We start from the raw sequence: 126710 nt of genomic DNA on the forward strand, positions 1-126710 counted from the left end.
GTCTGCCTTTCTCTTTTTGCTGCAGGCTGGACACAGTTCCCCACAGGTACCTCAAGGAACAGGCAGTGTGGTCTGCTCCTGCAGGAGACAAAATGAAACTTGTAAAGTACAGGAGCTGCTTTTGAAGACTGGGAAGAGCACCGTGCTGTGCCCTGTTGCTGGGCAGCTCCTGTGTGCCCCAGCGGCAGATCCTGCCCTGCCCAACCAGTCAGTCTGCATATCCCTGTTTTTCAGAGATGCAGTGACTCGAACTGGCTGTTTGGGGCTCCTGTAGCTATTTGCGTGGCTTTTTGGCTTGTTAAAAGCTAGGTAAGCACAATGCTGTCTTAATAACTAAATTCTCTTTGACACCAGAAATGGAGGTAAACATGGCCATAATTTTTAAAAATTGCTGTTGTCCTGATAGCAGCTTAACCACTGCCAAAGTTTGCTCTTTCTTTAAAGGTTTTTGTTTGTTTTTTTTTTTTTTTAATTCCTGCAGCCTTGGAGGCAGGAATGTGCCAGGCAGTTGTTAAAACACGGCGCCTGCCAAGCGCAGGGCAGAGTTATTTTGGCATCAGCCCGCAGCCCGTACGAACTGGTTGCCATGTTTGAGCCGCGTCCAGAGCAGCTCGCGAACGGCAGCCGCGGGCTGTTCAGCTCTGGATGCTCTGCTCCCCCCTTCCCTCGCAGCTCAGCTCGCTGCTTAACACTCCTGATCCCCGCAGCCGGCTGGAATAGCATGCAAATGATACTTCATTGTATTAATGCCCCGGCGCGCGGTGACGCACTGCAGCCTCCTCGCAGGAAACGCAGGCTGACCCTGGGGCGCGCTGGGAAGTGGGATGCGGATCAACCTTCTCCGCCAGCGGCGGTGCTCGCCCTTTAAGAAAAAGCCTGCAGTAATTTTCCATTACCCTGCACGGTCCTGTCTACGTGGCAAGAATTGTTTGTGGAGGCTGGAGCATCACGGGTGAGGCGCAAGCTCCAATCCGGCTGCCGTTGCTTGGCTACGCGCTCGGCATGCCGGCAGCACGCCAGGCTCCTGGGAAGCACCTTTGTTCCCGAGAAGGGATTTGAGTTGTGTTTTCATGCTTAAAGCTGGGGACAAATGCTGCTTTTCTCAAGCAGCCCGGCATAACTGGGCTTTCCAAACAGCACGAGCCGGCCAAAATGCTCAGTAGTAGTAGCAATAATAATAATAATAATAATAATAATAATAATAATAATAATAATAATAATATGCGTGGAGTCCATCTCTTGTGACGGTTCCTCTTCCTTTGCACAAGGAAATATCTTGTAATGAGCTCGTGATGTTTGTTTGCTGTGGCACTGATCATAACAGCCACTTAATCAAGGCAGAAATACTGTTAGCGAAATCCTTCCCTTCTCTTGTCCTTTCCGTCTAATAAACCAGACGGATCGCTGTTGTTCTGCAACTTGATGAGCAGGTTATTTTCTTTTAGGTAAGCTCTGGAGTCAGACAGGAGAGCTGTCTGAAATGCCTAAAATATTTCAAATGCCGCCAGCAGAATCTGCAGCAGCAGGAAGAGCAGGTCTGTGCGCTGTCCCTGCTTGCTGGGGCTTAGCTTTAAGTATGGCAGCAGTGTTAATGCAACAGGCATTTCCACGATGTCTTGAGCACGGCTTCAGCTCCAGGATAGCTTATTTTATCTGTTTGAGGCTTGGTACTGTCATTAACGAGAGTTCTGTGTTCCTGCTAGCAGCCCATGCTGCCAAGGTCTCTCCCAGCATCAGCAGCCAAACTACACTGGTAACTGTCACACAAACAAGTGTCCCACCCCACAAGTCCCCCCCACTTAGGTAATGCTGCCACTTCCCATCTGCGGCAGCTCCAGGAACCCTTAGGAATTGTTCCCCAGGAGGAATGAATGAGCATATCATTTTGGGGTGTCTGGCTACCACTGGAAACCTGAGAACTGAAAAGTTTGATATAAAGTGGAACACACTGAGCATCAACTTTAATTCTGCTTCATGGAGTATGCAGCCAGAGGGGAATTTTGTGCTGGTGTTCTGGCATCCTGCATTGCACAGATGAACCCAACGGAGCCCTGGCACAGCTACACAGGGGACCACCTAGCCAGCCCCACTCCTTGGGGAGCTCCACACGGATTGTGGCTTTGAGGCATCTCTCCTGGGCACAGGCATAGCCTGCCCTGCAGCCCTGTCGCCCTGATGTGTGTCTCCTAACCACAACTTCTCAGAGGTTTACAATTAAGAGATGTTGGTTTCCTGCAGTTTCTCTCGCAAATTAGCAACGTTCTCTGCTTTCTGGACTCCTTTTTGGTCCTGTTTCCTCACACCCAGCCTTTCCACCACCTCCTCTTCATCCTTGCTGCTGATGGCTCGCTACCACCCGGCAGCTCAGTTGATGCCCCGACCATCTGGGGACCTGCACAGCGTTCCCCACCTCCGGGAGAGCCATGCAGGAAGGGTGGAGCAGGGCATGTTTAGCAGCTTGGCTACATGCCATCTGTCACCTGGAATATGCTTGTCCTCCATCAGTGAAGTGTGCCTTGTCTGATGGGAACGACTGAGCAGACGTTTAGGAGGGTGAGTTTCCACATCCCTACGTCAAATTTTCCCATACGGGTGACTTGATGGTTAGAAACAGCCCCTTATCCACATTACACACTGCTCGGCTCTCTGCTCAGTGAACTTTTGGACTTGTTTTATCTGCCTTTGGATTGGTTTTTGTTTGTTCGTTTGGGTTTTTTAAAGTAAACTGCTGCCTCAGTACTAAAAAAACGTATCTAAGGAAAGATGGGTTTGGCTTTTGAAAACTGGTTGTTAGCACTAGCCGTTTTCCTTTTTCAGTGTGTTTTCAGAAGTGAAAAGCAGTACTTGGGATCTCTTTATTTTTTCGAGAAGGCACATAAACACAGAGGTGTGCAAAAGAGGGTCCCTTTCCAAAATACATCTGCTCTGTGCTGTGTCTTGCTCTAACACACCACCACAGCCGCCTTTGCTTGGGATTTGCTCCACACAGGAAAACGCGGAGGATCCTAACTGCCAGGAGGAGGAGGAGGGTTTGCCTCCCTTGTTTGCGCTGTTAGGAATGTGGGTGAGTCACTGCCTCGTTTGAGGAATGAAACCTTCCATCCCAGCCCCTTATGCCTTTGTTTGCTTTTAGAACTGCGGTGCTGTTGAAGGTAACTCACGCTCCTGTGGCTTCTCTGAGGCTCAGGTTTAACATCTGGTTCCACGTTTTGTATTCCCTTCTTAAAAGCACAAAGATGGGACTACATCTTCTCACGTGTGCTCCAAAATCCATAGGATCCTGAAGACTTTAGGAGATCAAAGCAGGCGAAGCCCCAGTCGGTCTCCAGTGAGCGAAGCTGGTTTCCAGCACAACCAGTGCAGCGGGGTGTGGGTCTTGAACAGAAACGTCCTAATTAAAATAGGCAATTTCCTACGACAAAGTTGGAACAGTCTTAGAGGTCATTTTGTTTCAGGAAGGCAAGAAAAGCAGAGAAAAAAAAAAATTACACAAAACCCAGAGCAGAGTTTTCTAACTTTTCTAGCTTTAGGGACCTGTGGCCATGTTGTGAATGAATTATCTGATTTCAAAGGATTTTAAATGCCTTAAACGACATTCCTGCTTTACAAAATGAAGTCCTTACTTTATGGAGATGCTTAAGTATGAGTTTCAGTTCTTTCTTTTATGCTTTGCAGATTGAAAAAAAATATATAAAAGACTTTTCATACATAATTGTGCCATTTTCCTCAACTGCAATTTGACATCTAAACCTGATCTTTTTTCCGTATGTAATAGATAGTTTCATTCTTGGGTTGTTGTTTTTGCTTTTTTTTTTTGTTTTTTTTTTCACACTTCAAGCCTGCCAGTTATTCCCCAAAGCCCAGTGTTTATATTTATTCCATAGCAAGCATGTGACTGGTGTGACTGCATAATTATATCAAAATGAATTTGAGTTCCTTTTGTTGCAAAATGTTCCAGGGCTACAGATACGTTTTGAATGCATAATAAGCTCCGGGTATAGAGATTACAAGAGGAACTATCTGCAAAATCCTATGGATTAAGGTCATGCATGAGATATTTAATTCTCCCTCCTGTGAGGTTTGATTGCAAGATAGTCTGCTCCCACTGACTTCTTAAAATGAGAAAGCTTGAAAAATTGACCAGATTCTGTCAAATTTGCGTCGCTGCTAGTGGAGCTGGAGGTGTTGAAGAAATGGAGAATTGTGAGGAAAGGAAGAAGCAGAGACCAGGAGGGTCAAAATCCCTGCTGGTTCACAGCTTGGAAGTGAGGAGAGACACCAAGATGACTTTTTTTTCTGCCACAATTTGATCCACTATAGAATTTGCTATATCAGAAAGGGCAGCTCTTCCCTCTGTTGCTGTGACTGCAGCAGTGTCTCAAGGCTGCATTTGGGACCAAGGCTCTGTTGTGCTGGGCCAAAGAATGTGTCCTTGATGGTAAAGGATGCAAAGTGAGCATGGGAGAAATGCGAGGAGCAGAATGGAGGTCGTGGGGGGAGCACCTCAGTCCTACAGAAATTCAGTTATATCTTTTCCCCCTGCCCCAAGATGTATGTATGATCAGGCAAAACACAGAGACTTGATGGAAGGTAAAACTGGGTAAACCTCTCTGGGGAACAGCCAGTCCCCAAGACCACTGCTCTCCTCCACATCTGCCAGGAGGTGGATCCAGTGAATTCCTTTTTAATAGAGGTGGCCATTCTTCTGCTTTTTGTTTGTTTGGGGTTTTTTTCTCTCCATAAACTATTGAAAATCATCTGATGGGAATAACTTCAAGTAACTGAGTTTGTCATACAAATGGGGTGTATCCTTACAAAGAACAAACCACCCTGGGTTTAAGTTAAATATGGATCAGCTGCATGGACTGATGTGGATGTAACAATTTCACCCGGTTGCAGACATGGCTAGTCACTCGTGTCCTTCATGCTGTCCGTAACTAGGGCATCGCTGCTGCCTCACTGCCTGTCCCAAGGGACCTGGGTGGTGTTTGTGCAAACACCATTGGGCTGAGGAAGGGGTGGAGAAATGCGGCTCTCAGCGCTGGATATATTTAGTGAATGCAGCTGTGGGAGGCAGCAGGAACAAGGGAGCTCTTGTATTGCCTGTGCTCTGACAGTTCACATGCCTAAATAATCTGCTAGATTTTTACCCATATGTTTCCTCCCCCCTGCTCCACAATGTTTTTAATTTGAATGTAAAGTTACACTTTAATTTAGTCAGAATCCTTCCTGGAGCTTAAAAGTGAGATGTGTTACAGTGTCAGCCTTGCTACAGCCCTTCAGACAGGGCAACCCGCAACATTCAGGGGCACTGGCCTTTCTCCATGGCGAGTGGGGAAATTTGACTTCATCTTTTAGGGAGGGTAGTGATGCTCGAATATGTATTTCATGTGCACTGCAGAGCTTTCTTGGGGTGGGAGCAGACCTGCAGCACTGGTATGGTCCCTCCCCAAGCAAAGCCTGCTTCTTGCCAGGGCTGCTGAGCTGGGGTGTAGAGCCTGCTTTTGGCACACTGGGCACTTCATTGAGCTGTACAAACTCTGCTGGTTCTCCTGGAATCCCTGGGAGTCTGATCCAGTATTCGCCGGTACGTCATGGAATAAAAAAGGACGACAAAAATAGGTTTACTGACCTGCTGGGTCAAGCAGGAGCAGGTTACTGTTGCTGTGCATTAGGACTAATTTGTCTGTGTTCTCTGGCTGTGTTCAGACTTGCCCCCACAGAAAAAGTTCGAGGCTGAGAATGCCCTGTGCGTCTTCTTCCCTGGCTTGTTCAGTGGCACACAACAAGTCACGAGCTGGTCTGCCTCAGGCTTTAAAGGTTTATGACAAATTAAACTGCAGAATATAAAAAAGAACTTTTTTTTTTCTTGTTTTGCTGTGGTTAAGGGGTTGAAAAAACAAGACTAGTGCGGGGAAGTGATGATGGAGACATCACTTTTAGAGGGAGACAGACTCTGCCATTGCTTTCCTAGAGCTTGTCCCACCTTAGGGTGTTTTTCCACCCACAGCAGCATTGCTGGGAGTTGTAGTGACACATCCGTTTTTTGGCAGAGAGCACTCTGACCCTTCCCACTCATCCATGGACAGCATGGATTCGCTGTTCCAGTGGCAGGGACCTGATATCCGTATCAGAAATGCAGCTCCTGTGGGTGGTTTTTATGGCTCCACTACAGGCTGGCACTGATCCTGAAACACATCCAGCTTCTCTTAAAACTGTGTGGTGTACGTATGCGGGATATAGCTGTCCCACCTTTGCATGCTGTGATCTAAGGGAGTTTCAGCGGCTAGTTTGTCTATCGAAAGTATTTATTATAAAAGTGTAGAAAAAATGCATCTGTGAAAAAATCTGAACGAACTCGATGACCTGGGAGCTCACACCGTCTTTTCTGTCTCGAATCCCGCGGACTCCGTGCCCGGGACTGGCTTTGTTTCAGCAGTTAAATGGTTAATTGGAGAGCTAATTGGCTCTGAGCGCTCCAGCCCTTTGCAACAGATTATTGGCATGCTGGTAGGAGCAGCTCCCTTCCTTCCCTTCCCCCTTCATTATAAAAACATGTACTGTAGAGAAACCAAATACCACATGGCGCCCTGCGCTGAGCCCGTCATCGCTCCCGCTCCGTGTTCAGCACAAAAAGTCCCTTTATATTTGGGAAGCGGAGGGAGAAAATTCTGGAAAGGCAAGATCGTGGCGATAGCGGCTGAATCGGCACATTTATTTACAGTGTGCAAGGGCTGGAGCCCGCAGCCCCACGTACCCACCCCCCGGGGGGGCTCTGGAAACGGAGGGGAAAGCCTGTTCCATGAAGGAGAGCGCTCCCCGTCAGGTTTAGGCTGGGAAGAGAGGAAAATAAAAGATTTGCGGGGTAAAAAAAAAAAAAGAAAAGAAAAAAAGTTGCATTTCTGTTTTCCCGAAGAGCCGTGGGCGTTTTGAGGCAGCTGTCAGCAGAGGCAGGCGCCATTTCGTGAGGCGGCATTAATGCAGCGGGAGGAGACATGTTGTGTTCGTGCAGTTTGGATTTTAAGGTTTTTCTCCTTCATTTGAAGCAAGAGGCTTATTCATCCCGCCTTTACCCTCGTTCAGTCCAAAGGCTTTCATTTTTTTAAACTTGAGGGCAAGTAGTAGTGACAAGCGGGGAAAACCAGGGAAAAGGGAAGAGTTCTCCTGAGGGGATCGCAGTGTGCAAGCAAAATCGGATCTCTCTCCAGGAGACAAAAAATCTTAGAGGTGTAACATGGTCCCAAAAATGCCACCAAGGGCATAGGGAGGATAACCAGGATGGCAGCGTGGCTGCGCATCCAGTCCCGGTGTGCAGGGAAAACGGAGTACATCAGGTGTGTTTTAAATACAAGATTTTTTCCTTCTAAAAAAAAAGGTCTGACTGGTCTGTGCACACACAAAACCAGCCTTTTGTGATTTACACGAGCTGACTTGACTTCCAGGTATTGAGATGCTAGTTTTGATCTAAAAGCCCACACTATTGCTAGTGCTGCAGAGCTGCTCTTTTGATCAAAGGAGAAAATAGGAATCGTGGCAGGAGCGGGCTCTGGGTGATCCTCTTCAGTGCAGAACTCCTGGAGCAAGCTGCAGGATTTTGTTAAGTGCCTTTAGTATGGGAGTTGACTTTTTACCACTCCGGGACCTTTCACTTGCAAAATGCATTATAAGGCTCATTTGTTTAACAAGTCTCTGGGAGCTGGAAGAGGGAGAATTAATACTGGCATTTGGGAATACAACTAGTAGTGCTGCATTTGATTTTGGTTTCATGTCATTATTTTCTGGTTTCAGAGTCAGGAAAAGCTGCTCATTTATTTTTCATATAGCTGTATTTTTTTCCTGGCTTCTTAAGGAGGCAGAGCTCATGAAATCGTGCTGTTAAAGGCCTGGAGCTTTTGATCTGATGTGCACTTTCAACAAATTTCTGTTCTAGAGATTCTGCACTTTGGGGGAAGCTGCAAGTCATAGAGACAAATCAGTGCATCTGCTAAAGGAAGAACTACAAAATGAGTGCAAAGGGTCTCCGACATTCCTTGCTAACCCAACAATGAGCATCTCATTGCCAGCTGACCAGTCTATAATGTGTAGCTTGGAAATGTCGCAGCCTCTACTGGAATATGGCGCGGGATTGGGAATGCTGCAGCAGTGCAGCGCACTTGGGTGTGGGGCTGCTGACTCCCAGGAAAGTAGCCATCATTATTTCAGCTGCTCACAAAAGACTTGAAAACTTTCAGCCACAGTACTCAAATACCAACTAGGTTTGCAGGGAGTATTAGTCATATTTAAGACTCCTCCACGTTATGTGCAGTTGAATTTTGAGAGGTTTTGATCTCCTCGCGCTGGGTCTAAAGGTTCTTTTTCAAGCTTGTCACCTGTGAAGATTTCTCTGAGACGGTGATTCAGAGAATTTTCTGATTACAGAAAAGCCTCTTTGCCACCTCAAGACCATTATTTTCTTGATTGCCCTTTTTTACTCTGCTAAGGTTACATTCCATCTGCAGTTCCAATATAACCTGGTTGCAGTGCACCGATCACCAGCAATACATGTAGTGAAGAGCTCTAGTGTGTGACATTCATGCACATCCTTGGTTTGTTTGTTTAAGACTGTGCATTATAATGATAATATGAAGCATAAAATAGTTCCCATATATAAAAATTACTTTTCTAGCATATATTAGTGTGCCTTTTGGAACCTCTTAATTAGGTCATGTTTTCCCCTAAACTTAATTCCATATTATTAGCAACACTTGAGTAGACTTCAACATTCCAATTTTGATTCTAACTTTCATTCTGTTCAGTGTGTGTGTATATATATGTATATACAAGAAGATAATCCTTTATTAATCTTTTGAGCAGAACAGTTTTCGTTTGTGCAACAAAAGTCCTGTGCCTGAATATTCATTATCAGCACCTGATATGCTAGCCTGGAGCACAATAGCCTAATAATTGGAGTTAAAGGAAAAAAAAAAAACAACAACTCAGTTATTAAAGTCACAGTGTTTCATTTTTGTGCATGTTATGATTGTGAATTATTCAAGCATTTGCCTTTAGCTCCTACATGTATGAACTTATGCTCCCCACACATTTTTTTCCCCCAAAGTGCTCTATGGTTTCCTTTGTCTTACACACTAGGTTGGAGTATTCAAATGTACTGTTTAATTCCAGTAGCATGTGTGGCTTGTTACAAGAAAATCTGAGATAGTTTCTCAATTAAAAGCATTTTATTTTGACTTACTTGCTTCTACTTCTGTCTACCATTTGGTCTCTTCATAGTCAATATTCTATTTTATGGAAAGGTTTTAAATGTGTATTGAAGGAGAGGAAGAAGAGGTGAAGTGCCTAGCCAATTTATATTATTTCTTTTGCCACTACTAATAAAAATATGAAAGAAAAAGAAATGTTGGGAAAATAAAAGGAATGGTGATACAATTATAGCTGTATGTGCAAAGCTACAACGTGCCTGCTCTTCCTCTTGAAATTTAGACCTTTGCTTCAGGTTCTCTTTCCCTTCTACAGACTTGATTAGTTAATTTCAGTTGCATATTCCAAGTACTGACATACATGTTCATCCCTAAATTCACTTCATGTGCTTCCAAATCCTTAGGACAACATTTGGTTTAGACACCAAGAAAAAACTGGAGGGATTCCATGGGCCTAAATGTAATTACTCAGCCCTGAATTAAAGGCATAGGCACATAACTTATATCCCACGTGTTTGGAGTAACAAGAAGAGATCAAAAGCTCAGCTTTTGTCATTGAAGTAAATGTTTCTAGACTTAAGACACATTTGTAGAGGGAGGTGATAGAGTTTGGTCAGATGCATGATTAAATCTTGAAGAAAATAAATCTTGTTTTGGGCACATAGAACCTTATTGGGATCTTCCTCTGGGTGAAATGGCAATGAAGGCGGCAGTCAGATTTTTCAGGTGGTGATCAAGCACTGTGTGTGTCTCAGCCAAGACATCTTGTGTTTCCTCTGCTGCTTTAATTGCACAAAAAGCCATTGACCTAATTTTGTGACAGGACTGTACCAACAGTGTTTTCTAGGGCTGCTTATGTTTTCTCACAGCTCACCACCTAATACAAAAGTTTGACTATTTAAAAAAATGTGCACTGTGAATGGTTTTAAGCTCAGACAAGATTGTCACCCTTAATGGCTTGGTCAGAGAGAGGGGGAGTATTTGTTTCAGCATGAAAATCTCGTCTGCAACAGTTAAAGCTGGTAATTCCGGAGTTTAGGTGCCTGACATGCCCAGAGCTGCTCTAGTCCCTGGGATGCTGAGCTCTCTGAGCTGGGTAAAGCTCTGGAAGGAGCCAGTCTATAATGAATTGACTGTAGGAAGAAAATATAAAAGCTCATGGGAAACATCAGCCTGACACAGGAGCTGTTTCTGTGCAGGTGACATTCTAATCCAAGTGTGTCGGTGCATCCCTACAGCAAAAATTGATTGGACTGCACATCTAGCAGGTATTGACAAATATGAAGAAGTTTGTTTTGAGCTACTAACATAAGGGGTCTTTTATATATATGGTGCATTACAACAGGGTGATTCAGTGCTTTGTCAGACTGTCTATAAAATAAAAAAAAAGTATATGGTTGTAAGATTTCAGAAAAAAAAAAGGTGCCATTTCTTTTCCCTGCATGTGGCAATTTACTGAATAATGCATCATTTTGTCAACTTTTATATAGCAATCAATAAATGCCCTATGGTGCTACCTGCACATGGGAGACAAGAATGAAGATTGTTATGGAAACAGGCTTGAAACTTGCTTGAAATAAAAATCCCAGTTCTATACTTGTGGTTTTGGAGGCCTGGGCTGTTTTTCTTTTCATTCTAGAGTAGCTGTAATTTATCTTGTTCACTCTGAGTGAAATTCCTCATGTTTGCAAGGCCGGTATGAAACCCTTTGCCTCCAAAACTCCAAGGAGATTTACCAAGAAAATGGACTTGTTGTTATAAACTTTCCAAAGTCTCCATTAGAACTCAAATGGAGAGTTAGTAAAAATGAAAATTAGAGCTTACAGTTGGGGATTTTTTTTTCCTCGATTTTGACGTGTAAACACATATTTGTGCTAAGCCCATTTTCCCTTTTCTGGTTGTATTCCTCAAGCACTTATGCAATCAAGCTTTACTGGCTTACGTTTGCAGCAAATAAATTTTAAGAATGGACAGGTAAATGCCTTTGGAAAATGAGCTTTAAATGTGCATAAGGAAGTAATCATGCTAGAATTTCAAATTATCTGAATTTACAAAAAAAAGTAATTTCATTATCTATATCCTCTAAAAATATAATTTTGCAGCTACATTTAAAATCCAGATATTCTGGAAATTTGGCTTAAAAATTATAAAATGTTCTAATTCTTTATGTAACAATTCCATAACATATTGGAAAATGGAAGAACAGTATCTATTTTGAAATGTAAGATTGGGTAAGACTCCCTTAATCATGCCGATGTTTTGGGGGTTTTTTAACAAACTCTTGATAAAACAGTGACCACAGAACACTCCCGTGACTCTGCAGATTGTATTTCCAGCCAGAATGGTGACATAAAGAACACTGCTTGCAGCTTCTACCTTTTAAAGTGATTTTAAACCCGACCACTATGGCTAATCGTTGTATGGTTCCAGTCCTGCAAGTTTCTTAGCAGGGAACTTATCAGTGCAGAGCAGTTCAAGTGTGTAAGGCAGGTCACAGCACCTGCCTTGGTGTGCTCTACCTCTGGCATTACAGTCCCTGGGAAGGTGCACTTTAGTTTCTTATTTGCTTTCAAAGGTGATTTCAGCAATAACCAAAGTTGCATAATTGTTTTTCATGTAAGGAGACATGTAATACCTTGTTAACACTTTTATAAATTCCAGTGTCTAAGCAGGGACGGGCAAAATGGTCAGTATTTTTCTACCATGTCCCAGTCCTCTTATAAAAGTTTTCCAAGCCAAGCAGAATAGTTTATTACCTAAAAGGTGACCTTGAAAAAACAGAGCATTGCATACAAGAAGCAGGGGCTAAAAAACGGGGTAAAGAAACAGGTTTGTTGTTCCAAGCTCCAGTGGTTTACTTTAAAAAGCAATTAAACATACTATTATCCAATCACTCACATTGTTTAAGTTTGAAACAGTCTGGAGTTTTAAACTCTCGTAAGATTTCATCAAAATAAAGGCTACTGCATCTTTCTGACTTTTTTTTATACCTCTAAGGCTGCCATTTAAGGCAATAGCTGTGTGTTAGGCATTGACCAAATAGAGCATAATACCTTAACTGAGATGGTCTCTACTTCTTACATCCAGTTAAGATGGCAACAAGGGATAGCTTGAAGATGATCTGTAATAACAACATAGAACTTCAAATTTCAAACCTCCTTAAGAAAAGTGGATTTGATTTCCCAAGAAAAAATGTGTGTATATTCCCTAGTGAAGTTAATATAAAGCATAATAATTAATCCTCTCACTAGATAATAGTTGCTGGTCTGTTATTTGCTTTATTGTACAAGGAACTCATGCAAAACAGAAACAGTGAGGTGTGTCCGTTGTTAAGGAGCTCTTAGATCTAAAATTTGAGCTCAGGCCACCAGATCACATGTACAGTAACAGTACTGATTATTTGATGCATTGTGACCAACAAGTTAAAAATCTGCATAGGAGAGACCATAAAATCCCACAAAATATGTTTAATCCATTTCTGACTTCCATTTCATCTTTATACTTTTTATTAATAACTTCTTTTTCTTTGAAAGTAGGAATGGAAAGCTGAATCTTGGTTAAAGTTGCTTCATTTGAATAAATTGAAAAAACACTGGGGTTTGGCTTAGACTGGAAGATTTTTTTCTTTACCATATGTTTATGACACTGATAAGAATTTGTTTCTAATTATTCATGGTAATAAACCTTTTTATTGCTGCTCACAAGGTTCATCGTTCTGAACATGAGCCCCATAAAAGTGCCAGCAAACCCCTCATATTAACATAATCTCAGTTTTCAGTGTTAAATCCTAGGAACAAAAAGGGCATATGTAGAAGTTCTTTCTATGTGTGTAGATGTGTTTGCAATTATTCATTACCGGCTGGAGCAAAAGTCTGGATTTCAATTCCAGTTCCAGATTTGGAGCAGAATGAACAGCACGAGTTCATTGCTAGAACTGAGTTACATCCTTGCTGCTGCTGGGTCTTGTGACAGTAGCAGAAAGCTTTATCTGGGATCAATACACAGTAATCATCTTCTCCAGTCACACAGGGAATGTGGTTCCATGCTTGGAAGGTGAATTTGTATCTACCTGAGCAGTTACTGTGATTTTAATAGTGAATTACTGAGGAAGGAAACAGAAGGGGGGGGGGGGGGAACAGATTGTTTGACCAACATGTTACAGGTTACATACAAAACCTGAAAACAGAGCCCCTGCTTGATTCAGAACAAAGTGACAACTTCTATAAACACCCAGTTTACAGGATGTTAAATGCCTCCCACAAACAGCTAGCTGTGCTCAAAGGGCATTCCATATCCTGTTTGCTTATTCTCTGTCCAAGTAATCCAAACTATTCTGTTTGGCCTAGGGCCTAGGAAATCGGCATTGATTTCTTCTGAAAAGTGAGAGTTTTGGTTGAAGAAAAGTTTGGTGACAATGCACATCTCTCAGTCTTGTTTAGACTCCTGTTTTCTACTTCAAAAGGCAGATACAATGTTTAACCTTTGTCCAATACTTGCCTTTCCATTATATTTGTGTCTCCAAAGATGTGTGGGCTACAGTGTACAACAAAGAATAAACTGCTTCACCCATCTTTTGGTGTCGTCTGGTACAGAGGGCAGGTTGGGGCAGGTGGGGAAGGGACAGTGGCCTGTGTGAGATCACAGTGTGCCTTTGTATGTTGTCCCTAAGGGATAATAACGTGGGGCTGGGGGAAGGAAGAAAGGTTCTAGAAGAAAATAGAGTACCAGAAAGTCAGGTTCTGTGCCTCCATCTGGAATTCCAGCCACAGATGCAATCTCAGAAAATAGTTCCAAAATTAGTAATGGAAACATTAACTTGTCCCATTATTATTAGACATGTGGTTCATAAATGTGCCTGAAGTATTTGGTCTAATGATACACGAAGGAAGAAAGTGTGTCATCTGAAAGAGAAGAAATGAACTTTATAGAGGAAACTGTAATGTAGAAATGCTGAATTTAGAAAGAAAAAAATGGTGTAACTGCAGAGGCAGTAGGAATGAGAATTTTATTCCACTGTTTTGTTAGGAAAAAGAATGCAAAACAGACTTTTCCTGGTAAGGAACAGCAAAGCTGTGTGAGGGGAGCCACAGCTCTGTAGAGGGACTGTACTTGTGCTTACCTCCATGTAACTCGCTTGGGGCCAAGGAACAGAGGAGGTCATGGATTCTTGTGTAAGGTTTTTTGGAGCTGCTTCAGGTCTTGGTACCCAGGAAGCAAAAGAGGAGCACTGCATTTATTTAATGAGGATATTAGACTTTGAGTAATTTTTTGGTTACAAGTAGCAGCAATAGAGTAAGGGACTTCCAAAAACATTTGTCTATAAATTATATAGGTAATTTTTAAAAGAGGAACAGTCTATTACACTAGACAGTCTGCTATAGTTAGAGAAAATCAGATAACAGTCTGAGCATACAGGTTAGGTCTTGTTCAGTTACAATCTTAAAACTCTCCTGGCTGGAATCACACTACTCTTACAAAGCACAATTATGTCTAGAATGCCTGATCTCTTTTCTCCCTTTCATGTGGTTATTGCAAGTGATCACAAATACTTTTTTCTAGAAACATACTTGTGTTTTGGGAAGAAACAAGAGAAAGGCTGGAAATTGTACATGGAATTTCTAATCTTGGGCCTTGCTGTGAAGTTTTACCAAGCAAGATCGGCTGAAAATGCTGACATAGGTAGAAGTGCTGTTGCTGCACCCCACTTTCATCTGGATCCTTGCTTCATTCGTCCCCCTTTTTTCACTGCTGGTGGTTTTCCAAGGAAGACAGCATCTGGGTTCTGTCCACGAAAGCACCTTTACATACAGTTACATGTGAGCAGTTCCACTGAGAGCAAGAGGATTGGCCTTTGCAGGAATCTGAATGGGAACGAAGTTGCAGAACAGGCTTTCTGCTATCCATAGTCTCCATAGACCAGAACTTCAATAATTCTTCTTGTGAGGGGGAAAAAAAGGCCTTTTGCCCTTTTTGAGAAGCTGCATCAACTCTTTTGTACCATCACTGATTACTTGACTGTGGCACCTGTATGTGGGTCACCACCATCCCTTCTCTGAAGATGGTAACACCTTATCCCCCTGTCTACAAGTAGTAGATACCCCCTGCTATCCTATACACGAGGTCAGCTTTTCTCTGTATTTTGAAAGGAAATACATCTCTTGGCTCAAAATCATAGGGATTGATTCTTTTCAGCTGGCCACTTCCTTGTGGCTTTTCCAGAACTCAGGAGAGAGCTGCCAAAGTCCAACTGTGTGATTTCAAGTGCCAGACTGGATCCTGAGACCTTCCATAATCATTTGAAGTATTGTTAGTTTAATTCTGTCGTAACTACCTTGCTTCATTACTGTGAAAAAGGAAGACTTAGACAATTTGTTTTTGCTTTTAATGGAGTCATCTGGGCAAATGAAAGAAGGTGAAAGGTGCGCATAACATTCAAAGTGACTGCTGAAGTATATAAATATCAGTTCTGTCATGTTTGCTGCGTGTGCTTCTTGGAGAGGAACACCATAACTGGGACTGGGGACAGCATTCGTGGCAGTGACCAGGAATGTGAAGGATGCCTTTCCATCTTGCTGATATCTGAAGTGGTTTCCGTGGCTGTAGTCAGAATAGGAGACAGTGTCATGGCAAGGTTGGCACACCAGACAGTTTCTATGATGTTGGCTAACAAAAGCAGGATCCCTAGTTTTATTTGGGTGTCTGTGCTGTTTCTGAGCAGCAGTAAGGAGGGATTGATGTGGCAGACGAGCAGGTGACAGGATTGTGGTGGCTCTGTACTCCAGCCGGTCTCTGCAGCTGAGGGTGCACAACAGAGGTGTGAATTCGATAGGAATAGAGGGGTTCGTGGCCCCACTCTCCGGGGGGTGCTTGGCGGGTGAGCCGTACCTGGGCCCGGCGCATGTCAAGGGCCGTTAACAGAGGTCGCGTTTGTGGAATGGCGGCAAACGGGGCCGTAAATTGCGGGGCACCAGCAGGCAACTCAGGGACTGAACCCCGCTGTGTGTCAGTGCACGTAGGCGGAGGCATGAGGGGCATCTCTGGAGTGGGGTCTGGCAGCGCTCGGAGTCAGGGCTGCGCTGGGCCAGTACAGGTAGGAGAGCCCGGCCAGGTGGGGCTGCGAGGGGGCGGCGGCCGCTCCCGCTCCTGCTCCCGCCTCACCCTGAGGGGCGGCTGCTGCGGCCGGCGCGCGAGGAGGCGGCGGGAGCCAATGGGGAGCGGCTGAGGCGGGGAGCGCGGGCCAATGGGGTGCCGCGGCGGCGGAGCGCGCGGGGCCCGGGGCGGGGGGAGGCCAATGGCGAGCGGCGCGCGGCGCGCGCGCAGCCGAGGGCGGGGAGGGGCGGGGCTCGCGCGCGGTGCCGCCCCTTCCCCGCCGCAGTGAGGAGCGAGCGGGCGGCCATGTTGTGCGGGGGGAGGGGAGCAAGGAGTTGAGAGGAGACGGCGGAGGCTCCCTCACACACACGGCACAAGATGGCCGGGGAGCAGCCGCAGCTCCCGCCCGTCTCCCGGCGCTTTCCCCGCCGCTCGCGCCGGGGAGACCCGGCGAGCGCCCTGGGTGCCGCTCCCGGGCGCCAAATCGGGCCCGGTGCTCTGGGGGCTCCGGGGCTCCGGAGGGCGCCGAGCTGGGCTGCCGAGCGGGGCTGCCGACGGTCGGGCAGCAATGGCGCCGGGCTGCGGAGCGCTGCCCGCGCCGCTCCCTCGCCGGGCGGGCGCGGGGCCACCCTTGACCGCGGGCAGGGAGAGCCGGGAGTAGCGCCCTGTCCTCGGGGCCCCGGGTGCCTGCCAGCGGGCTGCTCTTCGCCGGGTAAGTGCCGGAGTCTCCGGGCTCCTTATTGTCCTTTGTCCTTGGGAGGAAAAACAAAATGTCCTTGGAGCCGGGAGGGGGAGGGGGCGCTGCCTCTCCCTGCCCCCCCTTTTCCCCCCCGCCGCTCGCTGAGGGGACCTGTGGGTACCCTTGGGGACCCCCGCCCGTGCTCGAGACCGGGCTGGGCTGAGGGACAGCGGCGGGACAAGGGGAGCCCCGGTGATCCTCGGCGGCTGCGGGCGCTCCCCTCCTTCTCCTGCAGCACCCGGGGGGCTCCGCACGCCCCGTCCCCGATGCAGCCCCGGGGGAAGCAGCGGCGGGTTTTGGCTCTTCTGTGCAGCACCGAGCACAGGGGGGGCTGCAGACCAGTTCCCCCCATCTGCAAACCAGCTTGGAACTCCAATGCAGCAGTGGAGGGAGGGGGGAGAGGTGAAGGCTGTACGACATCATCACTGAAATGTTTAGCCCTGTGTCTGTGTAAAGAGCTTTTCTTGCCCGTCGCTGCTCGGATGAGGATATGTTTTCGTAGTTTCTAAGAACAAAGACGCCATGTCCTTTTCTCTTAAAAATAAAACTTGGAGTGTTTTTTTTGTGGGGTGTTGGCTTTTAACTCTTTGTAAACCAGTATGAGAGACACAGGCTGCGGATGAGATAGATTGGTACTTTATGAAACAATAGAGAGAAACTGACTTCACTGGAGTAACAGCAATTCGGGTGCAGAACTTTAAAAGAAAACTGAGGAATTACGTGCAAATTTGATTTTGCAATTAAAACGGCAATGTAGAAACTTAAAAGCTTGAGAAAAACAAAGCTCGGTCATGCCAAGTCTGCAGTTTAAAGTTGGCAAAATACTACTAGTTGTGATTTAGACGACACTACAAAAAGAAAAGAGTTACTTAAATACGAATTACACGATAAGGGAACGGATGAGTTTGTGTCTGACGTGGAAAGCTTTTAAAAAACATTTACTAGGTGTCAGGTTTGTTTTTAGTATTCAGTTTATAGGTTTTTCGGAGACCTCGCAGTTACTTCTCTTTACGAAACATTTTAATAGTTGTTTCGGTGTTCTGATAATTTAGAAGTTGTATAACACCTATTGCAAGACTTTCTAAAAATGCAAGTTTAAATGTAGTGTCTGACGTTTGTTTTGGGTTGGCTCGCATTCAGCAATTACCAATTTACGGGTAAAATTATAATTCTAACTGTATGAAAAGTCTCTGTAGCAGAGCAAGAGGTAAATACTAAGAACTTCAGTTTTAATTGGAGGTTGTGTATAGCCATATCTGCTGGATTTTAAAGGTGTAAGCTTGTGCAAGGTTATAAAACCCTGTGCAGGTTTTAAATACTGCAGTTGGAGGTAAATCTACATTTTTCGGTACTTCCTCTGAAAATTGGAATCTGTCATTGCAACAATTGAAGTTAGCCCTTTTTTTTGGAAATAGAAATACAAGTTTCAGCAACCATTGGACTTCTGTCACCTTTATGCAAAGGTTTTGGTGTCTTTATTTTAGATTTGGATTATGGTGGTTTTATAACCCCAGCAACAGTTCTGCAGTGTAGACCAGGTTCTGGCATACACACTTTGCCCTAAAGAAAGTTCTAGCTTTAGGTGGGTGTCTGCTGGATTTCTCTTAAGTATATTAGAGGATAATTTTTTTGATAGTTTTGACTGGTTTCTTTCAACAGCTGAAAATAAAATAGCAGGTAATTGTCCAGATAATAAATCGCTTGTAATTCATAATGTGTTTTATTCAATAGTTTTGTGGTGGTTTTTTGTATTTAAGGTGTAGGGGTTTGAATTTATATATCTTTTAATCCAGCATTAAAATGTTTTTTAAAATTGTGTATTTACAGAATGATTCCACACTTCTAGCATATGAAGTAGTGGTGGTGATACTTACAACTGCTTAAAATAAAATGTTATGGCTTTTCACAAAAGGCAAGAAAAGTTGGCTAGAGGTGGTGCAAATATGGTGTTCTTTGTGCTAAAAGAGCGTAGTTTGAGATCTGATTAAAGGTTAAAGAAGCTGAAGGCTTTAATGCTGTATTCTGAAGGGGAAAAAAAGATGTTTTTTTGGGAGATGAAGTAACTTAGGACTTAAAATTCAGAGAAGCTGATGACAGAAGCCATTTTAAAATAACCTTGCTATCAGTAGAGGTTTTATTTAATTTTGCATAGCCTACTTCTAAAGACATTAATGTGGAAAAAAAAGCAAAAGGGCTGAGGGATATTGTGTGATAAATTACTCAGTAAAAAAAAAATCTTAAATTGGCATTTTAGCTTTAAGTCTTTCAAAATTAAAGTAATGGGAGACAGAAGACCAGATTACAGTTAGTTGTGAAAAACACAGATCATGCATGTTGTATGTCAGTCACTCATCTCCAGTGGGTTTTTCTTCAGCCAGGAATGTACAGCCACCCATACTTTTATTTTTAGAGTTCAGTTCGAAAGATTCAGTTACTGCTATCATAAGTTTTTCCCGACTTAATAATTACCTAGCGATCGATAAATTTCAGGCATATGACTTACTCTGCTTTTCTGAAGCAAAATACTAAAAATTTCCATACTTTGTTTTTTCAGGTAGAATTTTGTGAACAAAACCGTACTTCCTGACTGGCTTCCAGAGGATTCGTTCATGCCTTATTTTTCTTAGGTAAGAATGGTTATACCTTGTGTTAGTATGCTCCTTTTCTTGTTATTTTTTTTAAACTGGAATTTGCCTTTTTGCTACTGTGCAGGTGGGAAGAAAAAAAGTACCATTTTAATATGGAGGGGACACATTTTATAAATTGTCTGGACTTCTAGAAAGCTTTTCTTTACAGTTAGAGGTAGACTGTCTTCAAATAATGTCATGTTTATGTGCTGCATGGGCATAAATTTTAGTTTACTGAGGCTATTTAATAAGTGGATTGTTTATTTTTTATAATATACGGGTACAGATATATACACATTGTATTTGCTGGAAAAGGACAGTATTTGCATATAAACTGAAGTTCTGTATGTCCTGTTTCACCAGTGAAAACCTGCATTAAGCTTTGAAAATGGTTTAGGTTTGGTACTTAATGAGTTTGTAGCATTAATGTTTGGCGGTATTGTGGAATATGTATATGAAATAGTAACCCGACACTTCAGGGATTTGTAGAAGAGGAGATTTTTGGGGCCTGTTTGTTGTTTTTGGGCACCCGGAGGCTAGTGCTTAACAACGATAGAATATTGGTTTTGTACTGTTGGTAAAACTTTAATTTATTCAAAGACATCTCCTTAGGTGTTTTCAGAAAGTTTGTCAGTCAACAATGTTAGGACTTTGCTCTCTGTACCTTGTTTTCAGACAAACCTGGTTTTGTTGTTTTTTTTTTCCTTCAAAGGCTCTTACTGGATATTGTTCTTCCAAAGATTCAGATGACTGGTTGGGCAGAAGACCTTGAGCAAAATTCTGTACTGTGCGTGCCAGGTATGTAACACTGTGTTGTGGGTTTTTGTTTGTTTTGTGGGTTTTTTTTAATTATGCTGGAAATAATTTTTTTCAAAATAAACATTAAACATTTAAGCTTCAGTGTTTTACCTTGTTGAATTTATTTTCTTTCAAGCTCAGTGCATATGGAAACTTTTAGTGTATGCATACTACAGCAATGGTATTGTCTCCTGCATCTTCGAAGACTTTTATGGTCACTCATAAGTACAACTTTTTTAACAGTCTGCAATAACCATGTTGACACGTGGTAAAGCCAAAGGATTGTCATCTCCTAAGGACATTGTCTAATCCAGCTTCAGAAATGCTTTTCCTTAGTTCAAGGTATTGGTTCATTAGCAGGGGACACTCAAAAGCTTTTCAAGTAATTGATTATACAATAAACTTAAAAATTCTGGTTTTGGTGTAAATTTTATTCTAAAAGACTAAAGTGGCACCCAGTTGTTATGAAGTATCTTGCTCTCCTCCTTGCAGCGTAAACAAAGCAGCTTTTTAATGTTTATTATTTGTTTTTACACTTAAGATTCTGCATTTAGGATCAGAGTAACATGTTGCCTTTGAGTCAGGCTTCCACCACTCTGTAAATTAAAAGTTGGGGATCCTGTTTGCCTGTCTTAACTGCTTCCTTTTTGCAGCTTCCTATGCTCATGTACTTCGGTGCATACCCAGGATGTCAAAGTGTGAGGCGTCTTCATGAAGACACATGTATCAGGATTCTCAAAAATACTCTTGCTGATTTGCTTTTTAAAATTACATAATTCATCATGATAACTAAAGGATAGAATTGTGAACCCCCACCTGAGTGCAGCTGTTCTTTTTGGCTTGGATGAAGCCTTCAACCTGTTCATATAAAAGAAATTGTATACAATTTTCCATAAGATTTACAAAAATGTCTCTTTGGGCTTAATAAACGTTTATCTGCAGTGAGTCACTGCTGATGTGCAAGGTAGAGTTCAAATTATATTTATAGAGATTGGACATGTGCCACCATCATGGATGTCCTGCAGCAAACACAGCTAACAAGCAAGGTGATATGTCAGTATGTTCCTGCAACTTCATCGTATAACTGGCTGATGGGAAGTGTGAGAACTAGAAGTTTGTGTTAGAAATGATCTCATACCTTAAGAATGACAGGGCACATCTAAAAGCCCACGTGAATTTTCAGTTTACAGGGTCAAAAATCACAGATACTGCACAGTCTATTACGATAAAGGCAAGACCAGCCCGAGTCACACAAAATTCTGGTAATAGTGATGAGATCGAACCCGTCAGACTCAACTTACATTCCTAATACTAAATTCTGAAATGTTTGAATCTGCAGTTTCTAATTGACCTGCTCTTAAAAAAAAGTAGAAAAATAAAAATTAAAAAATACAGTGCTCAAGAGCAGATCTTGGCTGACCTGGGCATTTTATGATAACTATGAAATTGAGCACTTTGATCATAACAGTCTTGCATCTTTCCGGTATTGTGCTAAATAGACATGACAATAAAAGCAGCTTTAACTGTCCATTTTGTGAACTCTTTGGAGCTGCCTTTTCTTGCAAGAACAACTTGTTTTCATCTAACAAATGGTGGATTCACCTTTAGGTTAAGTAGACCTCAGTGGGTTAGAAGTGCACTCCTGGGACTTGAGGGAAGTTCCAAGTTCATGGCTACGCTACATCGTGCCCATGAGGATCGAGGGTGGTCAGGAGAATGTCTCAGGTTGAATCCTAACCTTTTCAGTAGAGGAAGCTGTTCCTCTGTGGGGATACAAACCTATATTAAGTATTCTCATAGAATTGATTTTTGTAGCATTGACAGCGTACATGGAAGAACATTGGTGTGGTGATACACATCATCTTTGCCAAAATACTTGGTTAATTAAATAATAAATACAAGAGAAAATGTGATATCAGGTGATAGCTTGTGGGTGGCTGACGTCTCCTCTTACTGTAGAAGGAGATGCACTGTGTGAGGGCTAATGGCAATCTTTGGGGGAAGGAACCATGGACCTATGAGGCCAGGCATGTTTTGTGTGGTGTAGGCTGTACTGTACCTCAAGTGTCTGTAATTTTAAAACAAAAAGAAGCCACAGCTATTAGCATGCCTTGAAAAAGTAAATTTATGTTTATTTTTAAATAGGGGATGGATTTTTTTTTTTTAATCACCCAGGCTACAACACGGCAAATAGTCTGAGTAAAAGATTTTGACATCAGATACAGGAAATAGAGTTGTTAACATGAAAGGTTAATTTTTTTCAGCCAAGACTTTTATTTCCAAGCTCTGGTTTCTGGCTTGTGGCATAAACTTGTAGCATTGGTGATTTGTTCTGCAGTTTGAGTGAATGTGTTTTGGATGTTAAAATTAAGAACTTGAAATACAGTGCTATATTCTATAATAATGGGAAAATAACTCATGTGAATGAAATGTAATACATTATCAACATCCTGGTGCTTTTTTTACAAAAGTCATTGTTTGGTTCATCCACTCACTCCAAGAAGAGAAGTGTCACTACTGCTACGTGATACCACTGTGCCAAATGTAAGATTCTTTTGCACAAGTGTGCTGAGGTCAGAGAACACAGCTCCGCTGGAGTCTTTGTAACACTGTCATTAGGGGAAGATGCTTTGTGGTGACAGCCATATTAAATACCCTCATTAAAGTTTGTGTCAAACTACCATAGCTGTGTGCTTGCTCTAGAACTAAAGGAAACAAAAACTAACTTGAAAGCAATGATGGATGTGCAGCTGTGCCGTGAATTACTGAAAACGGCTGAGGGCTGTAAATTGAGAATCTTCCAATCATTAACTTCACCTGTCTTCATCTATTAGGCTGTAGTTTCTAAGTGGCCTTTTTTGAGTGAGATGATTCAAAGGGCCTAAGTAACTGATTCATTCCCTGATTCATTTTTCATGCCTTGGATGACTGGTGCATGCCTCATGGATGATCAGAGTCCAGCAGCCATGTTGTGTTTCTTCTGAAATGGTGGATGAGCACTTCACAGAAGTTCTGTGCTTCTATTTAATAGCAGCTGCTCGTGCACATTCAAATACATTTTAAAATATCATAAATAATATTTTTAAACCTCTAAATTTCGCATTCATTAGGATATTCTACATACTTCTGCTGGTCTACTGCTATATTTTTTTGTCATTTCCTTTTTTAAAGGCTTTTTCCATAATAATAGTTTCAAATAAATTACATCAACAAAGAAATTACAAACCTGTTCATCCCATATTTCTTTCTACACATCTGAGTAGCTATCAGATGGAAGAGAAGAGGTTTAGAGGATTGCACAGTATGTTGTCACTGGATAGGTTCATTAATTTTTATGTATTTGAGGCTATTATTTCAATATAAGTAGATTCTGAGAGATCACAAAAGAAGTGGTTTTGCTTGTACATGTCAGGAGGATAAACTTGAGTGGCTCATTTCATTTAGTTGAAATTTACAGTAAAAAGAGAATTCATTAGTTGTTTTAGAATTTTGGGTCTTACTTTAATCTTGCTACCTTTGCTTGAGGTAACTGATTAAAAAGTTACTGATACAGATTGCCAATAGGCATTTTCAAAGTCAGATTTTCACATTTGGACCTTGCCCATGCATGAGTAACCTTGAGATAAAGTAGATAATTTGCTCCAAATAAATGTTTTATGTAACTGCCCTACATCCAGCTGATACTTCCTGTCAATAAAAAGAGCATTTTATTTCCTATTGTGAAGGGCAAGTCAGTTTGCTTAAGCGTACTTCCACTTGATGCCTGATTGATCTTCTTCAAAAATTTCGAAGAACTTTTTTCTAATGTTGTTTCTCAATGCATTTGTGTATAGGACTGGATCTGAATTTCTTGGGTTGTTGCAGGTTCTTTAATAACAGGTTCCATAGGGGTACTTAAATTTTTTTTATAAAAATAACTTTTGTAGCACATGCTGTGACCTGGGAATGCTTGGGATTTTTTCTGAATTTTCGTATGAGGAATTTTGTAATAAAAGCTAGTGCTTGGTCTTCTAGACCTTAAGGTCTAGATCTCTTTTATTTTTAAATTTATTTTAATTCAAGTGTTTTAATATCCCATTTTTCCTACAGATGTGTTGAGGAATTGATGTACTCACTGTAAGCAAAATAGCTGCTTTTGGTTGAAGCACTGGTAAGTTGTTATTCCTAATAACATTTACTTTTTAGCTTTAAAAAACCCCCAGCAGCCACACATGGCTATAATGTTTAAGTGGCTGAAGGTTTTGGCTGAGTACATTCAGAAGTTAATTAGTGTGTGGCCATGTGTGCATGTGTGTTTTAGAAAAGCTTAGTTAAGAGGACCCCAGGATCATTCCTGCTGGGCTCTTAGGAAATGAGCAATACTTGGATAGTGCTCTCTCCCTGTCTGGCTGCAGAACAGCTTTCAGATCTGATTGTAGTTCTGGGGGCTTCTGTGATTTGACTCCAGATTTCACTGAGAACTTCTACATCACAGTTTTGCTTGTTCAGAAGGGTTTTTGGTATGCAGATGTCTGTCTCTAGAGACGTACTACACACAATTTGGATAACAAATGGTGTGGAAAGTATAGCAGGAAGAACGTGCCCTACAAGCATCTTGTGTTGTCCTTATGCTTCTGTCAGGATCAGTGAGAGCCTTTGAGCAGACAGTTACTGTCTCCTGTTCTACAGTCGTTCTTTTTCTGTTCTTCATTCATAAAGCTCTGGCTTTGCACAAAACGATAAATGCTAGTACAGTTTCCTGTATTTTTTTAAAATTAAACTGCTAGCTGATAGACTTGAAATCATTCCTCATATAGTCAAAACATAAAATTGGCAGGCTTGAGTAGATAAATTAATTCAGTTCTATACTGGATGAATATAGGGACAATTTTTTCCCATTTCCTTAACTAAAAGGAATTTGGTCTTGACCTTTTGTTGTCTCTGGCACATTTTGTGACTTTCTTGGGAGTTGCCTGTGGAAAGACACAAGTCCTTTTGTCTTCCTGTCTGCTTAAAATTCAGACTCCTTGATTGTGCATATTTAATTAGGGCATCCATTGCATTTTGTGTACATGGATTAACTTTTTTTTGTGGGAAGCTCTATTCCTGTAGCACTGTGCTTTGGAATATATGCTTTTCTTTAAGAGACAGTTTCTTGGAGCCACTTCTTTCAGTCTCATGTGCTACCTGATTGAGCAAGGCCTTCCTTAAGCTTCAGATAGCTTGGGAAAATGTTGTTCCAAGATGCAAATCCACTCATTTTAGTGGCTAGATGACAGTGAATTTTAGCTGTCCTGTGGCTGTGTTTGTTAGCAGAGCACTCCAGCAGCCACTGTCTTCTGCACTGCCTCAGGTGCTGGGAGAGAAGCTGGTTTTGTACTCCAAAGTCCTGTGCTTCTCATCCGCTCCATGGTGTGGAGACTAATGTAGAGCTCTTCTGAAAGGGAAAAGGAATATGTGGGGGTAAGGTGCAAACCTTGCGAGGCTGTGTTACTCTGGCCTCCTGCTGCTTCTGGGTCCTTTTCATTTTGGACCAATTTTATCACTTGAGTTTTCAGTCCTGAAGCAAAAGAAGTAGCAAAATAGTTCATGGACTTTGAGGAATTAAGTTTTTAATGTGTGTAGATGAGCTCAGTTTTGATAAGTGTTTAATCTTTGTGAAGTTCTATTGCTTTGTTCTTTCAGAAGTCTTAAGCTGTTTTTCCCGCTGTAGGTGTGTGTAGAGCAGCCTATTTCTTGATATGTTTCTTCTCTAGCTATTCCTCAAAACTCTTCCTATACTATCCACTGATGTCTTCCTAGCCCAAATCACCTGCTAGAATCTCTAAACACATGACTCATGTTCCATTTTAATATTAATCTCCATGTGATTCCTACATCTTTATATATACATTCTTGTTTTTTCATTGGGTTGTAAATTAGCTATTGTCAGATCTGGCTTCTTGAGTAGAACTTTGGCTTTTCAGTTACATACCGAGTAATTCTTCTGTCCTTTTCTGGTTTACAGCCCTTACCTAAAGGAAGGGGTCAATGTGAAACCCTTAATTGACTTAATTGAAACTGTTGTCTACAAAAGAAGTTGCTTCAAAAAGCAGTTGTGAAAGCATTCAGATGGGTGGATCTTGATTGCATTCTCTGGTTAACATGGTGTTTAGTTGAAGCACTGATTTTTATTTTTAATTCTTTTTTTTAAGAAGAAGGAAAATACTTGAAAACACCAGGAGCTTTGTTAAAGTTGGCAAACTTTGCTTAATGCAATAAAATTTATTATTTAAAAACAGTACCCACAAAAGAGTGCATGTGTGAATAAAGTCAAGTCTTATTTGGAATTAACCTTGAAATCTAACAAACCTGGCAAATAGCCTTTCTTACCTAAAAATACCCAAACCTACATGAGTTGTGCTTTTGCTGCTCTGCTTAAGGAACATCTATTGGTGGTAAAAGCAGACTTAGAGCTGTCGAGAGCACTTAGTTCCTGCTAAAGACTGTACAGAATAACATAATGGACTTAGCTGCCAATAAAGGACACCTCTGTTCTTTCCTTCAGTGTAAAAGTTACCAGGGATGTCTTTGAGAATAAAACCTTGCTTTAATGAACTTTGAAGTGTAGAACTTGAGGTTTGGTTTGCTCAGAACCTCATTCTGTCCATTCAGCTCCCTCTGTTGGAGTGAATTCCCTTTCCCAAGTAGGTCACCTCAGTTGAAAGTTTAAGCCTCAGATTTCATTCTGGAAAAGTTTGTAAATGTGTTGGTGTCTTATGCATGGGTGTTGTACGTGTTCAGCTTCAGTCTCACACTTCAAGGAATGCAGGGTTTCGATGCCCCTGAAATGGCTGAAGCCATGGGTTTGGCCATGAGGGTTGTCTTACTTCTGTGATCTTTTAATGTAGCAACAAATAATTGCAAAAAAAGTTGAAGAGAAAAACTTTGTAAACTCAGATGTTTTGTAATTGTTGTCTTGAATCTTTAGGCAGGTTGGGAATGGATGGCAAGGAGTGTCAATGTATTACCAGTGGTTTGAAGGAAACTTTGTCAGTACTGCATGACTACCCAGGTCCCTGATTTATCGTGATCAAAATGCAGTGCTTGGAAACAAAACCAGTTACTAGTAGATGATAGAAGCTTGAAAAATGGGTGGATGCCTAATGCATTTTACAGAAGGAATGGAAGACTCATGTCATCTAGGAAAAAAAAATGGGTTTTTCAGTATCTACCTCAAGTGTAGGATCACTGCATATGTCTTCATGGAGGAGTGTATTTTTGTAACATTATTGAAATTTCTTAGTAAAATATGCCTTAATTCATAAGTAAACAAGTGCTGTGAAAGCTTTTAAAGCAAATGTAGATTTCACAAGTGTAGAGGCTGCTATTATTATTTTAGCCATTCCTGTGGCAGCTTTTTGATGTATAATAACTTGGAGAACAAGAACGTGTTCTTAATTATAATACCTCATCAGTTCTGTTTACTGCTAATTATTTTACAAGGTTTAGAGAAGAGTTTAAGATGAACATCATGGGGTTACTTGCAAAGTTTTTGGTCCAACCCAACGTAGGTGAACCCAGTAGGGAAATTTGTCCTGAAATTGCTTTTGGCAGGTCCTGTGAGTGTCTAAGGCAGAGGGCTGAACCAACTGGAAAGAGCCTTTTAGGGGTGACTAATATGTAACTAAATTACCTTTTTTAGAGGTGGGGAAAGTTGATGCCAGTAATTGGATTTCTGTATGTTAAGCTTATTGAAAATAACTACAGATTATTTTAATGGTCTTATTTATGGGTTTCCACTGTACTCATGTTAGTACTTCTGAGTGTTTGATTGTGACAATAATGGACAACTTTGTGGTGGTCATTTTTTTCATGTTTTGATGCCTCGGTCAAGGCATTAATTTGAAAAAATACTCAAAATATTAATTCAAGTGCCTAAATATATTTGAAATTAGGTTAGTGAGAACTAGAAAAAAACCCAAACCAAACCCAAAGCAACCCTCAAACCAGCTTAGTGTGAGAGAAAAATACCTTTCAAAACATTTAGTACCTTATCTTAACTGAGGATGAGTTGAATGCTAGAAACAAAGCATTTCTTTAAACTTGAAAGTTCAGTTTCTGAAAACTGAATGTCCTGGGGTTGAATATTCCTGCAGCTACACACATTTCACAGTGGAAAGTGAATTACCAGATCCCTTATCCCACTTTGATGTGCAATACATTGTATTTAAAACAAGGGAGTCTATAGAACAGCATAAAACAGGACTCATGGGTACTTGAGAAAGTCAGACTGGGGCTTGTTGCACTGCTTCCAGTGCTCTTTGCTTTGCTGTAACTGGTTATTTTGAGATGAGACTGGGGAGACTGGGATTCTGAGGCAGAGACCACTAGATGGCCCCACTAGATTTTGCTGGGCTGTGGGTAATTTCTGCATCTTTTGTCAGAATCTGCCCAGGATTATCAGGGAGCAGACTGGTGGTGAAGTTGGCTTTCTGACTAAAATGAGGTTAAACCTATACACATGCAAAGGAAAGAATTGATGTTGGAGTGCTGATACTCAAAATCAGGAACGCATTTTAAAACCCTTTTTGCATGTCAGCCCTACAGTCAGCATTGATTTCAAAATAATGTTCTTAACACTTCATAACTTCCTGTAGTTAAGTTTTGCATGTGAGGAGGAGTAGGGGTTTTCTTGAAGTAAATTGAACTTATATTTCTTGGAAGAAGATAGGAGGATGGGAACATTGGGTTTGTATTTATCCATGTGGATGTTGTTTGCTCAGTTTGGTTTGTCACTCACTTGTGGGCTTGGTTGCTGTTACATGATGAGCATGGTTGGAGCATGGAACAGGAGCCTTGCTAAAGGCAGCTAGTGTGACATGTGACCATTTTCATCTGATTTCTGATGTGTCCTTTCCCACCAGTAACTAAACCAGTCATTCCATTTGCTTGTGTGTTTGCTGTTGCACTCTGCACCTTTCATGAGCTGGAAAACTGGGTTAAGATGGTGGAATGTCTTGTCTCCAGTCACCATCTGTCTATAAGAAACCAGTTTTCATTGATTTTGATGGATCTCTGTCTTCGAAGGAAGGAGCTTCAATAGTATTTAAAAATTTTGACTTGTTACAAGAACCTTGGTCTTCTACTAAGCAGTGTCTGCTTCAGAGGATGGGCCAGTGCAATGAAAATGGTTGCAAGAGCAAATTTCTTAGATTTCCCGCCCCAGATTTCTGTAGTAGTTTAACACTCTGAAGAAATTTCAAATGGAATTCATGGATCCTGAAAGGGTTCTTGGACTTCTAATAATTTCTCCTGGGTTTTTTTATAGTTTTGGTTAAACTTTCTGTGTTTGATTCTTGAAGTGATTGTTTGACATTGTTTCTGATAAAAGTAGATATTGTGGACTGTGTAACATGGAATGAAGCATGAGTTACATGTTTAAATTATCTTCAAGGTACAGTAGTTGAATGTCTTAGTTTAAAGCTATGATGTGTATTCCAACAGCATCTTTCTTCTAATTTTTCATAAAGAATCCATTCAGATGAAGAGTGTCAAAAGGAGTCTACGAATGAGACACCAAGATGGCAGTTCCACTGGGGATTGAGAGGTTGAGGAAATGGACTAATGCATGAGTGCTGGGATGTCTGTCCAAGAAAAGGATGTTAAAACGTGGACTCTCATGTTATTAAACCAGAGAAGATCTGGGTTGTGATCATCCTCTCAAAATGGACTTTGCATTTATATTAATCAGTGACTATCCAATGATGGATCTGTTTGAGGACTGGGTGGCAAAACTTTCCTTTTGGGTTGTGTTTGCATGACAGGCAAATTAATTTGGTAAAAGATCTGTTGCTACCCCTTTTGAGAAAATGTAATTTTTTCAAGTGACTTTAAATAAAAGGTTTTGGTTTATTTCACACTTTGTGTTTGTCCTTTCTGGCTGATTTTTTTTTTTTTATTGTGTTGATATTGAAGTGGGTTACATTTTTGGTTGCTATTAAACTGAGAAATACTTTAGCTGAGTACTGAAGGCAAGGTAAAATTTTGTGCTATACTTGATTTCAAATGTGGTTTTCATTCACAAATTATGTTCACTTTGCCATGACTTCCAATGAATTTGTATTTGCTGGCTTGTTCATTCAGGTGCTTAATATGAGGGGTTTTCAGTACTTGGCCTATTGTCAGGACACTGCTGCTGAACTTTGTGAAGTTATTTTAAGATGGAATTGATACCAGTTGAAGGCTGAGAAAATATCACAATAAAGGAGTACTCAAATGTTTTGTGTAACTTTTTTAGGTATGTTCTTGGGTTGTGTGTGGGTACAGAAACTTTTCAACAGATTTCCTGGACTACAGACTTCCTGAACAGTCTCTTTGGTCTTAAAAATTGTTTTGTGCGAGTGTCCAATTTGCTTCACTGCTCTTGCGTACATGTAGCCTTAGTGTCGTGATACCGTGCCATGTGTTTGGTGAGAAAAAACTGAGTTGTTTTTGATGCTACTACAGATTACATGTTAACCTTTGCAAATGAATTTTAAAATTATTCTGCTGTTCGAAGTCATGATTGCCTTACAGGTTTCTAGTGGATCTGATCATTTAATTGTAGCCATTTCTTCTCCATATTTTTCACCTGAAACTCAAAGTTGTCTTTTGTGCTGGAGGGCCAAGATGATAAACCTGGTGCTGAGATAACCTTGATATTATCTTTGAAAACCCAGGCAAAATCCTGTTCATTGTCTGTGTTTAGCCATTTGCCTTGCTCAGACTTCTTTGGAAATACCCATTTTTGCCATGATGAGTTGCTCATACCTGTTCCATCCAGCCATTTTAATGGTACACGCTTGCTCCAGTTTGGTTTTGCCATGTGTTTTTATGGTGGAGTTGGATGCTGGGACCAACCTGAAGGGTTTCTCATTCAGATGAGTGGATTTTCCTTTGTGTTACCCAAAAATGCTTGGAATGGTCTTGCATTGTGGTTTTTTAGTTCTTGCAGTTGAGGTGCAAGGAGTCTTCTGTGAATAATTGGTAAAGTGGAATTTTTTTAAATGGCTTGTGGCATTGGAGAGTTCCTTGTGAAACCCCTGTGGAAAGAGGATAGGTGGTTGTAGGAGATGAATGGCAGGTCTGTGAAGGAATTAAAGGAGGACTATGTTGGTTCTACTGGTTGAATGGTTTTGAGTTGTTGGGATGCTGTGCCATGGATGTTCCCATAGAACCCCAAAGTAGCCCATTGCCTGTTTGTCCTCTGGTGGTCCCCCAGTGGCTGATGGCTCTGTCTTGTTGTGATGCTTATGAATATGCAAGATGTCCTTGTGCTTTAAGGAGTTGGTGTTGCTCGTGGAAGACAACTGGTAGTCAGAATCAAGCGGTCAGGGGCTGCTTGGATCACCTCCATTCCCTTGGTGATACATCTTCCCAATTCCAGGATGTTGTGTTTGGAGGTGTCCATTGTTGATTTGCAGTTCTGCAGCTTGGTTACTGTGCAGCTTTAAAGTTAATTTGTTGTGTTAAAAATCTGTTAATGACCATGAATGGGTTAAGAAAGTGCATTAGAAATAAGCAATTTGATGGTGTTGGACTGACTTGACCATAGTGCCTTGGCATAGCTGGTAGAAATGGTGTGGCTGTTGGATTGGAGTTGTTGGGGGAAACCACCAGGGAGGCGCTGTGGAGCTGGAGGGCAATCTCGGCTCTGTGGGGTTGGTTTGGGAGTGGGGGATGCTGCTGTCCCCCCCTGCCAGTGCCAGCACTGGGGGGCAGAGGGAACAGCTGTTGTCTGGGGATTCTGCCACCGAACTGGGGGGAAGCTAAGCTGCCCCTTGGGTGGGGTGACCCCCAGAGTGGGCTGTTGCTGCCTACATGGCAGTGAGCTCCAGTTCCATGCCTTCAAAATGGCTTGTAACAGCACCACTTCCTGTCCAGGGAGGAAGTAATTTTAGCCCAGGCACTGAAATATTTAGCAAATCTTTAAAACAAAAGGCACAAATTCCATTTCTTTCTGGCTTCCAAAGGGTGCCTGAGCCACATGGGGTTAAGGTGCCCCTTGAGCTGGGGTAGTTGGAAGGAGCCAGGGCTGTGGGGTAGCAGGCACCCTTTAGGTGGAGGCTCTCTCTTTTTTTGGTAGAAATGAAGGGGTGGGTCTATGGTACATCACCTGAGTTGTGGGGTAAATGTAGAGAGTGTCAATCAAAGGCAGAGCTCAGAGCTGGGAAGGAGCTCTAGATGGCGGCTGTGCCTTAGAGAGAGCGCGCTCAGCTCCGTGCCTTCCCCAACACTTTACGCAACTTTCCCTAACTTTCGGGCAGCCTCAGGGGGCCCCCACAGCCCCTTGCCTCTCCTAGGCACTAATCGGGGGCCGAGCGGACCTTTTTCGGGCAGAAAAGCAGCTTTTGAGGGCTCCTTTTTCGTGCCTTGCTGGAAAGAAGAAGCCGTGGAGAGAGCCCAGGTCGTTGTTTTTCCAGCTTAGAAGCCATGGCGTACCTCCATTTTTGTGCGCTCTCCTAATGAGCTTTTTCCCCCGGACATTTTTGTACTAATTACCGCTTCTTTTGCTTTATCGGCAGCATATTTTTGGGATTAGAATATATATTTTTTTTTCATTTTCTGAAATTTGTATTTTATCGGTATAATTCTAAATATTTTGGATCTAATGTTTTTCCACTACCCGAAACTAATATCGACTTGGTCCTGGCGGCGGTGCATGGATCAGGTAGGTGAGCAATTAATAATAATAATTTTTAGATTTCTGCCGTTTTGAGTACTTTGATTTTCGACCGATTTGTGCTGTATTGGGATGACGCAATAAGATACAGAGATTATTTGCATCCAGTGTTACTTTGGGAAAGTTTGCAGGATGCTCCTCTCCTGTGTTTATTCTCGGATTTTTCTTGTAAAAATGATTATTTGTTTTAAATCTCCGGTTTGCCGTGTTGATCAGTGTTGTGTATTGTTATAACAATATCATTGCAGCGTCAGGACTTTGTTCCTGATAATGAAAGCCAGTGAAACGAACTGGGACCTTACCTTTCTTTCAACTTTTGACAGTAAATACCTGGGCACAGGACTTCAAAGCAAACAGACACCCCTGACCCCCTTTTAATATTTAAGAATAAAAAGATGATGAGAAATAAGGACAAAAGCCAAGGAGAGGAGGGTTCAGTCCACAGCAATGCATCGAGGTATGACCTATCAACTTTCTTTTTTTTTTTTTTTTGTAAAACCTGTGAATACCCTGTTTACTTTGACAGCCTTGGGTTACTGTCAGTGCTTAATAGAAAACATTTTACTGATTTTGCTTCCTTTTTAAGGAATGACCTTGAGATTGTTAGCATGCCACACCCTAATTTTTTTTGGTAGCAATTTCTGAAAGTTGTGTTGTGACTTAAGGGCCCATGTCCTAGGCAAAAGGTACTGTACCTTTATTCAGGGCAGCCCTTGCCCCTGTATGATGTTTTTCCAGCTTTTGAATTTCAGTTTTTAGGTTTTTTGTGCTGTGAAAAATGACCTTGTCGGTTTAGCCATTGCTGCATTGCACCATTTTACATACAAGGCAAATTTTTCTTTGAAGAATCTCAGAAGTCTAAACTTTAACTGAGGGCCATACAGAAGCCTGGTGTAGTAGTAAATTATAGTAAATAGGCACAAGAAAAAGTTACATGAATGAAAAAAAGCTTATTTTGAAATATAAACTGGAAAGTGCCTGTGTGTCGGATACCTCTTACTTCAGATTTTATTTTAGCTTGTAGAACTTTGATTCTGTTGAGGTATTTTAGAATATTTTTATACAATTTAACGAGACTTTGTCCTCCTGGTGATGGCATTTTGTATTATAAAATATACCCTGGGACTGCTCACAAGAGGCACCAAATGCTTTGCTTGTTTTGTTTAATGTATTTTTGCTCAGAGTATTTTTATTTACTTTTGTCGAGTAATGAGATTCTTTACAGATTTTTATAAACTTAACCTTGATGTGGGAAAAGTGTGAAATACTGAAAATGTTTGTTTGCTGGGAATGCAGAAGTGCAATTACCAAATCGCTCATTTTGTATTTAAAGGGTCGCCTCCTCCAAAAATTGGAAATTAAATTATATGCATTTTTGTTTTCTAGTTTGTAAATATTATTGAGTTTTGCATTTTGTTAATTTTAATTGAATCTTGGTCTGTTTCTTTTTCTCTGGTGTTGTCTTCCTGCATTTTAAATCAACCTTAATAAAAAAGAACTCTGAACTGTCTGTTGTATCACATGTGCTCTATGTGATGTTCAGGTGTTTGAACAGTATTCTTGATGTCCAGTATTTAACCTTCCTTAAGCACACGAACTTGAAATAGTGTGGGAATATATATATATTATCAAGTTACTGTAACCTTCTGTTATAAACTTGGATGCTGTTCTGGGTGTATTAAAATTGCAGTCAAATTTTAAATTCTAAAATGGATATAGGTAAGTTTGTTTAATTTGAAATTAGTATTAACTAAATTAGCCTCAGGGATATTTGAAGCATTACATGTAGCACTTCAACAGAGCTTTTCTAATAATGCCGTTTAAAAACACATCAGATATTCATATTGTGCTTTCTTTATTGTAAATGCTGCATGCAAAATATTGTGGGAAAAGTCACCATTTATAAAAATTACTTATTATTCGGCTTACATAAATTTTTATGCTTTTTTAAAGTGGAGATTATCAACAAGAGCAGCAACAGACATAATTTGTTGAGGAAATTTAAAGTATTTTATCAGTGTTGGAAAGGAATAGGAGCTAAAATCTGAGCTATGTAGCAGGAGTCCCACAGGGGGTTTTGTCCTTAGGGGTATGAGATTTGCATAGTGTCTTGTGTGCTTTTGGGATTTTCATTGAAAGGTTATTTATCATAATTGATCCATTTACATTTAACACCTGTTGTGTGAAGTTACCCTTCTCCCCCTTCACATCTTTTTTTTTTTTTTTCTCAAAATAAACCTGCTGTGTGTGACACCAACACACCTGAAGTGTGGGAGCAATCGAGCACAGGATATTTGCAAGTGAACCCTGTTGAGCTTATTTGTGAGCTGTGAGTCAGCTCAATGTCATAAAATGGGCTTTACTTCCTGAGGCTGACCTGAAGTAGGGGAAATGATTTCTAGGAAGTAAAGCCACCACTTTGCTGTATTGTAACCCAGAAATGCACCGGTGTCTGCACTTCACGTGCTGATGAGGCCAGCTTGGCATCCATGGAAGTATTTGAACATGGAAGTTGCACAGTCCTGTTGGGAGCCCTGGGTGGTGGAAGAGGTGGATATGGCTGGTGCCATTCATGTGGGCTGGAGAAAGGTGTTGGAGTGGAAGAAAATACAGTTCTTGCACACCACTGTAGTGCCCTGAGGAATTGACTCCCACCTTTCCACTTCTAAGGAAATACAAAGGCCTGTGCTGAGTAAACAAAAACACAGAGAATTGTCCCGAAGCAGATGATTTTTCTTGGGGAGAGAGATGGTGTTAACTCTTTACAGTTTGTAAGCTGAGCATTGTACTCCTGCCTTTCTAGGTGCCCAGCAACACCTGTCCTTTGTGCTTTGACAGTAAATCCAACTTGGAGCTGAGTGATTTCATGCAACTTTCCCCAACGGGGGAAAAGTTGCTCTGGGTCTGCTGCAGTTCCTGCTGACCCCCACCTGTGTGCCTGGGATTTGCATAAATAATTGAACACAATCTGCTGTGTTTTCTAGCATCCTCTGTGCTGCACGTCTGAAGGGCAGGTAGTGTGAAGGTACATCCATGGTCGGCCCTCATGGGAAGTGTGGAGGCCGGAGGCAGGCTGGGGCCTCCTTAAAGCCCAGGAGTGAGTTTTGCAGGGATAGCAAGTAACAGGCATAGGTTACGTAGTTTTCTTTTCCCTTGGCCCGTATCTGTTGCATTTGCTCTCCCACCTCTGAAATACCCGGCGTGGGAACGGTTTGAGCTCCAGACCCTGCAAGGCTGGACAAGCGCTGTGTCTATATCCAGCTCTGGGCTTCTCTAGCATTAAAACATCTTTTTTGGGGGGGGAAAAATAGGTTGCGGTCGGTTAGCTCCCAGGCCGTTTTCTGTGCCGAGCTGGAGCTCCGAGGTCTGAAATGGCGTGTTTTTGCTGAGCAGCCACCTCCCAGCGCAGGGCTTTGCACAGCACAACACCCTCGCCTGACGTGGCAGCCATTTTATGGAGATGTCGGTCCACACGAACCAGCATTTGGCGGAGGGGGGGAGGGGAGGGAAGCGATCGCGTTAAGCGCAAGCTGCCCCCCTTGTGTGGCGCCGGGAGCGGGGGGCAGCCCGTTGTCGTTGGGGCAGCGGTGGGGCCGGCTCGGGCGGGCTGCGGCGGCCGGCGCTGTCACAAAATGGCTGTTCTTTGTGCCGCACTGCTCGGGCGCCGCGGGAAGCGGCTGCGGGGTTCAAAGGCCGCCCTGCGCCGGCCGCGCCGCCATTGGCTGCGCGCGCCGCGCGGGCCCCCGGGAGCGGCAGCGGGATCGGGATCAGCGCGCCGGGAGCGGGCGGCTGCCGCTGCCTCCCCCCGCTTCCGCTCATCTGCCGGGCGTGGGCTTGCAGTGCTTTCATTTTAAGGGGTTTTCATTTTAATAGTGCAAGCTATTTTGAGAAGCGACTTGAAAAGAAGCAGGGCTATTTTTGCTGCGGATTTTTTTCCCCCTTTTTTTTTTTTTTAACTTCAAAAGGAATTGTAGAATGCCATAGTATTCCTGGAACATCTGTCTTTTTGTCTTTTTTTTTTTTTTTTTTTTTTTTTTTTTTGCATAGAGGTACAGCTTTCAGTATCCTTAAATCACCAAAACTCACTGTTTGCTTTCAGTGTGCATTTTGCAACTGATTTTCTTTCAGCCGAGTAGAAACACTGAACACATTTATTAAAATGTTAAATTGTGGGTTTCACGTTTTTATCCAGTTGACGGGTTACTTTTTAGCTGTTGTGTCCATGTGCATGTGCCGAGGCTTTCAGTTTCATTTGCACCGCTGCATTCTTCAACAAGGACTTCCCCCCCCCCTCTCTTTTTAAGCTTTAACCCTTTGTGAAACTGTCCGGAGCCTTTTTTGAAAGGGAAAAATGTTTGATCAGTGCAGGACACAAAAGGAATAATGTGCAAGGAATTCATATGAATCATGATGTAATCTCTGTGCAGCACAAAGGAGATTGTTCTTGTTTTGCTTTGTTACTTCTGTTTCACATTACCCTCGTGAAGGAAGTGTCTCATCTAATTACGCATGCACAATCCTGAGGCTTTCAACTCCTCTGTTCCCTGTTTTGTGATTGCTGCCAGAGATGGATACAGTATATACAGTGCTATAAAAAGGGCTCACAAACTGCAAGAAGCTACATTTAGCTGGAATTCATTGTCTTCTGGATTGTTCTTTTTTTAGTTAAACATCTTAAGCTAATTAACCAAATTTTATAGATTCTCTAAAATGCATGACTTTTACTGAATAAAAATTGAGAAATGGGAATAAAGAGCTCACCTGGGTAATTCTGTAACCCTGTTTCTGTGGCACAGCCTGCGCTGGGGCAGGGGCGTTGCCATGGCTGAGTGCACGTGTGTGCAGGCGTGTTCCCAGCTCAGTGAGTGCCTTCAGCCAAAGGAAGGTGACGTGGCTCAGATCGCAGATTAGAGCCTGTTCCCCTTTCTGTTTCACCTGCCACACACTGAGGGTAACAGTTGCCCTTATCTGCACCTTCCCCCACTTCCTCCGGTGCTGGAGACGACAGCTCGGTGGTGGCATTTCTGAGAACGCGGATCCCGGCTGTGCCTCAGGAGCAGCGCTGGGGCTGCCATAACCACAATTGTGCCTTCAAACAAACACTTCCACTGGTAGCTTTGACAGGGCTCAGAAGGAGGGCCAGCAAGGCATTGGTGTTTCATTTTAATCTCTCCAATCTGGTACAGGGATAAACCAGTTCCCGTCTTTGTTTTCATGTTTCACCCCTCAGAAAGTTGCTCATACCGTTAGCAGGTTACTGAGCTGCCAAACTTGTCTCTGATGAATTTTTATACTGGCACATCTCTTAATTCAGGCTTATCAGTGCTGGTTTGGAGGAGCAGGTGAGGGTACCGGTGGCAGATGCAGACTGGCCATGAGGTGAAGTACCTGAGACTGCAAGCAGGAGTGTAGGGACTGAAGCTTCTCATGCCATGGACTGGCTGCTTTTGAACTCAAGACAGCCAAAGTAAACCTTCTTTGGGTGGGTTTGGCAGCTTATGCTGAAGTTGCATCTCCATATGACCTGGTGGTGTGTGTATCCACTGTATCTTGTTTCGTGTTGCACACAGCATGAAGGACCCAGCAGGAATTGCAATGTTAAATTAGGCTGCTAAATTCTGGAGGTGGAAAAGGCTTCTAAATCTCTACTTGCCCCTAGCTGCAATCCAGCTCAAAAAGGAACTGGTAATGGCTGGAGAAAGCTGCTGTTCTGCTTTATCTCTCTTCTCCTTCACGGAAAATAAATACAAACAGCACAGCGCTGGGGGAGGGGATGGCCTGGATTACCATAATTAGATAGAAGCAGCCTTCTAGCAAAGGTTTTGCTGCTCTACTGCCATGGTATCTGACATCAATCTTTCTGGTGTGCTTTTATTAAAAGATGCGTGCTGAAATGCCATGTGAGGATGCTCTTTCGGTAGGTGCTGGTGTGTGTGTAAAGCCCACCTTCACATCCTGTAAAGGAACCTTGAAATGAAAGGAAAAAAGCCCAGAGGAAGTTTACCCCTAGTGACTTGCAGTGAAGCTTTTGTAAGTTTGTCGCACTGTTAATGCCTCATTTTCTTAGAGGGATTATTTTTTGGATATTATGAGCCAAATGTTGCTGTGTCTTTCTAAATGCACAGCAGCTCATTTTACATTACAGCTTGTGCAGCACTGCTGCTAAATTCTAATTTTCAGTCTCCACCTTGCTTTATATTTACCTGTGGGCTGAAATAACCTATTCTGTATTACATGTGATTTTCTGGCCTTGACTAATAGGGGTTAAAAATTAAAAAGTTTTTAACAGTGATCTCAGACTCCTTTCTGGTGTTGTGCTGGAAGTGCTGGCATGGCGTTTAATCCTGGCGTGGCTCAGTGCAGTGTGTCTGCCAAGCTCCACAGACGGGATAGGATGCTGAACACTTCATTGCTCACCAACCTTTACCCCAGCTATGAACAAGTGTGTTGCAATGTCAAGAATCCACTGACTCCAGAACACCCGACTCCTTAGGAAAAAGCTGTGTTGTAACTATGTTTCTTGCAAGTGTTATTGTTGGGTATAGATGACTTAATAGAATTGCTAATATGTTAATTATAGGAGTCGTTTGCATCTCTCTCATGGGGAGGAATCTCTGTGCTTCACTACAGAGTTGTCACCAGCTGAGATTTGAATGCCATGTGCTGTCTATAAAACTTAGGCTTGGTGATGAGCCTTAAATCTCTTGGTTAAAAACAACTTTTAAGAGTCACTTGGAATAACCTCCTCAGGCCAGATCAGGCTTCCTTTTTCTGAACTGCAGGTCACCTGGAACCAGAAGGGAATTTCTGCACCATCATGTTCCTCTTAATGGGATTTGGGTCCTAATTTCCATATACACTGCATGTCTTTAATCTGAGTGGTTTTAAAGGAAGTTTGCCAAATGTTAAGGGAGAAAAAGCATCCACCTTTTCTGTACTAATTGTGTGTGCACGTTCCAGCCCTCCTCATGCATCCACATGTCCTTTGCCAGTGGGGATGCACCTGTGTGGAAATCCCCTTTGTGCTGCCACTGAGCTTCAGCTCAGCTGTCCCCGGTGGGACACAGCACAACGGTGGCTGGAACAGCGGAGGGCACAGGGACAGCCCTGCCCGCTGTCTGAGGAAGATGTGCACCCCCGGACTCCTTCTCCTCTCGTTGCCTGGGGCTGGAGGAGCTGGGAGCTGCCAGGAGCCAGCGGGTCCTCCCGCTGAAGTGGGATGTGGAGCCCGGAAACGCTTCACTGCCTCCCGGGGAGGGAGAGACGGGGCCCTTTCAAACCATGAGAACTGCAATTGTTCTCCCCTTTCTGTGCAGGGAAAGGGAAGGATGCTGCCTTGGAGATTATCAATGGTGCTCCTTAATCAAGCAGACAGGTTTTGACTCCTTTTGTCCCTCTGCTGTTTTTTTTTTTTTTTTTTTCTCTTTTCCCACTGAACATCCCAAGAATTTTCACCCTCTGGCTTAAAGATCAGAGAGTGAGAGAGCCAGCTCTCCCCATCATGAATGGATTGCTCCTTTTGCTTGCTTATGCAAGCACGACATAGTGTCTTTGTAGTGGAGAAAAAAACCCCACCAGCTTTTGGAAAGTCTTTATCATTCAGGATAGCCCAATGTGCTTGGCTGAGCTGCAGCAGAGGGTGAGGGATATATTTAGCTCTGCCTTTGGCATTTGGGAGTCCTGTGCTGGGGTAAGTAGAAGTGGCCAGAGTAGGCTGGGAAGCCTCACAGCCCAGTTCAGGTGGATATTTTGGATAGATACCTGCTGGGTGCATAATCCATCAGATGGTACAGCAGCACCATGGCCTGGCTGTGCCTACTGCTGTGTAAGTGTAATGAACACCCAACCCTGCAAGCCAAGTTTGCAGGCACAGGTGGGAGAAGTGTGGATTCTCCATGAGAACTTCTCACGTGCCTATTTAAGGGGAAAAAAATAAAAGTTGCTGGTCACAAAGTGAGGTTAAGGAAATATTTTTATGCTTCTTTGAAGAATGTGTTGGTAATCTGGAAGGGGCAGCCCTGTAACAATGGGAGTTTGTTGTGGCCCTTGAAAGATAGCCCAGAGTTGGACAAACCGTATTCTGAGTATTCAGAGTTGTTTGAGACTCGCTCCTAAACAATATGAGGAGCCTGTTTGTGTTTAGGATATTCTAGTTTAAGTTACTGCTTGGAGATAGGTCAGTGTTTTAAAATACTATGCATAGGTATGGAGAGTAGAAGAGCAGGAGTATTTTTCTTCCTTCCCTTCCCCCCATTTCTACTTTTCCCTGCAGGAAATAAACTGGAAAAGCTCTTTCACCGAATGACCCTTCTCAAGGCTTCTCACTCAGAAAATCTTTGCCTTGGGAGACAGGCAAGCACCAATCATTTTTCAGTAGACTTGCAGAATAAAATCAAGGGAACTCAAAAAGCTAGGAATGAATTTATTTATCTTCAGTATCACAATCTGTCCTTCACTTGGCTCTCCTGCACACTCCATGTGCTGTGTCTGTATGGCCTTGTCTATGATTACTGTGGTATTTGCTCATTTCCTGCCCCCCCCCCCGCCCAACAAGGGATAGATCCCATGCAGTTTTCACTCTTCTGTGGTACCTGTATTATCTTCTCTTTATCCAATGATCTATAGCTAGAATACATCTTGTGTTCCTCTCCCTGGCTTGTTTAGGCGAAAGGTTAAATTTAACATGGTTTAGTGCCTTTTTACAGCCACCCTGTGACTTGAGTGCACATATCAACATTGATGGTGCTTGTTTAGACATTTCATATATGTTTATATAGAAACATAGAATGGTTTGGGTTGGAAGGGACCACAAAGATCACCTCATTCCAACCTCTCTGCCATGGGCAGGGACACCTTCCACTAGAGCAGGTTGCTCAGAGTCCCATCCAACCTGCCTTGAACACTTCCAGGGAATGGGATGTTCACAACCTCTCTGGGCAACCTGCTCCAGTGCCTCAGCACGCTCACAGTAAGAAATTTTTTCCCAATATCTAAACCTACTTTCAGTTTAAAGCCATTCCCCCTTGTCCTGTCACCACATGCTCTTGTGAATAGTTTCTCTTCATAATAGGGAACATCACATTTATAGATAAGATATTCAGAGGAAATGTTTAACAGCAGCACAATTGTCATGTCAGTCGGTGTGTTTGTGCCTTCTGTGGTTTGTCACTGTGCCTGTGTGTCCCACAGTTTGTGCAGGTCACTTAAGGAAGACAGACCTGTTAAAATAGTTTTAAGCTGGTGGCCTGCACTGGCTTTGCTGCTCTGTACTTTGGAGTAAATCTCAGGTTGGTTCTGCTGGTGGATGGGAGCGTCTTGGAGCAGCTGGCAGCCTGAGCTGAAGAGCTGTGGAAGCCCAAGAAACCCCTCTCAGGTAGAGCTGGCTCTGCCAGACACCCCTAGTCTGGACCCTGCTGTGGTCCTGCCAAGGCCAGTGGGGCTGTGGGGACAGGGCGTGAGGCTCAGCTGACCCAGTGGCTGCCCCCGGACCTCAGGCTGCTCACCCCTTTCTCAGGATCTATTAGGTTGGAAAAGACCCCTGGGATCATTGAGTCTGACCTATTACTTTTCAACTCTGCAACTTGCCTGCCACTGCCAAGTGCAGTTTATTTCCACTGTTCCCGGTTACTGTAAAGGCTTGGTCTGAACTTGGCTTAAGCCAAGCCGGTGGTGACTTGCTGTTTCTCTGGTGTGTTATCAGGAAGCCTGGCAGGTCCAGCCAGTGCTGGGAACATGGGCTGCAGGGTGAGGAGGGATGGGAGTGGGGAGGGGCTGTCCCAGCCACCTGCCCGTGGCATTTTGGTGTCAGTGAGCTGTGGATGTGCACCTGGGTGTCAGTTACCCACAGCACTCGTGACGCTCTGGCCAACAATGCACGGGAGTTAAACATAACGGTTCCTGCTGTCATCCAGCCCCTGATGTCATCCAGCCATGGGATAATCTGCCAAGATCCTTCTCCAGCCTTCATGGACTGGTTTTGCTGGTGCTGAATCCCTGCAGAGCTTGCACAGCTCAGTGGAATGTTGCTGTTGGGATTCAAACTTGTTTAGATTCATAACATTCACAAACAGTTCTTAAAGCTGGGAGGAGCTTTGCTTGTGGGAGGTTCTTGGGTTATTAATCCTCCTTTATTCCCCTGTCTGAATTCAAGTTCTGTCCCTCAAAAGCCACATTTTAAACACTGGGGCAGAATGGTCCCAGTTAGAGCTATTCGCTGGTCAGTTCTTGGTTTCACAAATGCATATATTTTGCAGCTGTCCCACACCTTCTGGAAACATATCTACTGTTTGTTCTTACTGAGAGCTTATAAAATGATCTGCTGTTTGCAAAGATGATCCCCTATAAAATGAAGTAATATATGAAATATTAAATGCAAAGTCTGGAGGCTTCAGGCACGTGGTAATTGCCTTTTAAACTCAGATGCCTCACTATAAAGGGTCTTATCACTACCTTTCAGCTACTTATTTCTTGGAAGGAACATATCCTTGGTAAGGGATGACTTAGTTTTGCTCCCCCTCAAGTCAGGAGCAGGCTCTTCATTAAAACAGACTTACAGCCTGAAGTATTTCTTGGAAACCAGAGGAATGTATTTGGCTGAGTCTTTGCAGATCTCAGCTTCTTTTAGGAGTTTCTCACTTCAAGGAAGTTACCAATGGTCCATCTGTTGCTTTCTTTTGATGTTCGTGGGTGTTTTTGGAGGAGGGTGGTCTGGTTGAATTGTGATTTTTGTGACAATTAATTATAGCTTATTCCTCACTTATAGTTTAATTGAAAGTAGGTCTTGTTTGGATGCTAACTTAGGGGCATTAAACCAGGACAAATTCCAAAAATAACTTCTGAAAAGAGGACTTAGGTCTCCAGATATATACAGTGTTAGACCTGATTTGACATCTAATGTTGCTAATACATGTTGCAGGTAGAAATGCTTTGTTGCAGTGACAGTTAGAAAGGATTATTTTATGGAAATAGGCCTTTCAGTTATTTTTTTAATCTGATCAACATAGAAATGAAGACAAACACATATTTTGCCTCAATAACAGGTTGTTCATTAAAAAAGAAGAATTATTTGCAACAGCCTTCAAAAGGATGTAACCACTTCTCATCTGTGTTTCTTTCCTTAGTAGGGCAAGCAGGTGTGCAGGCAAATACCTGCACATATGGATGTGTATGTCACCAGAGAAGTCTCCCTCTTTTCAAATGACACAGTTCACAGCCTGAAAAAAAAGAATTACAGTGTTCAGATAATGTTGTGGATAAAGCACGTGAATTATGGCTATCGATGTGCAGAGAGCCTGTGTCCCTGTGTCTTTGAAATAAAGCTTAGGGCTTTGAGGAACAAAGAGCTCCATAGTGGGAGGAGGACATTAATTACTGTTCTGCCTCTGAACAAATACTGTCGGAGCTGTCTGGCCTCAGTCTTGCCTGGGCTGTTCCTTCCAGCTATTGCTAATAAATCTGATTGAAGGAAAAATTGTCCTCCTCTTCCTTGCATCCCTGTGAAACACAGGATGCCAACATGGCTCAGGGAGAGCCTGATGTTGCCGCTTCTGTCATGACAGCGGAGCTTCGGATGCCTCCAGATCCGTTCCTTTGTGGAGGCCCAGCGGGATGGTGTCCTGCCAAGCCCTGCCCATGGATACCATCTGTCCCCAGAGCTGCTGGAGCGCCATTCCCGGGAGCGGTGTGGCACCACCACGGGTTATGGCTGTGGCAGCACCATGGGTTATGTGTGCGGCACCACCACGCTTTATGGCTGTGGCAATGGAGGGCTGTGGTGGACAAGGGGGGGGGGGGGACTGTTGTAGAGCCTGCAGAACAAGGGGTGTAGTGGGACACTGTGTGTGGGGCTGCGTCTTGGGTTATCGTGGATCACCGCCATCCATGGACAGGGACAGGCAGGAGGGACTGGGCAGCCTGGAATGGCCGTAGTTCAATTTCCAGCCCTGCTTGGAGGAAGCATTGTAACAACCCCGTTCCCTCAAACCCAGGCTGGGACAGTATAACAGCAGCCACGGGTGACGGCTGCCCGCGCTCCTTGCGGAAGGGGCTCCGTTTGTGTCCCCTCAGGCTCGCACGGCCGCGCTCCCTGCGGTTCCCCTTGCCCGGGGCAGTGCCAGGAGCCTCCGTGCCAGGGATCGGGCACGGCCCCGCGCTCGCAAGATGGCGGCGGGAGGGCGGCCGCGAAATGGCGGCGGCGGCGGCGCCTGAGGGCGCGCGGGTGCTGCCCCCTGCCCGCCTCCCGGCCCACCGCCGCGGATCCCGGGATTTGTCCTGTCCGGGAGCGGGACGGGCCCGGCTCCATCCGGGCATCCCCAGCTGGTCATCCCCGTGGAGTCGGGTGTAAATGTACACGTGCACATGCTTTGGTGGTGGTTTTTTTTTGTTTTGTTTTGTTTTTGTTTTTGGTTGGTTGGTTTTTTGTTTGTTTGGGGGTTTTTTGCCTTTTTATTGTTTCTTCCTTGAATCGTGAGATCTGAGCAAAGCCTTTGATGTACTCTTTTACTTTTGTACAAAAGTAGAAAAAAAAAAATAAAGATCTGTTTTCCCTCTGTGGAGTTTTCCTGACTCATCTTTCATAGTGTTCTATCTAAGTAAACCCCTAAATATCACAAACACATCCAGCTGCCAGTGAAAAGCTGACTGCGAAAGGGGTGCTCCTTGTTCCAAAAGTTTGTAGCATCACTGTCACTGGATTTTTGTTTGTAACAGTGAGGTTTGAATGCTGCCTTACCAGCGCATGTATGATATGGTGTACTGAGATTTCAGCTTGCTTTTCTGGATTTTAAAATAAAAAGAGTAGATGTTGGGAGTGATTGGGCAAAGGTATTTGAATGTTTTGGCCACCTAAAATAGTTTGGCCTCTCATTGTTTTGTTGAGGAGCCTTTATTTAAGGGGATATCCTGTGTGTTAACCCATTTGTATATAAAGATACTAAAAAAAAAAAAAAAAAAAAAAGAAGAGGGAAATACACTACTTGGTCATCTGCTCTCCCATTATTGGCTTGAGAAATGCAGTCTGCACAGCACTGGTGTGATCCTTTAAACAGGAGCTGCCCCAGCCACAAGTCCATATAAGATTCTTTCTTCTGTCCTGTTGCTGAATTCATTCTTTTTGCAAGAAACATTATATTTAATATCATTCATGGTGTTATGGGTATAGCATTTGATACTGGCCTTTTCCAGAAAATGGGTATCAGATTTATTTTGAGCCACTGGCCACACTAGGATGCAGTGGAGAGCTGTGCTGGAGCAACTGCTTATCTTTAATACAGCCGGATGGTCTCTGGATGCTGCAGCTCCCACTGTACCTTATTCTTCCTCGCTCCAAGACAGCCAGGTCCTCCCAGTAGTACCTGTGCTTCTGGTACTACTAATGCTTCTGTTCACCTACCACCACTGCTTTTGTTCTGGTGATGAGCAGGAGATCCTAGACAGGGACTTCTGGGGCTGCACTCTCACCTGTGTTCATTGTCAGTCCTGCGAAGGAGTTGCCTCTGTTGCAAAATGCCAGCGCGGGGTGTCTCTTCAGGACTGCAGGGTCCACGCTTGCATTCATGCTTTTCCAAGCCTGTTGTTGTGGCTTGGATGTGTTTCAGGTTTGCTCGCTGCGTATTTCACAGCTGTGTCAGTGCAGTTAAAATGTAACCTCTTCTTTCTCTACCACTAGTCACTCGGCATCCGAAGAAGCCTCTGGCTCTGACTCTGCAAGCCAGTCTGAAAGTGAGCAGGGCAGCGAGTCAAACAGCAGCTCCGAGTCCTCTGAGAGTCAGTCTGAATCTGAAAGTGAATCGACTGGTTCCAAATCCCAACAGACCCCTCCTGAAACCAAAGAAAAACCAGCCTCTAAGAAGGAAAGGATAGCAGATGTTAAAAAGGTATTGCCCCTGCTGCTCTGCCCAGACACATTACTCCTGTACCACCACCAAAGGTCAGACAGCAGGACCTCAGTGAAGCTGTGTCCAACTTCCTGGCCACGCTGCACATGGACCAAACAGCCTCTGACCTCCAGTGTCCCCAGAGGCTGTCTGGTCTGTGTGCTGGAGCCCTGCTGGTGTCACCCTTGAGAGCAGGAGCTGCTGTGTTTGTGGAACAACCCCTGAGGCACCAGGTAGATGATGACAGGGCCGACTAGTGTGAATGAGGGGTAGGTGCCTGCCATCACTACATGATCCTGTCATTTCATCCTCTCCCTCTGTCTTTCCACTCCTCTCTCCTGTCTCTCCTCTCCCTCAGAAGTAGTAAAGCCTCCCCATGAGAAAAATAATCAGGGAGAAGGTTTTGAAGTTTGAACCACTTTGGGTTTTTTTACATCACTCTTCCTCTGAAAAAAGCATAGGGAAAAAAAAAAAGAGGAAGAATGAAAAAGCTATTTAACTTCCATTATTTATTAAGTCCAGAACAGTGCTTCTTTGTTGTGTTTTTTTTCCCCTTGCAGCTTCCCAGCACCTCCCTAGCAATACCCCTCAGATAGCCAGGTTTTCCCTCTACTTGCTGTCCAGCAGGAAAGGGGATTGTGGATGTTACTGCACATAGTGTCCCTCTGCACTCCCCGGGGCAGAAGCTGCAACTCAACCTGCTTTGCCTGAGGGTTGGAGGCACCTGAGTAACATAGGGTAGTGTGAAGTTAGAAAGAGGAGCCCAAATACCATTTGGAGACAGGAACTCAGTGAACTGAGTTTGGAAGGAGAAAATTCTGGTTAGGTCAGCTTGTTTTTGTTTGTTGTGTGTAACTATCCTGTTGTTCTTAGCCATGGGTTGCACTGGGCACAGCTTGCTCCTGAGAGGGAGTTTTATGGAGAAAGTTGCTATGTGTGTAAAGGATAAGGAGGAACGGACCGTGCTTCCAGCCTGCGCTCCCTATGGACCTGCTAGGGAGAAGTGAAGGATTTTGTTACCAGCTTCTCCCTCTCACAAAGCTCCAGGCTACTGGCTCAGGTTGTGGCTAAATGCTCCAGTGTTTGGACTGCCAAGAGAGGATGAGTTTATAAGGCAGTTGTGGTAACACTATATTAAAATTTGTGGTTTATTGTTGAAAGGTGGGCACCAAAGGAACTTTTCTCTCCCTCTGAAGGATTCCAAGAGCATGTCCCGAACAAAAAATGTTAACATTATCCTGTGAGGAAGTGCATCCATATGCAGGGTGATAATTAGTATGGATGAAACATGAAAAGGTCAGGGCACCCTCTAATAAGAAAGCCTCTCCCTTCCTTAATTTCTCTGTTAATGGGTGTCTTCCTTAGCTAGGGTCTAACCTAGGCGTGTTGATACCAGTTCCCCTTGAATAACCAATGCAATTAATTATTATATTATTGTTTATTTGGCATTTGTCTAGATACACCCATGAAGGTGAGGTTAATCTGTATTAGGTGCTATTAAGATTTGTCATGGAAGTTGCTCCCACATTCAAAACCCATGCCATTTAATAGATGAAAAGACAAGTTCTTCAAATGGTTTGGGGAGCATTTTGATTTATTCTTTCATGTGAATGTACCTCTGTACTTGCATGCCCAACAGATACACACTGTCACAGTCTGTCCCTTATCCCATTACTCCTTTAACAGAGGCAGAAAAATTGCTGGGCTGCAGCCTTGTATCCATCATGCTCTCAATCCCAATCGCTGCTGCGTCTGGCAGTGTATTTTGATTTCCTTTTCCTGCCAGTGGCTTGCAGAGATATTTGAGGACTGGAGACAGAGAGAATGAGAAGGAAATGAATAGATGTAGAGAACTAAGAGAGTAAGCTCTGCTGAGGGAGAGAGGAATTGCTGGTGTAGGATTTTGAGGGGCATGGTGGTGGTTTGTGTCTGCTGTGTAGCTCTTGTTTCCTGTGTCACCAACACAACTCTGCATTCATCCCCCTCAGGGCATTCATTCTTGTCTCCCCCTTCTCCTGTCCACCTACAAGAACAATTGCATGCTCTTATACACAGTGTATTAAACTGGTGAGGTCCTCGTTTAACAGCAAAGAGCACAACCATTCCCAGCAGTGACCTCTGCACATCTGTGTGCCCTGCCCTGCCAAACCACATTCCTGTCAGTGCATTCAGGAGAGGAACCAGCATGCCACTGCCTTGCCTTGCCAAAGGACAGGGTATCTTGCTCCATTTGCCATCCAGGCTGGGTCACAGGATTCACCTTTGAAGTTGCAGCTGGCCATGTCTCCAGGCAGCTGATGGGGCATTCCCTATGGAAAGGAATTGTGCTGGAAGATGTTAGTGACAGAGAATTGCCCTGTTGACGTGGTAGGTCTGTTCATTCCACGTCCAAGGTGTTGCCTCCATACCTTTGGTACCAGTGCTGCAGAGGGCTGGTTACCTCAACACTCTGTCCTCCAGCCTGAGGGAGCTGGAGAGTGATTTGTACCTTGGTGGAGAAATGGACCACTGTAAAGATAACACTGAGATAAACACATGCTGCTTTAGAATGGTGCCAAATACCCCAAAATAATAATAATCTCTTTCAGCCAGTTTTTTTAAAGTGTCCATCTACTGGTTGCTAATTCCCTAATGGTTTTCTGTTGATTTTTTTTTTTTTAAACACCATCAAGCTTCTCTAAAATGTCAGAAATAATTGGGGTGAAGCAGGCCTTCTGATGGTCTGTTTATTTTGCAGATGTGGGAAGAATATCCTGATGTTTATGGGGTTAGGAGGTCAAACCGAAGCAGACAAGAACCGTCACGATTTAATATAAAAGATGAGGTAAGGAAAAAAAAGGATGAGGGGTTACTGAACATATAAAACCAACCAAACCCAAAGAGCAAAGGGAGGTCTCATCTGCATTGCCTTGTAAACACTGAGTCCCAGCTTGGTGCATGGATGTTGGAGCTCACAGTTGAGGTCCCAGTCCTGCATCTGGATCTGCTTGTCCTGAGACCTGTGGAGTGAGCGGGACACTGCGTGGGCTGAGATCTGCATGCACTGATCTGATTGCTGGAATGGGGCGTAATGCAAGTCATGCTCTGCTGTAGGAACATCCTGGAGAGGAGTCTGTGTAATAAAAAAAACAGAACAAAATCAAAACGCAACACAAATCCAACCAGGAATAAAGGAAAGTTCCCAGAAACACCTCATAGCAACAAAACAGTCGTTGCCTATCCTGGAATGGATCCCACTAATAAATGCATTTGTGTGTGTGCTGCTTTATGACCCATCACTTTTCTTTGGTTGAATACTGGGTAGTTTTTTATGCTTCAGTTGGAGGTGGCAGTGGTCAGAGCCTGGCAGCCAAACCTTCTAATTGTTCCTGTTTCAGAACACTGTTGGGTTTTTTTTTTGAAGATGTAGAAATTAGGTGCCACCTTCATTTGCATCTGACAGGTTTTCTGCATGGAGCATTTAATCTGCAGGTCTTCAGGAAAGTTGAGTAGCTATAGCAGAGGGGTAAGAGAACCAGAGAGAGGCTTTCGTGGAGAGCTTGGGGCTTGGGGCTGGGAATCTGAAGATAAGCAGCAGACTTTGAGCAGAGCAGGAGCCCAGTGGTGCTCTCTGATTCGGGCTGTTTGTGCTTCACCACCAAGATGTGCATTTGGATGCTCAAGGGGTCACATGCAGGTCTCCAGCTCCTTGCCCTGGTGCGTTATTGCTGAGCCTCGTGGCACCCCAGTGCCACCAGCTGCCCCCCCAGACTCCTGTGCTGGCTGTCCCGCAGAGCAGAGGTCAGGAAGGGGCTCGGGGTGCACCATTGACGTAGCTTTTGTTTTCCTTTTCAAGTTGGCAGAGGCTGGGCTGGCCGGCCGCCCCTCTGTGCGATGCCCCGGCATGCACTGTGCCGGCGACCTCACACCCACCCCAGAGCTCCGCTGCACACCCCCCTGCCCTCTTAGGGGCCCAGGTAAGTCCCTTCTTTTTTTGTTTTACAATATTACGTGGTTTTGCAAATGTTGTTTTCTTTTTCGATATCTTTACTTTCTACTACTTAAGGTACAATTAAAAAAATTTAAAAATCTGAGATGCAAAAACTTTGCTATACCACAAAATATTGTAAAAAACAAAAAAACCCCAAAGGTCCTCCAAATGACCCCCACTGCAACTTTTGTGAAACAGCTGAAATTAAAAAAATTGGAGCACCCCCTCACCCCTCTCTCCCCAAAGAAACACTGACTGGTCCCCACAGGGCAACTCCCATCTGCAGCAGAATCCGATGGAGGGTGTGACCTGTGAGGAGCACAGTGCTGGGGCCTCGCAGAGAGCAGGAGGAAATAGAAAGTCTTGCTTTTGGAAGACACCAGGAGAGAGGAAATAGCATAGCTCAAGTCTGCGTGGTGCTGAGCACTCCTTGCTGCTGCTGGAGGTGGCAGAAATCCAAGGCACGTCTGAAGATGCTTTTTGCCTTCACAGGGTTAATCCTGTCGCCAGTGACCTGCGCCTGTTGCTTGCTGCTTGGGACTTCCAGCACAGTGTCTAGGGGCTTGTAACTGCCTTCTTCCCTAATGCTTCTCTGCAGATTAGCAAAGAGCATCGTGCAGGCAGCGTGGCTCAGAGACCAGAGCAAGGATGAGCCATCCCAGCTCCCTGCGCTGCCCCGTGACTCACCTGTGTGGGGGAGATGGCGCACAGGTGGAGGTGGTTCAGGTTTTGGGGCCCTTCTCAATCACCATGTCCTCTGAGAGCAGCATTCTGGGTAGGGTTATTTGTGTGTTAGAAATGGTTCCCTTCTGGGGATTTCTGGGTTCTTTGTGTAGGTGTCCGAGGTGCGATCAGGGAGGGTGATAACTCGTGATCAATACCCAGGCGTGGGCTGAGCCATCGGGGAAGTGAAAGCGCAGCTTTGCATAGGAGCACAGAGCTGCTCAGGGGCCCAGAGCTGTCTCCAGGAACAAGAGAATGTGTAAGGTTTTTAGTAAAAACACTACTTCCCCAGACATTTTCTTTGCAGTTAATAAATCAGCTTCAGGTTTCAGCCAGGGGATGTGAGGAGTACAGAACCAAGTGCCTTTTAGAGTATTCAAATTGAAAGGGGGCAGATTTAGGTTAGATAGATAAAGGAAATTCTTCCCTGTGAGGGTGGTGAGACCCTTGCACAGGGTGTCCAGAGGAGCTATGGCTGCCCCATCCCTGGAAGTGTTCAAAGCCAGGTTGGATGGGGCTCTGAGCAACTTGTGATAGTGGAAGGTGTCCCTGCCTATGGCAGGGGGTTGGAACTGGATGATCTTTAACGTCCCTTCCAACCCAAACCATTTTATCATTCCATCATTCTGTGATTCTGGGGCAGTTGAGAAATTAATGTGCCCCAACCAGACACAATATTTTTACTATAAAAAGAATAGCTTCAGATTGAATTTGGTGACAAATGTCAGTGCATTTTTTCTGTCAAAGAGAGGCCTGAAGTCACGCACCAGTGTGTTCTAAAAATACAGATGGTTTTCCTATTGGAAAAAAAAATTCTGCTCATTTGCATTTTGGTCAATGCTTTGCCTCATGTATTTCAAATGCTACTGGTCTCACTGAGAAAGAGAGGTTCAGCAGACATAAAACTAACCTGGTGAGCTGAGATTCTCCAGCTTTTCTGAAGCGCTAGAGCTTGGCTTGCTCTGAAATAAGCAAGTCCTCAGTTTGACTTTAGGCTGAAATACTTACTGGATCTGTTTAAGCAAGTCATTGTCTCTCCTAATAGCTCCAGAGGCTCACCTGGACCCCCTCTCCAATGGCCTGGAATCTCCATTTCTCCTGCCCTGGGCTAGTGGCAAGGACACTGGTGGATAATCTATAGGAGCAGAACTTTGAATTGTTCTGTGTTGCTCTTCTTGGTGCTACATGTGCAGCATCATTATGTTTATCCGTCTTTGCTCCACGGCAAAATGCAGTGTAATTAATCTAGTAAAAGTGTGTGCACTTTATGTGCTGGGAGAGGGAGAGAATTGATGTGAGGAGTCAGTGAGGCATGGAGAGGGAAGGCTGATCCCTTAAGCTGGAGATGGGGAAACTGTAAGTGGCCAGATCCTAGTCCAGCTGGAAGTAGTGGTGCAGGAATAAGTTAGGTAGATTTGTAGTGTTTGCTAAAGGGGAGCTAGGGAAGACAGGTCATCTTTCCCCTTGGCCACAGCAGCAGCACCCCAGCGGGGCAGCCTGAGCCCAGCACTGGCACTCGTGCTCTGGAGTGAGCAGCGTGACCCGAGCACCTCCTGCTGGGCTGACAAAAGCCCCACTGGGGACTGGGGACGGACTTTGCCGGTCTAGCTTGTGTCATTCAAGGAGGTGACGTTATTAAAAGTCAAGTTGCATGTGATTTCCCAATCAGTCTGTTCCTGATGGTGGTGGTGGGCAGACAGGGCCTTGGGTGCACACTCTGGACCTGGCATGCCCTCTGGCTGTCCTCTGTGCTTCCTTGAACAAAGAATTTATCACCAGGAGACACGATGGAGCAGGGAGGAGAGGCTAAGGAGCTGCAGTATGGCACTTCCCAGCACTCCATACTGGGATGGGGAGGATGTGGGAGCACAAGGCAGGCAGGTGACTCAGGCTGGGGACTGGCTGTGTCAATGGAGATGGAGCTGGGCTTGACATGCATCCAAAACACACAATGGTGCCTTTGAAAAGTGTAAGAGAAGGCGGCTGAGCTGCAGTCACAAGTTACATTTTTCAAGGTGGAAGAGGGGAGGAAAAGTCATGAAGAGATTGTCATCAGCTTTGTAGACCCAGCGACAGAGCAGGGAGAGAGTATAGGCATTAGAAAAATGGACACTAGAAGCTTGGAAAAGGGGATTTTGGCACAGAAGTGGAATTAATTTCAAAGAGCTAAAGGTTGTATTTGGTTTTCTCCCAATGTGATCTTCTCTGACGCAGGGCAGAACAGAAATCCATCTCTCTTTACTTGTGGCTTGCCAAAATACAGCAAAAGTAAACGTGCACTGAGGGACAGCTGTTAAAATCACGCCCAATTAGAAAGGAAAAGCTTCAGAAAGTGGATAAGAGATTAAAGAGAAAAGGAAAATTGAGGACTTTTGAATTCTGTGTGTCAAAATAAATCTGTGGAATGCTTGGCTTGTGTTGCAAGGGTAGGTAGGGCTCTCCATGGTGTTTGCCAGGCACTTGCTTCATGCTTGGTAAATGAGATGGGGATTTCATGCAGGCCCGTGAAACAGGATGAACACGTGTTTGTAGTAAGATATGGTGCAAAAGGTGTTACTGTGCCACATGCAAATCTGACACCAAATCCAGGAAAGCTCATGGTCAGACATGGAGTCCAGTATTTTAGTGGATTTTAATGGATACACTGATGCAAGTGAGACAGGCCTTTCTACGGGTGGAAGGAAAGCTGGAAAATGGGAATGAAGGATGCACGTTGCAGCTCACACCATTTCACAAGATCCTTGTGTGCACAGCTGTGTGAGCTCTGTCCAGGAGGGCAGTGGGGGTGTCAGGGGTTGCAAACTGTGGTACCCACGGTGATGGACAGACCTGTCCATCATGGCCTGGAGCCAAAGCTGAATACTGTGGCAAAAAGCAGCTAGAAGCAGAAGATTTCTAGTAAGTGTGTGGAGCAAGCAATCTTGGAGGCTACTTCTGTCATTTTAATACTTCTTTAGAAATTTCACATGGGTTTCTTCAGTTTTGTCCCTGCCTATTTGTGTTTTCTGGGGGAAGATAAGGAGAAGTCTTGTTGTCTGTGTGGTGATCTGTTTACATGGTTGACTAGTTTTTATGAAAATGGGGTTGTGTACAACCAGCATAAAGAGATTATTTTAGCTATCTTGGTCTGTGGGAATTAGTGATGCCCACTTTTAAAATAGTACAGCAAGTAGTTAGAATAACTCTAGATATATTTAGCCACAGAGACCTCACTGGTGGAAACTGTAGGACTAGGAGGAAGGAAAGCAGCAGGACAGGGCTCTGACCCAGTTGGGTCCTTGGTGACTTTTGCTGTGGGAGAAAAAAACCAACAACAAGACAGGAACACTCTTTTGCTGAGAATATTGCCTTTTTATGACAATATTTTTATTTCATTCCTTGTAGGAAGTTTGTGCAATGAAGGCAGAGATCATAATGCATTTGTTGGGATAAATTCACCCATGGGTTTGCAATCCCTGGGGTGTTGCACACACTGCAGGTCTGCCTGGCTGCTGCTGCCATGGTGTCTCTTGGGCACTGGGGGTTGATGCTGAGGGGTGGATGGGTCCTGAGCTTAGGGACTCCAGGATAGGTGATGTTGTAGAGCTCTCCAGGCTTCCTGCAGAGAGTTTCCTTCCTCACATTGAGAGCAGAGCAGCAGGACTGTGCAGCTGAGGTGCTGGTGCTGGGAGGCAGCTGCTCTGCACCAAAGTGTCCTTCAGGCTGCAGGGGAAGGAGCTGGGCTCAGCCCACGGGCACATGTTTCACTTGCATCCTTGAGAAGCCAGTCCAGAGTGAAGCCTACAACCTGATTTTCTTTCTTTTCAATTAAAGGCAAGTAGCGAATCTGAAAATGAGAGCCCAAAAAGAAGACGCCAGAAGCAGTTGAAAAGAAAGTAAGTTTCTAAGGAAAGGGTTTGAGTGGTGATGCTTTGGTTTATTTCTCAGTACAGTAGCACATTGGATTGTTTGATAGGAGCTGTCAACATGGAGAGCTTGTAAAAGAAATACTTTAATATTTCCAGTAATAATACTTTGGATTACTAAAATTGAAGCATGAATATGGATCTATTGATGGATGCAATTTTCCAGCTTTTGTTTGTATTTTCCTACTGTACCTGTGACGGAATCTGAATGAGTCAGGTTCACTTTCTGTTGTCAGTCTTTCACTCTTCCATCAGGTTACTGATTCTCCTTCAGAGATACTTAAAACTGTTTAATCCCTTCTCCTCCTACCTTTTTGATTAACTGAGAATAAAATGCCAAATTGTTATCCTCTTTTATCTTTTATAACCCTCTGTTAAAACAAAAGAACTTCCATAAAGAATGCTTTGGATGTCTGAGCACTGTAAATGAGTTCACTTACAGTCATGTTTTACTGCCTTTTTCCCATCTAAGAAGTACCTTTTAGTTTTTCCAAACACTAATGTGAAGTAGGGAACCATGAGCTGCCTGATGGAGAAAATCTAAACACAGCCACATGATCCTGCTCACTTTCTCCTGCATCTTGTTTTTTAACTCTTCATTTAGTTGTACCCATCAGTGCAGGAGGGAAGGTGATAAAGTAGAGGGAGGACTGTGGTAATATGAACCTCTCCTGGTCAAGGAGAATGATCTTTGTGGACCCTCTATGTCCCCTTGGAGAGAGGAGGGGCTCCTCCAAAAGGCATTTTGGAGCTGCAGCTTTGTTCTGAGTTGCCCCCAGAGAATGTGCTTCCTTCCACTAATGGTGCAATGTGACTTGGCTTCACACTTGGAAACTTGAATTGACAGGAGAATTTAGATGTCTGGACACTCGTCGCTCCATTTTCTGGGCTCCAAGGCGCTCATGTAACTGCACATTGTGGCTCGTGCTCTGTGACAGTCAGCACTTCTCTTCAGATCCTTCCAGCCCATCTCAAAAATGAAGAGGTAGAGAAAAAAAAAAATCAATCAAAGCCCTTGCCCACCCAGGTTTGAGCAGTACAGCTCTGCCACCAGCACGTGGTTGCATGTGGTAAGAGCTGCTCTCACTCAAGGCAATCCTGCCTCTATGTGAACAAAAGCCCAGGTGACTGAGACCCCCCAGGTGTTTGTTCAGGTGTTTGTGTAGAAATATCATTGCCCTTCATGACCTACATTTCTGACCACAGAATTAAATGGAAAAGAGAGGTCTCTGCTGGAGAAGAGGATGAAGATGGAGGGGAGCAAGGCACCAGTGGAGAGAGTGAGCCTGAACCGAAGAAAATTAAAGCAAGAAGGCCTGTCCAGAGGAGGTAAGGAATGGTTGGTTCAGTCTCTTTTTCTGCCTGTGCTGCATGGAGAGGAAATCCCTGTTTGTCACTAACAAATGTGTATTTTTCCTGCAATATTACCCTTGTTTATGGCCTAGTAAACCTAGGGCCTAGTTACTCCCTCATCTCCCCATCTCATGCTCCAGTGAGCAATAGAGTGTTTTCCATGACAGAGCAGATTAAATCCCTTAGGAGTCTAATATTTGAGACTTGTGCTTCCTTAAAGACTTACTAAAGCGGATATTTACATAAACCATGCTGTATTATGGCTTTATTAACTCTTATTTTAGAACAGTGGCCAAAACTGGTGTTAAAAAGCCCCACAAAATCCAGCGTGGGAAGAGGAAGAAACCAGACTCATCTGAAGATGATGATGATGATGAAGATGATGAGACCCCCAAGAGACAAACTCGGCGAAGAGCAGCCAAAAATGTCAGGTGTGAAGAAGTGTGGGGTTGCTTGGGGGTGAGAGCTGGCTGGGGAAGGGGGAGCACTGGGGGCCCTGACTCCCTGTGTGGTCCTGCAGAGACCCTGCTCTGCCCTGCAGAGACCTGTGGCTGAGGTGTGGCTCTTTTGACAGATTCATGCTGGGAACATCCTGGTTTACCTCGTTTTGCCATCTGTGAAGGAGGGAATGTTTACCAGTCCCTCTTAGAGAAACATGAGGAGGTTTGCATAATATTTGTAAAGCACTCTCAGATGAGATTAATAATTGCAAATAATAGATGAAAATGAGCAAAAGGGAGGAGCTCTGCTGGACTGGACCAATTGTCTGAGAGTGGCTGATAGGTAATGCCCTGGGACAGAGTGTTGAGACAGGGTGGAGGTAAAGCTTTATCCATTCCCCAGTGTACCTTCTCACCTTTTGGGCAGTCCCAATAAGGGACTTGCAAAGAGCCATTCAAATGATATTTTGTGGTGGTTAAACATTCATCAAAGATGAGAAGTGCAGTTCCTAGGGCAGTGTAGGCACCCGTGCAGCCTCTGCAACCTCCATAGAATAATCTTTCCCTCAACAGTGGAGACTTTCTCTGTTTTGGCCTTGCTTCTCCTGCAGAGATTGTTCTACCTTATGAGTCATCTGTTGTTGGCCATGGTTAGAAAAATTATATGGGCAAGATAGAGGATTAGTCTGATAAAGTGTAGCTGTTTAAGTGTCTTGGGGAAAAATACTGAATGGATGACTTAAGACATGTGTGTGCTGAATGTGCACTGAACCACAGGATAAATGCTGGAGAAGGTGCTCCAGTCTGAGCCATTCTCTGTGTTGGTGGGCTGGGAAGAATCAAGGGTTTTATATCAGTTTGGTTTTGATCTTATTCAGCTACAAAGAGGATGATGATTTTGAGACGGATTCTGATGACCTGATAGAGATGACTGGGGAAGGTGCTGATGAACAACAAGACAACAGTGAAACTATTGAGAAAGTCTTGGACATCAGGCTTGGAAAAAAGGGAGGTGCGTGGCTCTGGAAGAAGCCTTTATTTCTGATGGCAATCGCACGTGCTCATGGTTTCTTTGAGCTGGTGCAATGCTTTTGTAACTTCAAAGTGGGGCCAAGGGTTGTTTCAGTGCTTTTCATCTTTTCCTCTGTGCCTCTTATTTATGTCTTGTAATATGTAATAGCTTTTGTAACATATAATATTTAAAATCCTAAAATCTCTATAGTTTATGTACTCGGCAGCTTTCATTTAGCCTGCACACATTTTAGAGATGCAGTCATTGTTCTGCAATTTCTGCTCTTCTTTGCTTTGAAATATAAAACAGATCTAAGAGAGTCAGTTTTCATGGCCCCATTGACAAAGCCATAATGAAAATAAAGCCAATGTTTTGTTCTCAAAGCCTTACAAAAGTGTTTTGTAAAACTGAATGGTTGTGAACACTTTCAAGGGGCCTTTGAATTATACTTAAAGAAAAGCTACTTATGACAGCTTTAAAAAGATTCTGCTGTAGGGAAAACTTTTGTGTGCCTGCCTTACAGAGTTGCAGAATCTGTCGGATGCTCTTTGTGCTCCCACAAAAGATGTATTACAAGAGTAACTTCCTGCTCTAATGCAGTTAATGCCCAGTGGTTGATAATGAAGGTACCAAATGCAGGCTGGTCTCTCTTGCAGCCATTGGAGCTTCCACCACGGTGTACGCAACCGAGGCCAACGGCAACCCCAGCGCCGACTTCGACCCGGAGAAGGATGAGGGGGAAGTTCAGTACCTGATCAAATGGAAGGGCTGGTCATACATCCACAGCACGTGGGAGAGCGAGGAGTCCTTGCAGCAGCAGAAAGTGAAGGGCCTGAAAAAGCTCGAAAACTTCAAGAAAAAAGAGGAGGAGATCAAGCAATGGTAGGCTTCACTCCAGGCAGTGATTTGGCCTTGGGCAAGTAATTTTCAGCCAGAGGTTTGAGGAGTCATGACTGAAAATGTTTGATTTCTTCTTACAAAGTATGTTTCATGTGCACTCTGGTCTCTCTTTGCCTGCTGAGGAATGTCCCCCTCACAGAAATGATGTCTGCGGTGTGGATGGCTGTAAAATGGAGAGGGCAAGGCATAAGTTCACACTATTGCTGCTTCCTAGGCTTAAGAATTGGGAGAGATTATGACAAATAAATGGTGCACAGACTCACCTGGCCTAGGAGGTGCTGTGAGGGCTTGCAGCCTTACTAACTTTTGTTAATTGTGGGCTTCTCTGTGTACAAGTTTTTGCATCAGTTTATGTCCAGCTTCCCCAGGAACTATAAGGGGAGCTACGGTGTATTTCCAAAGTGGTAAAGCTGGAGTAGCAGCTTCCATCTCTATTTGATTCCTGTTTTGAGACTGATTCTTGCATCAGAATAAGGCAGCATTTAACAGGGAGGCAATCTCAACATCTGTGACATTTGCTTCTCAGCAATAATTTATAATTATAGGAAATTTAAGAAACATGTCATATAACAGTAGTTTGCTCCGTGACTTGTCTGAATGTCAGAGCCATGTAGGCAAGTAGATTTTCTATATGTAACATCCATGACCACTATGACAGAAGCATTATAGTGGGTTGTTTTTTTCTTTTGGGTTATTTTGCATCTAGGCTGGGCAAGGTATCACCTGAAGATGTAGAATATTTCAACTGCCAACAAGAGCTGGCTTCAGAGCTGAACAAACAGTATCAAATAGTGGAGAGGGTAATTGGTAAGTGGAGCCAAGACTTTGGTAAAGGGGTGAAGTGGGAGTGGGAACTTTAATCCATGTGACAGCAGAAGGAGTGTGAAGCTCTCTCTTCTTCCCTGTCCTCCAGTATGCCTGAAGAAAAAATCCCCGGTATTTAGTGTATTTCACTGTGTGAAATTCAGGAATTTGGACAGTAGAAATCCAGGTTTACAGATTTGTATTTACAAGCAATACAAATAAGTGACTCTGCTTGCCTGGATTATGGGATGATGCACTTGTTTCTGAGGGGTTGCTGAAATTGTTGCTGCTGAAGTTCTTTGTCTTGAGCCCTTTGGATGCAAGGTGTTTGTATCCAAAGCAGCAGCATGGGCGTGGCTTTTGTGAGGACCACTTTCCGGGGTGTGGTTGAGGATGGGGTTAGGCTGCAAGGCAGCTGAGGGATGAGATTTTCATGATTAATTCATAAAAATAAAAACAGAATTTATTGAGTGCTTTGGTAATATCACAGTCATGTCAGTCAGAGGTGCCAGCACCCAGCTGCTTTGGGAATTGGTGTGGAGAGCTGTTTAACCTATTTCCAGTAGAATTCCTGTAAAAACGTGGGTGTGAGGCAGTGCTCGCCTGCCCTGCTCCCTCTGCTGGCTGCCAGCATTCCAACCCTCCCTTCCCTTCTCTCTCCAAACACAGCTGTGAAGACCAGCAAGTCTGCCACGGGACATTCAGATTTCCCAGGTAAAAGAGCATTTTTTTGGTCTCTCTACACTTTTCCTATGAGCCAAGCGCTGTCTTGTGGCTGTCCGGGCAGTTCAGCCTGTGAACCGCACTTGTGGTTCAGCCGCTCAACCTCAGGTGCTGAGCTTTGGGCTTTTTGGCATATTTTACAGCAAACAGTCGCAAAACATCCTCGAATGACCCCGAATACCTGTGTAAGTGGATGGGGCTGCCCTATGCTGAGTGCAGCTGGGAAGATGAGGCTCTGATCAGCAAGAAATTTCAGCACTGCATCGACAGCTTCAACAGTCGTAACAACTCCAAGACGATTCCCACCCGGGACTGCAAGGTTTGCTGGCTTCTCTTCTTTCCTTTGCTGGGTTCCTCCAGGCTGGGGGAAGATGCAAGCAGTGGGAACATGAAATTTTTTCAGGATAAATGTCAGAGAACATTTTCCCATCCTCCCACCTGTGTTTGAAGGGTTGTTTGCTGTTCTCGTATTGTACTTCAAGCAGAATGCGAACCCCTTTGAGTTTCATTTACTCTGTGCACAGTGAGAACGTTATGTCCCCCTGGGGAGTGGGAGGCTTAATTAATCCTTGCAAAGTGCTTCCTCCTCAGAAGGAGCTGCAGCAGTTTTAATATCAATTGGGTGAAAAAACAGCACACCTGGGAAAAGAGGAAGCCTGCAAGATGCTGATGCAGTGAAGGAGAGGGACAGGAATAATGGGAGAAAAACCAAAAGAGGACAAAGAAGGAAGTGGAGCTTGTTCCAACTCCTGTGCATTTTGTGCAGCTTACTGCACTCCTGGGGGACTCAGAGCCCTGATCATAAACCAGCAGGCAGCAGGCAAATCACAAGAAATGCAGACAGAAGCACTGGCTAGGAAAATGTGGATGGACTTGAACCAGTGAAGAGATAGGCACTCTTTGCTAAATTCATAGATTTCATTGCTGAATTTTCAGCCTTTCAGCTACTGACTATTTTGTCTTTTTCTTCGATAGACTTATGGCAGCATCTCTTTCAGGTGTTGAAGCAGAGGCCGAGGTTTGTTGCCTTGAAGAAGCAGCCCTCGTACATCGGTGGGGAGAACCTGGAGCTGCGGGATTACCAGCTGGAGGGCCTCAACTGGCTCGCTCACTCCTGGTGCAAGTATGTACAGAGGCTGTGATGTTCATTCTGTGGCTTGTTTGTCCCAGAAGGATTTGGCACTCCTCTTTTCAAGTGAGGTCTTTACCTACCCTCCTTCTGCAGCTTGGAAGATTCCAAATATTATCATTCCTGGCTGCATTGCAGACACTACCTAAAGCATGAATTTAAGAAACCTTGTATGAAAACAAAAAGCATTTTCCCTGTCTGGGCCTGTTCACATGCTGAATTTGTGTGAGTCTGGCACATATCAGCCCTAGATTTCCATTGACTTAATGGGAAAAAAAGGTTTCTGGCTCAGTGTACTTTTATACTCATTGAAGTCTTTGAGAAATGTCCTTCTGAAATTAGGCCACTGATTCCCCTCTACCTTTGCCTGTTTTCCTCCAGTTTACAGTCATCATAGTTAATTTTTGCATGTTATTGTGCCATGTTCAGTCTGGCTGTCCCTGGGATCCACTTGGAATTGTTCAAATAACTGTTTTTGCACTGCCCCTCTCTGTCCTTGCTGTGGATTGCTGTTCATGTGGAGCACAGTAAATTCAAAGTGGCAGAAACATGCACTCAGGCAGCATTTTTGTTTGTTCTCCTCTTTCTCAGGAACAACAGCGTGATCCTGGCTGATGAAATGGGACTAGGCAAGACAATTCAGACAATATCATTCCTGTCCTACCTGTTCCATCAGCACCAGCTGTACGGCCCTTTCCTGGTGGTCGTGCCCCTGTCCACCCTCACCTCCTGGCAGAGGGAGTTTGAAGTGTGGGCGCCCGAGATAAACGTGGTGGTTTACATTGGAGACCTCATGAGCAGGAACATGGTGTGTAATCAGAGAGCAAAGGGTGAGGGCTCAGGGAGAAGCGCTGGGTGCAAAGCAGCAGCTTGTGTGTGATGTGTGTGACACACAGTCAGCTGGAGAGGCTGGTGGATAGTGCTGGCAGCACTGCAGGCAGCTGGAGCTGGTGTAGCTGAGCATGTGGGTGTAATTCCCTGCTGCAGGGAATTTTCTGCTTTATTTTCCCTCTTGGAGTGAGTGCAGGAGTACTGGCTTCTCTCAGAATCTGGAAGCCAGTACTGCTCTGGGCTGAAACATGCAGTGAGGAGTCCAGCAGTGTGAAGGTGCTTGTCTTCAGTGTTTGGAACTATTCAGACACTGGAGCACACAAGTGTTGGGACTCTAGTGCTGTCCACAGTGAGGTGATGTGTTCATTAATGTCACAACAGCAAGCTGACCTTATTTTGCTACCTGTGCAAGGGCAGTTGAACAATGTGTGCACTAAAACAAGTTGTTCCTAGGGCACATTGAGCTCATCAAATGGCACCTTGGAACAACAAGGGTTTGGACTTGGTTGGAGTCTCTGGCTACAGCTACACTAAAAGAACAATTGTTAACTCTTTCCTTTTGATAACATGTGTTGAAGTCAACTTTTGTGTCCTCTCACAGATACGTGAATATGAGTGGATCCATTCTCAGTCTAAAAGATTGAAATTCAATGCACTTATCACAACATATGAGATCCTCCTGAAGGATAAGGTGAGTAATGGTCCAAGGATGTTTTTACTTAGACTTTCTCTCATTTTCAAATGGAAAGCCAGTCCTCAGCTACTGGGTTTCACCTCTTCCCTCTGTGGTGATGGAGAACTACAGCCACTATTTGCTTTTTCTTGCCAGTAATGCACAGGGAATGTGGGGCACATGTTACAGTGTCTTCACTCTTGTACTGCACAGTTGTGCTATTCTTTTTACATGTAAGACATCTGGCAGTATCCAGCAGTACCTGGATTTTTACCTGGTTTAATTTAGGCTTGTTAAGAGGACAAAACGTTACACTGAACCTCTGGCCACAGTGTTAACAGTATTTACATTTTTACATCCACAAGAAATTTGTCGGCTTAGGAAATACTCATCATCCCTGTCAGTGTATCACTGAGTCCTAGCAGAAAACAAAAAGCTTAAAAAAAGAAAAAAAATTAAAATCAAAACTCTTGGATTACCTGAACTTTTTAGGCTTGTTCATCTGCTCTCCTGTTCTTGCTGCAGTGGGACTAATGCTACACAGGGCCCCAAGGATATGGAGAAAGCGGGGAGTAAAGAGCTGGGAAGGGACTGTGCTTTCTGGGTAAAGCAAAGGAGGATTAGAATAGGTGTACTTGCTGCAAGACTACTGAGATACAGCAGGAGTGTGTTACAGCATGGCTAATTTCCACCGTTTCCTTTCTGGGAAGACACCTTGGTCCCCAGATTTTGTTAGCAAGAAAATCCTGCAAGCATCCAGCCGCAGGGCTGGGGCAGGACACGCTGGACAGCACACACTGCAGGGCTGCACACACTGCAGGGCTGCACACACTGCAGGACAGCACACACTGCAGGGCTGCACACACTGCAGGGCTGCACACACTGCAGGACAGCACACACTGCAGGGCTGCACACACTGCAGGGCTGCACACACTGCAGGACAGCACACACTGCAGGACAGCACACACTGCAGGGCAGCACACACTGCAGGACAGCACACACTGCAGGACAGCACACACTGCAGGGCTGCACACACTGCAGGGCTGCACACACTGCAGGGCTGCACACACTGCAGGGCAGCACACACTGCAGGGCTGCACACACTGCAGGGCAGCACACACTGCAGGGCTGCACACACTGCAGGGCTGCACACACTGCAGGGCAGCACACACTGCAGGACTGCACACACTGCAGGACAGCACACACTGCAGGACAGCACACACTGCAGGGCTGCACACACTGCAGGACAGCACACACTGCAGGGCAGCACACGCTGCAGGACAGCACACGCTGCAGGACAGCACACGCTGCAGGACAGCACACACTGCAGGACAGCACACACTGCAGGGCTGCACACACTGCAGGGCAGCACACACTGCAGGACAGCACACACTGCAGGGCAGCACACACTGCAGGGCTGCACACACTGCAGGGCTGCACACACTGCAGGGCAGCACACGCTGCAGGGCTGCACACACTGCAGGGCAGCACACACTGCAGGGCAGCACACACTGCAGGACAGCACACACTGCAGGGCTGCACACGCTGCAGGGCTGCACACACTGCAGGGCTGCACACACTGCAGGGCAGCACACGCTGCAGGGCAGCACACACTGCAGGGCAGCACACACTGCAGGGCTGCACACACTGCAGGGCTGCACACACTGCAGGACAGCACACACTGCAGGGCTGCACACACTGCAGGGCAGCACACACTGCAGGACAGCACACACTGCAGGGCTGCACACACTGCAGGGCTGCACACACTGCAGGGCAGCACACACTGCAGGGCAGCACACACTGCAGGGCTGCACACACTGCAGGACAGCACACACTGCAGGGCAGCACACACTGCAGGGCAGCACACGCTGCAGGACAGCACACGCTGCAGGACAGCACACACTGCAGGACAGCACACGCTGCAGGACAGCACACGCTGCAGGACAGCACACGCTGCAGGACAGCACACACTGCAGGGCTGCACACACTGCAGGGCTGCACACACTGCAGGACAGCACACACTGCAGGACAGCACACACTGCAGGGCTGCACACACTGCAGGGCTGCACACACTGCAGGGCAGCACACACTGCAGGACAGCACACACTGCAGGCCTGTCTGGCCTTGGAGAGAGACACAGGAGCAAGGTGGTGGGGCCTGTCTGACCCAGCGTCTCCTCGGCGCCTGTGTTTTTTTCCTTCTCTTCCTCCAGACTGTTCTGGGAAGCATTAACTGGGCCTTTCTAGGCGTGGACGAAGCCCATCGGTTGAAAAATGACGACTCCTTGCTGTACAAAACATTGATTGATTTCAAGTCCAACCACAGGCTGCTGATCACCGGCACCCCGCTTCAAAACTCACTCAAGGAGCTCTGGTCCCTGCTGCACTTCATCATGCCAGAGAAGTGAGTCTCCTTCTGGGCCTTCCAAGAAATGTCTCGGTCCATTCTCATCTGTTAAATAGGCTCAAGGGAGTGCAGAATGGCAGAAATCCCTGAATTAAATCCCTGAATTAAATCCCTGAATTAAACTCAATGGTGTGACAGCAGTGACAGGAGAACAGACATTAGTTGGGAAAATCAAAGGTTGAATAACTAACACAAGGAGTATTTCTGGCAGCAAACTGAATGGGGAAACCTGATACATAGCTTTCATATCTGTCTGCTGTCTTCCAGCCATCTCTAAAAAGCTAAACTCATTTTAAGAAAATCTTCTCAGCCATTTCTGAGGTTTCCAGTACACTGTGGTTCAGGCACCCCTGCCAACCATTTCATGGCAGCTCTGGGGTGCTGGCTGGCTGATTGTGCGTCTACAGTGTAACAAATATTTTGTTTTCTTTAAAATAAAATGAGCTATGGGCATCTCTAAGGCTAAGGCAAGCATGCCCCAAAGTTCACTAAAATGATGTTTGACTGCGAGAAGAGCTGTCCCCCAAATTCTTTTTGTTGGATCACAGAAAGAGTGAAGGAGAGGCTTGAGGTCTCCCAAGTGGAGGAGAGTGGATCTCCACATTTCAAAGGAGCTGTCAGAGGAGCCAACAATCCCAAAAGAGCCTTCAGAGCAGGGTAAAACAGTCCAGTTGTCAAAGCCCTGCCTCAGGGAGGCACCGCGGAAAGTTCAGAAACTACTGCCAGGTAAATGCCAACAGAGTAAAATAGTGGGAAACTTGGGATTTTGGGTCCTGGGAGTCAGTGTGGAGCTCAAATATAAGATGTTAGGAAGGCATCTAAGCCCAGAGAGCTTCTAGCTTTGCCAGCCATCTGTTGAGTTAACCTGAGCAGAGTGAACCTCTTGTCTTCCACTGTGTTTCCATTCAACTGATGGTCTCCTGTCTTGTGGTGGAGTAGGAGTGTATCCAATAGATGCTGTTTGGTGCCATAAGACAAGAGATATTCTGACCCTTCCTTTCTCTTCCTTTCTGTTGCCAGGTTTGAATTCTGGGAGGATTTTGAAGAGGACCACGGGAAAGGTAGAGAGAATGGCTACCAGAGCCTTCACAAAGTCCTGGAGCCGTTTCTCCTGCGCAGAGTGAAGAAGGATGTAGAGAAATCTTTGCCAGCCAAAGTGGAGCAGATCCTCCGGGTGGAAATGTCTGCTCTGCAGAAACAGTATTACAAGTGAGTCACTGAATAAGTTACTGGGAGTGCCAGTAGAAATGGACACATCTTTATGTGGGCCTTGGCAATATGTTCCTTCAGAGTGCAATGTGACACCATCACCTGTAGTACTGGGAGCTTCCCAGTAGGAATATGAGGTAGGGTGGTTGGTATCTTTCCTTCTGGGAGATGCTTTTGTAGAATGATACAGTTCAACTGGCCAGTTTTGCAAGACAGAGGTTATGTCTTTCCTGGGGGAGTGAAAATATGCACGAAATTGGCAGGCTGTTGAATATTGAACTGTGATAATATCAACAAGAAAGTCAGGTCAGGGTTTTTAGGGAGGAAAGAGTAGTATTCTGTAAGAGAAGTGAGGAGAGATGGAGGGTGGGAAGTAGACTGATGCCTGAATGAGCTCTTCCTGAAGGTTTTGTTCCTCCAAGACTCTGCTCTGCACTGAGTGATGATCTGGGCTTTAATTTTCATGCCTGCAGGTGGATTTTGACAAGAAACTACAAAGCTCTTTCAAAGGGAACAAGGGGGAGCACATCTGGTTTCCTGAACATTGTGATGGAATTGAAAAAGTGCTGCAACCATTGCTACCTTATCAAACCTCCTGAGGAAAATGAGAGAGAGAATGGCCTTGAGACCCTGCAGGTGAGTGGTGTCCTTGGTCGCCACCTTTTTTCCTTAGATTTCATTCTTTTGTCCTCCCAGCAGGATGTCTGGTGAAGCTTTGGCTTCTGTGGCTTCTCCTTTAAAAATAGTCCTCACAGCTAAGCCATTTGAACCCCCAGCCCTTCACTTCCACTGTAGGCAACATTTTATGGCCTTCTAGAGCAGGAGTTGCAGGCAGTGTAAGATCTCTCTTGTGTGATTCATTGTGTGTGTGGGCTCTGCTGTGTAAACCCAGATGATTAGATTAGAGATGTACAAGAGATGCATGACCCCAAAAGGAGCAGGTCTGTGCAGGTCTCTGTGTGATGTACATAAGGGTAAGATTGGAAATGATGGTTATTTCTTCAGTCTCTGGTCAGGAGCAGTGGAAAGCTGATTCTCTTGGATAAGCTGCTGACCAGGCTGCGGGAGAGAGGCAACAGAGTGCTGATCTTCTCCCAGATGGTGAGGATGCTGGACATCTTGGCAGAGTACCTGACTATCAAACACTACCCTTTTCAGGTGAGAAACATCAGCATGGAAAACAATGTGGGTCCCCTTGAAAGCGGGAAAAAGTGGAGGGAGCTTCAGCAATGGGAGTCACTGAGTTCCCCAGAGGCTGGTGGCTGGGATTACAGGTGGCACTTACTGGAGGGAACTGGGATGTCCCTTCATTTCAGTATGGCCCCATCTCTGCAAAACTCCTCTGACAGGCCACTCCTTTGGGCTGTGGCCTGTGATAAACCCTGAGGAGAGGACAGTGAGCACAGAGAGGCTGGCTGGGAGCCTGTAACGGGAGCTGTGGTGCCACCCGCTGTGTGCCTGTTCCCTGAGCTTCCCCCAGCCCTTGTGACACAGCTGAGGCAGTGCAGTTATTTTTAATTGGCGGCTATTTTTAACAATTAAACGCTGCAGGCAGCAAAGGGGGCTGTAGGGCTGACAGCACTCGGGTGCAGCCCTCAGGGCTCCTTTACCTTCTTTCTTTTATCATTATTGTTGATTTTTCCAGCGCTTGGACGGCTCGATCAAGGGGGAGATCCGAAAGCAGGCGCTGGATCACTTCAACGCCGACGGCTCCGAGGTACCGCAGGCCTGGGCAGAGGGTTTGTGGCTGAGCCACAGGTTGTGTCTGACAAGAGGGGATTAGTTCAGTTCAGTTCTTTTTACAGTACCCCAGGTACTTTTAAAGACATAGACATGGCAGGTTTTGCAACCAGCCATATTGCTTATTTTAAATCTCCCACATCCAAGGAACAGGGCTGCAAGCCACATCTCCAGAAAGTCCTGAAGAAGCTGGGAAGAGCCAAAATTTAGCAATTCTCTCCCTATTGGTCTGGAGAATGAGACAGTTGCTGAGTGATTCCAGTCTGAAGCTGGTTTTGGATGTGAAATGGCAGAGGCAAAAGGAGGATTTTAAGTGCTGGCAGGCAGTGAAGTCTGGTCTTGGAGGTGAAAGTCTCCAGTGTAATAGGAGAGGGCATCTGAAGCCTCTCATCTGGGCTTGCTGACTCACAGTGACTGGTGCAAGACACTTGTTTTTGTGTCCATCAGCCCAGCTGTGAGAAATACCTTTCCTCACTCCAGAAGCCTGAGCTGGAGTGGAATTCTTGGCTCACACAGGAGTTGTGAGAGATCGTGGTTGTAGGAAAGTTAACAAAAGGAAGTGTGAGGGGGGAAGGAGCAAGAATGCCCATAGATCCCTATCCTGAGGGCATCTGTGGGGGCTCAGGCATCTTGGCTCTAACCTGGCACAGTCTGTTCATTGCTGATCTCATTCCTAACAGGATTCAGGCAATAAAAAGCAGGTGTTTGCCTGCTGCTGTTGTAGGAATCTGGTGGGCAATGTGGTCTGACCTTCAAAAGTGACTCCAAGGTGCCCTTGCCTTGAGCTGCTTGTGTTGCTCTCCTGTATTGATTCATGTCTGGAGTAGCACACCCTTCATGTGGGCCAGCACTGCCTCACTCTGGGTCTGGGCTCAAAGACTGGTGCTGCTCAGCCTGAATGAACAGGGAAGGAAATAGTTTTTCAACTTTAAAAAGCATGAGTGCAACAGAGCCTTCCCTCCATTTTCTTGTACAGTTTTTGAGTCACCATTGCCATTGTATGCCCACAGTTACAAGTTGGTTAACTCATGGATACTTCTGTTTTTTCCTTCCCAGGACTTCTGTTTCTTGTTGTCAACACGAGCTGGGGGGCTGGGAATAAATTTGGCCTCTGCTGATACTGTTGTTATCTTTGACTCGGACTGGAACCCCCAAAATGATCTTCAGGCTCAGGCCCGAGCTCACCGGATCGGACAAAAGAAGCAGGTGAGAAGAGTTGCCTGGGGTGTTTTCACTGTGCCTTCAGTGTGTGCATCTAAACAGGCTCTCACCTCACCAGAGCTTCTGAAAACATGGGCTTTTTGTCCCAGTCCTTGCTCCAGAGAGTGCTGCCCAAGGGAATCTCATTTAAAAAGTAGGAGACAAAAAACGAGCCCAGATTTGCCAGATCCCAAGTCTTTCTGTTGGTTTTGAACAAACCCAGAACCCAACCCATGGAATTGCACTTCTCAGCCTAGTCCTAGTGGACTTTGTTCTTTCTTGCCCTGATAAAAAGTAGAACATCCACCTTTACTAGGGGTTATTAGATATGTGAAAAGCTTGGTGCTAGTTTGAATTTAGAGTGGTTGTTTCAGAAGATTTTTACTCTGTGCTTAGGCACACTACAAGATCTGTGTTAACCATCCTGATTTTAACTGGATCTCCTGAGATACAAAGAGAATGTGCTTGTTTTTCTTCTGAAGAAGCACATCTGTACATGAAGAGACAATGCCAGCAGCCCAGTGAAAACAGCTGAGGGATGCATTGCTGTATCAGCAGAGCCTGTCCAGGAAATAGCTGTGTTCTCTTTTTGCCACTCAGGTGAATATTTACCGCCTGGTCACAAAGGGGACAGTGGAGGAGGAGATCATTGAGAGAGCCAAGAAGAAAATGGTGCTGGATCATTTGGTTATCCAGCGTATGGACACCACTGGCCGGACTGTTCTGGACAACAACTCTGGGAGATCCAAGTATGTGACTGTGTCAGGAGGCAGAAATGTCTGGAACACGTGGCATAACCAGCTTCACTTGCTGGCATTTTCCAATATTTATTTGATAGAGTACAGGGCAGAAGGCTAATAAGTAATGGCAGCTTCCACTGATTTGGCTTCTGCAGCCATTAATTTGGACACGTAGAATAAAGATGATGAGACATTAAAAATGAGTTTTAGTGTATTACTTGTTTTTCCTTCTGTCTTCCACCCAGAGATCATCCTGGTCTGAGGGAACCTGGCTGTGGAACAGCTGCATTTTGGCAGTGACCTCAGATTCTCTTCATTTCCCCCAGTAGATGGAGGTGGTTCCCAATGCAGTCTTTGTCTGTGCTAGAGCAGGAAAGAGATTAATAACAAAGCTCTTTATAGTGCTGGGTAGACAACTTACTCCTTGCTTCAATTAGGAAAAACTTTGGTATGGTTTTGTGCTGTAGCAGTTCTGACTGAACAGTCCAAAACACCTTTTCCTTCTCGTTTTTTCTTCCAGCTCAAATCCCTTCAACAAAGAGGAGCTGACAGCTATTTTGAAGTTTGGAGCTGAAGATCTTTTCAAGGAGCTTGAAGGGGAAGAGTCAGAGCCTCAGGTAGTTTGAAATTGAAATCACATAGCAGTTTGTAGTGCTCTGCAGGTCTGCAAGAGGGACTGTGTGGGGTTGCTCCTGCTTTGTTCTTGCCCTGTGCACGAGTGCAGGCAGGTGAACATGGGTTCTGGAGTAGCTGAAGGCAGAGTCTGGGGCTGGGGGACCAGGGGCTTGTGAGAGCCTTATTGTTGGGAATTAAATAGTAATGGTCACCAAGGGAGTCCCTTGGCTCCTGAGGATTATTAGCTAGTGACAGCACAGCCTGCTGAAGGCTCCTCTCCCTGCCTCTTCTGAGCACTTGTTCAGAATCCTTTTTTGGTGGCTCTGAGCGAGGCGGGAGTCAGCACAGTGCAGTGAACAGGTTGCTCTCTCCTGCCTCAGTGCAGCATTGCTTGACAGTTTAGCATTGAGTGTTTTGCCCAATTCTCTTAATGGTCCAAGCAGGGAAACAGTCCACAGTTCATACATCTCAGTGCCTGGAAATTTTCCCAACTGTTCAGCCTTGATGTCCTTTCCTTCTGTTCTGTCACCTTATTTGTACTTTGTTGTACCACTAGAGCTAGTTCATCCTTGCCCTCTGGGATGACACCCTGCAGATATTTGCACTTTATTTAGCTCATATCAGCACACGAGTCTGCTCTCAAAGCCTCTTACTTCCTGCTGTGCTCAGCACCCTCCGCTTTATCCCTCCTTCTCCCTGACTGGCAGGAGATGGACATTGATGAGATTCTGCGTCTGGCTGAAACACGGGAGAATGAAGTGTCCACCAGTGCCACCGATGAGCTGCTCTCCCAGTTCAAGGTACGGACCCCCAAGCTCTGTAGTGGGGTGTGGGAATGTGGCTCCCCACACCCTGCCGTGGTGGTGAGGTCAGTAACAGGTCAGAGCAGGAACACCTCGGAGAGATCACAGAATCACAGAATGGTTTGGGTTGGAAGGGAACTTAAAGACCATCCAGTTCTAACCCCTCTGATGTAGGTATTAATTTAATTTCAATAAAGTGGTTTTGAAGGCTGTGAATAAAATGCAGAATTTACCAAATTTGGAAACAAACCCAATAATTTACAAATACTCAGCAGTACTTCTTAAACTGCACGTACTTCCTCAAATGCTGGTAGTCCAAAGACGTGGCAAGGAGCCAGGAACGTAGTGCCATAGGGATCAATTATGAAGTAGTTATGGAAGTGTTGGCAGAGTTCCTATGGAGAAGGAGTTGAGGCTTAGCAGACAACTCTGGGGTGTTCCTGCCAGTGGAGGGAATTGCTAAAACTTCTCCTTTGCTTGTAAAAAGGTTGCCAACTTTGCAACCATGGAGGAGGAAGAGACAGAGCTGGATGAGAGGTCCCAGAAGGACTGGGATGATATCATTCCAGAAGAGCAGAGGAAAAAGGTGGAGGAGGAAGAAAGGCAGAAAGAATTGGAAGAAATCTACATGCTGCCTCGAATCCGGAGCTCAACTAAAAAGGTACAGCTCATCTTGAGGGGATGAGAGGCAGGAGGCGAGAGCTGGCAAAGGGAATGCTCAAGGGAAGCCTCCTTGCCATCTAAGCTTCTTTCCCTCCTCCAAAGTTGGTTGGGAATGAAGCACAGAGGTAGTACAGTGACCTCTTGTTGGCATCATGCATTGGACCAATGGGTTGGGATGCAGTGTGAGGGCCCAGACTGGACTTGGTGTGACTCACCTCATCTTAGCAGATAAAATAAAAAGAATCTGTAGTGACCACAAAGCAAACTATCCAATTGTACTGGGTTTTGCTGCAGATTTTGCTGTTTTTTGGCCATCTCTTTTCCTTGGACTCTCTAGCTCCCTGGGTGGCTCTTGCCTAAATGTGGATCCTGAGGGGCCAGAGAGATGGTGTCTTCCCAAGTTCTTTAGGTAATGGGATCCACCCCAAAAGAAAGTTGGCTGTGCAAGGATGCTCTTCTGGGACATGGGACTTTAAGAGGGGTGAACTGTTCTTTGGGGTGAGCTGGGGAAAAACATTGAAGTGAAAAATACAGAGAAGGATAATTCATGTAGGATGAGTCCGGATTAATTTCTGAGGTGTCCTGGTTTTCAAAATAATCTAAGGGACTGTGGCACAAACCCACAGAAATCAATATTTCAACATCTTTTAGTAGATCAAAATGCAATTGTGAAACTGGTGGTTGTAAAGGGAGGATGACCACCAGAGCCTCAGCCAGCTGGGAACTGCAAGGTGTGCTGCCTCTCTGGGTTGGTTACATGGGCTCCTGCATCTTCAGGAATGGATGCTGAGGTGTTTTACAGTCCATTAAATACTGCCAGTGCACAGAGGGACAGAAAAGGTTGTTAGCTGATTAGATTAGCAGTTGATAAGTGTACTGCTGTTTCTCTGGCACGTGCAGGCTCAGACAAATGACAGTGAATCGGATGCAGAAACCAAGAGAAGGCTTCAGAGATCATCTGGATCAGAAAGCGAGACCGACGACACCGATGACGAGAAGAGACCAAAGCGCAGGGGACGCCCTCGGAGTGTTAGAAAAGACACTGTGGAAGGATTTACTGATGCTGAAATCAGGAGGTCAGTGCTGGGCACAAGAGACACTTCAGAAAACAAATATAGAAATCCCATGCAGGTGGAGAAAATTCCAGAGTAATCCAGGAAGTGATCACCTGTAAGCACGTCAGTGGTTAGGCGGAGCTGGTTCACTGGGACTGCTTCTGCGCCTTTATATAATTCAGTTTGATCCCAGCTGATGACCTTAACATTCAGATCAGTGCAAAATGGACTGGGTTGTCTTTAGTCAGGCTGCTGTGGAGCTGCTACCTTCCTAAAATTAATCCGTGTTTAACTGCCCTTCCTGGGCCAAGTGCATCAAGCTAATGCCATATAACATGTGAGGTCTTAGGTGCCATGAGCTGCAGAGCTGGAAAAACCAAGGGCTCTGGCTTTCCTGACATTTTTCTGGCAGTCATCCTGCTGATTTAAGCTCTAAGTGAGAGGTAGGTTCTGGCAAAACGACCCCATGAGAAGCATTGGTGCTGTTGATCCGAGACCTGTGTGTCAGTCCCTGATGTCAGCTGGGGACTGAATTCCAGAACATTATTTTCTTCTGTCTTCAAATTCTTGAGTCTTTTCCAAAGATCTTTGTCTTACAACTCTGCCCAGATGTTCAGCCAAAGATGGAGAAGAGGGGGTTGTGAGTTTTCCTTAACTCTCTCTATCTCTGAGCTGGTGTATTTTTAAGCAGGAGATAGCAGGAGTTTTTGGGCTGTGAAGCTGCCCCATAATCATCTTGCAGCCATGGAGCAGGAAGGACATGCTGCAATATAACAGCCATTTAGGTTATTGTGATGTTGCAGAAAGAGGCTGAAAGAATACAAAATGAAAAAAAGAAGGCAAAAAATTAACTAATTTCAAAAATAACCTGTAGTTGTAGCCATTGTGTCTGCTCCCAGCTCAAGGCAATGTTTGATTGCAGCAACTCTTGCCCTAAAAGCTGTGTTAGCCACAGCAGGGATTTTCACAATAAAAATAAGACATGAAAATAAATAGCAAACCTCGTCTGCAAACCTCTGTGATGGATTGAACCACATTTGGCTCTTCTGTGATGGGTTGCTACATTTGCAGCCTGAGCTTTAAAATTACTAATGACATTGATTTAATGCCTCTTTTCTTCCTGGAAAAATGAAGTTAATAATTACCAACATGGTGTGAGCCAGTGCTTTCTTCTATTTTTTTTTTGCTCTACAGTTACCACTCTCCTCTTTTTTTTTTTCTTTCCTCATCTGTCAAACACTCACCATTTATAATAATCTTGTGTTCTTCTCCAACCAAGGTCACAAAACTCTTTGTGGGGGCTAATAGATGAGGCCTCCCAGTGCTGAGGGATGCTGAGCCGATCAGTGGGGAATGCAAGGGTGATAATGTGACAGGCTGTAATTAATATATTCAAGCAAATTTGTGATATTGGACCTACTTTTTATGGCAGTTAGTTTAGTTTTTGATTTTGTTTTTTCTCCTTAGGTTTATCAAGGCTTACAAGAAGTTTGGATTGCCTCTTGAACGGTGAGTCCCATCCTGGCCCTGCTCCAGAGGGGAGGCATGGAGGCACGCTGTACTTGTGAGCACAGCCAGACACACATTGCTCTGGGTGTGTGACACAACCTCCACGGACAGCACAAGCCTTGCTGTCCTGCCATCAGGACCCCAAGCACTGCTGTACAGTCCCTGGTGTCTCTGTTGATGGGCACTGACGAACGCTGGCCAAAAACCGGCTGGAGCAGTCGTGGTGCCGGGCTGTAACACAGCAGTGTCCTGCTGGCAGAGCCCGGCCCTTGGGGCATTCCCACTCTGCCCAAAAAGGAGAGGGAGCAGCTGTCGGAACAGCAAATGCTACCCAAAACTCTTGCCAAGCTTCTGTATGCATGTTAGCCTCAGGACTGAATTTGGAGCATCTTTCCATGCTCTATTGCTCCTGAAGGGAAATGAGGAGAGGCACTATCCTCAAATGTGGATCTGCACGGCCCTGATCCTGTGCTGGGTTTGGAAAGGTCTCAGTGCTGAGGCAGAGTTCCCTGAATGTATTGTAGGAGAAATGCAGTGTTTTTTCAGCTGGTTGTACCCTTGTCTTGTGAAACACAAGGCTTGTGTGTGAGCCTTGATGTTACTGACTTCAGGCAGGCAAAAGGGACAGCAGATGGCAGCTTTGGACCATCAAATGGAGTTAATGTAGAACTGGAAAAGCCTGAGGGAGTGCTGGACAGTCATGGAGGGTCCCTGTTGTCCCCAAGATACACAGTTCTCACCTTTGCTTTGGTAATAAAAAATCCAAAGGATTGGATCAGTTTTTCTACATCTGCATTGCAGCTATTAGACCAAAAAAAGGCAAAAACTTGGTTGTTTCCTGCACAAACTCAACCTGTGCATGTTTCATACATTCATATCTGTACATCACTGAGCTGTGAAACAATTGATTAGGAAGTGGCTGAGAAGAGATCTGCTGTATCAAACACAAAACTCTTCCCATTTCCCAGGCTGGAGTGCATTGCCCGGGATGCTGAGCTCGTGGATAAGTCTGTGGCTGACCTGAAGCGGTTAGGGGAGCTCATCCACAACAGCTGTGTGTCAGCAATGCAGGAATATGAGGAGCAGCTGAAGGAAAATCCAGGGGAAGGTAAGCAAGATGGTTGTGTGCTGCCATTAGGATGGTTTGGGGAGTGTTCCGTGGAGCTGGTGGGGAAACCATTCCCATGCTGGACAGGGAGGCCACATTGTGACTTAGAAGCAATGAACAAGAACACACTTAAACCACCCCATCTCTGCCAGGCAGCTCTCACCCACAGAGAGAAGCCCCTGAGCTTTCTGCTCAGACTGGAAAGTGCCACTTGGGTCTGTTGGCTTCTGCTGGACATGAGTTTTTGTGGGCAGAGGCTGAAGTGACCAGCTTATTGAATGCTGGGCCACAAAGCAAAGCAGATCTTATTTTAACTGCTCCTGGGAGTGGAAATCAGACTGGTTCTCTGTACTCCATGCTAAAGCTGGATCCACAGTTAGCAATTCCTGGAGTTGGAATCACCACCTACTCTCTGGCTGGCTGTTCTGTGCTGTTGGTTTGGACATACAGAGTCAGGGATGGATTTCCTGCTGGGTCTCTGCCTGTTGCAGCTGACCAAGGCTGCAGAAGAAACAGCTCCAGCAAACTTGGAAGTATTTTTAAGAAAATGATACTGGGAGGTGTTTAAATGGCAAATCTGAGCGAGTGGAAGAAAACTCGTATTTTGGGCCTAATGTTTAAATAAGAGGTTGCAGGCAATGTCTTGATCATTGTCTGTGAAGCCATTTTACAGAGACACTTCCTTCTGTAAGAGTTCTCTTAATTGCTTTTGTTTTATTGCTGAGCAGGGAAAGGACCTGGAAAGAGACGAGGTCCTACTATCAAGATTTCTGGTGTCCAAGTCAATGTGAAATCCATCATCCAGCACGAAGAGGAATTTGAAATGCTGCACAAATCCATTCCCTCGGACCCAGAGGAAAGGAAGAAGTGAGTTTAGCTAAGTAGGCAATGCAGAAAGAGGCTCAGGGAATTTGGATTTTGTAGTGGAAAGAGAATAGCCTGGATGTGTGGATTTGCTTTATCCTCCACAGCATTAAAAGTAGCTCGTGTTTGAAATGCCTTTAGGTACCGCCTGACGTGCCGTGTCAAAGCTGCTCATTTTGATGTAGACTGGGGAGTGGAGGAGGATTCTCGCTTGTTAGTGGGAATTTACGAGCATGGTTATGGAAACTGGGAGCTAATTAAAACAGATCCGGAGTTGAAGTTATCTGATAAGGTAGGTCGCTTTGCTTGGTGCTTCCATGGGGTCCATTGCAGTGCTCATAGAGAACATGACTCATTTACTCCAGAGACAGATGTTTGTGTTTGTAACTACTCCAAAAATCATGATAAATAATATTGAGGAAAACAGTGACCTTCATGGAATGTTGCATGCTCGATGGAAAGCGGAGTTGTGTTATTTGGTGGGCAGTACCAGCTGAACCACACTGAAATGATGCAGGCAGGAAATGGCAGTGCTGACATGTGTGGTTCCACGCACAGGATAGAAGAGGCTGCATTGCACAGCTGTGACTTGATGTTTCCTTGAGCATCTCACAAGAATCTGAGCGTGAATTTCTGAGTGGAAATAATTTTTCACAGATTTGACACTGCTTATGTCAAGACTGGTCCGTGTTAGCTTTGAGGATATGGTTACATGACTGGGAATGGCAGCCCAGCCAGCTGGAAAGCCTCCATCTTGTTCCTCTGTTCCTCAGAGGACCCCACAAGAACAGTTTACAGGGACCATGTTGAAATGATCCGGGTTAAAAATAAGCCACCATCCATTGTGTCAGTGTGGTGGAAAGAGTGTGGAAACTGCAGCAAGCACAGGGCTGAGGAGCACCAGGAATCTCCACACCAGCTTTGCTGCCAGCATGCAGCATTCCCCTGACTCTCTGCTGGTGCTTCTAGCAAAGATCAGGCTCTGCCTGGGAACCCTCTGTGTGTGGAGCTCAGAAAGGCATTTTGCAATGCAAACAGCTGCCTGAGACACGCCACCCATTTTCCAGTGAAGGATGAAGCAAACCTAGCTGACAAGCTGAGATATTTCCTCCACGAAGTGTCACCTTTCAGCCTTGTTTTCCACAAAAAATTGTGCATCTGTGCCCCTGCTGTAGCAATGTCTCAGGTTACCAGAGTGACTGGGCTGCTGTGACCAAGCTGTCACAAATAAATCTGATGTGTCAAGGGGAGTGGACTCAGTTTTGCAACTCAAGGTCCCAAATATAGCTTGTAAAGGGTTTTCTTCCTTCAAGAGAACTTAGCAAGCTTGAAAGGCTTAGCAAGCCTTGGGATCCTTTAACTTCTGCAGGATTCCAAGGGGAGAGGTGCTTGCTTGCTAGGAGCTTTGGCTTTGGCCAGACAGGGATAGCTGTGTGAGAGGGGGAAGGAAGGCTTGAGCCTTCTTGTTCCCCCAGAAGATGCAGCATCTGCTGCCCTTTGCTGGGCCTGGAAGGGGTGCTGCTAGTGTGTATCTCTTTTGTCAAGTTTTGTGCATGTGGGTATATGTATTTCTTTTTTTCTGCTTTATCAAAGATCCTACCTGTTGAGACAGATAAGAAACCTCAGGGAAAACAGCTCCAGACCCGAGTTGATTATCTACTGAAACTGCTGAAAAAAGATCTGGACAAGAAAGAAAACATGAAAGATGGGGAAGAGGTGAGATGTGGCTGCTTGACTCTGAGGGTTTCAGGGGGAAGTGGTTGGCTGATGGCAGGAGACACCCTGTGTTCCCAAGTCACCAAACACCATCTCTGTGAAGGAATATGGACTTCTCTATTGTCTGATTGCATTGTGATATTTGTCATTTAAATGATAATTAATAAGGGGCAGGTTATTACTGCACTTACTGAAGGATTTGGGCTCATCAGGCTTTCTGCCATCCTGCAGGACCTGCAGCTGTTTGCTTGATGTTCAGGAGATGGGATAGGTCCCCAGGCAGTAGCTGTGGCTATTTGCTTTCCCTGACTTGTTCTTTTTTTTTTACCAGGGCAAGCTAAAGAAGAGGAAACCACGGGTAAAGAAAGAGAACAAGGCTCCCAAAGTCAAAGATGAGCATGGGAATGAACTCTCCTCTCCTCGGCACTCAGACAACCAGTCAGAAGAAGGTGAAGTCAAGGTGAGTCAGCCGGGTGGATAGTGGCTTTTTCAGGTTTCCTAGGGCTGTGCTGTTACTGCCCAACCTCACCTTGGGAAGCACTCCCAGCAAAGCCCCAGGGAGTCAGGGGCACTGAGAGGGAACTCCCACAGGATTGACAAACTCAAAAACACCCATACAGCTATGGGTGTGAAAGAAAGACCTTTCCCACCTATTCTTTTAGGTCAATGCTTTAAGTGATTTGGGGCATCCCAGAATGGCCACAAACATCCACATACTGACTTGGGGGAAAGGTTGTCTCAGGACAAAGCCTGTTGCCCTTATAAAGGAGAGAAAGAAGAATTGTTTCCCTCTCCTTTTGGGCACGTCAGCCCATGGTGGAGCTGGAGTTTACCAAGGTCATGCTGTTGCTTAGAAAACGTTCAGTTTTTGAGTGGTTTGGCTTGGAGTCTGAGGCTTTTTGTTCGTGTGCTGATCAGTATCTATTTCAGGGGCTGAGCGATCTGGAGTGCAGCTGGCACAGGGGAGCTGCTCTGCAGCTTGCCAGCTTGTCACAGAGTGGGGCTGGTCTGGTTTTCATACCCTCTTGTCAAGTTGGGGGGATGGCAGCTGCTTGAGCAGGGCTCGCTGTCTACTTAAAGAGGTGTGAGGGTAAATCTGGATGGACCTCAAAAGTTGCCTGTGTTTTAAGGATGTTTTATGGAAGAAAATGTACATGAGGTGAGGGACTCCAACTTTGTGCTGTGACTGATGTTCTAGGAGGATGGCTTGGACAAGAGCCCAGTGAAAAAGAAACAGAAGAAGAAAGAGAACAAAGAGAACAAGGAAAAACAGACATCCTCTAAGAAAGAAAAGGAAAGCGATAAAGAGAAAAAGAAGACAAAAGACAAGAAAGAGAAGGTATGTGGTATTCTCAGGAGCAACTTGATAGGGAAGTCCCTGAGCAGGACAAACTGTGAGAGTTAGGATTCATTAAAGGCCCTGTGTGAAGAGACATCAGTGGAGCATCATGGGGTGAGGGGGTATCCCTTTTTCAGCCCTTCTGAATTGCCATAAAAAGTAGAAAAGGCAATATGTCCTACAGCCTCATGGAATGTGACCAAAACGGAAGAGGTTTTATCAGACTGCCTTTAAAGTACAGCTGTCCCTGTGACATCGATATGGCCACAGAGCTGATGCTAAGGAAGAACAGGGAAAGAGCCTGGAGCACTCAGATCAAAGTTCTGTTCAGCTGTGATTTATCACAGGGTTGGCAGCTCCTTGTCTGTATTCCCCTTTAATTTAAACTCACCCAAATGACCCAAGTGTCCACACTATCAGGACTGTAAGTTGTCATTGTCACCGTTCAGGACTCAGCAGAATGAGTGTTTCAACATCACTGGTATGCTGGAGACTAAAATGTCTCTTGAATTTTGGGTACAACTGCCCTGAGGCTGGATGCAAATTGGAAGGGGGGGTAAAAGCTTCCATAATAATGACCTGAAGTACCTGTCCAAGGAACAGGTATGTACTGCATGCCCAGTGTGTTTTGACACTGAGGTCATAAGTGCAAACTAGCAAGATTTGTTGCCTATGTAGGGGAAAGTTTGCTTTCCAGTGATTTTTGGTATGGCTTTGACTGCAGATAAGTCATATAAGTAAAAATTTACACAAACAGGCCATGATTTGAGAACTAGTGATATCACATGAAGTTGCAGATCCTTGTAGATGTGAGACTACCCTGAGCTCTGTCCTTTTCAAGGGAGAGACAGTCTTTATTTTAACCTCTCTTCCAAATCTTCAACACCGGTTTCTCCCCATGAGTGTGAATATCATACTCGTGTCCAAACTGTTGGCTCTGACTTGTCTCTGCTCCCTCAGGGATGATGTAAAGCTAAACAGAGCCATTGCAACTCAACAGTTGGAGATTCTGGGAAGAAAGTTGTAGGAACAGTGCCCAGGTTTAGCAACTGCCAGTAACAATAGTGTGGAGGTTGTGAGCTGGGTCACTTGGGATCCTCCATTCTGGCCGATGGTGTGATGTGTGTAATTTGTCCTTGTGAAGCCTAAAGGTGGTGAGGCCAAATCTGGAAGTAAAGGGAAGAGATCGCAAGGTCCTGTCCACATTACTGCAGGGAGTGAGCCAATCCCCATCGGAGAAGATGAGGATGATGATCTGGACCAAGAAACATTCAGCATAGTGAGTATTTTCCTTGGGACATGGGAGGGCAGTGCTGAGGGCCCAGCGAGGCAGCCAAGGTTTGCTCAGATGTCATCCAAGGACGTGTTTTAGGTGTTGGGGTGTGAACCCCCACCCTGAGTGCCCCACAGGGATTTCCTGATCTGAGAGCAGGGCAGGACAGCCCTGGACAAGAGCTGCCCACCAGCTGGTAGCCTGTCAGCAGAGCATGCACAAGGGCTCTCTGCTCCAGCTAGTGACTTCCAACTGCTCAGCTGGCAGCCCTGGGTTACAGAAGACCCTGCAGCCCTACATTACCTGTCCTGTAGAAGCCAAGGAGCCATTGAAGTTCTTTCAGGCAGGGATATGCAGGAGAGTTTTGAGGGTGACCTTGTAGGAGGTGTGGAACTGTGTAAATGCTCTCACAGCAAACAGGCCCGCAAGGCTCTTTGTAAAAATTGTCCTGTAGTAGAAGTTGTCATGGCAGATTCTCCTTGGCTGAAATACCACTTCTTAAAAACAGTTCTCTCAATGCAAATCTCTGTGTTTGCTGCAGGTCCTGTGGGTTTTTTTGTCTTTTTCTTTAACTTTCTTTCTGTGATGCACAGAAGATCCAGGCAGGCAGTCAAAAAACCTGTCTGATTTTCTATCTGTGCATGGTGTTGATGTGCCCAGGCTGAAAAACATGGTGCTTTCAACTCATGTCTGCCAGTTTGGTAAAAGCAAGCATTAAAGTGACCAAAAATAGGATTGGACAGGACTGAGTTGAGCATTCCTTCAGCTGAGGTGGCTGGGTCAGTGTGTGGAGCCTTGGATACGCTTCCCTGCCTGCCATGGGATCCGCGCAGAGGCTGACCATTACAGCTTGCAAAGCAAATTGTTCCCCCCTAAAAGGCAGAGGCAGTGGAGGTGGGGAGACTCTTGTCTTTTCCTGATTATTGTCTGCAGCTTGTCTAACAATTTGCTATTTTATAGCTGATTTCTCCTTACCTAATGGCCAGATAAAGCTAAACCAGCTTCTTTTCGATTAACAGGGCAATGATGTAGAGCCCTCTGCCAAATTAATCACTTTCTCCTCTCTGTTGCTCTTTCAAGTGCAAGGAAAGGATGAGACCAGTCAAAAAAGCCCTGAAGCAACTTGATAAGCCTGATAAGGGACTGACAGTTCAAGAACAGCTGGAGCACACACGCAACTGCCTCCTAAAAATCGGTGATCGCATCTCTGAGTGCCTTAAAGCCTACACTGACCAGGATCACATCAAGCTGTGGAGAAGGTGAGGGATCATTTTCTTTTCCTTGGCTGGTCTAGGATATTTTGAAATGGTAGTCAGAGGCTACTGGGTTTTTTGTGGATGGATGTGCCATTTGCCTCTTATTTAACCTGTGAAATCTTGTGTTTTCTGGTCCACTCAGTCTACAGAATCATGGAATGGTTTTGGTTGGGAGGGACCTTAAAAATCACCCAGTTCCAACCCCCAGCCATTGGCAGGGACACAGTTCACTAGACCAGGTTGCTCAGAGCTCCATTCTGCCTGAACCTTGAACACTTCCAGAGATCATCTTCCATGACCAGTCCCAGGCAAGGGTTTTGTCTTCAAGTTGTCCTGGTTTCATTAAAATTGATTTCAAAGCTAGATCAGATAAACCACTGCAAACCTCTTCATTTTGAAGAACTTGGTTCCAGCCCTCCTGGTCATCCTGTCCTGAGCTGAGACTGTTTTCCAGAGAGGGTAGAATTAATTTGATGTTGGTTTGGAAGTGGTTGGCAGTTGAACTGCTGCTGTAGCACTTAACAGAAGATGTTCATGTCCTTCTAGGAACCTATGGATATTTGTGTCAAAATTCACAGAATTTGATGCCAGAAAACTACACAAACTCTACAAGATGGCTCATAAGAAAAGATCACAGGAAGAGGAGGTGAGAGCTGAACTGCTTTCCCTTTCTGTCCTTAAAGAGTTGCTGCACTGGAAGTGTCAATACTTTCTGCCTCTTACCATGGGTGTTCTTTGTTGTTGTTGTTGGCAGTGGGTGATTTTCTCAACATCTAAACAGTCTGATTGCATTTGCCTTCTTTTTTTCTGGTCACTTTGTCCTGGGTGTTCTGACCAAGCAAAAGCATTGTTTGGTGTGGCACATGATGTTCAGTTGCCCTGTAGAGTGAAAAGCCTGGGCGTGCTGCCCTGTAGAGATCAGGTATAGAAGCACAGCTGCCAAACTGTGCCTGTCCTCCACCACGTTTGTGCTGTTCTTGGGCACACAGTTGGCTCACCAAGTCCTCAAAGAGGCAGGAAAATCCAGAGCCTGGCAGACAAGGCCATTGCTCACATAGTCCAGACCTTTGGGTGGGAAAGCAGCTGAGCTGTATCCCTGTGTTCCACCTTGCAGGAGCAAAAGAAGAAGGAGGACATGTCCAGCATGAAGAAGCCGTTCCGCCCAGAGCCTTCAGGCTCCAGCCGCGATTCCGTGATGTCCCAGTCTCACGTGCCTCACAATCCTCATTCCCAGAAGATCCACATGCCCCCTTCCCACACCCAGCAGCAGATGCATGGGCACCCACGGGACAACTACGGCCATCCAAACAAGAGGCATTTCAGCAACACAGGTGAGCGCTGGCAAGCCAGGAGAAACCTTCCCTTCTGACCTAGTGCTCCTGAACACAAACCCTTCTGGAACTTGTGACTGGTCAGGGTTAAAGGTGATGGGATAGAACATACATTACCACTGTGCTTACTGCTGGCCTAGGAAACATGGTGACGTAGTGAGGAAAAGAATGTAAGAATGGGACAGAATAAGGTTTGTGAGGATGATAAAGAAATAATGATACAGAAATTCAAAGAATAAAATTGAGCCCACGTAGTTTAGGGAGCAGAAAGTTAAAGGGGCATCAGTAGTTATAATTTCTTGGAGAATTCAGGGAGGTAAATGGGCTTAAACCGAAGTATCAAAGAGACTCAGAGGTGCTCTTTGCTCATGGCAGACCGAGGAGACTGGCAGAGGGATCGAAAGTTCAACTACGGTGGCAACAGCAACCAGATGTGGGGCGGGGAGCGGCACCACCAGTACGAGCAGCACTGGTACAAGGACCACCACTACGGGGACCGGCGGTCGCGGGGGGATCCCCACCGGAGCTCCGGCAACTACAGACCAAACAACCTCTCCCGCAAGAGGCCGTACGAGCAGTACAACAGCGACCGAGACCACAGAGGCCACCGAGACTACTACGACAGGTGACTGATTCCCGTCACCTCAGACGGGCTGGGGGTGTTGGTGAGGATGCACTGAGTGCAGAGGCCGGGCTCGGGGAGCTGATGTCCATCCGTTTGTTTTCTCTCCGCAGGCACCACCACGATTCCAAACGGCGGCGGTCGGACGACTTCAGGCCTCAGAACTACCACCAGCAGGATTTCCGGCGGATGTCTGACCACAGGCCGCCCATGGGATACCATGGCCAAGGACCTTCGGACCACTACCGGTCCTTCCACACAGACAAACTGGGAGATTACAAACAGCCCCTCCCTCCATCTCACCCTGCAGTGTCGGACCCTCGCTCACCCCCCTCTCAGAAATCCCCCCACGATTCCAAGTCACCTCTTGATCACAGGTCACCCCTGGATAGGTCATTGGAACAGAAAAACAATCCAGATTATAACTGGAACATTCGGAAAGCATAAAGTGACTGAGAGGGGGAAGCGCACGTCTGAAATACTTGGATTGATGCGACGGTGGCTGCTTTCTCCAAGCCAGCAACGAGAAACTCTGAACATGCTGCTATCATCTGGCTGGGTCAAGGAGGATTTTGGGGGAGTGGGTGGAGGAAGATTTTCCCTAGTTCTTGATTCTGGTTTAGATTCCCATTTCCTTTCCCTTTTTTTACCATTGAACTGTTCTATCATGGAACCAGCCTTGCTGCCTCGTTCTTTGTTTTGTTTTTGTTTTCCTCAGTCCAATGGACCCAAGGGAATTTTCCCCAGCCAGTGTTTCCTCAGAAGGAGAAGGCAGATCGATGCTGCTTAGGATGGTGCACAAGGCTGTGTGCCTGCTCCGACTTGATGTTACGTGACAGATGCTGCTTTGGGGTTGGGGATAAACTGCTTGGGCTGGGATTTGTGTGTCACCAGCATGGGGCAATGGGAGGATATATTCAAGGAGGGACAGGAAAGTCCCTCAGCAGCCAAGCTTGGTTGACAGAGGGACTTCATGTCCCTGCAGGATGACTCCAAAGGAGCTGGAGCCATGCTGGTGACAATCCATCACTTTCCTAGCCATGTTATCATTTCCATGTCTTTATCCATTTCAAGAAACTGGCTCTGCTTTGATTGTGTCCCCTGCAACAGAAGAGGTGGGGGGGAACTTCCTCCCATCTCCAGAGCTGGAACTGGCAAATCTTGACTCCGGGGGTAAGCAGGAGCTGGGATATGGGAAAAAAAGGCCGACTTCCTTAGCAAAGGCTTAGTTCACTTCTAACCAGTAGGAAAGAAATTGGGGTGAGAACAGTATTTCCCAGTGGACAGGGCTCAGGAATTCATAACAAAACTCTTCTCTTCTGGCATGGGCAGCTTGGGTGGTCCAGGAACTAACAGATGCTGGCTGGGAGGTGCAAGATCAAAAGATGGCTCTGGGGATCATGGAACTCGTAATCTTCCTGCCACTAAAGTCTCTGGTCTTTGGGCAAATAATTTCTCTCTGTGCTTCATGAAGCAGTGATCACAAACCTTTAATGTAACTGAAGGATAAAGGATAGTAGAACAAAGTGAAATGGAAATGCAGTGGAGCGATCACTGTTCAGGGAATGGTCACCTTCCCGCCTCCTTTCCAGCAGTCAGCGGTGACTCTGAATTGCTAAAAGTACCTGCACTTACAGACCTTCTGTCTGTCTGAGTTGGAAATGAGCCCCAGGACTTAGCACCTCAGTTAGCAGGAAGAGAATGAGGAATTCAGGACTGATCCGCAAAAATCCTTGGAGCCAATGTCTTGGAGCCCAGCATGGCAGAGGGAAAAGAGGAATGTGCAGCCCAGTTCAGTGGACTTCAGGGCAAACACTCCAAGTGTTCAAACCACAGCATTTGGTGCAAACCAGGCTCTGGCCTGGACACTGGTGTGGTGAGAGGGGTTGGCAGTGCACACACTGCTGGCCAGAAGCACCTTGGGTGTTTATTGTTCTGGCTGGAGTTCCCTGGAGACCACAAAGCTCTCCCAAGAGCCAGGTTGCCCCGAGCATGGTGTCTGGGGCTGCATCACCTCCCGGAGCTCAGATTAAAGACCAGGCTGTTCCAGGCTCCTCTTTGGTGGGGCAGAGAAGCTGGGCCTCCTGTTAAGATGCCAGTATTTGACCCTAATAAGCTGTGATGTCCTTTCCCCAAAAGACTGAGGGCAGATGGGTGTTCAGGGCTGGCTTCCTGACTCCAGCCAGTGCCTTGGAAGGCGCATGCAAACTGACACTAATACTCCTCCATGCAGTATATCCCTGGAAATCTGCTGCCATCTCCTCCCGATCCCGCTGCTCTAACGGGACACACGGGAAATGTTTTGTTCCCCTTTTGTTTTTATATTGCAAGATTTCCACCAAAATCAGGGCAGTTTTGTTTCCTTAGGGGCACGTGCTGCCCTGATAAAAGTGTTACACTTGTGTTTACCTGTGCAGGGTGAGGTGAAGGCAAGTCTTCCACAGTCCCTCTCGGAGGGGTGGGAGGTGTGGAGAGAGCACGTTTCCGTGGCGTTTCCCACTCAGCTGTGATTGCAGGCTGTGGTATTCAACAAAGAGGTCCTTTCTTTTCAGAGATATTAGCTTTTAATGTGAAAATGGAAGAAACCTTGGAGGGGCAAAGAGAATTGCTCTGTTTGTCACCACGTGGTGCAGTCACAGTGGGAAGTTTGTGCCATGCTTGTGTAGCAAAGGCAATACTGTCCAACCTGTATTAGGGTTGGTGCAGGAAAACTTTGGATCCCAGCATGAGGCATTTTCTGTGTCAAGATGTGGGGGTTTCTGCTTATCCCAGGTTCCAGGCACGAGGTTGGTTGGGGTTTCCTTTTTGTGCAACAGCAAAAGCTTTACCCATATGCACTGGAGAGCTGTCCCCACTGTCACTTTAGCCTGGTGTTGAAGTCACATCATGTTGTCCACTCGTGGTGGGTGGGTCTTTGCTGGGTTTGGCTTTAGTGAAGCTGGAGAATGAGATTTGGGAGAAAGTCTTCTCTGAGCACACACACATAATCATGCATTTTATGTCCCCTCAGCATAGGGACCATAACCAGACACAATCATGGGGACGTGAGTGGGATCAGAGGGGACACATCCACAGCCATAAACTTCCCTGTGGTGTTTGTGCCAGCATCTGATACAGCTCTTCCTTCTGAACAGGCTGTGGGATTCCCTCCAGCCTCTTCGCAGGAAAAAGCAGTAACTTGCTGGGATTCTATTTAAAAAAAAAAAAGAGTTTTTTAGCCTGACCTCTTTGGAAATGGTGTAAAGTTATGAGTTCACACAGTGGAAGTCCTGCAGACCAAAACCTGCTGGTGGGACAGGCAACATGGTCCCAACCAAAATGGACACGGAACCGAGCGCTGAAGTCCTTGCGTGAATGGTTTGTGATCCACACAAAAATATTCTGCTTTCACCCCTTTCCTCCCCACCTCTGCCTCCCCTCCGGGGAGAGAAGGACTCTTACTGTAAAAATACGGACTTTTAAACCTGTTGACTAAAAACAGTAATTAATATTAATTTATATTTGTGAAAGAAATGCCACTGTCCTAGTGATTTCTGATGTAAATATGTTGTTTATATAGTATGTATGAAATTTTCCTACATTGTAAAACTGCTGTACTTTTGATTCTTGTATATTAAAAAGTGTTACTGAGATTTTCAGAAAGGCCCCAGTGTGGTGTCTCTGGGGGGTCCTGTGGCAGGTCTGGGGGCTGTTTTGGGATAACAGGGCCCTTTCCTGCCAGCCACAGGCAAGCCACCATGGATATTTTCACTGTGCAGGAATAAGCATGTTCTGCTTGGCTGTTTTTATGCAGTTTCACAGTCTGTGGTGATAGACACTTGGAAGCCTCTTCAGATGGGAATTTCCACCTGATCAGAAGGAGCTGTATATTCTCTCACTCAGATTCACCAGGATTTCACAGGGATGATACTGATGTTTATGTGTTTATTCCACCTCCAGGTTTCATGGATCTCTGAGGATGTGTAAATATCCTTTCTACCTTTTCTGGGGAGGAGTGTTGCTCCTGCTGCATTGGTGAGTTCTCCTCTGTCCCCAGCCCCTCCTGGGCAGGATGTGCCTCTCCCCAGGGATGTGATGGCATCCAGTGGCTGCTTTGGTTTGGTCTTTACCCTCCACTGCTCACACTGAGGCCCACACGGCAAGACACAGAGCAGGGATTGGAGCCATTTGGCCCAAGTTATAAAAGCTCATTGTAAAAAGCACTTTTCACACCTGTAGCCACTGGGTCCAGCCCTTCCCAGTCTCTCTGCTGCTGAGCCAAGTTTCAGCCAAGAGTGAAATTTCACAGCTGAGTTACATGCTCCTGAAAAATGGATTTCCTAATGGAAAGAGTGACTGGCTGAGAGCCACGGGGCTCGGCAGGGAGAGGGGCTCGGCTGCAGGGAGGCACAGGGGCTGCAGGGAGCTGGGCTGGGTGTACATGCCTGAGCACAGTGGGGTGAATCTACCTGAGGCCAGTAGCTTTTCAAATTTTTCTTTTACTTAAGCAGGCAGGTAAGATTGTGGGCACCCTGATCGGTGCCGGGTGACTCCCCAGCACAGCTCAGCTCAGCATCCCCCTGCTCCACTGAGAACAGTTAAATCCTAAGGCCTTTGCAAACTTGATGAGGAGATGACCCCTTCCCACCTGTCCGTGTCTGGCAGGTGTGGTCATTCCCACAGGAATCATTAGTAAGGACATGGTGCATGCAAAGCTGTTTTCTGGCACAGGGAGCAGGACCCCCAGCCCTGCCTCGCACCCACCACGCCAGTGAGAGGACAGGGCTGTGCTTTACACCGGAGCAGACCCTCTAGAGGGCAGCCGGTTCCCAGCAAAAAGCTGGGTTTTGGTGAAGAACAACATTCTGCAGCTGTGGATGCTCCCGGACAGCCGGTGGCCGCCCGGCCCTGGCTCACCGAGAGCACTCAGATGTGAAGCTCAGAGCCCAAGGCAGTGGCCAAAGGCCAGGGATGGGCAGGCACAGCCACAGTGGGGCTGGAAACCCACCCCAGACCCAGGTGGTGGCACTTGAACTGTTGTACATCACAGAGTGATGGGATGGGACCCTGGATCCCCCAAAGGCTGCCCCCTCGCCAGCCCTGAGCATGGTCTGGTGAGCAATTCAAACCTCTCCCAGGCGCCACAGGGCCACCACTGCCACCACCACTGCCCCTGCACTGCCTGTGCCTTCCTCACTCACCTCCTGGGCATGCTTTAATGCCTTGTGTGGTTCATGGAAACAGGGCATCCTTGTGGCTCGGGTGTCACCATGCCCTCCCCTGAGCACTTTGTCCCACTGGACATGCAGGTGCTGCCTGCTCGCTGTCCCAGGCTGGCAAGCAGGGGACCATTGGTGACCTCCTGGCAGAACAGTCAGTGAGGGAGACCCCTGGCCCCTGCACTCTGGGCACTTTTTACATGAGTTTTCAGGTTTAGCTATTTCAGATGGCTAAACCTGAGCTCTGGTGCAAGGAGTGGCAGACGGACCGGATTTGGCTCTTTCCGAACACTGCCCGTTCTCTGGGCTCTGAAAGAGGGGAAGGTCAGGTGCCACATCTCTGGTGCTGGGCATCATTGCATGGATTTGCCCCAAAAATATGTGTTTTGAGTTGGTGCTGGTGTCACACCCGCCCTCAGCATCTCCTTGTCCCCAGCTGCTGTGACAAGGAAGTCCCTTCAGATTTCAAAAATGGAAAATAAACAGAAAAAAAAAAGCAATTTTGTTTTTCCTCGTTAGAGGGCAGCAACAAACCCAAGTGTGACAGACAGGAGCGCTGCCCAACAAAAGGGAGATGACGGAAAGGAGGAATTACCATTACTGGGATGCACACCCCAATATGCTGGGGTGAGCAGGGGAAGGGTGATGGTACCCACTTGCACTCCACTGCTGCAAATCTCTTTTCCCAGCGAGTCAAGTCTCTAATGATTTATTATGTATATTTTCCTCCCATCCCCTTTTTAATTTTCTCACTTGGCTGTAGATAATTGAACTCCTGAGCGAAATTCTCAGGACAAATCAGGACAGAAATGAGCTCTCAGAGGGTCCTTCAGGTGGAAGAAAGCTGCTTTGGAGTGAGGGCAGAAATGGGGCAGCACTTGCTCCCGAGTGGGGAACAGCACCAGGCAACACACGGGGAACAAACCGAGACCCACTCATTTATTGTCAAAAAAACCTCAAACTTTACTTGTGTTTCTCTCAATAAATAATTTACAGTATTTACAGGCGGTGACACTCCCCTGGGTCTCAGCACAGGGAGGAGGTGAGGGGGCCTTTTCAGAACGCCCCCCCCTTTGCCTATGATTTTTTTGTTTTGCTTGTTTCCAAGTATTGGGTCCTTCTTGGCCACACTTCACCTTTAACCAGAACTGGGTCAAACACAACCAAAATAAAGTGCTTCACTGTTTGCTTCTAAAATAGGGATACCCCAACCACCTCACGCCATCGGCCACCACTGGAGCGCCCACCTGGACAGAGGGAACGAGCCATGCCGTAACCAGACTTTCCTTGGATGGAAACCACCCCTAAACCACAGCGTGTCGTGCTGTGGGGTGATTTTTTTATAGGAAAGGGAGGTCTTAGGGGAATTAGAGACCTGTTGGCATGCTGTGGCTGGGCCAGCTCAGGCAGCTTTCAAGCAGCACCACGTTCTCAGAGGGAGGCTGTGCACAGCTGTGGGGTACATTGCCTCTTTGCCCAGAGACAGATTTTGGCTTTTAAAAGGTGTGTTTTGAATTTCTAGGGAAGATATTTTTTTTTTTCTCTAGAACAAAGGAAACAGAAAGTCCAAATCAGCCTGGCTGAGCATTAGTGCATTGGGAAATGAAACTGTCCAGTGCTGTGGTCCAGTGGCTGCTCCCCTCAGCACCTCCAAACTGTGATATCCTTATTTCAAAATCTCCCTAAACAGAGTATCTGGGGCATCAGCAAACAAAGCAAGGAGCAAAGTAGTAAACACATCTTTTTGTTTCTTTTCTTTCCTTAAACATTTAAAAACCAATTACATCTTTTCATCTGTACAGTCACACGAGATCAATGCCAGGGCTCTATATATTAAAGAGACAATATAAATTACATCCATTGACACAAGTTTGCATTTCTCTGCTGCTTTACAAATGGAGCTCTAGAGCTGTAAGGACACAATGAATAGTCATGTTCAGTATTTACACCAGGCTGCCTCTTGGCACCAGTTCAGACTGCCAAACCAAGCCTGTTCCCACCTCTTTTGGTGCTAGCTTGTCTCATCAGGCCCAGAGACCTCCCCTGAGAGCAGGAGGTGCCCCCAAGTGTGACACGTTCTGGGGCTTGTTTCTGGGAACTTCCCCCTGAGGAAAGGTGGGGGAAACCCACCAGGAGGTCTTGAAGGCGCAGACCAAAGGTGGTCTTGTTTGTTCAGTGACCGACGGGGAGAACCACAGAGGAACACGGAGTGGAGGAGATGGGCAGCACTACGTGCTGGGGCAAGAAGGTTATTGATGGTTTCGAGGCAGGGAACAGACATCTGGAGGCAGCTGGGGGGGGTCCTCTGCTGCATCCCATCTCCTGGCTGAATTTCTGACATTGCCCCATTTCTGATTCAAGCCCAAAAGGGCTTAAGGTGCAACTGGTCTGCAATGGGGTTGCAAGTCGCGGCCCCAGGATGGGGAGCAGAGCAGAGACCTAGCAGCAAAAAAAAGAGCACCATGCTCCTGCTCCATCCCAGGGCTGGGCCAGGCCGAGCCACGGGCAGGGAGGGGCTGGAGGGAGGTGCAGCTCGGGTGTCCCACTGTGCAGCCACCCTGCTGCCAGTTCTAGGGGACCAGAGAGTGAATGTTGTGAGGAACTCATCCAATGCTGGGCAGAAGTTGCAGAAACCGCTTGAATACTGGCCAGGTTTCTCCCGTTGCCATCAAGAGTCCATGGTGGGTCCAGGCAGAGACAAGGGAGACAGGACTAAAACTAATGAGTGAATCAGCCAGGTGAACTGGCTAAAATAGGGGATGCCTTTGAACCACAAAAAATGCAGGCCAAGGCTTGAGGAACGACACTGTCCTCCTTCCACCCAGAAGGTGCCTGGCACCAGCAGCCAAGCAAGTGGGGGATCATTGCCCACCACTTCGGCCCCTTGCACTACTTTCTGCAACAACAGGGCTGTGGGCAGAGCAGGACGTGCCAAAAAGCAGAGCCCAGCCCCAGTGAGCAGGACATCCTGCCCCTCTGTGCTCGCCAGGCTTGGTCCTTCTCACTGCTCCGTGCCCTCCTCATGGGCTCTGCTCTCTGAAGACAAAGCCATGTTCACACACGCCAGTGTGACAGTCACCACGTGTTGTTGGACTGGGGGAGCGCTACAAGGAGAGTAGCTACAAGGGTTCCCCAGCGCCCACTTGGCTGGGAGCAGGAGGAGAGGGAGGTGAGGAAAGTCCAGACAAGGTACAGTCCAGCAAAAACTCCTGACCGGTCCCACTGGCAACTCGTTCCTCCCAGGCAAGAGCTGGGAAGGTGGAGGACTTGCACCAAGAGAGAGACTGAGGTCTGAGGACAACCCATGTGGCTCTGATGTCCAACCTCTTGTTTACCAGCACCTGCATCTCTCATCCCTGGTTGCCTCCTGCTCCCCTTTCCCTTCTCTCCAAGGTGTGAAGGAGCCAACCTCTATAACAAGCACAACCAACACAAACACAGCAGTGCTACCCAGAGGGTGGGATGTGTTCCCGTGGGAGCCGTGTTACCCGGGGTCAGGTCCCGTGTCCTTTCATAGAGGTGCAGCTTGTCTTTGTTGGAGTGAAGCATCTTCACGTCCTCAAAGGCATAGTAAGCAGCCAGCATGAAGTTGACATCTCCCGTGGTGAGGAGGTCGAAGACACAGGACTGGAAGTAGAGGTCCTCCACGGGCAGCTTTTCCCTGCACTTGGCCGTGGCTGTTTCGTAGGTGAAGGCCTCGGGCGGGGCCGGCAGGCTGGGCCCCTTCCTACGGGCACGACCCTCCGTGGCCTGAGCCGAGCGGATGGTCTGGAAGTCAATCTGTTGGTTGAGTGGACAACCACGGAGGCACAGGTAGAGGCCCTGACTGTCCTGGTCCTCCACGGCGTTGACCACCTCCTCCGGCATGCGCACGGCGAAGGTGAGGTACCGCCCCACCTGCCTCACCACAATGGTGGTGCCGATGTACTTGGCCTGGATCTCGATGTGCTGGCCCGACACCTTCTCTGTGATCTTCAGGCTGTTGGCTCCGTGCTTGTCCCCTCCGTTCTTGGAGCCGTCTACAAAGGCAGCGGGGAGCTCGTCCATCTCTGCCTGGTACACTTTCTGATCCACACACTCCTGGAAGCTCTTGAAGATGATGGTGAGCTGTGGGGGAGGAAAGGAGCATGGTTACCGCCAGTGATGACCACCTGAAAGCACACAGCCACTAGCAGCAGTGGGGTGGGAGGTGGAAGGGCTGGACGCTCAGTCTGGACAGGAGCGTGACCTTTGGCTCATGGGCAGGTCCTTCATCCTAAGAAGTGGCCCCGACTTTTAGCCACCCAGACACAGTCATCCTGCTCCAGCAAAAAGGTGAGGACAAGACCCAGAGGCTTGTACAGATCCAAGACCCAGAGGCTTGACTGAAAGCACCGCCTGGATCTGCCTGTTATCTCCAGGCCCAACACAGGAGCTTCCTTGCAGCTGGAGCCGGGTGGAGTATCCGTACTCACAGGCCTGTGGCAGCATGCCCGTGCACGCTGCACTGCCTTGCCTCCAGGGCTGGCAGATGGCAGCAGGGACGAGCCCTGACTCCCCTGGAGGCGGTGGAGCTTCTCCTCTGACTCCCATGACATTTACATCTCAAGGGCTGGACCAATTTGTTTGCCTAACCAACTGCAGACCAACAGGGATTTCTCCCATGGGCCCTCAAACATGTCCTGCTCCATCTCAGCCCCACAGGCACACATGTGTTCAGCCTGTTCCAGTGGGGTGGCCCTTCTAGGGGTGACTTCGTGGTGGCCTTGGCAGTGATGGTTTAATGGCTGGACGCGATGATCTTAAGAGGTCTTTTCCAATCTTAATGATTCTGTGATTCTGTGATACAAACAGAGCCCAACACGCCTCCTCACCCCTGGCTGGGCTCAAACACATGCCCCTTGCCAGAGGAACGACCTCACAGTGCTTGCTCTTCCCTTGCTGACCTGGCTTTTGGAGGGAAGACTTGGGGAGGAAAATGAGTAGAATTTGCATGTACAAACAGTACAAACTACATTTCCTCTTTCAGCTCTTGCAGAGTTGCTCTTGCATCTTTCTGCCCATGAGGGAGAAGTGGCAAAGGGGACCTCCCACCATGTGGTCCCCATGAAGGGGGAGACTGAGACCTGGCCAGAGTGGGACAGGGCTGGAGAAGAGAGCAGAGAACACAAAGAGCCCTAAGGATCAAGTGCTCCCATCCTTTCCAGCAGCACAGTGCCCACAGCAGTGCTTCCCACAGCTCATGCTGCAGATCTCATGACTAATCCCTGCTCACCACAAGCCCATGAGGCAGATAAGGAGAGAAAAGGCTCAATTAAGATGGTGATCCCACAAACCCAGCAGGTCCTGGGATCCTTAAGGACCACCTCCCTCAAGCCAGACTTCCTCACAGGCTTCAGTAGGTTTTGATGTCTTTTAGTGGGTAAGGACTTCAGAGCATCATTAAGTATCTTTTAGGGGGTTTATCAGGGCCAGATCAGAACCCCGCTGCCAGTTCCAGCTCAGGATAAAGGGGTGACATCCAGAGCAGAGAAGCAGCCCCTATCCTACACGTGCTTCTCTTCTCTCCCCACATACGGGGAGAAGCAGAAGTCCCAGATACTGTGGGACAGGACATTTTCCAAAAGCAAGAGTATCCCTCCTGCTGAGCCTCCCTTTTTCTTTGGCACAAGAAGTGCCCTGTTAGCTTTAGAGCTGGTGCACCAGGGGCAGCACACCAGTTCTCAGCTCCAGGTCCCTGCTGAAGCTGAGGCTGTGACACACAAGTCCTGCTGGGTCACAGCAGCACATTTTCACTTGGGCTTTCTGTTTGCCTTGTACCTTTGGGATGTTTATTTAGTCTGTCAAAGCACCTCCAGAACAGACTGTTCCCCACAAAATGTCTTGACTTGGCTGCAAACCACAGAGACAATTACAAGCCTGGGTAGAGGGGAAGGTGGTGTGAAGAGCTCAGCTCCCTCCAGGCTTTTTCCTGCAAGCTGGAGCCACCCTGGAGGGCAGTCCTGGGTTTGCTTGTGCCTTGGGGTTCCCCCAAAAGGTAACAGCATCATTCCTGATCTGGCTGCTCACAGCAATCTGGAGTCCCAGGGTGGGAGCCCTCTCAATCTGCAGTCCCTGGCTTGGCCATGAAGGCCCCCTGAGATGCAGCACCACAGCCTGCTCACCGTGATGGGGCTGGATGTGCTCAACAAGAAACCACAGGCCATTTCAATGAAGGCTGGGGACAAAACAAGGACGGATATCTGATGTTTAGGGCCAAACATTCACATTCAGAGGAGCTCATGCTCTGTCTTACCATCCCCAAGCACACCTGGAAATGGGGGAAGACATGGAGGGAAGAAAGGCTGCTCTGAAGCCTCCCTGCCCTTGCCCACCTCTGCCCAGGGAAACGTGCCCAAGGCTCACCTTGCTGGTGGCGGTGGCCGAGGAGCCAGGCAGCACCGCCGTGTTGGTGACCTGCACGTTCAGGTAGTTATTGTCTATGAGCGGCCAAGCCCCCTGCACCTTGCAGGTCTGGAAAGTGTCCGTGAAAGTCCTGAGGTGGGGGTCCCCAAAGAGCCCGCAGTGGGTGTAGTTGGGGGCGGCCGAGTGTTTGTGAAAGCTCTTCTCATAGTGGCAGATCTCGGGGCTGTCGGAGCGCTCCTGGCTGTCCCCGGGGGGCAATGTCCGGAGGCGGGGCTGGGACGTGGGGCCATCCTTGGAGCAGTTGTGCTGCACCATGAGATCGTCTATGCCATGCACGGCCGAGTGGTAGGCCAGGTCGCCCCTGCAGGTGCGCGCGGTGCGGCGGGTGCAGTGCGCGTAGGCCCGCAGCGCCGTGCAGAACTCCGGCGCCTCCTCCGCGCCCAGGTGGTGCGAGCCCGACGTGGCCGCCCAGAACTCAGAGTTGCACTTGAGGATCTTGCATGGAGATGTCACTGCGGGAGGGGAGAACACAAGGGGGTCAGCGCTGGCTCGCCCACGTGTGGGATGCCCAACTCCACTCCCACCCAGAGGCTGCGTCCTCCTCCCGCAGTCCACACTTGTGACCCTGGCCTGGCCGCGTGACGGGGCCTTGCTCGCCAGACGTGACCCTCTCACATGACCCAACTCTCATGCATCAAAGACAAAGAAATCAACAGGATCTGCCTCAGTTTAAGCCCAAAAGGGAAAGAGCATCCAGCCTTTAGATGAATGATCATGGGGGGAAACCATGGTGTGAAGAATGGGACATATTCATAAGCAGTGATAAGGGAGGATCATTAATGTGGGGGGAGATGCAATGGGGTTTTTAATGCCTTTTTAGGGTTTGACATTCGAAGCTCTGTGCTGCGTGAGTTACTGGGCGCTGTGTCCAGACTGAGCTCCACCAGCACAAAACTCTGCTTGCTCTCTTCCTTTCCCTCCTTTATGGGCTTGGGGCAATCCAGCACCAGCACAACCACTGTGCCCAGGTTAGAGCAGGACCAGTGCCATGACCCACTCTGCAGCACAGCCAGAGGCCATCCACCATCCCAAGCGCTGCTGCAGTGACGGGTGCAGCACTTGTCCCTGTCCCTGTGCCTCCAGAAAGAAGTGGGAGCCAAAAAACCTCTTTCTTGACATCTGTGCAGCTCTGCCCAGCCCTGGGAGCCCGTTCCCCACCACAGCCCGCTGAGAGAGAACAAGAGGTGGAGGAGAAAAACCGGCACAGCAGGTGTGGGGATGCCAGCGAGCCCCCGCCTCCCCTTCCCACCCGCCCTGTGTTGCCCAGGTGGAGGCGAAGCCAGAGGCTGCAGGGCCTTTGCTGGGCTCAGCCACAGCCCTGGTGCTTCCTGGCAAGGCAGAGGAAGGCAAAGAAAATTCAGATCCTGTTTTTTCCCCCCACACACAACGTCTGCTCCCTGGGGCAGTGTGGCTTCCCTGGAAGAGACTTGAAAGCAGCTGTGCAAAAAGCACATGGCCATCGCTGAATGTCGCAGACAGTGCTCTGCCCCTGCCAATTTGGAGTCTTGCTGGGTGAACCCAGCCTCACACTACTTAAAATTCATGGCATTTTCCTTCCTCTTCTCTTAATCGACCCCCTCGGAGCGCTTGGAAACAGGATGGTTCATGCACAAAAGGCAGCAAGAGGAGAAGACAAGCCCCACCATTTCCAGATGCTTTCATGGTGCCTTTTGCAGGCGTACCCCATATATTCCTGTCTCGGGGCTTGTTTAGAAGGAGCCTGGTAGGGCAACTGTGCCAAAAGCATCTCAGATTTGTTTAGAAAGAAAGTTACAAAACCCAGTATTGTTTCAGGGAAAACAGTATGCCTGAGTTTTAAACATCACAGTGCTGGAAACCTAAACAGAGTTGGTGCTGGAAAATCAGAAAGGGAGACTTAGACTACATAACACTGAGCCGTTCAGCTGTGAGAAACAAGCCTGTCTCCTCTCTGTTTCCAAGAAGAGTGAAGTGCAAATAGGAAATGGTGACAGGCTCCTCACAGTTTTAAAATTCATGTTTAATAAACTCAGATGCTAGCAACAGCACCAAGAACCCGGGAGCTGTTTGGTCTTGGCAGCATCCCACTTAAACCTGCAAGAAGCTCTGTGGAAAGCCTTTAACTCATCATTGACCAGAGGTGACTCAACAGCAAGGTTCTGACCTGGGACATGGGCTCATGTTTCTGCTAAGTCTTCTGCATGTATGGGTCAAATGTAAATATTTTTATTATTTCATATCTCTCTCTTGTTCATCCCAGGAATGTGGTTTTCCACCAGGACTGTTATAATGGAAGGCAGGAGTCAAAACAGCACACAGGACTGTGACCAGTGCCACCACTGCTGGTTATCCCAAACCCTTGTGGCATCAGGCAATTAAAGTCATTGCTCTCCTAGTAGTTATGCTAATGTACAGCTTGAGGATGCCTTGGGGTTGCATGTGGCAGAAGGTGCTGTCACTGCAGCCCGACCTGCCCCCACAGCCCCAGGAGAAGCTGGAGGACACATCCCTGGACACGCAGGGGCCACACACCCCACAGCTCAGTAAGGCATCAGGATGCACTACACAAAGCATCCCATCCAGCGAGCAGCTTGCAGAGTCCTGGCTGCAGCACTTTGGCTGCTCCAGCCCTTCAGATGCTGAATAGACAGGATTTTTTTAGAAGGAATAAACCCACAGACTCTTGCTCTTTAAGGACTTGCTTCACTCGCTTGGATGAGGAGATGCAGGCGTGAGCTGCGGCTGCCTAGGGACAGAGTGGGCCCTGCTAAACAGCCCCCCAACACCCAGTGCTGGACACACCCTGGTGCTGAGCATCCTCACTGCTGCCCTGCCCGGGGTCACACATGACTTTATAAGGCGCTGAATTAAAAAATCCCAACCAAACGGAGGGCAGCGAAGCAAGCCTATCTCCTTCCTCCGTGCGCCTGAAGGGGGAGCGTTCCGCTCTAAGATGTTATCACTCCACTTCTGGCACCCGTCCCCTTCTCGCTGTTTCGCTCAGGGCCCCATATAAGGCCAGATCTCCAAGTCCAGGTGCCCCGGCGCTGGCTGGTGTGTGAGCGGGGCCCTCCCCGGCCTGGCCTTTCCCGTGGACATTGCCCCAGCCACCCTCACGGCGAACCCCGCATGCTGCTGGGGAGGGAGCACAGCTGACAAAGGCTGTGGAGGAGAGCAAACACGACCCTCACCCCTCCCAAGCAGCCTTGCCTCCTCCCCTCTGGCAGCAGCTTTGGCACAGTGGTGCAGGCTCATTTGTACCCTGGCCAAGAAACGATGTTTATTCAATTTCGCATAATCTATTTTCCATCGACTCACAATGGTTCTGTTTTTCAACCACAGATGACTTAGCATGGAAACAAATCCCTCTCAAGCAGGAACCCAGCAAGGCTCTCCCGGGATCTGTGAGACATCCCCAGGTCTGGGTGATTTCTTGTCCATGGCAAAGCAGCCCTCATCTCATAGACAGGTGACTTCAACCCCTCCAAGCCACCTCCCAACCTCCCCATGATCAAGAATTCTTTTAAGGCCTTGACACCACTCAAACCAGGGAACAAAATCCCCTTTGTTATCTTGAAACCAACAGTTTTGGAAAGCTAAAGCCAGAAAAAAATCAGAAAAACACCTGGACTAGGACAGCCCCCCCTGCCCCGTTTCTTCAGGGACACTATCCGTGAGGACTCCTGAGGTCTGTGAGGACTGAAAAGCCACCCCGTTCCTCGGAGGGCTGTTCCAGGAGTTTATCACCTTTACAAAACACGGGTCTTGGTTCTAAGTGGATTTTATCTGACTTCATTGTAAAGACATAAAAAGAACCAGCGATTTTCTCCAAAGCAGTAAAAGGTCCGTTAGTAAGGAGTGTGTTTCCCACAAAGATATTTACACACTGCAATCAAGTCCCTTGTCAATCCTCCAGATAAGCTAAACGGTTTGCACTTTTAAGTTCTCGCTGGAAGGTGTTTGCCCAGCCCCACCATCAGATCTCCCTCCAGCAGCCTTGCTTCCTGCACAACCTACCACCGCGACAGGCAACGCGGATAAGGGACACGCTCACAGCTCTCCCGAGATCACCCCTTTCACCTCGCCGGGACATTGCAGAGAGCAGGGACACGAGATGTGACCTTTTCCTGAGCTCCTGCTTTGGAAAGCCCTGGTCCTCCATTCAACGAGCATCCCATGGACCACCAAACACACACTCAGGGTTCTGGGGTATCACACAACCCCAGTCCCACTGCTCTGCCCCTCGTTATCAGTACACTGCGTTACTTGATGTCAAATTAAATGTTCAAGCATATGTATGTATATGACTTTAACAGCATTTTATCATCAGTGCCCCCCTATTCTCCCTTCAGCTGGCGTCAAGTAACCTGAATTTCATTTACCCAAATCATGTTCTTTCAGAAAACTGGCACAAAATCAACATTTAATCTATTCTTCTGTAATTCCTGTAACAAAAAGAATACTGGAAATTAATTTCTGTAAGCAAAAGCCAATTCTTTTAAGACTCTTGAATGCACATTCACCAGACCTGTTAATTTTAAAGTGTTCACTGCTAAGCAAGGTTTTTTAATATCCTCTTGGTTCCTAACGGGCTGGAAAGTATTTCATCACCCACATGTGATGCAAATACATCATCCCGCGTTTTTCCAAATACATGGATTGAAGTCTAGATGTGCAAGCCTCACACATGCAGTAAAGGGCCTTTTTGGAGAACACAGTAAAACCTAATTACCTTTGGCCTCAGATCTGAGCACCCAGACTTAGGCTCCTAAACACATATTTATTTAAGTAATCTAAATAAACATATTTATGCTGACACCTCCAATAGGAAAGGCACGATTCTCCAAGGTGCTAAATACCAGCAACATCTGCCAGCTCAAGGAGATGTGGGCTGCTCAGCTCACAGGCAGACAGCAGTCACCACCAGCATGAAAATGACCCCAAAAGAGTGGAAAAAAAAAAAATCACATTGCTCCTTAAAAGCACGGCATAAGGGATTGCTTCCAGCAAGGTTTCAGGAGTCCCAAGCAAGAACTGAGGGAATGAATACGGTGCTTTGCATCCAGCCCCTCGTGCTGTCCCTGTCCCAGGGGGTGTCTACATGAGCCATCCCACACAGTGGCCATGCTGGCCCACATCTCGATGCCCACAAGGGTCATGAGATTGGATATAAAGAAGGAATTTTTTTACAATTAGGGTGCTGAAACGCTGGCACAGGTTGCCCAGAGAGGTGGTGGGTGCCCCACCTCGGGAGACATTCAAGAGGTCCCTGCCAATGGAACGGGGGTTGGACGGGATGACCTTTAAAGGCCCCTTCCAACCCAAATCATTCTGTGATTCTGTTTTATGACACGGATCAGCCGGCGCCTTGCCACACCAGGGAGAGAAAGGAGCGACTTGGTGCAGCCCTGATGGATGGGATGTCACGGGCAGGGACAGCTCTCCCGCAGCCCCACGGGGCTCCATGGGGCGAGCAAGACCCAAGGGCCACCTGACCCAAGCCTGGTGAAAGGATTTGTGCGGGAAGGCAGCGCCGGGCTCTTCCAGCGACCTCCTTTGAACTGTTAATCAAGCACAATCTTGCAGAATAATAGCCTGCTTATTATTGCCTTGTTTGCATAACAAAGAGGCCCAATAAAACTGATTTGACTGTGCTCAGAGGGGGTGTGAAAGATCAGCTCTGAGAAAAGAGCTGCAGGAATGCAGCAAACTGCTCCAAAGCCTCAACCCAGGAAGAAAGACAATGCAATTTGCCATCAAGAAAAGCCCAATAGACCAATAAATTACCCATGTGCAAAGGGATTAGATCAGGTTTCAGTTGCACTGAAGTGGGGGGAGGACCGGGAGGAGGGAACTGAAGGAGAAAAATAAACCTGACTCTCTTAAAGAGCTGGGGCTCATATTTTGCAGGGGTGTGTGTGGGGAGGTTGGCTCGGAGGGGCCACCTTCCATGCTGGGGCCACCAGCAAAAGCAGCAGATACATTAAATCCAGGCAAAGGCCCTACTTGTGTACGATAAAGTGACTGTAGATGTACCCCAGAGCACACCTCAAACCATCCAGCTTCGTCTAACCCAGTCCATGTCCTGCTCAAGACGATGCTGGGGGAAGGAGAAATCAGCTCCTTGAAGTCAGAAGAGGGACACAGAAGGAGTTTTCTTGTTTCAGCCTGTGTCAGTCGCTAAAGCATCCGGAGGACCTGCCACGGCCAACTCCTTTCCGTCCTCAGTGCCGAGTTCATGGCCCCCCATCTCTCCTCTGCAGGCGTCGCAGAGACACGGGGCAAGTACAGGCAGGAAACCAGCAGAGTCAGTGTCTTCACCGGCTACAGCACAAACTGCTGCACGCTGCCGAAGGAGCCCTTGATCGCTCCTGTCACTTAGTCAGCTCTTTTGGCTCCAGACTCAGCTTACGGCTGACCCGGCATGCTCGCCGCCAGCCAAGGCAGCTCTCCCCAGCCCCCAGCCAGCACTGCTCCTCCAGGCTTGCCTCAGCATCCCTGTGCAGGGAGAAGGATGAGCAGGCACCATCGGAGAGGGCACCAGCCATGGAGCTGCCAGCCAGGGCTGTGCTGCTCTGAGAATTACCAGCAAACTTTGGGGACTTCAGGAGGCTTGATGGGCTGAGAGGGGGAACCAGCGTGACAGACAACGCCGCAATGGAGTCACAGACTTTGTTCTTGAATCTTCCTCCTGGGATTCGGGCCTCAGCACTGCCTTTGCTGCAGCTGTTGAGCTTTTGCCTGCTCAGAGGAAGCAGTGCCAGTGGGGGGTTCAGAAGATGCAGGTTTTGCTCCTTCAAGAGCTGGTGGATGGAGGACGAGGAGGGAGGGAAGCAATAGGGCAGTGATCTCCTCTGACTCTTCATCTGCAGAAGGGCACTAACAAAGCTGCCTGTCCAGCACAGTGTGCTTCTGGGCTGGGAAGGCGTTCTGGAGCTGCACACCTGACCTCCCCCATTGGGAGTGCACCTGGACACTTTCATCAACAGTTCCCAAGAGCTGGTAAATCTCCTCAGGCAAATGGCCCAGTTTAGAGATGAGGACACTGAAGGATGTGAAGGCTTTCACCCAAGATGAGCCCCGTGGGAAGAGATGTGAATTTGCACTCTCATCCCCTGCATGAAGCATCACCCTCTCACCTTCCTCCTCAGCCACCACCACCCATGTCCCCATCCCTCTGGAGCAGCGGTGCCCGGATAAGGTCACCTCTGCCAGCCACCCCCACTGCCGAGTGTTCCAGGTTTCCAGCAGACATCCCTCTCCCCATGCCAAAGCTGTTTTCCCAGGGTGCCTTTGAAGGCAGCGCTGCCACCCACCAGTGCCCGGGGGCCCCCCAGGTGTGGCAGCGGGTCCCTCGCCCTCCTCCCCCTCAACCGGGCCGCGGCAGGGTTGGCAGGGAAACGCTTTCTGCTCACAGGTGTGGATTCCCTCTAGGAATAATCATCCCCGCTGTGCTCTTGTGAAATTTCAACCCTTCAAACGCAGAGGTAAATGAGATACAAAACGAGGAGATGGAGAAAAGCCCGGAGCTCATAAATCTGGATGAGGCAAATTTATACAATTAGATGTCTGCCAAAAAATTGCGGCATCTCAATCGGAGGCGTTGGCTTGCGCAGGGTGTGGGGTGGCAGCTGCCCGGCTGGAAGGCAGCAGCCGCACAAGCCCATCAAGACACCTGACTGATGTTGGAGGCCCACCTGAGGATGCAGGGGACCTTGTGGATCCTTTCCTACAGGCTGGGCTCCCACCCAGCACCAGACTCCCTCCCCATCGCTCATACCCCATGGAAGGCACAGTATCTGTTCATCCTTCACAGCCACAGACCTTCAGAGGTTTATTTCTTTTTAAATGCTGCCTCTCCTGGACTCAGGTTTTGAGAGGAAAAAGTAACTTTTTAACTGGAACCCACTCCCCCAGTCCCACTGCTCCCCCACTCCTATCCCAGCACAGTGATGCTTTCTCATCACTGTGGGCTGGCAAAGTTCAGAGTCATGTCCTGCCACAAGCCCTTGTCATCTCAGAAAGGGCCAGCTGGAGTGTGTCTCACAGCAAGAGAAAAAGGTAGCTTGTCCAAAACCCAAAATGCCATAGATCATTACTAGGGCTTTGGGGACAACATCAACAGCTGTCCAGGAAGGAGAGGAAACTAAGGGAGGAGAAAATTCTTTGGCCTCAAGTGAAGCTTGCTCTCTGCCTGACCCATAAAACCTGTACGTCAGGGACAGCTCTGCTTGCTGGGAACTGAATGGCCAAACACTTCTGGATGCTCATGCAGTGCCAAGTGGGACTTGCCACCCTTCTGAAGGACCTGCTGTCCCTGCAGCTGTGGGGACACGAGACCCTGGCCACCCTACATACCACGGCCAGGCTGTCAGACAGAGCGGCTCAGTCTGTGCCTACCAGGGCTGCGTGTGTGTCGGAGCCAGCTTGTTCTCTGCAGTGAGAGCCCGATGACTTCATCAAGGGGATGGCATCTGGTTTTGCAGTTGGCCATAATTCAATTCTCCCCCTTGCTGCAGGAATTTCAGCTGGTGGAGCAGTGATTTACTCAGCCGGGCTGCACTTGAGTGCAAAGCAATCTTGAGGCTACAATCGAACGCACTGTTATTTTGAGAGCTCACGGACAAGGGAATAAATATCCTCTTCTTTTCATCCCAGTAGCTGCCAAGTGCAGGCTACAGAGCTTTTTAAAGGCATTTAGGAGCTCTCCTCTAACAAGTACACTCTGGATGCTGTGCATGGTCAGGCAGGACCCTGCCTGCACAGCTCACTCCTGATCTGTGGCATCAGGATGGGATTTGCCGGGACAGCCAGAAAGAGGCCAGGGCACCCCCTCACCTGCCCCACCACAGCTGCATCTCCAAGCAAACCCCATCCTCCCCAAAACCCCTTCCCCATCATCCCAGCAATCCTGCATTCCAGCAGCCCTGAGCTCACCCCAGCCCCCTTCAAACCACCTGGGACCCTGAGGCACTTTCGGTCCTGGGTTCCTACACTCCCCCTTACTCCACGTTTGGTGTCTGCTCCATCAGGAACAGCAAATCAAACCAAATCAAACTCATCCAGATGGATCAAAAGCCCTCATCTTTGACCTTTTTTGCTGTCTCACCAATGGTTATCCCTTGGGAGCAGTAGGGCTTGGCTGTGGGATCCCCTGAAGGACTGACAGGCTGAGGAGGGGCTGCTTGGGCCACACACTGCCCTGCCAGAGTCTACAGATGCTTTATGGGGTGTGCCCATCGGGGAGCCAGAAGAGAGACCACAAAACTCATTGTCACTGGGGCCGCAGCCTGGCTCTCCAGGGACAGCAGGTCAGTGCAGAGCCCGAGAAGAGCCCCCAGGTCAGGAAGTTTTTATGGTTGCCCAGCCCTGTAAGCACTTTCATGTGCACATCCGACTCAGCACAGCTGTCCAGGCCACAGAGAAAGAAACCTCAGCTGTTCCCATGATAATCCCAAAGTCACTCTTTTTACCACCTTGTTCCCAGTAACCAAGGGCCAGGACTTTCACGATTTTCTGTGGAAAAAAGCAACTTATCCACCCCATCTACATTAAAAACAAGGCGCCTCCTTCCAGCCCCACAACGTGCCCTGATGGAAATGGCAGAGAACTGTTCCATGTAGGAGACCAGCTTCAAGCTTGAAACAAAACACGGAAGCCAAAATATTTCCAGGTTTGAATCCCTCCCTTCTTCTCTGCCCTGACAACATCCCGCTCAGGCGCGTTCCTCCCCTGCCTCCACCTTCCCCAGGATGGGCTCTCTGTTCACAGCACTGGGGGGGTATTTTAGCAGCCTCTAAGGCCCCCATCTCAATTTTGGTTTAATGCTGCCATCACCTCTCTGCTGCTGAGACAAAAGCCATTTATTGACTACTCTGATACACTTCCAATAGGGTTGGATCCTAATCTGGAATCCACTGTGCTGCCTCGATGGACCAAGAGCAGATAACTCCAAATTTTTACAGAGGCAGGAACGTTTTACATCCAAAATGGCCAAGTTGGGAAAGCCAAAGCAAACCTGAGCCTGACACACCTGGGACAAAAACACCCAAGGCCAGATTTTGGAACTATAAAGGGATTTGCAAGAAAACTCAGCACAGCCTGTACTGGGAGCCACAGGCATGGGTCACCCTGGAGATCAGGGTATCAGCTGGGAGAGGACCCGTGAGCATCTAACACTGGCATCTGGCACAAGCTCCAGGGAGAATTTCTGCCAAGGAAGCTGTCAGCAGTAGCCTGCTCTGCCCAGACCTCCTTCCACAACTGCCCCACGGTCACCCTGACCCACGGCCAGAGGACCCAGCCCAAGGGCACTGGACGGTGGGGGCTGCCCAGGAGGCAGCAGGGCAAAGCCATCGGTGTGAGAGCAGCACAAGCGGGAATCCAGCCCGGGCTGTGAGCGTAGGGGGGTTAAGCAAATAAATAAATAGGGCAGGACTCGGCGAGGCACTCACTGATCTGACACGCCGAGCACCCGCTTGGGCAGCCTCCAGCGGCCCTGCTCACCTGGGGCTCCCAGGAGGGGTGCAAAGCCTCCTTGGTGCTGAGAACCTCCTGGGAACCCACAAATTCCCAGGAAGCACAGGGAAAAAGGGGCAAAAGGATATAGCAGGGAATAAATCCCCCTTTTTCCTACCTTCCCACCCAAAAAGCTTTCAAGAAAGCCCCCAGCCTGCTCCCAGCCCTGGGCACGGGGAGCCCCGTCTCCGCCTGCGCCCCGCTCCCGCGGGCTCTGGATCGCCTCGTTCTGCCAGTTCTTTGCACCTTATTTGACTGCTGAAGGGAGAATCAAACAAAGCAGCCAGCCAGATCTCCTATCAAGTTCTTTCTTGCACCGTAAATCTCACAGCCTCGACGCTTTGCAACTCAACCGCTCCGAAAAGGGCGTTAAGCAACACATATGGGAGCAGCTCCAGAGTTTCCAGAAAAAAACAGGGGGTTCAGCTTCCAGCCTGCTGGGAAGTTTCGTGGCAAAGTGAGGTCCAGAGAGACACCTCAGTGCTAAGGGCAGCGCTGAAAAGGTTTTCCTGGAAGAGGGCGAAGAGGGCAAAGATAGGAGGAAGGGCATAAAGCAGTTATTTATTTATTTCCTACATGTGTGTGCAAGACTACTTCACCTACGGTTATGCAAAAGAAAGGCAGAGGCGATTTAAAAGTTAATAAATTTAAAAAAGGAAAGTTTTACCAAACTAAAAAGAGCGATAGGGAGATTTAAGCCTTAGAGCTTTTCTTTCTCCCTCCTGCTTTCTCTCCTTTTTCCCCCCCTTGCAAGTGAAAAAAAAAAAAAAAAAAGAGGTAAAGAAACTGGAGAGTTTTGGAAGGAACAAATCCGCCTCTGTGGACTGGGTTTCCCCTCCCCCAACAAAAACAAGCACTCAGGGCTTGAAGGAATTTGCAGGCAGAGATCTGCCAAAAACATTGTGAAAAACTATGGGGGATTCATTGGAAACAGATGGCGTTTTCAGCTGTAATTCTGAAATTCTCCCCTTTTCTGACACAATACAAACAGCGGGGCCGGGGGCAGCGGGGAGGGGGGGGGCCGAGCCCCGCGGCGGGTGCGAGCGGCCGGCCCGGGGGTGCCGATGCTCGCGGGACCATTTGGTTGCCATCCCGCCCTCGGACAGCACAATAGCTCCCGGCCCAGCCGAAGCAAGGTCTCCAAGCAAACGAGGGCGCTGAGCCCCCAGAGCCCCGGGGGCCGCTGCGGGAGAAGGGGCGCCCGCCCGGAGCGCCCGCGCATCCCCGCCCGCCCAGGTGCGCCCGCGGCCGCGCTCCCCCCGCCGGGCCCTGTGACCCCCGGGCCCCCCACCGTCCCCAAATCACACCGCGGCGACCCCCCGAGCCCCTCCGCGACCGCTCCCCGGCTCTGCGCTCCCCAGGGGTTCGGAGCGAGGACCCCACTGCTCTCACGGCAGAAATTTGGCATCGGGGTGTTCACGTGTGGATGTACCCCTCAGTGTTCCCCCTTCCTTGCACGGCAGCCGGGAAGGGGAGAACAAGGTAACCTGGCGCTGTCAGGAACACCTCCCGGCTGCCTTCGCCGCTTTGATTTCCACCATCTCCTTCCTTGTGGGATGAGGAGCGGGGAGACAAAGAAGATGAGGTCAAGGAAAAACACCCACCGCGACTGCTTGGGGAACGGGGATCTGGGGGGGCACGCACCAAAACTGAGCCCCACTTGCTTATTTTAAACATGTGGCAAACTGCTGCGAGGAGAGGGAGAGGGAAAGAGGCCCAGGGACAGGGGAACGAGGGCGGCGATCCAAGGGCTGCCAGAAACACAGGGAAAAAGTCTGCAAAATAAAGAGGCTGTTCCTTACCTGAAGGGAAGATGCAGAGAAAGACAGGGAGGATTTGGAAAAGTCCCAGGGCTGTGGATCCTGCCCCTCTCCCCATACCCATCCATCCAGCTCGAGCTTTAACCACTATCCTCTCCCTGGAAGAAGAGTTTAAAAAGGAAAAAAAAAAAAAAAAAAAAAGGAGAAGGGAAGAGAGGAAAAGCGGGGGAGGAAAAAAGGGAACAATAAATCAATCAAAAGCAAGAACTGGGGGGAAAAAATGAAATCAAAAGCCCCACATGGCTCCGCGGAGCGCGGCAGGGACGGGCGGCCCCAGCTCCGGGCTCTGCACTGAAAGATTACACAGACTTTTTCTCCTTCTTCTCCTCCTCCTCCTCTCCGTCCCCTCCCATTACAACCCAGCCCCAACCATCAATCATCCCGCTGCCTCCCAATGCCTGCATCCTTCTCTGCGCCTCCTCCTCCGAGCGCGCCCGCCTCCCCGGCCATACTGCGGGAAGGGGCGGGAGCGGCTGCGGCCATGCGAGGCAGGGAGGGAGGCAGGGAGAGGGGGAAAGGAGCCGGAGCGAGCCAGGCGAGGGGGTTATAGCTATGGATGGAGCCACCAAGCTCTGCCGTGCCCCGTGGGAATGGGGTGGCGGTGGTCTCACGCAGGATGGGAAGCGCGAAGGGCTCTCGATGTCTGCCCGCCGTCGCTCATCGCAGCTCCCTGGCAGTTTGGGAGAGGGGCTTCCTCCCACCCCCCATCGGGTCTCAACACCCACTGTGCCCTCCCTGCCCTTATCCCATGGGCCTGCCAAGATCGCCCAAAAATTAAGCAATTTAGGGTAAAGGGGCTGTCGTACAGCAGTGGGGGGAAACTGAGGCAGGGAGGCTTTAGGCAGCTGGTGCGGGGTAGGGGTTGTGACAGCGACACTTAGGTCCTCGGCTCTCTGGGAGATGGCGTCCCCCCCCCAGCACATGGGGCTCCTCCACATCTTCCCAGCCCTGGCACCTTGGCAGGTGAGTTTCACAACAATTCCGGGTCATTCCCTGCCACCTGCACTGGCACTGGCAGCAGCGATAAAAACGCCAGGTGAAGAAACAGCAAGTCTCATAGATCCTTATCATTAAACTGGCACTCCTTAGATAGGGGACGACTGTCAGGTACCCTAAATCCAGCTGCCAGCCCACCAAGGACTGATGGAGATGATTAAACAATACCTGCACTGTCTCAGGACCTCCACCACTGCCTCGTCTGCACCACCAGCCCACGTGCAGACCTGGATGTTCAGCTTTTGCTGGGGGAAAGTCTCACCAGTTATGTTGGTAGGGTTGTCTCAGGGTCTCACTTTTAAGCCCCCCTTAGAGATCATCTGGACAATCCCAAGCAGGCAGCAACCCTGGGAGAACCCTGCCTGCTCACAGATCATCAAATGGAGCAGCAGCTTGGAGCACACAGGCCTTTGCCTGCTGTGTTTCAAGATCCTGCTCCTTTCCACCTCCTGCAATGCCGCAGCGTGCGGAGGTGAGCAGATTGGATCTGCATCCCCACCGTCCCAGGAGTCTGCTCCACCCATGAGAGGGCTAGGCCAGGAGGAAGGCATCCACTTAGCTTGGATCTCTTAAAAATTCCCCTTGAGGGATGTTTTAGCCAGAGTGAACTAAGACCACTTCTGAATGAGGGTGCCCACGGGTGTAGGCTTTAATAACTTCCCTGTTTTGGATCATTAGCTCTCCTTTGATGGCATGTCCCTTTGCCATCCTGATGTTTCATCTGCTTTCTTTTGGGGTTCTTATACAATGAATAAAAGGATGCTGGTTGTTTTACACCACCCTTCTCCCAACTCTGTACGACCATGGGTCTTTCCTTCTGCAGGTTGGTACAGGCCTGGGATACTCCTTGACATTTCTTCTAATTATTCTTGGAAACCTCCTCTTCAGCTTATAAGCATCCTTAAGGATGCTTTTTGGAGTGACAATAGCTTAAAGTCTCTAACAAGAATTTGTGATCTCATCCCTGTCACAGATTGACTCTGATCCAGTGCAGCAAATATCCCATGGAAAGAGGAAGAGAAGATGGGAATAAATACCCAAGAAGCAAAGATATCTCATAACACCTATCTATTTCTCCATGAGGAGAGTGAGCCCCCATGCCTTCAAATGAAGGAGGACCTTCTCTGGGGCTTTATCCAGGCTGCAACAGGAATTAAAACACTGAAGCTTTTCCATCTGGGACCCAGATGGGATCCAAAAATCCTGTGGCCTTGCCTGCCTAATGGAATATCTGTCTTGGTCCTGCTGATCCTAGAGCTGTGCTCAGACAGTGTCCACTAAAGTCAGAGGGAGCTCTGTGTGCAGAGGAGCTGCCAGAGTGGGCAGAGCTGGGCAGGAGATGAAAGCTGGCAGGCCGGATCCAGACCTGTAGCAGAGGCAGTGTGGGAGGAACGCCGACTCGAAGCACCTCTTTGTGGGGGATGTCAAACAGGGGCAAATATGTCCAAACCCTGCCAGCTGCTCCTACCACCCAAGAAGAAATGCCTGCTGATGGGATGTGTAGGCAGCTGGAGCTGCAAGGGGTCTGGGGGGAGGAGAGAGAGGGTCTGTGAACTGGGGAGAGCCCAGGAAAAGGGGGGGAGATCCAGGGGATGGGGTTTCAGACCTCAAATCCCCTCCTCTTGCTCTCACCCTCTCCTCTTGCAATGTGACTTTTGCTTTTATTTCAAAATGAGAAACATAATTTCTGCTGTTATCCTGACTGATGACATCCAACATGATCTGTTTAACTAAAAAAACCCATCTGAATTACGAACTTTTAAAACCCAGCTGTTAAATAGCTGCTGTGAGGCTGCTTTGATGGTTTGACCTAAAGCACCACTTTGGTATTGCCGTTTTGGGGCAGGCTGACACATTGCAACGATAGCCTGAAATCCAGTTTGAGGCATTATAGTTAAAATAAGACCCTTGATGGAAATTCTTCCTTTGGTGTAGGGAAAACTGCGCTGCTATAAAGCAACGGTCGGATGCCCCTGGCTCCAGTTTGTAAAAATTTCTCCTTGATTTTTCTCGGTTGCATCATGCATTGCAAATGGGATTGCTGTTCTTGGCACCGATCAAAGCAGCGGATTTCGCTGGAGAAAACAACAGATGTGTCCAAACCGTAACTTCAGGGAAGAAAAGGCCCCAAATAAGGTGTGTTTCTGAAATCCTGCTCCCCCTTACACATTTTTTAAATAAACTTCACCTTTCTGTTCAGCTGAACCAAAGATCTGGACTTTAAGTCGCCTACTGAATCAGAGGCTGTGTGAAATTCGGATCTCTGCCTTGCTTAATGGGGATATCTAGGCTTGGAAATGTGGAGCGACTGCGTTTCCCCCAACTTCTTTCCTTCTCAAAGCCCATCCAGGACTCCCTGTTTAGGCAGCACTGAGCCTGGTGCTCCTTGCAAAACAGAATGTGGGAAACCACCCACCACTGAAATGCAACCACTGCATGGCTCAGCTCTGGGGCACAGGCACCTCCGTGGTCATCTGCACGTTGATTCCCGTGTTTGGTGTCATTGTGGAGGGCTGACATGCAAATCACAGCCTTCTCCGAGGTATTTGCAGGATGCTGGGGGAGTCACAGTTCCCATGGGACACTTAGCTGGGATCACTAGGCTGAACTTAGCTTTTCTGTGCCCTACGTCACACTGTCCGTGGCTGTGGGCTTCAGTGGGGCTGAGTGAATGTGGCTGATTTGAGCCCAGAGGTTTGCAGATGAGAGCTCCCCTTACAACCTTCCTAATGGAATCATTCACTACCTGTAATTATATGGCTAAAATAGTAAACATGGGTATTTCTGAGGGCTGCAGCTGGTAGTTAGAGGAATGGATGTCAGGGCTCCTGGTCTGCTCCTGACTCTCCCATGAACTTTCTGTGTGGCCACTTTTCACACCACTATCTCCACACTCATGCCTTTGCCTGCTCTGCCTCAGGACACGGTGTTAAGCTCATGGCCTGTCTGGGATAAGCCATAATCACTCTTGCAGGAAGCTAATCCTGAGGTGCTCTGCAGGGGTATGTGTGTGTTTGGGGTGAGCAGCAAAAAGCAAGCCGCTCCTTAAAGGAGGAAGAAAGGAAGTCTGGAGTGGAAACCCCTGGGATGTTGTCTGGAGAACAACAACTGATCCCAAAATGTTTGTGGAAATAAAAGCAAACACTTGTGCTCTGAACAATTCGCTTACTAAAGAAAGAAAACCTCTCAATAAGAACCAAATAAACCCCAACATCTTTACGCAGTAACAGCCACCTCTGATGTCTGCAATTAATTTTAAAGACCTTCCTTTTACTCATAATTCAATTTTTTTATAATTTCACAATTTCCCTGGCTGACCAAGCAGACGCTGTCCCTGAGCTATGCACCCGAAGCTGACGAATACACATCTAAATGCCCTTCCCTACCAATATTTCCTTGCAGGTAGGGCAGGAAAATATCCCCCCAAGATCTCCTTAGTGCCCTGCAGTAAACTTTGGCAGTAGCTGGATGGGGCAAGCAGAGGGGATAGCACAGAGCTGGGCTTTGAAGAGTGACCCACTCCTGCGTAGCAAAGTGCAGAGAGGAGTTTGTTGGCTTATCTAAATCCTCCTTCCCACAGCTGCCCCCGTGAACATCAGCCTCACCAACCTGGCTGTGTAAAGAGGCCAGTTGTGAAAAGTGGAAAAAAATACAGCTTTGTGCCACCAGTAAATAAAGTGTAAGAACTCTTTGTTGACCTGCATCCTTGCATCTGCAGATTAACCGATTATCAGCAGCCCCCACTGAAGTCACAGTGGGTAACCTTCTCTCCTCAAATTGCCTGCTTCAAGCCCACAGCCACAAAAATCACCTCTAAATGCTGAAATGCCACCCGGCTGTACAAAGGGAAGGGAAGATGGGCTGGTGGAAAACTTCCAGACTCACCCATGGCAGAAAGCAAAACAAGCAGGGATATTTTAAGGCAAATAGAGTTCATCGCATCAACTTTTTTTTTTTTTTTGACTGGTAACATTCATTCATGTCTCTCCCTTTCCCTTGCTTGCAAAGCCGCTGGGGTGGTGAGGCCTAATTCCTACACATGGGAGCATGTAACCATCCCTTGTTCAGCAGTGTTTGGAGGGCTGGCTGGAATTCACTGTCTGTATATTTAATTCTCTGCAGGGAGCTGGTCTTCCTGGCCCAGTCTCCTCTTTGGGGTAAATATCAAGCAATATCTCCATAGTGTATCTTCTTCACATCTGGGCTCCCCTCTAAGCAAAAATAGAAGATGGGCTGGGAGGTTCCCAAGAGCAAGTTCAAATGGCCAATTGTCAGCTCAGCAGAAAAGATGGATAAATCTGAACTGCCAAAAATTGATCAGAATCATAGAATCACAGAATGGTTTGAGTTGGAAGGGGCCTTAAAGATCATCTAGTTCTGATCCCCCTGCCATGGGCAGGGACACCAGAAGAATTGCAGAGAACTGGGTGTTTATCAGCAGAGACAGAAGCCAGTCTGTGAAATGGGACAGTCTTTCTCTGCTGCCTTTAAAAGCTCCCGACATCTCGAGAAAGTGCAAACATAGCTTACTAATTCCCCTCCTCTGACTGACAGGTCAGCTAAGGACATCTCCTCAAACCTATTTAAAGGTGGGAGATGGCATTGAGTGTTTGCAAGTCTACATCTGCAGCCCTTTGAGCAAGGGGTGTTTGAAGGATCTTCTGGAAAAAGCTCTGTGAAACCCAATCGTCTTTCCCAGGTCTCCTTCTGTCAGTTCCTGACAGTACTGGGCAGAAATACAACCCAACACAGGATGCCTTTCCTGCGTTCTCAGATGTGAAACGCTCAGTGACAATGTCCTCAGCTGATTTAAAACTTTGTCCTGAATATCTAGGAAAGAGACATTCCTTGTTATGTGGAAAAAACCCCCAAACCCAAACATCTGTAATCCAGCACTTCTGTGGGTATTTTGGCAAATGAAAATGGGAGGTTTTGGCGGAGGGGGGGGGGACCATCTTGAGTTGGCACCGGGAGTCCTCTCGGGTGTGCCTGGCACGGGGCTGGGCTGGGTTAGGGTTGGGGTTGGGCTGGGATTAAGGCTGGGACTAAAGCAGGATTGGAGTTGAGCTGGGACTGGGGTGAATTGGGCTGGGACTGGGCTGGGCCGGGGCTGCGGCCCCACTGGGTGGTGCTGTTATCCCTGCGCCGCCTGCGAAAGTATCCAGTTTATAAAATAAATGCAATCCAACGCCGCCTTAAACCACATGACATAACAGCAGCTTGCGAGCTCCCATTAAAATCTCAATTTGGGGAAATTGATTCTACCTCTGAGCAATTGCGATGCAATTACTCCAACAGGCAGCAATCAAGAATCACATCAAAACAACACCAAACTTTCATCTCCTGCCTCGCAACCACCACCACAACAAAAAGCACCTGTCTTGCAAATGCAGCCCGGTTTCAATAAAGATATGTAATTTTTAGGGAGGGCAACGTGCACGTCCCAGAGTGGAAGCGAGCTTGGACAGGGGCTGCTCTGGCTGGTGCGCCTGAACTGTCCTGTCTGGGGGCTGTATTCTGTCCCCCCCCCGTCTCCTGGAGGAGGTTTTGGGCTATTTACGGACTCAGGACATCAGGAACAAAGTCGCTCCCCCTGCCCAGCCACGCTCCAGCTGCCCATCCTCTCCCTGCGCACAGATGTGCCCATCCCCTGCCATGTCCCACATCTGTCCATCTGTCACCCTTCACCTTCCTCCCCTCGGAGCTCGTAAACCCCCCAGCACCTGGAAACCAGGCGAGTTCGGGGAGAGCTTTGTGTCCCCGCTCCGGTCTCGATAACCGCGATCAGCCCCGGGATGAGCTATCCAAGGGAATGGGGGAAATATTGGGGAGGATGTTTACAGCTCTCATCAGTGGTCTGCAAGGAATTACTCGATTGACTTAGCGCAGCAGGGAGCAGCTTTAGTGGCAACCATCAGAAGGGAGGATAAATGAATAACCGCATGCACGCCAGCTAGCGCCGAGCCGGGCAAGGAGCGCTGGGCAGGGAAAATGGGAAAAATCGAGGTTCCTTATAAAAACGGCCGGGGAGGGGGGAGGCAGGCGGGGACCGGGAGCCTCAACAGGTCCGGAGGAGGAAGGGCCATGCAGGGAGCCGGGGGACATGCGGCCGGGGGGGCCCCCAGCCCCCGCCCCGCTTACCTTGGCGGCCGCATCAGCCTCTCCAGCCCCGCGGGGGTCGGTGCAGGCAGCGGCGGCTTTTTTTATATATTTTTTTTCCAGGAGGGGTAAATGAAACAAAAATTAAAAACGAAATGAAATAAAACCCAAACGAAATAAAATAATAAAAGCCCCCAAGGGTCGAAGTGGGGGCGGCGGGGGGGTGGAGGCCGAGGGGCGCAGGCAGCCCCCCGCCCTGCGGGCAGCCCCGGCGGGGTGCAGGCGGCCTCGCTCAGCGGGACGCGGGGAGCCGCATCGCCCTCCCGGAGCATGTGAGAGGCAGCGGAGGAGATAGAGCCAGATAGGGAGGTCCCCTCCCTCCTCCCTCCTTCCCTTCTTCCTCCTCCCTCCTTCCCTCCGCACACGCTGAGCAGCGTCGTTCGCAAGGAGCGGCGGAGGGAGGGAGGCGCAGCCCCGGCCCCGCGGAGGGGGGGCTGGGGGTCTCCGCTACAACACCCCCGACCCCAGCACCCCCTCTCCGTGTGCAGGCAGCCAGGGCTGGGGGACGTGGAGGAGGATTTCACGGTTTCCCCGGAGAGCTGGGGATGCTCCACCTGCAGCAGGGAGGAATGGAGAGAAAGTGGGATATGGGGAGCATCCACTGTCCAGCCCCTGGGGCATGTGTAGGTGCTGAGAACATCTTTACATTGATGTGGGATTGTGACAAAGACTGGGATTGGGGGCGGGAGGAGGGCCCTCAGCAGGACTGAGTGGTTGGGAAGGGATGGAGACCCCAGGCTGCCCTAAGAGCCCCTCATTGTAGTCGCCCACCCCAGCTGCCCCAGCACCCAGCATTGCCGAGAGCTGGGCAGTGTGGCAGCTCTCCCCCAAGTCTCCCCACCACCCCTGGGGTGAGCACCCATCTCCCAGAGAGGCCTGTGGGGGCTGGTTTTGGCATGCACATGTACCAGGACGATGGGAAAGCTCTGGGTGCCAGGCTGTGTCAGACACACAATTAATTACTGCAGCCCCAGAGCCACAAATACTAAATATTCTGTTGCCGTAGTGCGTGGATAATAGCAGCCCTTTGCAAAGTGTTTCTTCCTTCCCTTTCTCCTCTGTGTGCAAGAGACAGCGACTGCAGAGAGCACACAGCAGCTCTCCACTGCTTGATTAAGTCAGCAGTGAAGACAAAATGTGCCTGTACAGCTCAAGCTTAAGGAGGGATTTGAGTGTGTGTAAGGTACAAATTAGAAAATGGATGTGATTTAATCACAACAAATCTAAACAGCCCTGCTACAGAAACCTTGCCATCAAAGAGGGCTTTTTCTTAAATGTGGACACAGTGAGTCTATAGTCCTGACAAAGGAACAACGTGCTTGAGGGTCAGAGTTCTTCAGCCAAGAACAGAGAGAAGACTGGGGAAAGCCTGATATATACCAGATAAGTTATCAGTTATAGAAGGGATGGCTTCCTTCCGTAATAATTATTTGCAAATCAGTCCTCAGTTCTGGATACTGTGGTGTCTGGATACTACAGCAGAGACAGAACAGCTTCTGTCAGGCTTGGGATGCTGCACAGACCGGAAACCAGGCACATACCCTGCCTGGGAGAAGGTAAACTGCTTGTTTGGAGGAGCCCAAGTGAATGCAGCAGACAAAGAGGAGGGGGGAGAAGTGATGGCAAGCCCAGGCCTTCCTGCAGGTGTGCACAGTGGGTCGGGCGTGAGTCCCAGGCTGTAAAATACTGCACACTGGAGCGTTACTAATCCCAGCTCTTGGGGACCGTGCCCCCACGGGCTGGGGGGGCATTGCCACCGCAACCACAGCAGCTTTGGCTGTGCTTGGGAAGGGCTTCCCTGAGAAGACAAAGCACAAGACAGAAGAATGCTAATGCACAGGACGCTGAGGTGCCTTGGTAACAGCAGCAGAGCATTGCGGCGGCAGCAAATTGGTGCTGAGCCCGGTTCCTGTTGGGAACCAGGAGCCCCAAAGCGAGGAGGCTCCAGCAAAGCACAGCTGCATTCGTGGGAACTCTCAGAAGTCTCCGCTGGCCACTTCCCCCAGCTCTTATCAGCGCGCCCGTTAATCTTTGGCATCACAACAGGAGTTGGCACCTCCAGTTCCAGGTGCAAGGTACATGTCTTTGACCTTGCCATTTCCTCCATAAACACCCTGCGAGGTGGAGGAGCAACAACGGCCCTTCATGGGCACCTTCTGTGTGAGCTTCACCCCTGCCCAACTAGCAAGGCATTGCGGGGGATAACTGCAGGTCCTGGGGCAAGAGAAGGATTCAATGGAGGGTGGACTTGTCCTTGCAGGGAGACTCCGAGAGTACTGATGTAAATTTGGTCCCCCTATGTAAAGTACAGCCAGGTGAAAATTAAATCCAGCATATTCAGATTTCCCTTTTATTTGTCTTGTCTGGTGAATCCCCAGTTTAGTGTCTGTGACCACTTTCTTAGTCCTGGAGATGAATTGGCCCTTCTGCCTGTGCAGGGACCTTCTTGGCCACAAACCAAACAAAGCAAATAGTGCCAGTAGAGTTTGTCCTTCCAGAAATGATTGACAACACAAGTGAGCAGGCAGTCAAAGGAGGAGTTTGGCTGTGGGAGAAGAGGAACAGTAGCGCAAGACCCATTATCAGGAGGCAGGTGGCTGCCCTGAGAAGCAGGAGGGCTCAGGTGACCTGGGGAATATTAATGGACTGGGACATGCCATAGATTCATAGAATGGTTTGGGCTGGAAGGGACCTAAAGTCCAGTAAATCATCCAGTTCCAGCCCTCCAACCATGGGATATGTGTCAGAGATCACAGCTCACTGACACTGATGGAAATCATCTTCAAGACTTTGTGGGCATCACCAGGCTGAGATGCAGGTGCAACCGAGAGTGCGAGACACGCGAGCTTTTCATCTGCCATTCTCGTCCATGCGTGAGGGTTGCCTAAACCTATTACTTTGAAGGTGTTTTCCATGCTGCAGCTATCTTCCTTGACCTCTAAAAGATCTGGCTGATCCTGATCTCAAGATGAAAGATTGCCACCTCACGGGCTGTGAACACCCGTCTGTGAGATTAGACCCTGAATTATTAATACAATCAATGACTACCTCTTTTCATCCTGGAAGAGGCACAAAGGAAAGCTACGGGGGCCCTGAAAGGGAGGGAGGATTCTCGAGCAAGGGGGGAGAAGTCACCAGTGGAAATTGGTTTTCTTTGGGTGGAAACGCCTCCTGTGTCTGTTTTATTTTGGAGGCAGGAACAATGGCACCATTCAGGAGGTGACAACCCAGCTGTGTTGGTAGGGCTGATGGTGGCACTTGGAAACCTCCCATGGGGACTGTGTGTCCGAGGAAGGACATCCTTCCTTCCAGCCCTTTTCCTGCATTCAGTTCATCATGAGCTGCACTAAAATGGGGTCCCAAAGAGCCTGAGCTGCAGAGCTAAAGCATGTGGAGCCACCGAGGAGAGGAGGAGCTGGGGAGCAGGGGGATGTGTTCATCCTTCTGTGGCCACAAAGCTACCAACACCTACACACGGGTGAGACCTGACCCCCAGGCAGGTGACAGAGCCTGTTTTGTGGGGTGCATTGTGGGGTTTCTTCACCATGGGGAGGATGTGGATGTCACCTGCTGGAGTGAACCAGGGGAACCAGTGAGGGATGGACTGCAGGGCTGTGTTTTTATTTCCTGGAGTGCAGTAGCCTTTCCTTTCCCCTCTTCCCTGTGAAAGCTTCAGTATGGAGGTGCTGTGACCATCTGCTGCTGGCTCTCTGTCCTGATCTTTACACTTTTCCTTGGCTTGAGCCTGACCTACCTGTTTGGGACATTTTGGTGATACTGGCTCTTTTCTCCTTTCCCTATTGCATTTGGGAGGAAGGTACCATGGCCCCATCCTCATCAAGGACCAGAAAACTCCCCAGTTCTGAGCCCCACATAGAAAATGAAGCTAGTTGGAAACAAAGATAAAATACTATCTTAGCTCCATTTTTCAAGAGGTTAAAAAAAAGCTATTGTGCAAATGAAGCTATTCTTTCTGGATAGATAATGCAAAGCATTGCTTCAGTGCTGGCCAAAATGTCTGAGAAACAGTTCCCCCCCCCTCCTTTTCATTAAAGTTCATATTAACATTGCAAATAAGATAAGAAACGAAGTGTTCAGTTACAATTATGTAGCGCTTTGTGATCACAAACAGATTCTGTAATCCCTACTCAGGGGGTTTCAGAGCTCAATTTAGCTTATTTCAGAGTACGAAGTTGAGCTCAGCCAAGACCACTCTTCTACTCTCTATGATCCTCATCTGCACTCTGGTCACACGAGGGACCCATGGCAAGCCAAGCTGCACAGCCAAGCAACATCTCACAGATGCATCAGCTGCCCTGGCTGGGGACCAAACCTCCTTTTTGCCTATGCAGCTATTTATTAATATTCTTTTATCTATTAGTTTTAAACAGATGCTTGCTTCAAGCATCAAAACCTGATACTGGTTCAGCTTCAGCTGCTGTTGGGCTCATTCCCAGAGATGTGAAGCTCTTCACTGTGGCTGAGAGTGAGCATTTATGGGCTCTGACCTGGTCAGTGTTGTCCTATTCTAAGTGGGGCCATGGCTCATGGGCAAACGCAGGATCCTGAGAAGGTGAAAATATTCCTTCTCCCTTACCTGTGCTTCTAAACCATCTGACCTCAGGGTATTTGCAGCAGGCATGGGAGTAGTCCTGTGGGTTCAGCATGGCCATCCTGTGTTTAAATTTAGGCATGAGTTGAAATACCTGACTGAGGGCCTTGGAGTGACATTTAGAGTAGAGCAGCCCTGTCACTTAATGGACTTAATAGAGCAATGCAATCCACAGTGAATGTGAAATGCGGTGCCAGGCTCTGCATGGAGAAAGCTACAGAGACGAGAGATGGACAGGACTCAAGTGCATCTGGATTTCTGGAGAGCAGCCCCAGCTGCTCATGGCTTCTGCTGTCATTCCTTGACTTTACGTCACAAGATGGAAAGAGCAAAGGATAGAAGGTCAGTGGCAAAGAGGAGACCCTCTCCACAAGAATAGTCCTTTTCTGTGCTACAGAGCTCTACCTCCATTTCCAGGCAGCTGTTAGAGAAACATTTTTACATCATTATGTCTCCTAGAGCGATCCACAGAGAGTAGCTTAGGGAGGCATCAGGGTTTTATGTGAATTTAGGCTGCAGTTTGCAAAGTGCTTTGGTCCTAAAATGCTGATTAGGTTTGCTGCAGACACTGGTGAGTTAGAGACAAGTCTGGTTAGAAGGTGAGTAAAAAGTCACCTGCCAAGCAATTTGGAGAGCTCAGGCCTCCCCAGATAATTCAGTCCCATCAGGTGACTCATGCAGGACATCACCAGAAGAGTCTTCAGTTCAGAAGGCTGTATCTGGAGAGTGAGTGGTGAGGTAAAATTAAGTTGAAATGAAGTTGGAAAGTTAAGCTAAGCATTTCGGGGTTGTTCTGGAGAGAAGGCGTTAACTTCAGCATCAATCACTAGAAATAAAGAGTAATGAAGGTCTGAACTTCAAAAAGCAAAGGAGCAATGTGGAGGGTCTCAATGCCAGCAAAATGGCATGAAGACCCTGAAGAAGCATCAAATAATTGATACCAATGTCTGAAGGCACCCGAGACCCTTCTCCCTGTTTCAGGCTGTGCATTGCCCACCCCAGCGGGGAGATTAGCCAAGGATCCCCAGCCCTTCAGCCCGTGTGGAGCCCCAGCGTGCAGGGCTGATGTCCCCCCTTCCTGCCCTCCCCTCGCTGCCGCTGCTGGTGACTCGCTATCACTCCCTGCTCCGCTCCAGCGCCTCCTCACCGGGGGAATACAAATTGGGCAGCACTGAAGCATATGGAGGGGAAGAATGCTCAGCTGTGAATTTCGGGGATGGGTATTATACAAACCCAGCCACCAGCACGTCACCTTTTCAAAGGCTTCAAATCCGCTACAAATTGCTTCTGAATGACAATGGAAATTTCTCGCCCTTCACAAAGCCCCCCATATTAGCATCTTTATTGGAATAAACTAGCTAATTTCTGCAGTCGAAGGGCTGGCCTGGAGAATCCGTAATTCTAATTAGATGGATATTCATCAGCACCCTGATGCTTGCGGGGTGTCTAGTCCAGCGAGGGGCTGCCACCTGCCCAAGTGCAGATCAGACAAAGAGAAGGGGAGCGTTCCGTCCCTGGGGCCAGCAGCAAAGCAGGACATTGCAGGGACCGAGGGGTCCTTGTAATCCTCAATTTGTTCTTTGTGCCATTTGTTAATTCCCAGGCACAGGGTGGGGAGCCTGTACTTGCAGGAATAATGATAAATCTGTGCCCTTCACTATCTGTCAGGTCCCTGTATGGCAAATAAACTAATAGCTAAGCCAGGCTGACTGACTGCGGCCAGACTGAAACACTTTAGGAGTAGAAGGAGATTCAGTCTGTCTGTCTGTCCATCCTGAATAACTGCTTAGCAGCTTGTCATTAAAATCAGCATTTATCTTGGAGAATGGTTGTGGGGTTTCTGCTGATGCCTTGCAGTTGGCAAGTGGTGCACAGATGAAATTTCTTCTTTGTTGTTACCAATAGATTCCATAAAGAGAAAAGAAAAAGAGAAGAAATAAGCAAAAATCCATAAATATAAATACCTTAAAACTAAACCTCAATGATTTTGCAGAGAAGCAGAACTTATTTCTCACTATGCACTGAAAATGTGAAGACTTGGGAGGGCTTTTCCTGGACACGTGCTCCTGGAGCACTAATTAATTGGGCATTCACAGGGCAGCACTGGCCTGGCTCATAGCCAGGATGGCTCAGAACTGTCCCAGGACTGTCCCCACAAGCAATCCTGATCTATAAGCCGGGTACCAGCCATGCCATAGTAACTGCAGTGTTATCAAGAGGGAGAATGAGTGATGTGCCTTCTTGCCTGTAGCAGGTGTCTTTAATCTCTGATCTGTTTGGCCAGAAGTGGCTCAGATCAGTTGCATTCAGTGTCTCTCAGTGTCAGCAGGGCAATATTTTCCCTTTGTTTTTATGTTAAACTCTTGGATTTAACCCATGGGGCATGGCTGTTCAGGAGCACTGAAGTCTCCACGGTGTCATTTAGAGGGGACAGATCCATCAGATTTTATTCTCTTACAAGGTCAGGCTCGATGGAGGAATGCTGAAAATGTCTCATCTCTGTGCTGAATAAACACAGCCTGAGGGCAAAGCAGGGCTAGTTTTGACACTGTCTGTCTAATTGTCAGAACAGTGAAGCCCCCCCAGATGTGCAGCATCAGAGGCAAAGCTGGTAGCTCCAGAGTCCTTGTACCTGCTGTGGCTCTCCCAGCGTGCTGTGGGCCAAGCAAAGCAGACAGCCCATGCCACGTTGCTGTCTCCATGCTTCCCCCATAGATAAATCTATCCCCGTGGTGTATCCCGAGAGCAGCTCACTGCCCTTCACGCAGAGCACCAACCACCCAGTGTGCAAACCCATTCCTTTTTCTGCCTCCCACCTCTCCGGGGGTTAATGGAAACAGGAGATGGGCTGCCAAAATGCCAGTAAACAAGGCTCAGCTGCTGAGGGGGAGAAGGTCAAAGGACAAAAATGAGAACAAGTCTGTGCGCGGCCCGGCGGCTGCTGCTGCCACCTGCCCCAGCCCCAGGATGGAAATTGCTGCTTGACTCTCCCTTCCTCCTGTTGAAGGTGTCACCCTTCATCCAGGCTCTGTTTGTATTCCAATGGATTTGCCAGAGGCTTTCTTCTTCCCCAGACCAGTGGCTGAGGGTCCCATGGATGCAAATTGTCTCGTTCTGGGTTTTTCTGAGATGGAGGCACAAGGGTTCCTGCTGAGGAGGGGATTTGACCCAAAATGTGCAGAGCAGTGTGTGTTTGCTTCCCATCACCCCAAAACTGCCAGCCCACCCCCTGCCTGATGTAACACACAGGCAGATTGCAGAGCCTGAACCATGGTGCTGCCTGCTTTGTGATCACAGATGAGCCTTGATGCAGACTTATTTATGATGGAAAAAATTGTATTTGAGAATATTTTCCCCAGCCACTGATAGGCAGCCACTGCTGGGGTGGGATGTGGGAGCCTTGATATAGGTTTTCCTATCCCTTGCCAGTGTCCTATCCCAGGTATCAGCCATCTTTCAGCAGTGCTCTGGTGATGGGATTAACGTGCATTAGGAGGTTTTGTTCTCATCTCTCCCTGGGAGGATCAGATGCAGTGAAATATCTCATTTTGCTGGTTACTTTTTGAAAAATGTGTGGTATGTGTTAATGTTAGAAAGGCAAGGTCAAAGGAACAGGACCACAGGACACAGGGCTGGAAAAACCCTTTTAGGGCAAGGATTTTGGTCCATGTTATTGTAGCCCTGTTTGCACTGTTTTAGAAGCAGTGCAGTTGTTTACCCCCAGCACATGTGCTGCAAGGCTGTTCCTGGATCCCAACTGTTTTCTGTGAAGAAATGTGGAAGAAAAGCTGCGGATCTTATGTCACTTGTCCTTCAACAAGAGAGCAAGCCCTGTGCCAACTCAGCACAAGCTCCATCTGCTGCACCCACAGGCATTATCCTGCCTTGGGCGGTTTCTGCTCTACCCAAGAAATACAAGTTGTTGCTGGTATTTATCCCAAAGTTTTTCATTAGCCATTTTGGCTGGAGGAATGTGAATTTGAGTTTGAGCAATTTCAGCAGAAATCAGCCCTGAGAGGAGACTTCAGTTTGTAAGGAGCACTGATGGCATGGTTTAGGAGGGATGTTGAGAGTAACAAACCCATCTGAAAGAAGCATCGGTGTGAGCAAGTTTAAACTCCAAAAGCCATTTAGGCAGCATCGATATGTTGCTACTGGCATCAGGTACAGCTGTTAACTGAGCCCTTTGAGGGACAAAGTGTCCCGTGTGACATCCCTACCCACATACCTCCTGCATGCTTGATCTGTGACCTGTTTCTCTTGTGGGGCCAATGCCCCCAGCTTGACCTGCTTGAGTCAGAGTCATCTCAGCCTGAAACTGTTCCTCATGAGGAAGAAGAAGTGGTTTTAGGTCAGCTGCTTGGGGATAATTTATACCTATAGTGCACTAGAAGTATAGAAGTTTACTTCTATGCTTCTAGGTAGTTCTAGTTTGGTGGGTATAGTACCAAGAGCTCAGGAGAAGTCCCTGTAATGATGCCTCGCATATTGCTTTGCTTGCCTTCTCCCTCCTGAAGTTCATCCTCCTTCCTGGATCTCAGTAATGGGTAGGTGTCCAAAGAGAGTTGCACCTTCCTCTAAGCAGGTGTGACACGTAGTGACAACCAGAGGTGACCACTGAGTGCCCCTGGGTCACGCACCTGCCTTACGGCTTGGAACGAGTCCCACACTGAATGGTGCAAATGGGAGGGTTATGAACCCTTTCAGGAAACAGATTCACAAAGACAGGAGTGTTTTCCCAATGCTGGAATGAAATTAGTGGTAGCAGTGGCAGAAGCATTGTTTTTGTGGTGAAGAAAACATTGTGTGGCCAATGCCAATACAGCACGGCCAATGCCAATACAGCATGGCCAACTTCCTGGAAGAGTCTTCGAGCAATTTGTTTCCCTTTGGCTGCTGGCACCCTTCTCCATTCTGTTCCCTGGGGATTTTAGCTGAGCTGGTGTGTTTTCAAAAGCCAGGTCTCCAAACCCAATGTTGTTGTTGAATCAGAGGTACATTTGCCAGAAATGCCTGGACTCAAACCTGACTGTGAGCTCTCTCCAAGCCATCCTGGACCAGAGCTGTTGCCCCATCAAAGTCAGCAACCATGGATGGAATGGGTGAGGTCCTGTGGTGGTATTGGCTGGTATTTTGGCTGCCAGGCTGGGGTGGGAAGGCACAAGTTATATTTTAGTTCGGATGAGTCTTCTCTCCCCAAGGCATGAATGCTGCTGGCTCCAGCTCCCTCATGCTGAAAGCTTTAAAGGTTTGACATAGAATATTAGAATATCCTGAGCTGGAAGGGACCCACAAGGATCATTGAGTCCAGCTCCTGGGAGACAGGATACTTGATAGGCATCCCTGGGCCATGGATATTGGACAGACCTTTCTCCAACACTTCTTATAGAAGGGATGTACTTTGTGTGTCTTTCATGTTCATCATCCCCACAGAACCCCAGCTACACCATGGGACCAAAATCACCTGGGGTGAACATTTCTTGAGGGGATATGACTGGATCTGGAACACCCCAGCAAACCACACAGTGCTTTAGGGGATGAAAAGGAGCTGGTGTTCTTGTGGGGGTGGAGTGCAACCCCCCAAAACACTCTGAAGGCAGATGGGGCACTAAAGGGCATTTATCAGGATGCTGTGATTAGCAGCCATGACTCTGCTCATGGGAGAGTTCCATTTACAAAGTTAATAATGCACTGGTAGGAGGGAGAAGGCAACCAAAGGCTGACTTTTTCAACTGTTAATTATCAATGTCACACTACATTTACTCTGGATTTTCCTGCTGTTGTGTTTTAATTTCATTACAGTTTTGTTTGTTAGGAGAGAATCACAGAATGATTTGGGCTGGAAGGGACCTTAAAGATCACCCAGTTCCAACCCCACCAGCATGGGCAGGGCCACCTTCCACTAGATCAGGTTGCTCAGGATATAGCTGGGATGAGCATGGATGAGCTTTGAGAGAATTCCCCATGCAGAACATGTTTTTTTTTCCTTTTCCACAAACAGGCAGTTCGTGCATTGCTTGTTCATAGCAGCACATTTCTGGAAGACAAGTAATTTTCTTCCCTTTA

The 126710-nt window shown here is 47.2% G+C and overlaps 2 protein-coding genes across 8 annotated transcripts; one reads left to right on the plus strand and one right to left on the minus strand.

Moving 5' to 3' along the window:
* Positions 1-2368: 2368 nt before the first annotated feature.
* On the plus strand, positions 2369-88543 carry CHD2 (chromodomain helicase DNA binding protein 2). 7 transcript variants are annotated; one of them, XM_069026262.1, is made up of 43 exons: positions 2369-2553; positions 2990-3064; positions 19580-19652; positions 20365-20450; positions 24540-24600; positions 29942-33589; positions 46799-47006; positions 49744-49830; positions 55513-55574; positions 56811-56933; positions 57242-57388; positions 58276-58409; positions 59066-59291; positions 60016-60116; positions 60783-60827; positions 60980-61155; positions 61835-61959; positions 62557-62773; positions 63398-63487; positions 65682-65872; positions 66896-67084; positions 67558-67720; positions 68090-68242; positions 68730-68801; positions 69881-70030; positions 70625-70773; positions 71285-71381; positions 72087-72179; positions 72670-72843; positions 73746-73921; positions 75368-75409; positions 76378-76517; positions 77246-77384; positions 77523-77673; positions 78975-79097; positions 79429-79557; positions 80296-80436; positions 81581-81715; positions 82790-82968; positions 83512-83611; positions 84080-84296; positions 84672-84921; positions 85032-88543. In XM_069026262.1, exons 6-43 carry the CDS (start codon positions 33528-33530, stop codon positions 85363-85365), a joined length of 5490 nt encoding a protein of 1829 aa, XP_068882363.1. In that variant the 5' UTR covers positions 2369-2553; positions 2990-3064; positions 19580-19652; positions 20365-20450; positions 24540-24600; positions 29942-33527; the 3' UTR covers positions 85366-88543. The 7 variants fall into 7 exon arrangements, with proteins under 7 accessions (XP_068882363.1, XP_068882364.1, XP_068882362.1 ...); XM_069026261.1 differs by lacking the exons at positions 2369-2553; positions 2990-3064 and adding an exon at positions 16570-16998 and having other exon boundaries at positions 29942-33124; positions 33456-33589; XM_069026260.1 differs by lacking the exons at positions 2369-2553; positions 2990-3064 and adding an exon at positions 16570-16998 and having other exon boundaries at positions 29942-33120; positions 33456-33589.
* A 2509-nt stretch (positions 88544-91052) lies between these two features.
* On the minus strand, positions 91053-116092 carry RGMA (repulsive guidance molecule BMP co-receptor a). The gene is made up of 4 exons (XM_069025896.1): positions 116015-116092; positions 108860-108975; positions 96501-97012; positions 91053-94223 (listed from the first exon to the last, which is right to left on the minus strand). Exons 1-4 carry the CDS (start codon positions 116026-116028, stop codon positions 93528-93530), a joined length of 1338 nt encoding a protein of 445 aa, XP_068881997.1. The 5' UTR covers positions 116029-116092; the 3' UTR covers positions 91053-93527.
* Between the last annotated feature and the right edge of the window lie 10618 nt (positions 116093-126710).

The sequence above is a fragment of the Aphelocoma coerulescens genome, chromosome 10 (genome assembly GCF_041296385.1).
Source record: "Aphelocoma coerulescens isolate FSJ_1873_10779 chromosome 10, UR_Acoe_1.0, whole genome shotgun sequence".
Taxonomy (NCBI): domain Eukaryota; kingdom Metazoa; phylum Chordata; class Aves; order Passeriformes; family Corvidae; genus Aphelocoma; species Aphelocoma coerulescens.

Bases quoted from the DNA above. Each gene is read 5' to 3' on its own strand.
- RGMA (XM_069025896.1), bottom strand. The intron at 97,013-108,859 runs GTAAGGAACAGC...CCCCTCCCGCAG, and splicing joins TCTCTGCATCTTCCCTTCAG to TGACATCTCCATGCAAGATC. The intron at 94,224-96,500 runs GTGAGCCTTGGG...CCTCCCCCACAG, and splicing joins CGGCCACCGCCACCAGCAAG to CTCACCATCATCTTCAAGAG.
- CHD2 (XM_069026262.1), top strand. From the start codon at position 33,528: ATGATGAGAAATAAGGACAAAAGCCAAGGAGAGGAGGGTTCAGTCCAC. The intron at 68,243-68,729 runs GTGAGAAACATC...TGATTTTTCCAG, and splicing joins TCAAACACTACCCTTTTCAG to CGCTTGGACGGCTCGATCAA. The intron at 77,674-78,974 runs GTAGGTCGCTTT...GCTTTATCAAAG, and splicing joins AGTTGAAGTTATCTGATAAG to ATCCTACCTGTTGAGACAGA.